Source organism: Oreochromis aureus, linkage group 1, assembly GCF_013358895.1.
Source record: "Oreochromis aureus strain Israel breed Guangdong linkage group 1, ZZ_aureus, whole genome shotgun sequence".
Lineage (NCBI taxonomy): Eukaryota > Metazoa > Chordata > Actinopteri > Cichliformes > Cichlidae > Oreochromis > Oreochromis aureus.
Window position 1 is genome coordinate 6,018,352 of NC_052942.1, and position 142,577 is coordinate 6,160,928.

General features: G+C 41.1%; 2 protein-coding genes and 1 long non-coding RNA gene across 6 annotated transcripts; 2 read left to right on the top strand and 1 right to left on the bottom strand.

Annotated features, from left to right (window-relative positions):
* Positions 1 to 1,655: 1,655 nt before the first annotated feature.
* On the bottom strand, positions 1,656 to 25,744 carry vps35 (VPS35 retromer complex component). Of its 4 annotated transcripts, XM_039600014.1 has the most exons (19): positions 25,662 to 25,744; positions 25,357 to 25,524; positions 24,340 to 24,438; positions 22,219 to 22,315; positions 21,321 to 21,444; positions 20,105 to 20,287; positions 17,477 to 17,696; positions 16,752 to 16,835; positions 16,248 to 16,357; positions 15,597 to 15,693; positions 14,060 to 14,208; positions 10,155 to 10,386; positions 9,432 to 9,587; positions 7,677 to 7,799; positions 7,407 to 7,586; positions 5,548 to 5,787; positions 5,042 to 5,185; positions 2,765 to 2,951; positions 1,656 to 2,263 (listed from the first exon to the last, which is right to left on the bottom strand). In XM_039600014.1, the coding sequence occupies exons 2-18, from the start codon at positions 25,357 to 25,359 to the stop codon at positions 2,772 to 2,774; spliced, it is 2,421 nt and encodes an 806-aa protein (XP_039455948.1). In that variant the 5' UTR covers positions 25,360 to 25,524; positions 25,662 to 25,744; the 3' UTR covers positions 1,656 to 2,263; positions 2,765 to 2,771. The 4 variants fall into 4 exon arrangements, with proteins under 4 accessions (XP_039455948.1, XP_031586249.1, XP_039455847.1 ...); XM_031730389.2 differs by having other exon boundaries at positions 1,656 to 2,951; positions 10,155 to 10,362; XM_039599913.1 differs by having other exon boundaries at positions 1,656 to 2,951.
* Positions 25,745 to 25,875: 131 nt separating this feature from the next.
* LOC120433609 lies at positions 25,876 to 29,803 on the top strand. The gene is made up of 2 exons (XR_005608666.1): positions 25,876 to 26,206; positions 29,492 to 29,803. It is a non-coding gene; the product is annotated as an uncharacterized LOC120433609 (long non-coding RNA).
* A 12,529-nt stretch (positions 29,804 to 42,332) lies between these two features.
* Positions 42,333 to 96,963, top strand: vstm2b (V-set and transmembrane domain containing 2B). Its single transcript, XM_039600165.1, has 5 exons — positions 42,333 to 42,508; positions 42,841 to 43,019; positions 44,503 to 44,532; positions 44,885 to 45,320; positions 96,436 to 96,963. The coding sequence occupies exons 1-5, from the start codon at positions 42,436 to 42,438 to the stop codon at positions 96,522 to 96,524; spliced, it is 807 nt and encodes a 268-aa protein (XP_039456099.1). The 5' UTR covers positions 42,333 to 42,435; the 3' UTR covers positions 96,525 to 96,963.
* The last annotated feature ends 45,614 nt before the right edge of the window (positions 96,964 to 142,577 follow it).

Consider the following 142,577-nt stretch of genomic DNA (forward strand, 5'->3'; position numbering starts at 1 on the left):
CTTCATGGGTACGAAAACTGCCTAGCAACAGTAATAATAATCATAATCGAGTACTAAAACATGTTACAGTGTAGAGTAAGTCATGCACAGAATACATGACTACACTGTTTTTCAGGAAGTTACTTGCTTTTCTTTCATTTTAACATGCACCACTGGGTTTTTACCTTGGTATGGTACAAACCAGAGTAGCTGGCCAGGGAGTCAGTGAGGTCATTTAGGAAGGTGTTTCTCTCCAGCCACTCTTCTAATGAAGTTACCTCAACTTTATAAAGCCCGGGGTGGGGGGAGCTTGTTACTGACATACAGACAGAGAAAACTTGTAGCTTGTCATACACAAAAGTAAATAACAAAACAGAAAAGACCCCTTTTCAGTGTTATTACATATTATTATAACCCAGTGAGGGTTAGGGAGAGTATCATTTCTTTATAATGTGAAAGAAAACATACTGATGAAATTGCACTTCTTTATATTAACATATGCCAAAAGGATTAGATATTACTTAAGATGATATGAGTGCAAAAAGTGAAAGAGTAACAGAGCATGTTGACAGAATGTTGCTGATGTTGGAATCAAAAGACAAAACGAAGACCCCCTTGTTTAAACACACAAGGACTTCTTTAATCTCTTTCAGCATACTGGTGTTAATCAAGTCTATTGGCTTTGGGGAAAAAGGTGTAGTGACTCCCAAGCCAGGCGAGTGGCTGGCTTGGGACCAGCAAATCCCAGGAACAACATCAGAGATCTCTGTCCAGAAGAGCACAGTCCTAGGAACAGCAAGGGTACCCTCAAGTTCCCAGGCCTCTAGTAGAGGGGCCAAGCTTGAAGGATAAAGACAGACCGCATGGTGAAAGGGGGCGGGGATTTTTGTTTTTTAAATATAGATAGACTTATATGTCTATCTTAATACAACTGTTACTGATATTATTTCATTTCAAACGTTGAATCAAAGTTTGAGCCAAAACCAAATAATCCTTCAGCAACATACAACAGCACAGCATAGTTTAATCACACTCATGAAATACTGTTAGGTCTAATTGTTGAATGTTGCCATTGTGTTTCTTAAATTTGTACAGTCTTAGTTCAAGCAGTATTATCAAAGCCATTCCTTTGATCCTGAACACCTGTAACCACTTTGTGTTGGGGGAGGTTTTATTGTAGATACATCCTATCTGAAAGATCTGTTTCTTGTGTCGTAAGCTTCCTGCTTTTACGACCCTTTGGTCAGCAGGAGGTCTCACACTCACACACACACACACACACACACACACACACACACACACACACACACACACACACACACACACACACACACACACACACACACACACACACACACACACACACACACACACACACACACACACACACACACACACACACACACATATAAAAGTTCACATATACATACAATGCCTTAGAACCATGTGGGCATTGCTTTGCTGTGTTTTGTGTGAACTGTCTCTCAATAAAAGGCAGCGAGAGGAGGCCGGATTTGGGGTCATTTTCGTGCTGGACACAGATGAGGCCTCCCTTGCGCAAGTAATCGATCGATCGACTGTCTTGTTTTCTTTCATGATGAATAAGTCTCTAGAACTAGCAGGGTTTGTGGGAACAGACCCAACAAATACTGTGTGTAAAATAAGTAAAATTCAAGTACTGTTAATGTCAATTTTATTTCAGTAAGTGACAATGATCATTTCTACTTAATCTGTATTTTTATTTATCTGATTTACAAGTGCATTTAAACACATATTTAAAAGCAAAAAAGTAACAGGTCAATGCCGACTCCAACAAATCAACATTAATAAGCAAGAAAGAGAAATCAATAAATGTTGTGGAAAACGACACAAAGCTTCTGCACCATTGTACACTGACAAGTCAGTCAACATACAATCCTGAGGAACTGCTGCACCTCCTTAACATGTTCATCCAAAGGGACATGGTTTGTTATCAAAAAATATCATGGGGAAGAACGTAAAACAGTGTAATTAGTGAGATCCATAGAGAGTGAACTAAACACTGGCCCTTTGATGCCAAGCACACTAAAGCATGCAAACACACCACAGTTTTGACCAGGTCAATCCAGTGGTGAGAAGTCCTGACTTCAAATGAGACACACTATAAGGAGCCTAACGAGAGAGAGAATGGCGAGCACGATGTGGCAAAAAGAAGAACGCTGAAGTGTGACGGCCAAAGATTGCACGGTCATCTGGTCTTCAGTTTGGATTGGCACAATCTGTTTAAAGTTGCCACAAAGTCAACCTAAAGAACAGCAGAGTTATTGATTATTCATGTTCAGGAAACCAGGCCGTATGCAAACCCGCTGCGAGAGAACTACAACTTTTAGATTTTCTCTAGTTTTTATACACTCGGCTATTACATTCGCTTCTCAATATGGACAGATATCAACAATTGAAGGCGTGATGACACAGTTAGCAAGTCCTCCATCAACATTAACATAGTGCAGGATACAGACAAACTGGTTAATTGTGGCCTTATAAAGGAATGGTAAATAAAAGACTTGCCACGACTGCACACTAAAGTTACGTGCAGCATTGATTTACACATGCAAGGATGGATAGCAAGGAGGAATGATGAAGAGACATCAACAACTAAATGAAGGACTGAAATGAGTTCTTTCAGCTCTTAATGTTTATTTCTATTCCTGGCCTTTAACACAACTTCTTTATTCTTGATAGTGTGCGGTCGTCTACTCTTAATATAGTGGAACATCTAAAATGGACTTTATATTTCCCAACCTACATTAGCTTTAAAGGACCAGACCCTCGTAGGCAGGGCCCTCAGATTCAGGGGATTCCCTCTGCAGACGAAGATGCTCCAGTGTATTGTGGAAGTGTTTGTTGATCTGCTCCGTCTCTTCACTAGCTTCCAGGTTGGGAAGGTCTTCCCTGATCTTTTGGATCAGCTGGTTTAACACCTGGACTGTCACCTGGATGGGAGGAAGAGGAGGAACAGCACAAGGGTTCCTGTTTACATTCTAATATTATTGGTAAATGGTAAATGGACTGGTTCTTATATAGCACTTTTCTACTCTTCTGAGCACTCAAAGCGCTTTACACAACTTGTGCATTCACCCATTCACACCCATTCGCACAAGCATATTTGTCTAAGTGCTTCTTTTAGCTAACATTCACACACATTCATACTCCGATGGATGCATCGGAGAGCAATTTGGGGTTAGTATCTTGCCCAAGGATATTTGGCATGCAGACTAGGGGAAGCCAGGAATCGAACCACCAACCTTCCGATCAGTAGGTGACCTGCTCTACCACCTGAGCTACAGCCAGGTGGTAGATTGTGGACAATATTCACTCATACCAAAGTATTCATGTACATGCTCTGTGGGTCAGTTGGAATAGATAAGAGCAACTGTTCAAATCAAAACAACAAACTGAGCTTAACACAAAGTCAACTGTAAAAAAGTAACAAATTTTCAATTTGATGGCTTAGGCTCATTCCAGCTACATGGATGCGAGAGTTGGTCACGGAAACAATTCCACCAAACGCTCTAATAAAAACACGGGCCTGGTCCGAGGAGGGAAGAGACTTTACACAGGGAGGAGGGCTCAAGGAGTCCTGAGAACCAATCAACAGCCACAATATATATGCCATTTTTTAAGTGTCCATCCATCCATCCATCCATCCATCTTCTTCCGCTTATCTGGGGTTGGGTCGTGGGGGCAGCAGCCTAAGCAGAGAAGCCCAGACCTCCCTCTCCCCAACCACCACCTCCAGCTTGTCCAGGGGAACACCAAGGTGTTCCCAGGCCAGCTGAGAGATATAATCTCTCCAGCGTGTCCTGGGTCTGCCCCAGGGCCTCCTCCTGGTGGGACATGCCCGGAACACCTCACCCAGGAGGCACCCAGGAGGCATCCTTGTCAGATGCCCGAGTTACCTTAACTGGCTCTTTACATTTTTTTAAGTGTGACCACTGAAATTAAAGTTGGGGCTTGCTTCACATTTAAGTAAATAACTTTAAAAATAACTGCCCAGATTCAAGATGCTGTTAAGAATGTGGCAGAAGTTCATTTTCAAAATCATATACAAACCTGTGCGAACCAACTTGAGTCTAAAAAGCACACCTCTGGTATCTACATATTCTGGCTTCACAAGGAGCTCTTCCTCAGCAGACTAGCCAAAGTGCTTCAAGGTCACCTCACAAAGCACCTTTTTGAGTGTAACACAAGGATTCAATACACTCATTAAGACAACATTTTTATAGAAATGCCAGGTCATTCGTCAGCACAGTGAAACATGACCATAAAGGGAAAGGGAAAAAAAAAAAGAAGGAGAGAAGTGCTCGATCACCCACAGTGCCACAAATAAGGTGGCGCGCGACAGGTGATGTGACATCAAACTCGATGACAGGGGGCGTGTGGCCAGCATAAAAACAACTGTAGTCGGGATCTAATATTAAGTGACACAATGCCACCTAGTGGCAACAGATAATCAGCAGTAGGTGGTAATCATCATCCCATGTAAATAAAATTTCAGTTGGTGGATCCGTGCAGGATATACATTAGGGTGACTTCTAGTAAGTAGGTAATTTCCATCACCACTTAGTGGGCAAAGGTAGTATATTCAGTGGGTAAATAACAACAAACAATCAACATCCCAGACCGGATAACTGCTCACCCACACCACGCCCAAGCCGTAGTTCAACTTGACAACGGCATGCTTGGACATGCAACAGGGTGCAAAGGCCCTCCTACTGCTGTTTGCAGCTTTGTAAGAGAATAGAGAATTAGGTCTAAGTTTCTGGACAATTACACTGTTTTAGTAATTTTGAATATTAAAATCTACTGTTGTTGTGCACAGAGTGAACATTATTAAACCGTATCATTGTCCAAACATTTATAGACCTAACTGTTAATGAACACTTGAACTTGAGTGGTTGGTTTGAGGCAAGGCGAAGTATGAAGTTTCATACATATTGCCAATGAAGAAATTATTCTCTCTGGGCAAAATTACCAGTTACTGGTTAGCACAAACAATTTTTTTTTTTAAGTAGTGTCCTACCGCATCGTTTTCCCTCTCATAGAAGCAGACGTATCTGTTGAGGATTTCAATGAAAAGTTGAACTTGCAGTGATGGATCCATGCACTGGTTGGCAATCTTCAAAGCTTTCTTTAGACACTCCATCACCCGCTTACCATCACGGATCTAAATGTGTAAAATGAGCAGGGAGCATTTAGAGATATATAAAAAGACTAAAGTGCACAGTAGCATTAACAGGATTATACAGTGTGTTAAAGTGCATTGTGTACCGTAAAAATGAACTTGCTGATCACTCAATACCACATCCATTTGATTCCATAACTAATCTTTTGGGGTTTAATACAGTGACTGTTTAGCCTTCTGGAGACTTCCTCCTCTAGAACAAAGTCCTACATGACACACTGATGATTCCATTTAAATGTCAGTTTTTAGAATGTCATTCATCTGCATGCACATAATTTTACTATAACCATCTTCAACTACTTTATGTTAGTGTATGGGGAAAAAAAAGCTTAATTCCAACACACCTCTTCACCATTTTTGTCAGTGCTGCGACCCGACCAGAAGAGATGGGCACAGATGCTGACAGCTCTGCACTGGTCAGGCTTCTTCAGCAGCTTGGACGCAGCCAGTGCACACTGAGTCCTCAGGGGCTCGTGGTTTTCCTCGCTGAAGCATCGCATTCGCTCAAAAGTGCCGATAATCAACGTGATGGCTGCCAGCTGAGCTTTGGAGTCACTGATCTCATCCTCATAGAGAGAGAATGCCTAATGTGGACAATGTATGGAGAACCAAGAGAAGAGATGAAAAGGTTGAGGGGATGGAACAACACCACCCAATGACAGAGAAAGAGAACTATAGTGGTCTAATTGTTTTAAAATACAACAAAATAAAGTTATGTTTTTGGTTATACACTCAAAAGTTTTAGAGCACCCCAATTTTTCCAATTATTTATTGCAGTTCAAGTCGTTCAAGTTCAGTGAATGGCTTGAAATGGTACAAAGGTAAGTGGTGAACTGCCAGAGGTTAAAAAAAGATAAGTTAGCCAAAACTGAAAAATTCTGTACATTTCAGAATTATACAAAAAGGCCTTTTCCAGGGAACACAACATGGGTTAACCATTTAAAACTCTTCTGCAGTAATGGAGGTTGAACAAGCCTCGAAAGCTGGTGCTACTACAGGTGTTCCAACGTTTTTCTCCTACAGAGAAATTTCAAAGGAAGTCAAGGTGTTTGTAACTTCAAAACAGGGAAGGTCCGTACTACAAGAAAAAGCTTTTGTGTTTCTGTTCATGGAGTGAAACTGTGGAACAGTCTGAATATGGAATTAAAGCAATGTCCAAACATAAAACAGTTCAAAAAGAGTTATAAAAATATGATCTTCTCGAACTATAAAGAAAAGGAAAATATTGACATTAAGTGAATGTCTCTATTTAAAAAAAAAAATAAGACTAAAAAAAATTCATGATGTTATATTATAGTATATAGTATATCAGAAATCTGTTCACTATATTTTATTACAAATTATATCAGTAAGGAAGCTGACTAAATATTAACTGATAATTTATGGCAAAGGGGTGGGATTAAATAAGCGTTTACTTCTTCCCACTCCCTTTCAACATGTAAATTAATCAGAACGGCAGCTATATTGAAATGTATTGATTTTTTTGTGTAGTATTTTTTTTTCTCTCTCTTATTTTCTTTCCTAAATGTACCTGTATATTGTTTACATGTTTGAAATCTATTACCAATCAATCAATCAATCAAGGTGTCAGTGAGTACAGTTTCCTTCACCATCAAAAGGCACTCAGAACAGAACAGCATTCTGCAGTGCCATGCAATAGCCTCTGGTATATGACTAGTTGGTCAGGGGTTCATCCTACAGCAAGATAATGACCCAAAACATAAGTTCAAGTATGCTTGAAAAACAGACTTGGACATTTAAAAAAACGGAGTGGCCAGCACAGTCTCCAGACTTAAACCGCATCAAGCTGGTTTGGGATGAACTGGACAGAAGAGTGAAAGCAAAGCAACCTACAAGTGCCATACATTTATGGGAACTTCTGCAACAGATATGGAAAGAACTTTCTGAAGAATATTTGATTTCTATTGTAGAAAGAATGCCATGGGTGTGTTCAGCTGCCAAAGGTGGCTACTTTGATGAGTCAAAGGTTTAGAATACATTTTGGTCTATAAATTGATTCAGTGATTTCTTTTTTTAGTCTTACTGCTTTCATTTCAGAGTGCAATGAGACATTAAACTGCATAATTTTCAATAAAAAACTGGAAAAACTCGGGTCTTCTAAAACTTTTGACCGGTAGTGTGTACGTATGTATGTATGTATATAAACTATTTAAAGGCATGACAGAATTATTAAACATTCTACCTGTGACATGAACTCATACGCTACAGTCTCGTGGTTTTCAAATCCAATCTCCCCTGCAGCTAGTGCCCCCTGCAGGAAGAGTCGAAGAGGCAGCTCGGCAAGCTCAGCCTTAATGAGTGCACTGATTGTCTGGTGGGCAAAAGAAAAAATCTTCTGGCACTTCTTTTCCCATTTGTCATCCTAAGAGGAAAAGAAATTGGTATAATTTCATAACAGGACATAAGATAAAATGCATTATGTGCTTTGTGATGAAAAATAACATTTGCTCACGGTTGAGGAGTTTTCCTTGTATCGAAAGGCTAGCTGGTAGGCAGCAAACACAAGGGGAGGCAATGTGTAGCGAATCCTTTGGTTTCCACCAGCTCCAAAGTGTTTGCGTGCTGTATTAAGAATCTGAACCAAACGAGAACGAAATTAAATGAAAACCACTGGTCTCAGCAAAAACATTCACAGAAGTAGAAACTTATTCAGAAGTGTAATCTGCTGAAATTTTCCCAAGAACTAGATAAGGTGGGGACAAAGGAAACACTGCAGCATTATTTTCAAAATCCTTAGCAGCAACTTAAAGGACACCACTTGCAGGACTCTATGCAGTATATCTAATGCATAATGTGCACAATTACGACTCTTCAGGTTAGTCTCAAATGCTTGAAAAGAAGACAACTGGACTTCTACAATTTCACAAATACATTCGCTCTCATCCACGAGGCTTCTTCAATTCTAAAAACAAAAGGTGGAGTGAAGAAGAGTAAGAATCATTTCTTGTCATTATGTCTTCACACACATAACAATATTACATTAACATATACACACAATCAAGAATAGAAAACAACAGGTAAGATATTATGTGGAGATCCAGGAACTTGATGATGTCCACATTCTCTACTGCCTGGACCTCCTGCAACGCACAATGACCTCCTTGGTCTTGCTGGTGTTCAGGGCGAGGTTGTTGTCTAAAAAACCACTGTGTCAGGTGTTGGATCTCCTCTCTATAGTGAGTCTCATCATTGTTCCAATATTAGACCCAATACGCTGGTATCAAACAAAACTTAAAGAATACTTTAACATGAAACTAGTAAAACAAAAATGAAAATACAGCTTCACGACTGTGTTAGTGAAGTGAACGGCAAAACAGTTTTGAGCAAATAGAGTGAATAACGTCGGGCTGAGCACACAGCCCTGTGGCATGCCCATGTTCAGGACCAGTGTATCCAGCTCCCCATTCTCACCACTGAAGTAAAGGGGATGTAGCAGTAACCACTGAGGCAAGTGCACCCGGTTAATTTAAACCTTGGATTGGTTCCTGAGGGTTATTGATCCACTATTAATCATGCGAGTCATCACATGATCCAAGGTGTGAAAAAACATTCTTAGGTTATCACTGGGGATTAAGGGTGAAACCAGTGTAGGACACTGTCCCACCCCACCATCAATGGAGCTATTGAGGTCACCTGAAGTGGCTGGGAAGGATGTCAGACTGCACAGTAAGTGGCTGATACTTCGTGTCATAGGCTACCACCTCTATTCAATGAAGATGGTTCACAGTGGACATAGATGACCTAATTTTAGCAAACCATCTGTCTTCGTGGTCCAAAATGTGAACATTGGTATCCTAGAAAGAGTGACCTTTAGATGTAGAAATACATGTGAGTGTACAGCTGACTTCATGTAGGTCCAGTTGGGACAACCACATTCTAAGAGGGGTTTTTTTTTTTTTCATTTTTAACCCATGATCCCTGATATCCTCCCTGGTAAATCAGTGAAGGTTTCTTCTACTTGATTTTGACCCAAATGTCACCCGCATACCTGAACCTGTGGCTCGGTGCTGTCCCTCTCAGCCCAGAGCTTTACTTTCCCCTTCCTCTATGATAAGGTTAGCTACAGTGGGTGACACAGAGGAGCCCATGGCACGTTGTTGGCCTTGCCTGTACAAATGTCCAGTTGCCTTGTTTTCGAGCACTCAAGACTACCACTACCTTGATGACTGAGAACGTAGAAAGACACAATGTTAACGCAAACACCTACAAGATACTGCTGATCAGGATCTTCAGAATGGAGCAGATGGATGAAACGACCCACAAGGCTCTGCTCCTCAGCAAAGTCCTCTGGGTCTGGATCATCAGTTGGTTGGTCTGGCTGGTCCTGTATCAGTGTGGACACCAAGTTCAAGATGGCATCCACCTGGAGGAACAAAGGGTACAACATTAAACCGATACTATTTACAAACATGGTCTGTGTAACCAGGCTAGATGTCTGCACAATAATGCACAAAAACCTTAAAGAATACTTTAACATGAAACTACTAAAACAAAAATGAAAAAACAGCTATTTTTATACAAATTTCTCGCTAATCTAAGCAAATATGACAAGTTGTATCACAAAGTACAGAACAAAATTTTGGATTTTCAAGATGATACTGCAATCATACATAACCAGTGTGCATTCAGCAAGAGACTGTGGCTGTGGTGAAACAGCCTACATAAGGTCATTTCTGTTAACATCACTTTTTCATCTGTCAGTGAGGGCTTCTCTACGTCGACTGTAGTTTGGGGTTTTTGTCAACGTTTACAACCCTATTTGCAAGGTTGTTGGGAAACTATATAAATGTGTAAAAAAAAATTAATTACAAACAATGTATCTATGAAAACCACACATCCTTTCTTATGTAAAATGTTGGCAGGGGGTTGTTTTGTCTGATGCTCTGTCAGTTTAAATACAAATATAATATACAGATGTTAGATTAATAACCTGCTCTTGTGCCACAATGGTGGTGTTGTAGTCCAATGTGTTGCTCAGCACATAGCAACTCATGTTCTTGCGGGACTCATAGTCGAAGTATTCAAAGAGTGGTGGGAAGTGTTTGAGCTGCAGAACCATCAGCACATTGTTGTAGGTATCCACCGGGATCTTCAACAGCCTGGTAAGTTCCTTTGACACCGCACTGCTGGTTGCTATGCTAGAGGAGGGAGAAGAAGGGAGACTGTGAAAACATTTTTCCCCTGCAGTATTAAAAAAAAGCTGACTCAGGTTTATAGTCCCAAGGGACAAAAAACCCCTCATACCTGCAGGGGGAATCAGTATGGGTTCTTGTCAAAGATCAAGTTTGTGGAAATTATTATAAAGTTGAGAAACTGAGTGAGGACACACATAAAAGTAAGCATATTTATGCTTAGAGATGTTTCTGCTGACATGCTGTGTTTGTTCTTCTCCAAACATCTTAACTTTGGTCTCATCTGTCTAAAGGACTTTGTTCAGTTGCAACTTTGCAAAATGAAGTCACACTGTCAAATTCTTTTTAGAGAGAAGACATTTTGTTTGGAAAATGGCAACATTTCCAAATGAGTCATACTTGTAACCTCTGTTTTGCACTTTGACCTTTAACATGCTTACTGAGGCCTCCAGAGTCAGAGAGGCTCTTGGGTTTTTTGCAGTTTCTCAGACTTTGGGGTAGATTTTGTGGGACAATACACTCTTGGATGGGGGGCTGTCTTGAATGTTTTCCACTTGTGAATAATCTTTCTCACTGCACAATGGAGTTCAGATTGATTGGAAATGGTCTTCTAGCCCGTCCCAGATTAATGCGCAGCAGGAACTGCTTCTTCTACATGTCTTTTAGACCCCATTCCTACAAAACTGCTCAAAGAAGTCCTGCCATTAATTAATGCTTCAATCTTAAATACGATCAACCTATCTCTAATAATCGGCTATGTACCACAGGCCTTCAAGCTGGCTGTAGTTAAACCTTTATTTAAAAAGCCATCTCTAGACCCAGCTGTCTTAGCTAATTATAGGCCAATCTCCAACCTTCCTTTCATATCAAAAATCCTTGAAAGAGTAGTTGTCAAACAGCTAACAGATCATCTGCAGAGGAATGGCTTATTTGAAGAGTTTCAGTCAGGTTTCAGAGCTCATCACAGCACAGAAACAGCTTTAGTGAAGGTTACAAATGATCTTCTTATGGCCTCTGACAGTGGACTCATCTCTGTGCTTGTCCTGCTAGACCTTAGTGCAGCGTTCGATACTCTTGACCATAATATCCTATTAGAGCGATTAGAACATGCTTTAGGTATTACCGGTACTGCGCTGCAGTGGTTTGTATCTTATCTATCTAATAGACTCCAATTTGTACATGTAAATGGAGAGTCCTCTTCACACACAATTATGGTGTTCCACAGGGTTCAGTGCTAGGACCAATTCTGTTTACATTATACATGCTTCCCTTAGGCAGTATCATTAGAAGACATAGTATACATTTTCACTGCTATGCAGATGACACCCAGCTCTACCTATCCATGAAGCCAGATAACACACACCAATTAGTTAAACTGCAGGAATGTCTTAAAGACATAAAGAGCTGGAAGGCCGCTAACTTTCTGCTTCTTAATTCAGATAAAACTGAATTTACTTTACTCGGCCCTGAAAATCTTAGAAACATGGTATCTAACCAGATTCTTACTCTGGATGGCATTACCTTGGCCTCCAGTAACACTGTGAGGAACCTTGGAGTCATTTTTGACCAAGACATGTCCTTCAACGCACATATTAAACAAATATGTAAGACTGCTTTCTTCCATTTGCGCAACATCTCTAAAATTAGAAATATCCTGTCTCAGAGTGACACTGAAAAACTAGTTCATGCATTTATTACTTCCAGGCTGGACTACTGTAATTCATTATTATCAGGATGTCCTAAAAACTCCCTGAAAAGCCTTCAGTTAATCCAAAATGCTGCAGCAAGAGTACTGACAGGGACTAGAAAGAGAGAGCATATTTCTCCTGTTTTGGCTTCCCTTCATTGGCTCCCTGTTAAAACCAGAATTGAATTCAAAATCCTGCTCCTCACATACAAGGTCTTAAATAATTAGGCCCCATCATATCTTAATGACCTTGTAGTACCATATCACCCTATTAGAGCACGTCGCTCTCGCTCTGCAGGCTTACTTGTTGTTCGTAGAGTATTTAAAAGCAGAATGGGAGGGAGAGCCTTCAGTTTTCAGGACCCTCTTCTGTGGAACCAGCTTCCAGTTTGGATTCGGGAGACAGACACTATCTCTACTTTTAAGATTAGGCTTAAAACTTTCCTTTTTGCTAAAGCATATAGTTTGGGCTGGACCAGGTGACCCTGAATCTTCCCTTAGTTATGCTGCAATAGACGTAGGCTGCCGGGGATTCCCATGATGCATTCCCATGAGTTTTTCCTTTCCAGTCACCTTTCTCACTCACTATGTGTTAATAGACCTCTCTGCATTGAATCATATCTATTATTAATCTCTTTCTCTCTTCCACAGCATGTCTTTATCCTGTTTTCCTTCTCTCACCCCAACCGGTCGCAGCAGATGGCCGCCCCTCCCTGAGCCTGGTTCTGCCGGAGGTTCCTTCCTGTTAAAAGGGAGTTTTTCTTTCCCACTGTCGCTAAAGTGCTTGCTCATAGGGGGTCATATGATTGTTGGGTTTTTCTCCATATCTATTATTATAGGGTATACTGTACAATATAAAGCGCCTTGAGGCAACTTTTGTTGTGATTTGGCGCTATATAAATAAAATTGAATTGAATTGAATTCTTTCATATCACTGCTGATGTTCCCGCTTTGCAACACTAGTGTTGCAGTCGTTTCTCAAGAAAGCAATGCATTACTCATTACTTGTTATTCTTCTTCAAAGTAATCCAATACTTTGCGTAATTAATTAATTAATTAACTACAGTAATTGTTACATTGCTTTTGACTTTATGCTACAGTCCCACATGTCAACACAAATCTATACTAATGAGGACACACATTTGACCTTTCTCTTAGATTTCAGCTATTTAACACAAGGCAAAGTTGAAAACCAGACCAAAGGGCCAAACAAATTGGTGATTCTACATTAGAAACACAAACAGGTAGAAATACAGCCTGCAGCCTGACTGTTACCTGCTGAAGTTAAGGGTCTGCTGGTCTGGGGTCGGCACAACATTAAAAAATCACTTCGACTTCTTTGCTAGCTTAGTGTTAGCATGCCACATTACTGAAATATGTAATGTGATTATTGTAACGTGGTACTTCAGAGTGTGTTAACACACAGCTGACTCACTACTGACACACCTACAAACTGCAACAACCAGAGGTGCTCACATTTAACTGATGATCAGCCAATCAAGTACAATTTTTAATTCAGTTTTATTTAAAAACGACAAATCACAACAAAAGTTGCCTCAGGGTGTTTTATATTGTAAGGTAAAAACCCTAAAATAATATAGTGCATGTGGTAATCAGGACCTGGCTGCTACTTCCCCTTTTTAATTCCCATGGAAGCAGTAAGCCTGGACTTAGTTGGCTGTACTGCTTTACTGACTTACCATCTTGTTAAATAAATAATGACACTGTATAATATATCATGTGCTTTTGTGCATCTGACGGTGTATTTGCCAAATGTTAAGATGAGTTTTATTATGTCCTGATATGTAAAACCTTTCATCTGCTGCTGCATCTGCACAACTCATGAAAGCAACCAAGTTTTTAGTTTCCTCAATAATACTAATAATACATCTCAATATGCAAAGCAATTTATGTTATAAGAATGAATGCATTCTGCAGCTTTTATTAAACACAGCTTTATGATTTCATGACATTACACAGCTCACTCAGGAGTTCATCAAGGGACCAGAGACTTACTGTTCCAAGTTGAGCTTGTTGAAGATCTCCACAGTACTCTCCAGGACCTTGTCTACATAATCTACACGTTCAGGGTAGCATTTCATGGCCAGATTGATGAGAGAGACCTGAAGTGATACAATATCCTCTGATGGCATGTCCTGGCGAGACTGAAAAAGTAGACAAAAGAAGGGAGCAGTAGTTTCATTGTTAGTTACACTTACTCTAGTACTCTACCTAGTTTGAGAGGATCTGCCTTTGACCATACTGTTGTCCTGTAACACACTGATATCAAAATTGATAAATAATGATTGCTAGTTTCCTAAGATCCTAATATGATATGCCATCTCTGTTAGACTTTAAATGTGGCTCCATAATAATATTATGTGGTTTTAATGTGCTCTGTTCAGCTGCAGCTTAAAAAAAAAGATTGTTCTTAATAACACTCGTATGGTTAAGGATAGCTCTCTCCCGAAAACTTTTTGCATTCAATAAAGTAACTCTGTCATCTACTTTGGTCAAACTAGGGTTGGGTGATATGAGAAAAATCTGATATCACACAATTTTTTGGCTATATTGTGATACACTCATCTATCTATCTATCTATCTATCTATCTATCTATCTCTCCCTCTCTCTCTCTCTCTCATGATAGGTCTTGCGCCCCAGCTCCCCCGGTACCACGGGTGAGTTGCAGCTTAAGCCTCTGTGAAGTCAGGTTTTTTATGTAAATATCAGCATGTGTAGTATCCATTGAACCTCCGAATCTCAGCTAAAAGCTCATATAAACCATTTCTACGACCACCAAACACAGCGAAAACAACAAACAATTATAACACCTGTTACATAATTTTGCAAAATGTGCCTAAACACAAACATGGAAGCCAAGAACTCACTCGACTTCACATAACCAAGCCAATGGCACATTGTCTAAAAGCAGAGATCTCACAGATTCCAAAACTGCAAGTTTCGAAAACCACAAATATACTCCATGTTAAACAGTAACATGGAATCAGACTTACATGTGTTGTTTTTCCCCGTTTCTCTGGCGGATAGCTGTTGTAGTTCGTATCACAGCTGGTTTATTTAAACTTTTCTTTGGTGTGTGGGGAGATGTTCACATGCGGAGTTTAAAACATTCGTAATTTTGCAGGGGATGACTTTTCAGCTGGTGGAATAAATTTGTGGTACTGCATTTTGTTCGACATCCTCCTTGTGAAATCCAAATGACAGCAAGTCTGCAACTCCCACTATAGCCATATTTTTCCCTATATGGTAGTATATAAACACTCTCGCTCAGCGCAATGTGCCAAAAATGTGCCGCAGAAAATTGTCCGATTGGGGGGGGAATAAATGATGCATTCTCTGCGTGTGGGAGAAAACCAAAAACCTTACAGTGAATTACGTGCAGACAGCTTAATATTTCCTCGGCAACCTATACTCGATGGTTATGATAAAGGCATTTTAATCATCATACGTGGAAAAACTCGCGATACATCAAGTATATTCGATATATTGCCCACCCCTATTTCAAACCTTCTTGAATTTAAGGAAATGTACCTGAATTACAGTGGCCACCTGCTGAGAGAAGATGTCAAACAGTTTGATTTCAGCAGGGATCCCTGGGCCATCTTCTCGATGAGCAAACAGAGCAAGTCTGAAACACAAATCAGAAAGTGGCTTAAAAAAAAAAATCTCCATAAACAGACAGTAAATCCTTGAGCTCAGCTGTGCATCAGGGTTTTAAAAGATTCATAATGTTCACCGCTGAACAAGCATTATTATGAGCAAATCATCATTACTTTAAACAGGAAGAACAAAATGCTGGAAACCTCATCTTGCAGTTAAAGGTTTAAGCTTGGGGACCAGAGTAAATGAACAGGCTTATGGAGCAGCACAGTGGTGAAACGGTTAGCACTGGCTAGAATTTTCTGGTTAGCTCCCTGTGCGAATTTCCTCCGACAACCTAACACTTATGTCCAAAGACATAAGTGCTGGGTTGAATGAGAATTCTTAATTGACTATGATTAAGATACAAATATTTAAATACAAATCTAATATTTTTAAAATGTATAGAATAAAGTAATATATGGCTAACTGTAACTGGTACTGTCAATGAGTATAAATGAGTGGTCAACAAGTCTCAAAAAGCACTAAATTCCAGTTTGCTCATTGGGTAGCTCTGCTACATTCCAACAAATAAAACCATACCTGTCAATGAGGGCAATGATGATGTTCTTCACATTTACGTGTTGATGTAGCTCAGCACAGGAACGCAGGAAAGGATTCAGTGTTTGAAGGTGGAACTCGTCTGGGAAAACCTTCGGAGACGAGATTATTTTAGTTAAGGCCTGAATGACTATGACTGCACGTCATATATTTGAAACAACCAGGATGCTCCAAGACTGAAATAAAGGCCATTTGAATTTGAATTTTTCAAATAATGTTGGGTTATTGGGGGACTGCATCCAATGAGTCAGTGCTTTTAATACAAGAACATGGCGAGTGGAACAAATCTGCCTACATTTGATCAATCCCCCGTTTTTTTTCCTTTAACATGGTACAGTGTTTGTTTGTTTTTTTTTACTAACAGTGCATGATTTCTGGTCATCCCTACTATTCCTTAAATCCAGTGTTATAAATAGCAAGTAAAGTCTAGTCTACTGGATTAGTTGTAAATGTTTCTAGAGACTTGAGAATTTTCACATAAGGTACCTGAATGATGCATTCCATAAGATACTCCTGAGCCAGTGAATCCCTGCAGTTCACAACCTGCTCCAGGACTCCAGGAAGAACAATCTGTGGAGAGAAAAAGGCACACAGGAAAAACGGTTTGACTGAACAAATACCAAATTATCATAAATACACCAACAGTATGTACGGTATAAATACATGTCAAATGTAGCAAACACGACGCTGAAGACTGAAACATTACAATTCAATGTCAAAAGAATCATCAATGCTCAAGAAATAGCCTCCACTACCACCCCACCACAGCGGTGATGCTATCGCTCATAGGAGGCCGATAGGATGATCACTCACTGGAGCACATAACTCAGCCCTAATGTGTGTGTCAAACCATTACCACATAATAAAGCCATAACAGTGGCCATTGTTTATTTTGGTGAAAATAAAGCAATGTGCACCTTATGTCATTATATCACATCTTTGGGGACTTCCAGTACATGCAGAAAAGACACAGGAAGTCAGGTAATTTCAACATAACGTTACTTGAGTTGATAACAACCCTATTACTATAACATAAATAAATACAGATAATCAAACATCACTTCCACCTTTCTGAAAGGCATGATCAGTGTCGAAGACACCAGAGAACGAGCAGCTCTCCTCTTTCTAACATGACAGTAACAAATCGATTTCTGTGCTGAGACCAGTCCCCACTGTGCAGATCTAGTCTCAGCAAAAACACAAAGACACACCTGTTTGTATTTCTCCACATTGACACCCTCCAGTTGGCTGAGCCGAACTAGATTGGTGCCCACCAGAATCCTAAGTTCTTGTCGCTCCTTTTCTCTCTTCTCTCGGTCTCGGCTGTGACCCTGATGCTGCATTCGAACCCACAACTTGTTCATCTCCGCAAAGTTTAGAAGGACAAAGTCGATGGAGTCATTGATGTCACCGGTCATCTCCTCTGTTCCCCTGTGGAGTAAAAGCTGCAATTTAACAACAGGGATGCAGAAGATTACAGGACTAGAGTTCTCTTTCCCCTCTGGTGATTTCTAAATTTCCAGTATCAACTATTAAAATACTAATATAACACCATGACCAGTTACGCGTTTTTTTAATCCAAACAGTGGACTTAATAATTTATTATATGAAAAATCCTGCTTAATATCCCTGAATAGAAAAGTCCAGTACAGAGGGGGTGTCCCTAATTTTCACAGATCACATCTACATTACATCACCTAAATGTTAATAAATTCTATTAAGTCTCTTTGTGCTGGTTTTCATCTTTGTGCTCATACCTAAATACTAAGAAAAAGATCATGTGTGTTCTTTTTAGGATAGAAATTTGTGTTGGCGTGTGAGGCTGTAGCCTTAGCCCCACACGCCTCGTAATGATTGGTCATTACGAGGTAATTTTACAGAGTAACCTGAAAGCAATGTAAAAAGCAGCATAACGAATGTCTTTCTCCTAGAAGAAATTAAGTAATGTAATGCATTACTTTTGAGAAAGGTGTTCTGTGTAATAATGTTTTTCACTTTACTTTTTTGGAGTAATGACCCCAACACTGATCACAACAAGAGTGGAAACACCTGCAACATCCACAAACATTTGGCCACTCAGCATGTAAATAATTTGCATGAATGTAATGTCTTTCATATGCTGCTTAGGATGGTGGTGACTCTCAAAGTGATATCGATAATAGAATTGGAATCACCAAATTCTTATCAATCCCCATCCCTACTTACAATAATGACCACAGTGTAAGCATGTATACGTGTCTCTATGTACCCTATGGGGCAATCTGAATGAAGGAACATCATCACACATACAGCGATAATTAACATCTATATGTTTTAAAAAGCCATTATTATAAAGTACCTTTGATCTTCATAGTCATGTTCCTTCTGTGAATGTGATGTTACCTTCTCTGTTTGTTTCACTTGTCATGATCATTATATGTCACTTATACATAACCTCAACTACTAGAAATTTCTTCACCACTAAATATGGAATAAAGATTCTGAAAGAGCGTTGCAGGCCTGGTTAAAATAACATCACAGTTCAATCATGACTTCTAATAAGAAGTTACCAATGTATTAAACAGCTGGGGCGAGAGTACCCAACAAAATACTAGCATTAAAACAATACAGCAGACATACAAAGATGTGGCCCCTTCCTGATTTCCTACTTGTTTTTATACGTTTGTCATTCTTAAATGTTTCAAATCATCAAACAAATGTTAATATTAGAAAAAGATAACACAAGTAAACACAAACTACAGTTTCTAGGTGTTTATAATTAAGGGGAAAAAATCCAAACCTACAAGGCTCTGTGTTAAGGTTGCAAACTTTCTGCAGACTCAATCGCTATAGACCTCTAAAATTCAAGTGGCCTTCAGACTGGCTCAAGAACAGTGAGTAGAGCGCTTCATGTAGTGGGTTTCCAGGCCCAAGCAGCTGCATTCAAGCCTTACATCACTATGCAAAGCGTCAGATGCAGTGGTGTAAAGCATGACAGGGGAGACATGTTCTCTAGATTGTCAGATTACCTGATGGATGAGTCAGGGTTTGTCAGTTGCAAGGAGATGGCACTTGAGGGGGGATTAAGGTGTGGGGGGGTGAAATTCAGGAGCTGGGCCTGGTCCCTTAGTTCTAGTGAATGGTTCTTACTTAATTCTTACTCCTTCAGCATACCAAGACATTTTGGACAATTTTATACTCCAACTTTGTGGGAACAGTTGGGCCCTTCCTGTTCCAACATGACTGCACACCAGTGCAAAAAGCAAGGTCCATAAAGACATGGAGGAGCAAATATGGTGCATAAGAATTTGACTGCCCTGCACAGAGTCCTGACCTTAACCTAATAGACTGTCTTTGGGATGAGTTCGAGCAGAGACTGTGAACCAGGCCTTCTTCGTGTCTGACCTCACAAATGCCATTCTGTAAGAATGGTTAAAAAGTCCATAAAACACTCCTAAATTTTGTGGAAAGCCTTCCGAGAATAGTCAAAGCTTTTATATATAGCTGCAAACTCTATGGATTAAGAATGGGATGTCATTGAAGTTCATATGAATGTAAAGGCAGACAAGCAAATAGTATAGTGTAGCAAAGATATTGCAACACCGGTTGTTGGGGGCAGTGTGTTTAAACGCTCCTTTGTAATGGAAATGTTGAAAAAAAAAAGGGGGGTAGACTTAAAAGAGAGGTCCACAGAGAACCTGGGTCAAGCCAAGCAAGGAATAGACATTCAGTGACATTCCAACAGCAGCACCACTGTGAAGAACAGAATCTGAGCGATGGTATCTGCATGCATGGACCCAATGAGCAGCTACCGTGATAGTTGTGGGTGCACACAGAGGGAAAAAGCTCAGCTTACTTACTCTGACTGCTCTCCATCATCTGGTAGTATGTTGCGAGTACACTGCAACAAGTAATTTCTGAGGAAGAGGCCCCTGAGTGGGTGTTGGACACCACGGCACATCTCAACGAGGTCCTTCAGAATGTCCTTGCGAGACTGCGGGAAGGACCGAACATACACCACACCCACTGTAATTAGCAGATAACTGGGGAGACGGGAGGAAACAAAAAGACTTCATTAGACAGACATCTACCACAACTTCAGAGTATAAAGTTAGTATAAACAGACAACAGTCACACAAGGTCACAAATGCAGATTCATCACATTTCACCTACACCAATGTGACTACTCACAAATGTGTAAAAGTAACTTTTGCACATTTACTGGTGACCACCACTGCTAACCCTCACCCTCCTAGTAGAGACACCTATGTTATCAATTTCAAAATCCTATGTCGCCTTGTTCAAGTTATCGCATTCACAAGATTTTGAGAGGATTTTCATTAAACTTAATTCTGACCAAGAGGTCAAAATCACCAGGAATTAAACTCGTTCGAGTCTCATAGCAGAGTCAACTATGGTATCAATTTGAAGCTCCTACGTGACCTCATTCTCCAGTTATCGCATTCACAAACTTAGATGTTCGCGCTATCCGCCCACCCACCTACTCACCTGCCATGGTGACAACAATAGCCCCATTAGCCTCTTATGGCTGAGGGGTAAAAATCCACACATCACAACAAGAATCCATATTAACATTACATCAACAGACTTCACTTCAGCTCAACAGTTTGAAATATTTAATTCTGAAACATTGCCTCTGCATTCAAATGTCTAAATATTTGGACACAGATACACAAGGACCAGCCCACATTTGCTTGTGTATGGTCTGAGCTATACAGATCCATAAATGCAGGTAGAAAACTATGGTAGAAAACTGGGACAGGGGCCTAGAGTTGAAATAATATCACCATAATAAAATAGCCCTAGGAGGAAAATATCAGTTCAAACAAAAAGCAGATAACATGGAGACATTGGCCTTACCAATACACATTTGCAACCTTTTCAGACCAAACACGTCTTGGTTAGTTTATGAGCTGAAATGCTATGTTTTTTAGCACTTAATTTGTATGGCTGAAATGTTAATGTCGTCTCTCTATTGGGTAAAAGGAAGACAGTGCTGAACAGACGCCACTAATGCTCCACGTTTGATAGAAGTTCAGGTTGGTTGATACTCACAGTCTGGGGATGATGTTGCCCGCATATTGGACCAGCTCATACAGATCTGCCACCTTACGTCCCTTGGCAAACTCATCAGTCAGATAAACCTCTAAGTAGTGGAGTTCATCAGAGATTGCCATATCTGAAGACAGTGTTAGGGACCAATGCACACACGCCACAAATCATATACATTCAACAATACAGTTCCTTGCAGCATGTTTATAATGTAGTGGCTTCACTTTCAATCTGCACACAGTGTGTTCAGGCGCAATACTGCCAGGCCACCTAAGCATTAAGTGTTCTTTCAATTTTACATTACGGCTCCATAAGCCTACAGTTTACACCAAGTCCTACTCCAAAAAAATCCGAAAAGGAAGCACCAGTAGAACTAAAAACGGGGATGAATTAAATGAGTGCAGTAGCTCTGCCTTTTTTCAACAGTTGTTCAACTAAGACTATTTTGGATGGGATTTCCAATGACAATCTGGTCAGAGTGTTTGACTTTAGAAGGCAGCCAGCTCTGGACTTTAAAACATCATTTTGCGCTGCCTTCATTCAGCTCTCATTTATTAAACAAGATATTGTTGTAATGCAAGCATACTGTCCATGCTGTTTCAGCTTCTGGCCCAGTGTCTGAAGTTTTCTCCCCAAATCAATGTGACCATGCAGTAAAATACTAGGCAGAGCTTATTCTCCTTGTCCTTTTCAAGTGAATATCTCTCGCCTGCTTGTTGCTTCATTTGCCTTCAAATATGATTAACATATTTGAAGGCAAATGAATGACAATATGACAACCCCACCTCAAACATCATAAAGTTATAAACTGTGACATGTAACGACTGGCTAGTAGTATCTGTTATACAGTCAGCAAGTTTAGATGAGACATAAATGTCTAATCAGCACATGTAAAGAATACAGAGCTCGTAGTAGCTCTTTGGAGAAAGCATGGAGGTCCTTAGTTCACCCAGCATGTTGGAGGCATGCTTCAAAGCATCCATCAACTTGTTTTTGTCCTGCAGACCACAAATATATTGCATATTACATATCACATCCAAAACACATTCATGATTCAAGAAACACTTCATGTACAGGGAGTACAGAATTATTAGGCAAGTTGTATTTTTGAGGAATAATTTTATTATTGAACAACAACCATGTTCTCAATGAACCCAAAAAACTCATTAATATTAAAGCTGAATGTTTTTGGAAGTAGTTTTTAGTTTTAGCTATTTTAGGGGGATATCTGTGTGTGCAGGTGACTATTACTGTGCATAATTATTAGGCAACTTAACAAAAAACAAATATATACCCATTTCAATTATTTATTTTTACCAGTGAAACCAATATAACATCTCCACATTCACAAATATACATTTCTGACATTCAAAAACAAAACAAAAACAAATCAGCGACCATTATAGCCACCTTTCTTTGCAAGGACACTCAAAAGCCTGCCATCCATGGATTCTGTCAGTGTTTTGATCTGCTCACCATCAACATTGCGTGCAGCAGCAACCACAGCCTCCCAGACACTGTTCAGAGAGGTGTACTGTTTTCCCTCCTTGTAAATCTCACATTTGATGATGGACCACAGGTTCTCAATGGGGTTCAGATCAGGTGAACAAGGAGGCCATGTCATTAGTTTTCCTTCTTTTATACCCTTTCTTGCCAGCCACGCTGTGGAGTACTTGGACGCGCGTGTGATGGAGCATTGTCCTGCATGAAAATCATGTTTTTCTTGAAGGATGCAGACTTCTTCCTGTACCACTGCTTGAAGAAGGTGTCTTCCAGAAACTGGCAGTAGGACTGGGAGTTGAGCTTGACTCCATCCTCAACCCGAAAAGGCCCCACAAGCTCATCTTTGATGATACCAGCCCAAACCAGTACTCCACCTCCACCTTGCTGGCGTCTGAGTCGGACTGGAGCTCTCTGCCCTTTACCAATCCAGCCACGGGCCCATCCATCTGGCCCATCAAGACTCACTCTCATTTCATCAGTCCATAAAACCTTAGAAAAATCAGTCTTGAGATATTTCTTGGCCCCGTCTTGACGTTTCAGCTTGTGTGTCTTGTTCAGTGGTGGTCGTCTTTCAGCCTTTCTTACCTTGGCCATGTCTCTGAGTATTGCACACCTTGTGCTTTTGGGCACTCCAGTGATGTTGCAGCTCTGAAATATGGCCAAACTGGTGGCAAGTGGCATCTTGGCAGCTGCACGCTTGACTTTTCTCAGTTCATGGGCAGTTATTTTGCGCATTGGTTTTCCCACACGATTCTTGCGACCCTGTTGACTATTTTGAATGAAACGCTTGATTGTTCAATGATCACGCTTCAGAAGCTTTGCAATTTTAAGACTGCTGCATCCCTCTGCAAGATATCTCACTATTTTTGACTTTTCTGAGCCTGTCAAGTCCTTCTTTTGACCCATTTTGCCAAAGGAAAGGAAGTTGCCTAATAATTATGCACACCTGATATAGGGTGTTGATGTCATTAGACCACACCCCTTCTCATTACAGAGATGTACATCACCTAATATGCTTAATTGGTAGTAGGCTTTCGAGCCTATACAGGTTGGAGTAAGACAACATGCATGAAGAGGATGATGTGGACAAAATACTCATTTGCCTAATAATTCTGCACTCCCTGTATAACACACTGAACAGCCTGAATGGACCTTGAATTCATCTTTGAGACATCATTATGAAAAAGAAAAGGGGATTAGCTGATTCTCAGACAGAAGGATGGAAAATGCCCCTCATTTACTTACATCAATAAAACTTAGTTCATTCTTTTTTTCCCATAGTATAAGAAATATGATTATTGCACAGTCTTTTTAAATATCATAACAGAATTTTGAGGTTATATCGGCCATCCCTATTGATTAGTCATATTTTTGTATTATTCTTTTTAATCAAAAAGGCAATAAAAGTCCAGGAGTATCCTTAGGTTCTTCCTAAGGATACTCCTGGACTTTTATTGCCAGTGGTTTAAAAAGCACATCACAATCAAGATGATAGTCCTATAAACTGAAATGCTCCTACCAGGCATCGCTTCATCTGGAACGACTGGACCTTGACAGCTTGCACAGCTTCATCCAGAAGCTTCTCCTGTTCATCCTGGGGTGACTGCTGTGTTGCTGGCTGCAACAGAGGATGGAAATACAAGTTATATCACTCCTTGATTGATCTAGTAGGATTTTCTTCATGCAACACAGCATAAAAAGCAAGAACTCAAGTTTGACTTGTCTAATGATCTATAACGCCAGAAAAGAGAAAAGGAAAAAACAGAACAGTCTGAGGAGTTCAGCAGACTCCCTAGTTGTTTTCATGTCTAAATCCAAAACACATCGAGTCAGATTTGTTTGCATGTTTGAAGTCACGACCGACTAGGTGGATGGCTGTATCTACTAATGAAGTTTAATGGCAGGATCATCCTAGCCTCACAGAGACAGTGACCACGGTCCGTGATTTAAAAAAAAAAAAAAAGTTTTATAGAAACGACTGAGTATTCTGAATGTCCATCAGACCAAACGAAGCTAACCTGCTACAAGTATTTGAGCCCAGGCTCGCCTGCACAATCTCATACGACATGTTTCCGTGTGTATGTGTGCCACACAGGCGTCCTGTTCGGTTACTCTAAGTCGGAGTTATGCCACAACATTCAGATGCTTACATTAAAATATGACACAGCAAAGCGGAAGACGACACTAACAAAACCTAACTGTACAGTCTCATTTAAATTGCGTCAGAAATGTTGATGTTTACCGCAGCCTTTGTTTGCAAATATCATACTGTATATAGGAGCACGAAGAGTGTTTCAAAGACAAACACACAAACGTTGCATCTACTCGCTCGATAGCTTCACTCAGTCGGCTGCTAGTTAGCTTAGCTAGCTGCTGTCAAACGCTGAGCTAGGCCAAAGGACCATTCACGTAGGTGACTTTAGATCAAATCACATTACACAGTCAAAATGAGTTTTTCCAGCGGTCAAAACTACACACAGGCAAATTTCGGAATGCACAACGTTGCACTAAAGTCGGTATTTGGTAAAGTGCTTACCATGGTTATGGGATGTGTTTCAGATCAGTCGGGAAGGCTGGCCTGTCATGTGACCCACAAGAACGGGGCTGACGGTCTGCACTCAGTTAGCGTCACGTCAGATCACAGGCGTGGCCGTTTCTCCACCATTCTCACTACGTCTCACTTCCCTACGACAGAATATTGGGGCTACATTAAGAAAAATATATTATTGATCATTTCGAGAAAAAAGGTTGTTGTTTCAAGAAAAATACCACGCCTCCTGTGCCCTCTACAAAATGCCTTGTGTAAACGAGTTAGTTAAACAAATTGATCAGTCTTCTTACCACCGTGTCTTGTGATATAACATACATCCTCTTTCGTTATTATTGCAACACTATGAAAACACCTCAGTATACATAAAACTGTATTATGGTCCGGGAGAGTTGGGACATTTGCTAGTGGCAACCGTCCCAACTGTCCCCACAAGTTCAACATACAGTTTTTGAAAGACAGCAAGCAAGCAAAAGAGTTCAACTGTGAAGTCAGGAACAGGTTTGAGGTGCTGGGGGATCTGGTCGATGAGACAATAGAGAACCCCTGGACAGAAATACAGAAGACCTGTAAGGCCGTTTGCACCAAAGTCCTGGGGAAGAAGAAGAGGGAGCAGAAAGATGGGATGACAAAAGAGACATGGGAGAAGATAGAGAAGAGAAAGGAGGTGAAGCAAAAAAATTAACAGATGTCAAGACCAACATGAGAAAACAGACCTCAGAGCCCAATATTGGGAAGTGAACCGAGAAGTGAAGAAGAGTGCCAGACGGGACAAAAGACAATTTGTGCACAGTATGACAGAAGAGGCAGAAACAGCAGCTAAGCAGAACAACATGAGGTGAGTGTATGAGATCAACCGGACCTTGTCAGGAAAAAGTTTCAACCCAAGTAAGCCAGTCAAGGACAAGAATGGGAAAACCATCACAAGTGACAAGGAACAAAGAAGAAGATGGGTTCAGTGTTCAATGGTAACTTTATTGTCAATGGGAAATTGATTTGCAGTATGTCCATACATCTCTGTATAAAAACAAACACAACACATACCCGCGAAAATAAGCCCAGAGGAAACAACCTAAATTTATCATCAAAAAAGTGCAGTGTGCAATGGCAACAAACATATGGTTTAGTCAGTGTTGGGGAGTAACGGAATACATGTACCGCCGTTACGTATTTAGAATACAAAATATGAGTAACTGTATTCCGTTACAGTTACCGTTTAAAAAGGTGGTATTCAGAATACAGTTACTTTGTTGAAATAAATGGATTACACGGCGGTACTTTCCTGTTTCATATTGTCGCGGGTCAGGATTATTTGGGTTTGTTTGACAGCTATGTTCTGTTGTTCCAGGCGGCAGCGTTACGGTTGCCATGGTTACAGGGTGACGCTCTCTCTCTCTCTGCGTGTTTCCTGGGTGAGAGAGCGCTTTTTAGGGCCCGAGCACAAAAGTGCGAAGGCCCTATTGTATCTGCTCTGTTTCTTATTATTATTATTATTATTATTATTATTATTATTATTATTATTATTATTATTATTATTATTTTTGCAAATGAATCGGCCTTTTGAGGGCCTAAACATGCTCGAAAACTCATGAAATTTTGCAGACGCGTCAGGTCTGGTGAAAATTTACGTATTTTAATGTCCGTAGACATGTCCAGGGAAAATTGGCTCAGTAGCGCCACCTAGAAAATGAGAAACGCGAGCCCCGAGATGGGTATGACCTACATGTATAAAACTCGGAACACATATCTAACATTCGGAGACGCACATAAAAGTCTATTATGGCCATGTCCTAAACCCAACAGGAAGTCCGCCATTTGGAAGTGAAGGTGACATTTTGGCTCTAATTTTGCCATTTCCATGCCTCGAACTTTTGCGAACTCCTCATTGGAATTTCATCGTACAAGCTTCATATTTGGTCAGTGTCAACTACACACCTGGGCCATGTTAAATTGCGGAGCTTTTGAGTTTTCGGGTTACTGTGAGGCCGTGGCGCCACGGCGAATTTCAATGACTCGCCATGAAAATCTTATTGCCTCTCGTTCTGTCATACATTGTCCGACCTTGACCAAAGTGGACACATATGATAAGGCTCCACCCTGAACATATTTCAACTGCCATATTTGACACCAGGGACAGCGCCACCTAGTGGGAACAGGAAATGTCATGTTTTACACTTTGGGGTACAGTATTGTAATGGGTGACATCTGCAGCCTCAAATTTCTCCAGGAAAGCCTTAAGGAGTTGGTCTTGGGTTACAGAGAAAACTGTGAGTTTTCGCTGAAGGGTGTGACCCCAGCAGCATGGCGAACATTGAGGTCTCGCCATGAAGAAACAAATTAGTGTAACTCAATGAAATCCAATGTGATCAGTACCAGATTTTACAGGGATGATGTCAGACCCGCCCTGAACAGATTGATATGCCCATTGTCAGGAATACGTAGAGCGCCACCTAGTGGCACCAGGAAATGTCATGTCTTTCATTTTGTTGTACTGATTTTCACAGGTTCATCGTGGCCACCTCAAAAGCGGTGAATATCACCATCAGTCCCTCTTGATGCTTCAGTGAGAAAATTGTGACTATAAACTGAACGGCGCACCCTGGTGGCAGCGCAGTTCACCATGAAAGATGAAGTGGCTTTTGAGGGGCTTGAAAAGTTTAAAAAGTCTTGAAATTTGGCGCACACCTCTAATGTGATGAGGATTTCTTTTATATGTTCATTTTCCTTGAACAGCGCAAAATGGCTCCACAGCGCCCCCTACAAAATTTCAAAACAACAGCCCCTGCTCTGTGTTTTATGTATGAGTTTGAAACCTGGCAAGCTTATTGGAGATATCAAGATGTACAAAAAAGTCTCTTGGAGCAATATCCCAAATCCAACAGGAAGTCAGCCATTTTAAAATCAATGTGTAAATTTGGCGACATTTTCCCCTCTTTTCAGGCCTCATACTTTGACGAACTCCTCCAAGGGATTTCATTAGATTTACGCGATCTCCTGTGTGTGGAATCTAAAGACCTTTGTGATGTTAAATTGCGAAGCTTTTACGTTCAGGGAAACGGGGTGGTCATGGCGGCACGTGGAGTTTCAATCCCTCGCCAAAAGCAGTAACCTGCTGTCGCTCAAAAACACAATGTCCAATCTCTCCCAAAGGTCGCAGGCGTGATGAGACTCGAGCTCGGAAATGTTTGTTATGCCATTTGTCAGTAATGGTTAGAGCGCCACCTAGTGGGACGACTATAATAATGGTTGAATGAGATGAAATTTTAGCTGGTGGTTAAATGCATGAATTCCATCAATGTGACATCAGATCGGAAGCGCTGGTTTTAGGTGTTGGGCTTGGCTCGACGCGCCGGGGGTGCGAGGGCCCTCATATCGCTGCTTGCAGCTTTAATTTGTTGTTGTTGTTGTTGTTGTGCTAAGCTAAAAGGCAGAATGCTACAGGCATGGCCCTAAAGAATGTAGCCTCATGGGCAGTGTAGTCCGTGCTGCAGGGAGAATGGACTACCATACACGTTATGTGTCTGTGGAGGGAGAGAAAGGAAAAGTCCGAGCTGTCACGGAGCAAAAACGGGAGCTGGAAGCATGTAAATATAATAATAACCACTGCAGCCAAGAAGAGTGCCTGACGAGCCCATTTGTAAGTAAGCTATTAAGACTCATCTGTACACTGTGTTCGTGTTTTCCTCCGGAAAAAATAAGTTACGTTGGAGCAGCCTTTCAACGCCTCTCTCTGTCTCTGGCAAGCAAAGTTGACCCAGACAACAAAGTAAAGCTATTTTTCGCTACCAGCCCAACACGGAACACACTGTATTAGCCGAGGTCCCTTTACTACGGTTCGGAGCCATGGACCTTCAGTAACAGTAATAAATCACAGCAATAGTACATTCACGTAGTTGTAAACAGCATGATAATATATTAAGTAATCCAAAGTATTCAGAATACGTTACTCTCATTGAGTAACGTAACGGAATACGTTACAGAATACATTTTGGGGCATGTATTCAGTATTCTGTAATGGAATACATTTTAAAAGTAACCTTCCCAACACTGGGTTTAGTGTTATTAACCATGATAATAGCACTAGGTACAAAAGACAATCTATGTCTCTTTGTCTTCACTGCAGGCACTTTATACCGACGACCTGATGGAAGCAGTTGAAAATCATTAAAGAGAGGGTGATCTGAACACAACATGACAGAGGTTGCCTTCCTCAGCACCTGCCTGTTACAGAAGTCCACAAGCTGGACCTGAGACCTCCCTGAAATCTGACTAGCCACTTTAACCAGGTTACTAAGTCTGGTCTTATTATTCAAAGAAATATTACCATACCAAGCAATGATACAGAAGGTTAAAACAGATTCAATAAAACTTTTATAAAAAAGAGTCATCATTTCAGATGAAACATTAAAACCTCTCAACCTCCTTAAAAAGTACAGTCTTTGTTGAACCTTTTTCACTGTAGCAGCAAAATGTGACTCAAAGGACAGAGCCTTATCAAGAACAACCCCCAAATACTTATAACTGTCCACCAGTTCAATGGCTGCACCATTTACCACTGTTAGTGCAGGATGGGGGGGATGTCTTCCTGAAGTCAATAACCATGTCCTTGGTTTTCAAGGTGTTGATCATTAAGAAGGACTGATCACATCACAAAACAAACTCATCCACAACATTTATATATGTTTATTTTCTGTATTTATATTTTGGGAGCTTTTATTTTGTTTGTGTGACCTTTGACTTCCCACGAAGTCACTTCCGGTAGCTGCGCGCTATTTTCCTCAGTCGCCTAGAGGCCCCGCTGAGGAGAGGCGTTCATGCAGAAGTCCAGTAAAGTGAAGTTGCTGTACTGTTTTATTTTTATTTTAAACAGTTATGGGAGAATAAATCTGCCCCAGATGGCAAAGTGAGAGCTGACTCCTCTGGTTATTCACACAACACAACGCAGAGAACTAACGGCAATCAGAGTTTAAGGCCAGACCGGCTACACAATGACTGTGTCATCTGCATATTTAATGAAATGCCTGTTGGCCTGTGTACTGCAACAGTCATTAGTGTACAAAATATACAGTAGAGGAGAGAGACAACAACCTTGTGGTGAGCCAGTAGAAGAGTTCAGCTGTTTGGAAAAACAGCTGTTTACTCTCACACACTGAGATCTGTCAGTTAAAAAGTCTAAAATCCAACCAACAAGATTAAAATCAATTTTAAACTGGTTAAGAAGTTTATCAACTAAAAGATGTGGCTGGATAGTATTAAAAGCTGAAGAAAAATCAATAAATAAGAGCCGAGCATGAGCTTTGGCACCATCAAGATGGCGATAAAGAAAATTCAACAGAGTGACCACTGCATCATCAACACCTCTACGAGGCCTGTATGCAAATTGTAGTGGGTTGATAAGCTTTTCTACTTGCTGCAGGATCTCCTTCCTGACAAGTTTTTCAAAGGACTTCATCTCTATTAAGAAATCAAATGTATTCCTAAAATTATAATTATCATTAAATCTCAAATAAAATCTATTCAGCTCATTGGCTAACTGAGTCTGAAATAAAACCAGGGAGACTTATCTTATTACAGTCACTGTAACAGAGACCAGTCATGTGTTTCATGCCTGCCCAGGCAACCCTTAAGTTATTGCTACCCATCTCTGCCTCTACCTTATCCTTGTATTTTATTTTGGCTTTTTAAATTTCTGATCTGATCTCCTTCCTAATTTCTCTAACTTTCAAGATATTCCCTTCAGTAAAAGCTTTTTTCCTTCCATGAATCAGCCTCCTAAGGGCTTTTGAAGACCATGGTTTGTTATTAGGGAAAAAATGCACAACCTTTGAAGGGATAATCATGTCTCTGCAAAAGGAGATATAGCTGCAGACAACGTCAGTGAGTTCATTAATGTCTCTACTAGAGATGGACCGATCCGATATTACGTATCGGTATCGGTCTGATACTGACCTAAATTACTGGATCGGATATCGGCGAAAAATAAAAAATGTAATCCGATCCATTAAATATCAAAAAAGCATCTCACAAAACTTGCAACACAGCGTAACTCGGCTCATAACCGTAGCACGTTGCAGCAGTATGCGTCATGTGATAGAGCGGCTGTGTGTATTTGTAGCCTCGCTACCAAACCAGCATTTCATCTCCGAGGAAGTTATCCCAGAGAGAAGTAAAGCAAGTGTGTAAGTTCATCTCTGAATGTTTGTAAAGCGTTCCCATGTTAAGCTTAACAACTGATATATGGAGCGACTGCCTCTCTCTCCCTCCCTCTCCTGCTGCTACTTCAATCGTGAAACTGCTTAATGATCAGCTGATCGGCTTTTCTGGCGCGAGTCTGTCTCTCTTGTTTGTTTATCGCCCACTTCGAGCCAGAAAGAGGAAACCAGCGGCTGAACAACAGCAGCACGTTTAAGCTTGATAAACTGTCGTTAGAATGTATTTAATATTACTTTCTAGACCAGGATCGTTTTCTACGCAGCTGACGGCTGGTAACTGTGCAGGGGCGGATCTAGCAAAGTTTAGCCAGGGGGGCCGATAGGGCATGAACAGGGAAAAGGGGGCACAAAGACATACTTTTCTTTCTTATTCTCATTTAAAATATCTAGCTTTTAATGAATAATTATCTAGGGATGGGTACTGGTGTCCGGTGCCATGATGGCACCGGTTCTGACATAAACGGTAGTAACCAGACCGAAAAGCAGCGCACATTTCGGTGCTTTATTTGGGTGCTTTTTTTTTCCTGAGCCAATTCTAGCCAATCATTTTACGTTTCCGAGGATAGTAGGCGGGGCCAGGTATGTGCGTTCTTTTAGAGCAGAGCTACAGATTAAAAATGCCCAAGGCGAAGCGGTCAAAAGTCTGGCTGTACTTCACAGCAAAAGATGCAAACTCAGCAGCCTGCAACAAGTGCTTTGAGCTGATACTGTGATACTGTCAAAGGAGGTAACACCTCAAATCTGATGAAACACCTGGCGACGCATAGCGTTTTTTTTTTAAAGCCGAGAAATGCGCCGTGTTTGATAGCTTGCTGCGAGACCTCACACCGTGCACATCTACTGCGGGTGTGGTGCCTGTTATCGGACCCGGAGTTAGCAACATCCCCCAAAAACCCGAAGAGTAGAGTCCTGGCCCCTAGCCCTGCCGGCGTAGCAGAAATGATGACGGATGATGATGGCAGCAGCAGCCGTTCTCCTCTGGGTCAGTAGCTTCATGTTGTTCGTGTGTAATTAACGTTGAGTACGCTAACCACATTATTACATTAATGCATGTAAGGTAAGGTGAACTAGCAAACACCGTCGTAGTTACATGCGGCTGTCTTCTTGTTTGATGGCAGATACTCCCTTCACCCTGGCCAAAAAGGCTAAAATGACCAAAGAAAAAGTGGAAAACAGCTAAACATGAGAGGTTTTTGGACAAAGTTTGTGTTTTTTCCATTGTTTAAGCACTGCTTCCAGCCAAGAGTGATACCATATATGCCCTATAGCTGCAGAAAAGGCTAACATTGTTATCTTTTTACAAAAAAACCCCAGCTGAATATGAGAGGTTTTTGGACAAAGTTTGTGTTTTTTCCATTGTTTAAGCACTGCTTCCAGCCAAGAGTGATACCATAAATCCCCTATAGCTGCAGAAAAGGCTAACATTGTTATCTTTTTACAAAAAAAAACTGCTGAACATGAGAGGTTTTTGGACCAATTTTGTGTTCTCCATTCTTTAAGCACCGGTTTGAGCACCGTTTAAGCACCGTTTAAGCACCGGCACTGTTTCAAAAGTACCGGTTTGGCACCGGTATCGAATAAAACCTAAACGATACCCATCCCTATAATTATCTGAATCTTACACCCAAAGTTTTAATCTGATGTAAAATGTATAGAAGTCCATTACTATATATAGTAACTCTTAAGTCTAATATACCCTAGTAAGCTATAGTACTTTTTCCTTTGGGAAAGTACCATCTGTGAATTCTGCAATTCTGTTGAAGAAAGATGTTGAATCTATTTAAATATTCTTGAAAAATAATTTAATTCTGTGCATTTTTTTTCACCCTGCTTCAAATTAAAGTTGATTACATCGATTAAGCATCATGAGGTGGAAGGTGGGGGGTGGTTCCCTATTTTTTTTTTTTTTTTTGTTTTGCTGGGAGTTTGCAACCCTATTAGTTAGGTTGCTTAATATTTCTGCTAAGTACTCTTTAAAATACCAGAATAGGGAGGATGGAGTAGGTTTAAGTTAGGTTTTAAGTTAGGTAAGGTTTATTAGATTGATCAGTGTTGCTGAACTATGAAATATTTTGGGTGCAGTGTATTTTTTACACACAGGTATAACAGAATAGCTTTAGTGTTGTTGTTTATTTAAACTTGAGTATGAACTTATCCAAAATGCAGCAAGATATTAAAAAAAAACAGTTTTATTGATTAAAAAACACACTATATCGGATTCATATCAGTATCGGCAGATATCCAAATTTATGATATCGGTATCGGACATAAAAAAGTGGTATCGTGCCATCTCTAGTCTCTACATGATTCTGTAAACACCGACCAGTCTGTGCAGTCAAAGCAGCCCTGCAAGGCTAAAGAGGTGTCGTCACTCCAAACCTTTATGTAGTGTTTCCTTACATTCTCTCTTCTCAGCACAGTCTTATAAACTGGCAGGAGATGCACCGTGATGTGATCCGAGGATCCAAGGGCGGGGCCAGCCACAGATGTGTACGCACCTTTTATGGAACCGTAACATAGATCCAGAGACTTATTGAAGCGTGTGGGACAGTTCACATACTGATAAAAACTGCTCAGTGTTTTTTTCAAGTCGCAGTGATTAAAGTCCCCAAGAACAATATTAGGGGCCTCAGGAGAGAGAGATTGTAGTGAGTGTATGACGTTGGAGATGGTGTCAGTCGCATTCTTAGGATTCGCTTTAGGATGGATGTAAACGATGGTGACGTTGATCTGTGGGAATTCCCTCGGCAGATAAAATGGCCTCAAAGACACAGAGAGGAGCTCAATGTCAGGCAGACACACTTGTTTACAAATGGTAACATTTTTACACCATTTCTGATTTATATAAAAACACACCCCTCCTCCTTGAGATTTCTGGGTAGCTCCGGGGTCTCAATCCATATGTATGGGAAACCCGAAGCCCTTTAATTCCAGAGAAGAATCAGGGTCAGAATCCCTGAGCCAAGTCTCTGTGAATGCCATTAGACATGTATCTCTGTAGTCACGTAAATGTGCGACATTCAAATGCAGTTCATCCAGTTTACTCCTCAGAGACTGCACATTAGCCAGGATTATTGATGGTAAAGGAATACGATTGTATCGTATTTGCTTCTTCAATCGCTGACGTAGGCCTCCCTTCTTACCCCGCTTCCTTGCTTTGACTCTGTTAAAAACAAAAGTGCCCCTGTGGTTACTGGATAATCCAGAGCTGGAAAACATTGGAGGGTGAAAAGAGTCCAGAGACGGGCCTTTCCATGGAAGATCCAGAAGAAACTCCCGTGAGTATGTAATTGTTTGTGAGTAACTCCAAACAACCGTCACGATCGCCAATAAAACCATGCGAAATAAAAACCCCATCTTCGTTAAAAGAAGTTCCACAAAGCACAAGCCGATGCTGTAGGATTTCCTCAGGCTCAAAAAAATAAAAACATAACTCAAGAATGAAATAAAATAAGTTAAAGCACTGAGGGTGGCACAGATGAAGACATTAGGAGCCGGATCAACAAAGCAAGGCTTACATTCAGCATCCTGCGACCCATCTGGAACTCCAAAGTCTTATCTCAGCGCAGCAAGATCCACATCTTCAACACCAATGTGAAAGCAGTCCTCCTGTATGGGTCCGAGATGTGGCGGGTGACCAACACCATTACCAGCAAGATACAGATCTTCATCAACAAGTGCTTGCGACACATCCTCAACATCAGATGGCCTGAGAAGATCTTGAACACAGACCTGTGGAAGAGAACCAAACAGAACCCGGTCGGTCAAGACATAAAGAAGAGAAAATGGGGCTGGATAGGCCACACACTTCGAAAACCATTCGACAATGTCACAAGGCATCACTGGACTGGAACCCACAAGAAAAAAGGAAAGTGGGGAGACCCAAACAGACGTGGAGAAGATCTGTCGAGAGCGAAGTAAAGGCCGCCGGAATGACGTGGACCCAGCTGATGAGAACGGCTCCGAAAACAGAGTCCGTTGGCGTGGTGTTGTTGCGGCTCTATGCTCCACCAGGAGTCTACAGGCTTGAAGATGATGATGATGATACATAAAACTGTATTATTGGAACCTTTTAAATGGCAAATGGACTGATTCTTGTATAGCCCCTTTCTACTCTCCCGGAGCACTCAAAGCGCTGTATACAACACCGCATTCCCTTTCTTCTATGCTTTCCAGTGCTTTCTAGTTAACAATAACACACCGATGGGTGCATTGGAGAGCAACCTGGGGTTAATATCTTGCCCAAGGATTAATTAGCATGCAGACTGGAAGAGACACGGATGGAACCCACAGCTGGACTGGCCGTCGGGCATACCGGCCATTTGCCCGGTGCCTGATGGCAATTTTCCATTTTTATGGGCCGATGTTTTTTTGTTTTTTTCTTTTGTAATGGTATAAACAATGAAAGGTGGTGGATTGGCCAATTGGTCATGATCAACTCTGGGCTGGACCAATTACAGCTGAGGAGGTTGAACTTAAAATTTCCATATTGAGGTGAAAAGGAACGCGATTTGTCCTGTACTTCAGCTAGAATGAAAAACAGTCACAAAGCTGGAGTTATTCTGTGTCTTTACTAGAGATGGCACGATACCACTTTTTTATGTCCGATACTGATACCGATATCATAAATTTGGATATCTGCCGATACCGATATGAATCCGATATAGTGTGTTTTTTAATCAATAAAACTGTTTTTTAAATATCTTGCTGCATTTTGGATAAGTTCATACTCAAGTTTAAATAAACAACAACACTAAAGCTATTCTGTTATACCTGTATGTAAAAAATACACTGCACCCAAAATATTTCATAGTTCAGCAACACTGATCAATCTAATAAACTTAAACCTACTCCATCCTCCCTATTCTGGTATTTTAAAGAGTACTTAGCAGAAATATTAAGCAACCTAACTAATAGGGTTGCAAACTCCCAGCAAAAAAAAATAGGGAACCACCCCCCACCCTGCACCTCATGATGCTTAATTGATGTTATCAACTTTAATTTGATGCAGTGTGAAAAAAAAATGCACAGAAATAAATTATTTTTCAAGAATAATTAAATAGATTCAACATCTTTCTTCAACAGAACTGCAGACTGCACAGATGGTACCTTCCCAAAGGAAAAAGTAGTATAGCTTACAGACACTATCTCTACTTTCAAGATTAGGCTTAAAACTTTCCTTTTTGCTAAAGCATATAGTTAGGGCTGGACCAGGTGACCCTGAATCCTCCCTTAGTTATGCTGCAATAGACGTAGGCTGCCGGGGATTCCCATGATGCATTGAGTTTTTCCTTTCCAGCCACTCACTATGTGTTAATAGACCTCTCTGCATTGAATCATATCTGTTATTAATTTCTGTCTCTCTTCCACAGCATGTCTTTCATCCTGTTTTCCTTCTTCACCCCAACCGGTCGCTGCAGATGGCCGCCCCTCCCTGAGCCTGGTTCTGCCGGAGGTTTCTTCCTGTTAAAAGGGAGTTTTTCCTTCCCACTGTCGCCAAAGTGCTTGCTCATAGGGGGTCATATGATATGATTGTTGGGGTTTTCTCTGTATTTATTATTGTGCGATCTATTGTACAATATAAAGCGCCTTGAGGCGACTTTTGTTGTGATTTGGCGCTATATAAATAAAATTGAATTGAATTGAATTGAATAGGGTATATTAGATTTAACAGTTACTATATACAGTAATGGACTTCTATACATTTTACATCAGATTAAAACTTTGGGTGTAAGATTCAGATAATTATTTATTAAAAGCTAGACATTTTAAATGAGAATAAGGATTCATGCCCCATCGGCCCCCCTGGCTAAACTTTGCTAGATCCGCCCCTGCACAGTTACCAGCCGTCAGCTACATCGAAAAGGATCCTGGTGTAGAAAGTAATATTAAATAAATTCTAACAACAGCTTATCAAGCTTAAACGTGCTGCTGTTGTTCAGCCGCTGGTTTCCTCTTTCTGGTGCAAAGTGGGCCAAAAACAAAGAAGAGAGACGGACTCGTGACAGAAAAGCCGATCAGCTGATCATTAAGCAGTTTTACGATTGAAGTAGGAGCAGGAAGGTGAGGGAGAGAGAGAGAGGCACTCGCTCCATATATCGGTTGTTAAGCTTAACGTGGGAACGCTTTACAAACATTCAGAGATGAACTTACACACTTGCTTTACTTCTCTCTGGGATAACTTCCTCGGAGATGAAATGCTGGTTTGGTAGCGAGGCTACAAATACACACAGCCACTCTATCACGTGATGCTCCGACGTGCTACGGTTATGAGCCGAGTTACGCTGTGTTGCAAGTTTTGTGATGTGTTTTTTTGATATTTAATGGATCGGATTACATTTTTTATTTCTCGCCGATATCCGATCCAGTAATTTAGGTCAGTATCGGACCGATACCAATACATAATATCGGATCGGTCCATCTCTAGTCTTTATGCTGCGCAGCTGCCTCTTCTTCTCTCATTCTCTCCCCCTGCTTCTCCTGTTGCTACTTCAATCATGAAACTGATCAATGATCAGCTGATTGGCTTTTCTGTCGCAAGTCCCATCTCTCCTGTTTGTTTAGCGCCCACTTTGCGCCAGAAAGAGGAAACCAGCGGTAGTCGCAGGTAGTGCACTTTCTTATTCTCATTTAAAAATGTCTAGTTTTTATAAATAATTATCTGAATCTTAGAACCAAAGTTTTTATCTGATGTAATGTATAGAAATCCATTATTGTGTATAGTAAATATTAAGTCTAATATATACCCTAGTAAGCTATAGTACTTTTCCTTTGGGAAGGTACCATCTGTGCAGTCTGCAATTCTGTTGAAGAAAGAAAGCCATTTAATTATTGTAGAAAAAAATTTGATTTCTGCGCATTTGTTTTACATGTGCATTAAATTAAAGTTGATTACAATGATTAAGCATTATTAGGCGGAGGGTGGGAGTGGTTCCCTATTTTCTGCTGAGAGTTGGCAACCCTATTAGTTAGGTATATGTAGTTATTGATTAGGTTGTTTAATATTTTATTTTATTTTAAGTTTTGTTTAGGATACCAGAATAGGGTTATTCTGGTAGGATACCACAATAAAGAGTTATCTTATCTTATCTTATCTCTTATCTTATCTTAGGGAGGATGGTGTAGGTTTAAGTTTATTAGATTGATACATATATACCAACAAGAGAGTGTACATCACTGTCACAACAGTGTTCGTTTTCATTCACAGGCTTTACGACTTTTCCTATAATACCTGGTGGGCCGGTCTGTAGTCAAAATGCCCAGCCCGATTTTTTTGTCCCAGTCCAGCCCTGATGAAACCACTAACCTTCCGAGCAGTAAATGACCTGCTTTACCTCCTGAGCTACAGTCACCCACTTATAATACTAAAAATGATTATTCTGCAGAAAAATGTTCCCCATCATTATTAAAATATTTGTTGGCCTTTTTTTTTGGCTCTATTGGACAGAGCAGTGAAGAGTGACAGGAAGATGGAGGGAGAGAGGGTAAGACATGCGGCAAAGGGCTGCGTGTCAGACCCGAAAGGGCCAGTCCGCTCTCCCCCATAAGGCATATGGTTGCCTGCTCATCCCCCCCACCCCCCCCTCCACAATCAGTATTAATTAAAATTACTGTTGCATGTGTTTAAGACTGAGCGCATTTACAATGGACATTAAACATTTACAATGTTCATGACCTCAGAACACAGGCCTACATCTTGAGTTTTCAAAAAGTACATTAAAATAATCAATTAATTATCACATTCAGACATTCTCATAGATGCTAATCTGAAAGTGCTGCTGAGCACTCTGACATGTTCAGAGTTCCTTTCCCCTCCCCATCATTGTCAGAACATTTCTTGCCAATGTAGTAAAAAGAATTATTAGCAACTTTTTCATGGTCCATCTTCTATACATCACACATGTTGGCGAAGATGGTAGGCAAGCGGAAGCTCATTTGTTAGGATGCTAAATCACTGGAGCTCATTTATTTGCTAATGCTAGCTGTGTTTCCATAGGAAGTGCAAATTGTAACTGATCTCAGAGCAGTAAAAAAAAAGACCAGCTCCTGTTTGCCTCACACTGGTTTCCCCTTAGTTTACTGTCAAAGACCACAAGTTTATCCACAGCGTGCATGTGCAAGAACCCTAACTTTACCAGAAAAAAGTTGCTGGCCAGCTCCAGTCATTGTTACATGATGGACACGCCCTCAGAGACAGAGACATGACACCATTGCAATGACATTGAAATAGCTTTCAAAAAAAAGAAGAAAAAAAAAGCTTTCAGCGGCAATAGCCGACTGCAGCAACAAGATGGCAGTAATGTAGCGGCTGGATGCACATATTAAGTGGCAGAAGAGAAGCTTTATGACAGTGTTGTCTGAGATGAAAGGAGAGAGATTGCTTTACTTTGGTATGTTTTAATTTAATTTAAGATAACTCTTTATTGTCATTGCACAGTCATATCTACTACAATAGTACAACGAAATTGGAAACTGTTCCATGTTGGCACTATGCACAACTAAACACAACTGAGCACAATACAGTAACAACACAACACAGTAACTTAAAGTGCAAGAAAGGTATGAGCAAAATAAATAAATAAATAATAATAAATAAATAAAAGAATGAGTGAATGTTTATTGCACATTATTATTATCATTATTATTATTATTATCATTATTATTATTATTATTATTTTTGTTGTTGTTGTTGTTGTTATTGCCCCCTCAAAAAGTCCAGGGAGGTAGCCAATCAGGTTACCTGTTAGCACTGATATTGAATATTGATGAGAGTGGCATAACAACTGTGCAAACCCCAGACAGAGTGATTGCAAATGTGGCACTAAACAAGTTGGGGCAATGACATCAGCAGAGAGAGGTTCACTGGTCACGCTTGTATGTGCAGTTAATGCCATTGGCAACACAACTCCTCCAATGTTTGTGTTCCCACGCATACGTTATGCAGACCACTTTGTCAGAGATGGGCCAGTAGAAAGTATTGGTAATGGAAATAAATTAGGATGGATGCAAGAAACAGAGTTCCTCATCTTTCTGAAGCACTTTGCAAACCACACCAAGGTCGGCCATGAAAAAAAAGTGATTCTTCTCATGGATAACCTCATGAGGCCTGCAAGAGGCTGTGCCAGAAACAAGGGAAATCCACTCCCACAAACCTAAAAGAATCCAAGCTTTCTGTGTCACGAAAGAAAAATCTGAAAATGAATAACACTGAACAGGACAGCACAGATTCCTCAGAATTTCTGTATTGTGTGCATGGAAAACTTCAATAACTCAAAGCCAAAAGAAGCTTGGGTTAAGTGCCTGACCTGTACTCTGTGGGCTCATGAGGCCTGCACTCCAGGAGTGCCATACATCTGTCACCACTGTGATTCTGATGGTGATTAAAAACTTGACACAAACACATACAGTTCAGTTAATGAAACTGGTGCACAACTACATTTTTTCAGCTTCATTATTATGTTCAAATCTTAGTGCAAGAGTTGTAGGTTACAATGCCCACTGAGCCAATGAGGCGAGACTCAATAGGCCAACCAAAATGAATGAAATATTCAGTTGGTGAAAAGTTGTTTTTTTTGTTAGAATATGTTCAAAAGCTATATTTCTGCACTCTGTCACACACACCTCCACACACACACAAATAGCTAGATAAATGTTTATAAGTGCATTTAAGTGTTGAATAAAAAAGATTACATATTAAGGTTTTGTCAGTACCCTTATTTCATTGTGTTACATTATGTTACAACTTACTTAGACTATGCGGTTAATTGTAAAATTTCACTCTTTGTGTTTGAGACCATGCCATGCAATTAGTAACTGTGTTGCAGAGAAAATAGCTCTACTATTTAATAACAGAGACATGCAAATATTTTGGATTGCAGAAAAGACAAAAATGTCAGAAATGTTACCACTATCCCGGTCTCCCCCACTTGAGCAGGAATGGAAAAATACACCCAAAAACTTAACGCTCAGCTTGGATCATGATAGAGAAATCACACAAAGACTGTTGCAAGATTTGAAAAAAAAAATATCTGCAGGCTGAGCTATTTTATGTCATAATTTGCACAAGTTTAAAATTACTTTTGAATAGGTTCATTTACAACTATACAACAAATCATAGCTTTGAACATGAAAAGTCAAGCAACTTTTTCGTTATCATTTTACATAAATAGATTTTTCTTTAATTCACTGGCTTTGAAAAGTTGCATTTTCATTCATTTCCATTAACACTGTGTCGTCCAATTAATGTGACTCACCTCAGCTTTCACACTAATTCAGCAAGTGTGTGAATTCAATGCGTAAAAGAAAATTGGTATTTATATTTGGAGCCCTGAAGCAGTGGGAAGACAAGACTGGCGGTGGGGGGTGTCTCTTTGCAGCGTGCAGCGGGAGGACTGGAGGTTGGTGACAGCAGACAGAGGAGGCGCAGCGACGAAGCTCTGCACTTTTCAGCAGTGATCGCTGTCGGTCTCTGGCTGCCTCAGCGGCAGTGCTTCCGATCTTTAACACACGCACAAGACCGTTAGTGAGCGATGGAGCCTTTCTTCTTTCAGGGAAGCGCTGTACCAAGGTAGAGGAAGTCCCTGATTAGGAAGTTCGTTTTCTCAGATGGTAGTCAGCTGGGAACGAAGGAGGCGCCTCTTCTCTGAGGGATCCACTATTTGTAGTCTCTGCGCTTTAATTATGCCCGAGCTCAGCTTTGGATCCTGCGTGTTGCTGATGCTGATGCTGCCGCTGCTGCGTCTGAATCGGGGTTCTTCTTTGCCTATATTTGGAGTTATCTGAGCAGGCGGGTAACATCGCGTCCAGGTCAAATGACCGTCCAACGCTCGTGAACGTGATAAGAACTAACTGTGACATGGAAAAAACGGGACTCCACGGGATCCTTTATTATTTCCTTATCAACTCAGCCTGTATGATTTGTGCCAATGGTAAGTGAAGTGACATGAAGGAAATGCACATTGGAGATAGACTGGCATTAAAAAGCTCCTTCAGCTAAGCGCCACTTGTGTGAAACATGCTGATACTAAGCCCGTGCAGCTTATCCTTCTCTAATAACATGAATAGATAAATAAAATGCTTTCAATTAAATAAAGCCAGGAGAGATTTTTGGATACCTCAATAGAAGCGTGTCAGTCTATGAAAGTGATATGATTTAAATAGAGGCAGATGAAAGACCAATTTGCAGAGGGCATATACTCATTTAAAAACTTGCAAAATTGCCGTCTCGCCCTTTTCTCTCTTCTACCCTAACACACCAAAGCTACATTTACTGAAGTCCCTAAAGATGTGAGTGTGGGGGAAGGAGATGATGTTGAGATGCCCTGCGCCTTTAAAGCTGTCAGCTCAGCACCCATGTCTTTGGAGATCCAGTGGTGGTACCTGAAGAAAGATATGTCTAAAGATGAGCTGCAGATCACTGCTCCGACTAACAGAGCCAAGGTACTTATAGCCCTCACGCATATGCAGTGTTGGGAAGGTTACTTTTAAAATGTATTCCACTACAGAATACTGAATACATGCCCCAAAATGTATTCTGTAACGTATTCTGTTACGTTACTCAATGAGAGTAACGTATTCTGAATACTTTGGAATACTTAATATATTATCATGCTGTTTACAACTACATGAATGTCCTATTGCTGTGATTTATTACTGTTACTGAAGGTACGTAGTACGAAACGTAGTAAAGGGACCTCTGGCTAATACGTCCGGTTCCCTGTCGGGCTGGTAGCGAAAACTAGCTTTACTTTGTTGTCTGGGTCAACTTTGCTTGCGGAGACAGAGAGAGGCGTTGAAAGGCTGCTCCAACGGAACTTATTTTTTCCGGAGGAAAACACGAACACAGTGTACAGTTGAGTCTTAATAGCTTACTTACAAATGGGCTCCTCAGGCACTCTTCTTGACTGCTGTGGTTATTATTATATTTACATGCTTCCAGCTCCCGTTTTTGCTCCGTGACAGCTCGGACTTTTCCTTTCTCTCCCTCCCTCGCTCACAGACACATAACGGGTATGGCAGTCCATTCTCCCTGCAGCACGGACTACACTGCCCATCAGGCTACATGCTTTAGAGCTATGCCTGTAGCATTCTGCCTTTTAGCTTAGCACAACAACAACAACAAAAAAGCGCTCTCTCACCCAGGAAACACGCAGAGAGAGAGCGCGTCACCCTGTAACCATGGCAACCGTAACGCTGCCGCCTGGAACAACAGAACGTAGCTGTCAAACAAACCCAAACAATCCTGACCCGCGACAATATGAAACAGGAAAGTACCGCCGTGTATTCCATTTATTTCAACAAAGTAACTGTATTCTGAATACCACCTTTTTAAACGGTAACTGTAACGGAATACAGTTACTCATATTTTGTATTCTGAATACGTAACGGCGGTACATGTATTCCGTTACTCCCCAACACTGCGCATATGTGTGTGTGTCTGTCTCTACCCTGCATCATCTACACTATAATTTATTTTAACATCCTTTAAGCATTAACACTGACTATGATGGGGAATACTGCTAAAGCATTTTCTGCACATTTCAGTACCCATAAGCAGCACTTGTTGAACCATTTTAAAAGTGAACTGAAAATCCACACATCACTCAGACTTTGGGCACTTGGTGATTATCAACATTATCTGATACCTCTTATGTCTGGTGTTTCAAGCCACCATCATGAGCGCATATGGAAATTCATTTCCCCTTCAGCCCATTGCAACATGTAGCAGGGGGGGAAGAAAGCAGAAGAAAACACACACGAGGGACAATGAGAGAGGCTATCAACAGTGTCTTTGAGACAAACAGCTCTGCTTATGCCATTTTCTCTCTCTGGAACAAAAGAAAGGAAAACTTGTGTTGTTACCAAAATGTGCAGCTGACATTCGGTGAGATTTTCAAAACTGATAAAAGTATCTCTTTTTTAGGATGTTTCAAGAGAAGCCACAAAAATAAGTGTAAGTACCCGCTTTACTGTCCCGCTGAAAGTGTTTTATTCACTGGATTTGTTCTATGATATTCACACTTTAGAGAGAGCGTAAAATTGTTTCTGGCAAATGAAGATTGATCTGTGGCATCACAAAACTGAAGCTCATAGATTCCTCTTGTGCACATTTAGTTTATGCTAAACAAGCAAATAATATGTTATATGGGAGTTAGTAACACGTGTCCTTATTAGAGATAATGAATGTGTTAGTGGTTAGTCATAAAAACATGGAACTACAGGTCGATGAATAAAATGCATAATAAAAGCAGACGTTACTGAGGCATTGCCATTTTTTTCCCATGATCTCTGTGCCTGACTTCCAGACTGTGCGTGTTCAGGGCAATGCCATCTCTCACAACCTCAGCCTGTCCAAGGTGAAGAAAGAAGATGAGGGCGTGTATGAGTGCCGTGTTTCTGATCTGTGGGCTGCTGAAAATCAGGAATTTAATGTTCATGCTACACTGCATGTCACACTGGCTGACAGTATGGTGGCTGAAGAGGCTGTGTCACACATTCAGAACTGTGGATCACTGAGGAATACCATCACAGCTTTGGGAGGTGCCTCATCTTGGAGGGCCACCTCTGAGCCTCGCAAAAATTTTGCAGGAGGTCGAATGCCAGGACTGGGGAAGCACCGGGTGTCTCAAGAGTCTCAGCCTGGTCTCCTGTCTCCCTTAATATCCACCACCTCAGTGGCCAGGTCAACAGCTACACCCCTGTCAGGAAACACAGCCATCCTCAGGCAGCAGTATGGGGCTGGTGAGTGAATGGGTGAATGCTGGAGGTGGGTGGAGATGAAACAGTGACCCCCAGGTGTTCTACAATCTGAGATTAAAAGGTGCAGTTTAGCTTAGACTGAGGCTGCTGGTCTGTTTCAAGCTTCATCTGTCTTAATAAATCAAATAAAAGCAAATGTGCTGTTTACCTTGTAGCTATGTTTATCTACAGGTGCACTGAGGACTTCTATAGTTTAAATGTACAATACTTTTTTACTTTTTGTTCTCATAACCCATTTATATGCCCATGCCAACACCTCTCATGCTTTTCAAATCTATTCTATTCAGATGAGCACATTTTTTGACTTCTCTACGCATGTCTAACACCTATTTTTAGTTAGAAGCTTGGCAGATGGTTAGCGAGGGATGGGAGGGGCGGTTGTTGTAATCTACCTCCCTGTAATTCGTCTCCCTGCCCCAGTTTTGTTCGATGAAGTGTACTTGTGAATAATTAAAACTCATAGAAGTCTAGGCGCTCTGCTGATGTAGACTGCAGCTGGTCTGAATTGTATGCAGATCTCATGTATTGATTTGCAGTGCATTTGCTTCCATGTGTATGTACTATGTTGGTAAGTGATCAGTCTTTAGACAAAACGGTTAGGGTTAGGGTGTATGCTTGTTTCTTTTAGGAAACTGTCACTCTTCAATATACTGTCATTCAGTGACTTCTCACAACGAAAGGGAGCAACATCTGATATATGTGTGTTATGTTATTAGAAAGTATTTGAACAAAAAGAGAAAACTAGATTTTGTGTGAAATACATGGATGATAGCTGGGTCTGGAGAACTTACTCTTTGATTATTTGCAAGAAAATCAGTTAAAGTGAGTGTTTAGTGGCATCTTTCCCAAATTCACCTGCTAAAGAAGAAAGTAGCAACAGCAGATATATATCAAAATTTTCACATATCTGTTCAGCAGTAGCTTGCGGGTAGCTTGCAGTATGCCCCCAAAAGCAAAAAGCAAACAACGATGAACTAAGAAGTTGTGAGGTCAAGTGTCCACTGTTCATTTATGTAAGCAGCATCTGTTAGCTGTCTTCTAGATTATTACTGAAAGAATCCATAAAAGCTCCCAGCCACAAGCTTCCATTGCTGGTGTGAATGCTTCTTACTATTTTAGACATTTCAGCTGTGTCATGGAAAAATTTTGGTGAACACACTTGGTCGCTTTTCCTGGCTCATATCCATTTGTGTACAATCAAACATTATAAGTGGATGGTAACAGAGGTATTTATTATACTTCATGAATGTATGTAAATGCATGCTGTTGTAAACACTCCTACATGCATCTGGGTGACTCAGCTTTTTAGTCTTGTTCATTTCCGATCTGTATCTGTTGTCTGGAGTTAGACATCACTCAGAGTTGTGATCTGTGTCAGAAAGGGTTCTCCAGAGATTGTCAGTGAGAGACCGGAGCAAGTAATAGAGAGTGATTACACAAGGGAAGCAGTTCTCCTGACCTCAGAATGTGGGGAAATTTTTTTTTTTTGCAATTTTGGCCTCGAAGAGTGCAGAGGCATGTGAATTAGTGTGAAGCTGGGACATGAGCTTTGAAGCTGAAACTGTGATTCACAATCAGAAAAAAAAAAATGATTCAGCGGCTTATTGGGAGGGATAGAGGGTTATTGATTGCTATACATGCTTTTTCCTAATATTTTGTTCGGAGCAAACATTTCCATACAGGAGTTACACAATCACATTTACTTCCTTCACTGTAAAGATTTGTTCTCTCACAAGTTAATTTTAGATTAGATTAGATAAAACTTTATTAATCCCTCGTTTGGGTTCCTCCGGGAAATTCGGTTTCCAATAGCACAGCACCGACAGAAGTTACAGAATGTGAGCAGAATACCATATATACACATATATAAATACAGAGACATATATAAATAAAGAGTATACAAAAGGGATAAATAGAATAAATAGGAATAAGAATACAAGGCAATTGCACATGTCAAGTATGAAGTCTATTGCACCGTTGGATATTAACAAAAAGTATTGCACAGTGAAAAGGCACTACAGCTTAGTTGTCCCCCCCTCCTTTGTCCTCCTGTTTCCCCTCCCTCTCCCCTCCAGAGAGGAGTTAAACAGTTTGATGGTGTGTGGGACAAAGGAGTTTTTAAGTCTGTTGGTTCTTGTCTTTGGGAGAAGCAACCTGTCACTGAACAGACTCCTCTGGTTGTTTATGGCCGTGTGCAGAGGATGTCCAGCATTGTCCATAATGTCCAGCAATTTTTTTAGTGTCCTTTTCTCTGCCACTGTCACCAGAGTGTCCAGCTTCATGCCGACCACAGAGCCAGCCTTCCTGATCAGTTTTTCCAGCCTGGATGAGTCCTTCTTTGCTGTGCTGCTCCCCCAGCACACCACAGCACAGAAAAGTACTCCAGCAACCACCGACTGGTAAAACATCCTCAGGAGCTTCCTGCAGATGTTAAAAGACCTCAGTCTCCCGAGGAAGTACAGTCGGCTTTAGGCTTTTTTATACAGGTGCTCTGTGTTGCATGACCAGTCCAGTTTGTTGTCCACCCACAGCCCGAGGTACTTGTACTTGTTGACCACCTCCTCTCCCTCTATCTGAACCGGCAGTGGACCTGCTCTGGACCTCCCGAAGTCCACAACCAGTTCCTTGGTCTTTGAGGTGTTGAGTTGCAGGTGGTTTGTGTGACAAGTTCCTCACCAGACTTCTGTACTCCTCTTCCTGATTATCCCAGATACACCCCATGATGGCTGTGTCATCTGCAAACTTCTGAATATGGCATAATTCAGAGTTGTAGCAGAAGTCAGAGGTGTACAGGGTGAAGAGAAGAGGGGACAGCACAGTTCCCTGTGGTGCTCCTGTACTGCTGACCACAGTGTAAGACATGATGTCCGACAATTTGCTTTCAAAAGCTGAATTTTGTCTGGTGTACTTCTGTTTTATTACTGCACTGTACTGACTTTTTGGACTTTTTAAAGCAAACTGGCCTTTCTTATAATCAGAATGAATCAAATAGACACATAAAAAAATGTTTAAATACTGGGTAGTAAAAATATAAGAATAAGATTCAAACAGTCCTACAAAGTCCCATATTGCAAAGTGAACTGGTTGTAATTTCTGAATGATATATTGTTGAATTTCCACTTTCTTGAGCAATTCAAAATAAAACATGTAGAATACTTTTTAACATAAAATTCTCAGTTGCAAATATAAAGAAAATGCCATTGTATACAATTTTATGCTGGATTGAGAAAATATGACAAGTTCTACCACAAAAACAAAAATATTAGTAGATAATCTAATCCAGGGGTTTCCATCTCCAGTCTGCAAGGGCCGGTGTCCTGCAGGTTTTGGATATCAAACTGGGTCAACACACCTGAATCAAATGATTAGTTCATTATCAGGCCTCTGGAGAACTTCAAGACATGTTGAGGAGGTCATTTAGCCATTTAAATCAGCTGTGTCGGTCGGATCAAGGACCAGTGTTCGGAAGGTTACTTTTAAAATGTATTCCACTACAGATTACAGAATACATGCCCCAAAATGTATTTTGTAACGTATTCCCTTACGTTACTCAATGAGAGTAACGTATTCTGAATACTTTGTATTGGCGACTGTCAAGCCTTTGAGTCGCCGAGCAGCCGAATAGGGGAATAATGTTGACGCGCCCGCTGTTCAAAACGTAAGTCAAAGTTCTAGGTTAAAAACTCCTCTATTTGTTATCAAATCCTTAAAACCCATAGAAAAACAGTGATCAAAAAACATTCTAAGCTTGAGCGGTCAGCAAAAGTCGACTTCCCCCATCACCCACTCATTCACAAAAATTCCCTCGGGCCGTGAACAGGTGATATAGCAATCACTATTACTATCACCGACTCCACGTGACCCAAAGCTACACCTATCCACAACATTCCGGCCCCTAATTATTACATTCTTACAGTAATAACACTGTAAAATCTAATTAGTTCCCAGAACTCAAAAAAATTATGGAAACTCGTTGCCTCAAAAAATTGAGTAAAGCTTAGCTAAAAATGACTAAATTAGGACAACTTGTTTATTTTGAGTACTCTGTACAAGCTCATTTGTTCCCAGAACTCAAAAACATTGGATCAAGTTTACGTAAGATGACCAAGTTAGGGCAACTTACTCATTTTGAGTACACTGTACAGCCTTGTTAGTTCCCAGAACTCAAAAAAATTATGGAAACTCGTTGCCTCAAAAAAACTAAGTAAAGCTTACTTAAGATGACTGTTAGGACAACTTATACATTGCAAGTCTGCAGTATTAAGAATAACTCGATATCTCTGACTGTGCAATACTAATTGTTTACCTACTGACAAACATTTCAAGTTCAACTAAATGAAAAAACAATTTGTGGTAACCTGAATATGATTAAAAACAATTAACAACACTTTTTGTAATGATGTTAAAATGAGCCCAACTTTTATTTTTAAACACAACAAAGTATAACAGCCAACATACTGGACACTGTTCTGCTGAACAACAAGCAATTATAATCTTACAATGAAACAAAGTCTCAGATTTAATTATTCTGAAAATAGGTTTAGGCCTACCACAAGTTTGTTTTGTACTTACATTACTTATATAATCAAAATAAAATATTTATTGTTCTGTCACAAGTGCAGTCTCTAATTTAAACAACACATTTGTTTTCCATTCCAACACATGAGCTGGAATGTTGTATTATTTTAAGGATGGCTTGTTTCCAGTCCAGGCATTACTGCCTGAATGACTGTCATGGATCGAGGTGATCCAAATGTAGGTGCAGAAGAAAGTCTTTAACTTCCCTTAAGTACAGTGGCAGTGGATGTGGGTTGGAGATGCAATGAGCTTGAACCTGCAGGCGACCATCTTCACTGACCACACCATCTGTGACGGAGGACTCGTCTCTCCTGTTGTCATGCAAGCAAACAATCATATTTTTGGAACATGAACTTAATTGCTTTCTTAAAACATTTTTTTCTGCATTTGGTATAAAACAGACTCCAATTTAAACAATCTCAGGCTCCCTCCCCACCGGAGAGGTGACATTCAATGTCCCACTTGTCAGTCTGCATAGCCCTGACCACCAACCGACACAATAATGTCATGAAAGCATCATTTTAAAAAGGGCTATGCAAACATGGCCAATAACTTTCATTCTAATGATGTGCAAAATGATTTGGGCACAAAACAAATTTTGCTGTTAGAAAACTTGCAGACTTCACTATATACAGTGTAGACCCTCTAAACTAAGTTTGGGGGATGTGATCTTTCAAGAAATGCAGACCAAACTGTTGTTGTTTGTTTACCTACACAGCATGTCTTGTAGAATTAACTGTGGTCACCAGCAACAGCATAGTGCAGTCATATCTCAAGTCTAATAACAGAAGACAGGAAAAGATCAGTAAAGAAACAACTTCCCCAAACCAAAGCACTAAGATGACAGGACAACAGAAATGCATATTCAAAATATTATTACAAAAAATAGAATTTTCCCTCATACAGTAAATTACTTGTGCTGCATCAATCAGGCAGAAAGCATCTCCCAATTTACTATATTAACAACTAAATTTATTGTCTGATGACTGGTTGGTCAAACCAGAATCTTTTTTTTGTTTCACAAAAATTAAACTGTTGTCCTGTAACCTAGAGAGTTAACTGTCAGCATTGGATAAATTCAGCATTTGATAACAAGCGTCTATTAAATTTACACTATTTTAACACTGATGAGAGATAACAAGCTGATTTTCATTGCATGTGTGTTTGTGTTATTAGGTAGGTTTAATCAATGTCTCTGGAGCTGCATCTCCAGCAGGGCATGTTCTTGAAGCTGCCTTTCCTACACACTTCTCTGCTATTAATTGATCATTTTTAACTAATGTGCTATGAGTCCAGTGGTCTTTTCATCACACGAGGTGACTTGGACAAGATGATAAACAGACTCACATGCTCAAGATGCTGTCTAATCTTCATGAGCTCTCTTGTGTTTGTGTTAGTAGGGTTAATGCATGTTCTGCTTGTGTGTGTGATTTTGTATATGTTTCTTTTTGCAGTGGTTCAGATTCCTTCACAATTTTCCACTTAAGCAGTCAGTTTTCTTTTCCCCAGGTTTGCTAACCCAAATTTTGATTTCCCACATTAAACAACAGCGCTCTCTGTGTTCTTACCTCCTCTCACTCTGTTGTCCTCTCCCACTTCAACAGTCCAACAACCGGCAGTTCTTCTTCAGCTTTGTCCTGTGTTCCACTGTCTCTTCTTGCCATTTTCTCCAAAGGTGAAAAATGTCAAACTCCAACAGTCTCCTCAGTTCTTTTCAAACGTTCTTTTCACAAGCACAGTGAATTTGCAGCTTGTTGGAAATACAGTGTCATTCATCCAATCAGTCAGGATGATGGGTTTGCTCTTCTTCTCCGATGCTGTTTGTCCACACTGCTGCTGCTTGCTGGGACTCTTTGCTCAGGACTTTGCTGCTGTCTCTTTATCTGCCATGTTATTGCTCTTTGGAACTGCATTCCTTGTCTTCAGGGAGGAGTGAGATCTCGCTTGTGAGGTTGAGGGACACATGGTGCTGTAAATAAGTTAGCCAGAAACTGGCCTGAACATTTCCAGTGGTGTTAAACTATAACTTTCTTCCGACTGCTGCATGTGGAAAATTGATTCAGGTCTGCTTTTAATCTGAAAGTGACAAAACTAAGACATTTTCATTATTATCATCACTGCTTAACCAACACACATCTCTCTCTGTTTTTTGAATTCTCCTTTCTTAAAAGCAGAAAATGAGATTGTAGTTGTTATTGGCTGATAAACACAAAACCTTTTTCCTATTATTTTTCATCTGCAATTTTAATTTCGTCTCTTTTTAGTCTTTTTTTTTTTTTTTTTTTTTAAATAACTGGTGACCTGCAGAATCACCATTCTCACAATTGGAGGCAATTAGTTTTACACAACGCACACACACTGTGACGTCAGGCACATTCACACTCACTTTTTTCATCTGCGTAAATAAATCATATGGCTGATGACATGTGCCATGGTGATCCATAAGTATGATCACAAGTTTATTTAATTATTTTTCAACCCAACAAAACAAGTAAACAAGAACATGATGCTGATGCTATGAACACTCTACACACATGAATCAAGATCCAGGAAAACTGCTGCGCATCTGAAAGAAGAAGCTGAACTCACGGATACGCTACATACTCGAGTTATCATAGTTTTGTTTCCCTCTCTTTGATGAGTTCTCAGCCAGCTCTCGATCTGATAATGTGTAGCTTGCTCATCAGCTCAGAAGAGACCGCAACGCAACCTCACACAGTGGTTGCGTGCTTTGCCCACAGTGGCAAAGACTTGCACTTTCATATTCAATTCAGCTTCTCCATCATGTAGTTTTCAGCTGTTTCATACAGGGTTCAGCATATTAGTTGTTTTCATAGGTGTGCTCTATATCTCAACAATGGCTCATATTAGGATGACAGTCTTTCAAACAGGTGCCGCTATGCACGTCATTAGTTTTAATATTTACCTATTTTACTTCATCTCATATGTCATTATACTGACTCCCAAACACACATGTACATACACACAGATAGACATTTGCGCGCTAATTTGTCACGAAGTATTTCACGGCCACTTCTAAAACCAGTCTAAACACAGTTCCTTTTGGCGAACTTAAACCTATTTTAATTTCTTTATCTCAATGTATTTTAATTTGTCACGAAGTAATTTCAGCTACCTCTAAAACTGGTCTAAACACAGTTCCTTTCGGCGAACCCTAACCTATTTTACGCGTTTCATTGAACCTCTGCGGCCGTTTTATATATCAAAATAGTGTTTCTCACCCTCAGACGACTCACTGGTGGTTCGGATTGTCAGACTGAATCCCACCGCCGTGGAACAGACCGGCCTGGACTCAAACGTCCCGGGTCCTCCTCGTCTAAGAGGGCTGTGCACAGTCTTCGGTGCTGGCTCCACGGCGTCAGGAAACAGTGCGCCAGATCCTGGAACAGAGTCACAGATAACAGTTCTGATGTTTCTGCTTCGGCTACGAAGGACCAAAACAAATGTCAAGAGAATTATTCTAAAACACTTCTTCAGTTGAGAATCAGAGAGGAGAAACACAGTTTTACTTGTATACAAGGGCAGCACAGAGCAGGGCTCTGTGACACGCGCTCTGAGACTGCCCTGGTCTTTATTTATACATCAGTGGGTGTTTGTTCTTTACATTGGAATGTGGATGTTTAGGTGTGTGTGTGTGTGTGTGTGTCCATAAACGACTTCCCTAAACCTGCTGGTCTGGAAGTCCAGCAGTTCATCTAAACAAAATGCACTTAGCCTAAAACAGGCATAGCTACGTTTATCCTACCGTAAAACAATAAAACAAGGTATGACCTCTCCCATGCTCCCAGGATGTGGGTTTGAATACCAGAACACCCTGGAATGCACACAAAGCCTACTAAAGATCACACATCCTATCACTACACAATCGATTATACACCTCTAAGCATATATGGAAACTTATATCATTAAAAGATTATACTGACTACTAAGTACAATTTTCCATTGACACCTACCCCACCCCTAACGGCTGCACCTCCCGAAGAATTTTGTCTGGGCTCTTATCTCACTTATTTATTTCAAACAATCAACAGAAAATTTCACCGACATAGTTTTATGTAAGGTTTTTAAGGCTGTGGTGTTAATTTTTAAGTAAGATGAGCCCAGCGGCAGCAGCAACGCTAGGCTAACACTAACTAGCTAGCAAGATTTTAAACCTGGTGCTAAACTAAGAGAAGCCACAAATCAGTTTGAATAAGAGTAAACATTTACTCACCAAGTCAGTGTATCAGGTAAAGATCCACAGCAGTGACAACAATAATATCTTTTTTTTTTCTTTTTAAAATAAGGTACTTTTTTTTAACAACTTTATTGCAAATTATAAAGTGAACAGTCAGTCATTCCAGTTCAGTTTGTACAGTAGACAAGACAAATAACAGTAACAACATACAGTATGATGAAATAAGAAGGATAAATAAATAAAGGAAAAGAAGAAAAAAAAAGGAGGGATGTGACAGACTTCATAACAACTTTGTACTTAAAAGTTATATTTGTGACAGCTCATTCATTAAACATTTCTGAATGAATTTCAATCAATGATAAACCTTTTTTATTGGAAGTTAATATAAGAGAGTTTAAGTAATATTCAATTTCAATCAAAAACAAATTAAATGATGGGGTTGAGTTTTGAAATTTACATTTATGTATATGGAATTTCCCTAATAAGATATGTCAGGAGTTTTCCTGTATTGCAACTCAGGTCGGAATAAAAACGCTCAGACAGGTTTAACGTGTACACGGGAGAGACTCAGGGAGAGACTCGCCCTGTGCAATAAAAAGAAAGAGTCTTTATTCAGAGAGCACATACAGGAAGAGAGAAAATAGAACTGCAGGCTTCCTGTGTAACTTCCCCATTTAGGAGTCTGCACAGAGTTGCAGAGTTTAAGCTGAATACTGAAAAGAGCAAACACATTTAGATAATGAAACGTACTTTTAAGCATAACATAGTAAAAATCCCCAAATCCTAAAAAATCTCTTAACATTCCCTCCTGTTGTACATATGTATATGTACATAGTGTAACAACCCTTTTGGGTTATAGCACCACTAGGGGGGGTTGCCCTACTATTGTAGTAGTTGTGGGAGTCTCCTAGTGGGTGTGTGTTGTTAGCGGCATCCATTTTCATGCTGCTCATGTTCCTTCTCTCTAAGAAACCTTACCGTTGTAACGGCCTGGCGCCTGCGACTACCGATCCCCGCACATGTATGTACGGACAGAGTGGAGCCGTGGAGACCTGGCTTGTATGGTGTATTGTTGCTGACACCAAATAAAGGTCTGTTATTGGATTTAACCGACTGGCTTCGGGTATTTCAGCTAACCTCCACACCACATGCCTGCTGGACCTGCTAGCCGCTCCCGCCTCGCCAGACTGCTGTTACAAAGTGGCGCCCGAACATTGTTCTCTGGATCTTCATCGTCATCCGGACCGACAGACGGTGGGCTCGGATATTTTTCCCGTGTTTTTCAACGATCGACACTTCGGCTGAGGTGGCGTTTTTTTTTTCTCTTCGTCTGGCTGTATTGGTCGGGCCGATAGGACCCAGTGAAGGAGCCGACTCTCCGCGATTTCAACGGTATTTGCAGGCATGGAAGAGCGCCGACCCATCGCTTGACACGCTCGCCTGCCGAGGGAGAGTGCTCCGTGAGTAACTGTATGGTCTGTTGGACCGCTAACTTAGTGCTATTGGACCGTTACGACATCGGCGGTGCTAAAGCTAAGGCTAACGCTACGGTAACTTTGACTCAGTGTTCATTCAGAGGGACGTATTGTTTTGTGTGAAGCATCAAAGCATCAGAGTGTGCACGGACGCTCTCTAACTGACTGATATTGGCGCTTAGGTACTGTATGTGAACGCTCTATTCACTTCGCCATAACTTTTGTGGGAGAGAGTGGTTTCGGCCACATTTTTAAAATGGCGTCCCACGCAGACACGGGGAGTGAGGAAGATGGCGGCGACCCGGATGCCGAGACGCATGGCCTGACAAAGTACATCATCCCTCCCTCTACACCTCTTGACCTCAACCTTGAAGTGGGAAACTTGCAAGGAGAGGTCGAGAGGCCACGAGTTTGCTTACAGGATTCACTGGAGCGTTTGGATCATGGAGCTAGGGGAGAGCCGGGTGAGCAGCCATCTTCCCAACAAACCCCGCCGGTGCCCCGTAATGACCGCTGGTTGGACGGGTACCAGGTGGACTAACCGTTATCATACGGACAGACTCAATGTTGACTGAGGGTTGGTTTCATACATGTACATGCTGTAATTATTCTGTTCATAAGGGATGATTACTTGTTCTGTTCCGCTGAACCCTCATCACTGCGGCCCGTGAAAGGCTTTTGGTTTGGTTTTCTGTCGTACTGAATTAAGCGACGGGATGTGTTTTATTTTTGGCTGTTTTTCCCTTGTCTAGGACCATCTCCAGAGGATGACTGGCCAGTAACACTGCATATTCTGTATTGTTTGCTTCAATCACTCATTTTGTTTATTGACTGTACCGAGGCTGGAAGGGTGTATAACACTTCCTCCACAGCCTGCTTACTACCTAAAGTAGCTTTGTAGAGTGAAAGGGGGTAGCGGGAGGAGGGTCACCTGGGGTCCGGCTGAGGACAGCCTTCTAATTGCTTCAAAGACTAATTTTGTTTATTGATTGTATTGTCTGTATCAATGCTGTAAGGCCAGGGTGTATAACACTTCCTCCACAGCCTGCTTACTACCTAAAGTAGCTTTGTAGAGTGAAAAGGGGTAGCGGGAGGAGGGTCACCTGAGGTCCGGCTGAGGACAGCCTTCTAATTGCCGGCGAGCACTAATTTTGTTTATTGATTGTGTTGACTGTACCAATGCTGTATAACAATTCCTCCACAGCCTGCTTACTACCTTAAGTAGCTATGTATAGTGAAAGGGGGTAGCGGGAGGAGGGTTGCCTGGGTCCGGCTGAGGACAGCCTTCTAATTGCCGGGGGGGTGATGTAACAACCCTTTTGGGTTATAGCACCACTAGGGGGGGTTGCCCTACTATTGTAGTAGTTGTGGGAGTCTCCTAGTGGGTGTGTGTTGTTAGCGGCATCCATTTTCATGCTGCTCATGTTCCTTCTCTCTAAGAAACCTTACCGTTGTAACGGCCTGGCGCCTGCGACTACCGATCCCCGCACATGTATGTACGGACAGAGTGGAGCCGTGGAGACCTGGCTTGTATGGTGTATTGTTGCTGACACCAAATAAAGGTCTGTTATTGGATTTAACCGACTGGCTTCGGGTATTTCAGCTAACCTCCACACCACATGCCTGCTGGACCGGCTAGCCGCTCCCGCCTCGCCAGACTGCTGTTACAATAGCAACCACTAACAGTGTATCAGCCTACGGCCACTTGTAAACATTATTAGCCAAGACATCATAAAATAGTGGGTTTTGTGAGTATGTTATATCCAAGTGTCTATCTCATTATCACCTTCTTCATTCTGTGACAGGGTGATGTAAGCATGAATTGAAGCAGAATAACAGTATTATAACACCAACAAAAACCAAGTCCTTTAATCAGCAGGGATTTCCAAGAGCCGTTTAAAAGCCACGTAAGCCAGTCTTCTGTGTTTGCGGCATAGTCTCGTTGTTGTGCATCCCGAAGTTGTCTGAGTGTTTTCAGAGCATCAGTCATGTTCGGTGAGTGCACATTATCTGGAATGTATGTGCAACATGTGTTGTTAAAGAGAATTCTCCTTTCTCGGCGAGAATTATGTCCAATGCTACCCTGTGTTGCATTACTGCAATGCACAGAGCATCAATCTCCTGATCCCATTCGTCGTTGAATTTACATGAAGCATTCAGAACCTTTTGTCTTTCAGTCCAAAATTTAAATTCCTCTGGGACATCGGAACCCCATATGGAATCATGCTGCTTGAGGTCTGGGGTGCTTCGTCTTTTCCTTGTTGTTGACGTTGAAGTTGACGTGGCGTCCATGGTTATCTTGAAAGTGTGGTCAGATATGAAAATGGGAGCACACTGACCTGTCCAATTCCCAGGAAGGATATCCCAGGCCATCCCTTGCACCCAGAAGGTGCCATTTGAGATGCTGCTGCTCTTCACGGGCCCTCCAGGAGCGTGTGTCTGTACTGCTTTGCAGTTGGTGGTGGTGTTTCCCATTGGCGTGGATCCGTTCTCTTGGCGGTAGCATAGGCTGTGGCTCAAATTCCCATTGTTTCCAAGAAAGACTGGGAATGATTTAGCCTTACTTCTGTGCTTCACTTTCAGGTCAACCCAGAACCATTCGTCACATGTGACATTTCATCCTATCTGGAGAGGTTCCTCATGGTTGACCACGACTCCCTGGAATTGATGCCCACGGCTGGCGTAGCTTGCGGCACACTTTGCCTGAATTATGTCCATTCCCTTCGCATACAAGGTGGCGTGTTGTCGTTGGGGGCATATAGGAGCAAACATAGCAGTCTTTTCTGGGTGTGCTATCATGTATATATCGATACCATGCGTTGTTCATCTTCTTTCTTTCGGGTGAGTGTTAAGAAACTCACCAGGAGTGCAACATTAGCCACTAGGAGGACGAGTGTCTACATGATGACCAGACACACCTGTGACCTCTGATGAGTAGACTACTGGCAAAAAGAAGAAGGCGAGGTATACCCGATCAGCCCTCCCTCCACCAATAGATCACCATACAGGAGTTAGGGGTGTCGTCGTCTAAACGTTTAGGTTGTCACTCACTTTTTTGTAGTGGCTTTGATGGATCCAGGACGGTCTTTCTGCTATTTTGCAGGCAGTAGGTGTGGTGAGTAGCACTTGATAAGGACTGAGAGGAGTAGAAATATTTTCCTGCTATTATTTGCTGCTATTAGTATAATCATCATTACCATTTCATGTTAATAGTGATGTTGCATTCAGATGCATTCAGATGTTCAAATATATTGGTATTATATTAGTCTTTATTACAGGTCCAAGAAGAACCACTTCAAACCGTGGAGTTGAATCTATAATTTTAAATGTTTTTCAATGCTCCTATATAATAATCTTAAATGTTTCTGTGTAGACTGCAGCGACAGGAAGTACATGTTTTTGAAGTTACATGCTTTTGCAGAAGTGAAACTGAAAGCAGAGTGAGTGCAAGCCAAAGAGTAGGGTGTTTATTATGCATTTATTGCGGATTAAGCCTTAAGTAGTTGTGGTAGATTGAAACAGTTGTTTATATATTTTACATATAAGTCAAGATCAGTACACACAGGATGGCTTTAGCCTGGTTGCTTGAGTTGAGGTCAACTAAGGTGCAGAGAGCATCTGCGCACAGACAGACGTGACATACACATACAGACACATATAGTTAGAGAGGTCACGACACATACGCAGTACACAGCATGCACGCCCTCGCACGCGTGCACACACACAGAACTCATTTAGTAGGTAAGAGTTTATAACTGCAAAGTTTGGGTGCGTGCGTGGTAGTCCAGGAAGTGCACCAGATGTCCCAGAAGATAAGATAGCGACAGCGAAGACGAGCTGAGGGAAGCACCGACCGAAGACAATGTTCTTTTAAAACTATGTTAAGGGTTGTTGACAGAACATTTGTGGTTTTGAGTGACGTATGCTTTGTTTAAATCTGCCTAGCAACAGAAAAGGGGGCTGTACTATCTTAACCCTATAAAACCGTTGTCTGAATATGGTAAAGCAGTTCAATACTGATTGGGTTGTTGAACTCACACATGTGTTCATTAAAATGCCGTCTAAATTGTACACGCCTGGATCTGTGGTTATTTATGGATTCCTCTCTCAACATTTGAACCCTAACATTTGGGGGCTCGTTCCGGTGAGAGAGAGGGATGGTTTTGGTGTAGACGGAGAGATCCGGGGTCCGGGGTAATTGGACGGGCAGACGGTAATCAGTGGTGAAAGTGAGCAGGCATTCCCCGGGGCATTTAAAGGTAAGACACTGCCTGTTGAAATATATTTCCAAAAGGTGTCACATTGGGCATGTCAAATTAAAAGCCTGGTCACTGTAATTACTGGTGAAGGTCTGTTTTGATTTTGGTGATAATGAAAGTAATAAAGTACAGTACTGAGAAAGTTAAAAGCGGTTGGAGCCGCTGAGAGAATTAAGAACGGTTGGAGCCGTTGAGAGAATTAAAGCAGTTGGAGCTGCTAATTTAGTGTGGTAGGGAATTGGGTCATTTTGTGGGTTGGAGCCCCATTGGTTATGCAACCCTTAAGAACTTTCTTGGAGGTGACGCTCCCTGCTGGATAGAGAAATCTATCCTTCACCTAGCTGCGACTAGGGATAGTTTCGGGCAACATTCGAGGAGGACTTGGGAATCTCCAAAACTGTTGAGGGTTGTCCTTAATCTTAATCCTGTTTTGGGTGTAGATTGTTGTTTCAAATTATTCTAAATTTTTCTAGAACGACAGCGGCGTCTGTTAAGAAGCGCATTTTCTCGGAGGTAACGCTCCCTCCTGGACAAAGACGTTTGTCCTTGACCTAGCGGCGACTAAAGGGTTAGTACGGTACGACAAACCGGGGAGAACTGGGGAACCTCCAAAATTGCTAGAGGTTGGAGCCTCTATTTTGCGCTTTTTTGGCTGCCTGTAAATTAAGTTAGGGCTAGAAATGTGGACGGAACGGTTGGAGCTGGTCCGGTGAATTGGTCGCAAAAAAGTCAGGGACTTTATCGGTTGGAGCCGTTATGGTAAATTTATCGAAATTTGTAGGAGCTAAGAGGCCTAAATCTGTGCAGTTGTAATTAAAGACGTCTGTAATATAAAATATGAGATCTATGAGTAAGATCAGTCTCTGTGTCAGCAATGCACAGCCGGATGTGCACTGATGGTGTGTGTAAATGCAAATGAGGAGCGGTGACGCGCAGAGAGGGTGGTTTCAGTTTCGAGAGTATTGAGCTTTATAACTATTGTTTGCCAATTTTGCTAAATGCCTGTATTTAAGAGGCTGGTTTTGCTTATTACGAGAGTATAAATACAGTTTGAATATATTAGTGTGGATGTATAGTAATTGACTGAATTTTGGTAGATGTATATATCTTGAGCCATAAATGCTGGTGTGTTTTATTTTTTCAGTTATGTGTGTGTGGTGAGAAGCTGTGAGAATGATGAGAGGTTTCAGTTTCTTTTTCTGTTGACTTGCTCTTTCTGATTATGGAAGGCATGTCCAAAATACGCATAGGAAAGTGTATTTTGAGTGATTTTAACCGTGTGAATGCTGTCAGTATTTGATTTGAGTGGCTCTGCGTGATTTGTTTGAGTGAGAGAAAAGGCAGGGTGTGTGAGACGATTCATGGTGTCTGAAAGAGGTTAGAACATTTAAGAAGTGTGTATGAAATAAAGGAATGTGAAATATATTTCTTTTGTGATGTAAAGTAGGATGTTTTAAGGTTTGAAAGTGCTTTTAATTCAAGAAACGCATGAGTGATGTTGTGAGAGGTTGAGTTTATTTTTCTGATTGAAAACACATAAGTGTATACGCTACGAAACTGACCTAAAGAAGGGTGATGTGTGTGGAGAAGTGTTTGTGTAAAGAGAGAACACAGAGAGACAGATGAGTTAAACTCGAGGGAGATGAAGCAAAACAGAGGTTTTAAGAATAAGAAATGAAAATAATACTAATTCTATGCTTTAGTGTGCCAATACAGGTGGACTTCTCTCAACATTGGAACCTTGAGTGCAGCGGCATAACAATAGATTAACAGAATTGGGAGAAAATAAGCCAGTCTTTGGCTCGAAATTGTGCAGCTTGATCTCTCACTTTGTCCCTGAAACTGAGAAGAAACTCAAAGGACAGTGAATTTCCTGATGAAGACCGAGAGAACACCGTGGACTTGAAGAATTAACTGAAGCTAAAAGCAGTGCAAGTGAAAGCAGTAACACTGACGACCACTGATGAGTCCAGCAGTATGAAAGATGCAACATGCATGCTGGTGAAGAACAGTGTGATGTGTCTGCTTGAAGGCACTGACTCTCATATTTGCCATGAATGGAGAAGAAAACAGAGCAAATGAAAATAAGACTGAAGGCACTGAATGTGATATTTTGCCATGCTGGGACTTAACCTAAAAGAAAGACTGTAAAGAAACAGAGAAGAAGACAACAGCTGAGTTGAGACTGTGTTTGCTGGAGCTTTGAAGCCCGAACAGGACACTGTGAATGAAAAAGGGACCAGTGAGAGATGAAGCTGGGCGAGTTTGACCGCGAGAATATAGGAGATAATTGGATTGGAAAAATTGAAGCCGGAACTCATGATTGTTTAGGGACGTCCACCACATCACAACAAAGAGGTAAACAATACAAAAGGTAAAAATAATCAGAAAATAACTGACAACTATATTAATGAATTGAAAACACACATACACAAGTTGTTACATGTGAGATTATTTTTGAAATGAATCAGAAGTGAGATAGTTTGAATCTAAACCTCAGTGAAAAATGCATGAAGTAAAACTGATTATAATTTAAGATGCAATGAAGAAACAGCTTACACGTAGTGTACATTAACATGAATACATAGAAATGCAACGAAGAACTCAATGAATTAATTCAATGAAGAAGCAGCTTACATTCAATTAATGTAGATTGCGAGGAAGAACACGCTTACATGCATGGCATAATTGGTATTTCTGACCAGAGAGAGGGAAATGGGTCATTTAAGCACTTGTGATAATAATGAAAATGTCTTAGTTTTGTTATTTTCAGGAGTAAAGCAGACTTGGACCAAGTCTCCAGATCCAGTAGTCGGAAGAAATTAGAGGTTAACATCAATGGATAAGTTAAGGCAAGTTTCTGGTTGAATTGTTCACAGAATGATGTGTCCATGAACCTGAAAAGCAAGCCCTAACACCTGGCTGAAGACTAGGAGTGCTTTATTTAAGGTGGGAAATTAAAGTTTGGGTTAGTAATTCGGGAAAAAAAAGAAAACTGACTGTTTAACTGGAGAATTGGGAAGTGTCTGGGAGACTGTGAAGCCATAGATGCAAAAATAACACATACACATACAAACAGAGAATGCATTAACCTTACAGAGACAAGCTCATGAAGATTAATGAACAGATATTGAATAAACCTGGCTAAGAACACAAGCATATGCAATGAAGATCAGCTTGCTGCTTGTATGAGTGAGAGAATGGTGTGAATGTTTAATAAAATAGATGGAAAAAACAAAAGAAAAGTGATTAGTGTTTATAAGAGTGACTCAGGAGTGCTCTCGTACTGAGTGATCAAAACCAGTGATTAGTATAGAAAGAAAATGAAAATAATTCAATAATGTGTTAAGGTTTAAACATGTATTTCTCTTGTCAAGTTGGCTGTTGAGCTATGACTCAGTATGCAAATTAGCTGGAGCAGAGACACTTCCTGTGTGCGTGTGTGTCGGAGGCTTTCAGTTCAAGAGAGAGCGGTGGCTGTTGAAGATTATTTGGCGAAATATATACTGGTAAAGTATCAGGATATTTGATTACGGTGGTCAGGTCTGTTCAGAGGTGCAGATTTGGACAGGAAATTTATAATTTAGTGATGGTATGTTGTTGAAATCGGTTTATATTTTATGCTGAATGAAAACATGGGAGAGTAAGGAAGGGTGACATTGTGCAAACGGTCTTTGATCTTTTGACAAGGTTTTCAGTGCGTTGAATGGGTGAAATTTAAGATTGTTTAAGATTTTTTGGGGCTGTTGTTTTTCATTTTAATAGAGGGAGTTTTGATAAACATGGACATGTCTAAAAGGGCCCATAGTTTTTGTAACAGTGCACTTAGGAAAAACCTGTCAGGTGATTTTGTTTTGTACTTTGATGAGCTAATAATCAGCTCTCTTTTTTCATTTTTGTTCTAAGCAGGCCTGGAAGAGAGTGAACTGACGGCGCTGACAAAATTACCAAGTACGAAAATCAAGTGGGCTTTACAGATTATAATTGATTACAATCAGAGACTGATTGGCGGCGAGTCTCTGTCTAAAAAAGGATTGCAGCGAGTCAATCCAGTCAAAAGTATAGAGAACTATTTTCCTAAAAAGGAAAACGAGATAAAATAAATGATTGAGCTCATTTTGCTGATGTGGAGCATCTGATGACGTGCGCAGAAGGCTGCAGATCAGCAAAAAATATCATGTGTGAATGCATGTGAGTGAATGTGAGTGACTGGACTAAGGTGGGAATGAATAAATGTGGACAAATTTACCATGTGAGGAAAAGAAAGGGGATGCTTTGTTTTGCTTTTGCCATAAGCAGGACAAGTGGGAGACTTAAATCTGGGGATGCTGATGTTCCTTTGAGTGAATTTCTGTTTTATTGATTTGGGTTAGACCATATTATTACATTATAAAATGCTAAAAGGGAAACATTGTTTGATGTAACTCAAGTTACCATTAACTGAGGTAACGCATGATTAATAACTGTTCTGTTTAAGTTTGTTTTTGTCATGACACAGACTGGATCATAAAGGGGGAGTATGAAAGGTAACGTACAGGTTTTGTTTCCAGGAAGTTCCAAGGATCCAGACTTTGCATGGAGCAACGAGTTTGACAAGATTTGACATGATGATTAAATTGATTTTGTTCCTTAAACACAGGTTTTAGGGCTGGAGCAAAATACCGGGGAGGAAGATGGCTGAGCTGTTCTGAGAAATGAAATGAATAACCTTTTTTCCCTTTTAATTTGTTAAGCTTGGGTGGAGCATTTTGAGTTTTTGCCACATGAGATGTGTCAAAAAAGAGAGGGATTTAAGATTTAATTTGTTTAATTTGAAATGGGTTTTAGTATGATTTTATAATGATTGGGGTTGTTTGATAATTTAGATATGGTAAAACTGAGGCAGAGATTGTTAATTCTAAAGAAAGGAGTAAAATGAACTGAATTCTGTTTAGAAGATAAATTGCTGGTGTTAATAAGAAGTTGTACACCAAACTTAGAGGGAAACTGTGGGAATAAAGGATATGCTTTGGGGAAAATAGTGAACATTTTATGAGAAGAAAATGTGGGATCTCTTTTTGATTTTTAGAATAAAGTTGTTATAATGTAGGCTTTAGAAACAGATAGTAAATAGATTTATTTCTAGGGTAGAGGAGAGCTTTTATGATGAGGATGTTAAAAGTCTCGCTGACTCAAATGAATAATATTGGAGATTATATATGTAGAAATGATTTTTTCATACACATTGCATTTTTGTGCCTTTAACGGAGTTGTGGCTCAGAGAGTCGTCTCTTGAGGGTCACAAACTTTTGGTTAGCGTTACGATTAGCCAATTTACTGTGAGAATGACCTGAGTTATTGAAGGATTGCACACGCTTACAGACATATAGAGTTCATCCACACAGGACAGTATTGGTTTGAGGCCTAGGGCCTGAAATTCCTTTAGCTTTTAACTGAATTTGAGCTGGCCCTGTAACAAGTGACAGACAAGAGGAACTGAATAGGAGTTTGGTTGTGACTAAACTGTGTGACATGTAAAATATTGAGATAACACATGCAGCTCTAAATTAGTCTTATTACATAAAAAGCAGTTACAGAATAACAAATGCTTGTTGAAGTGACCAAGTTTTTGTTTAAAAACAGAAGCAAAGGGAGAAAGCTTATATATATTTTGGTTAAGTCTGAGAAAGTATAAATTAGAATGTATCATTACATTAAGAGCAGCAAAAAGGAAATAAAATGATATATTAAAACAGGGTATAACGTAGGAAATGTGAGTTCCAAAATACAGTTAGAGTTCAGCTTTTAGCTATGATGAAATTTATCTAGGAGCAATTAACTAGGTGCTTACACGTAGTGATTAAAGTGGTTGTTTTTTCTTTGATCCTTTAGTAGAATAAGCAGTTTTCTTGTGATAGGTGACTTTAGATGAGAGGCACTTGCAGCAGTAGCGACAGTTTGTGCACAGGATGTTGATAATCAGATAAGGAGCAACAGGAAGCACATGCAGAGACGTGCTTCCTTTGATCCTCTTAAAGGCAGTGCTTTTTAGAGTTTTACAAATGCTGAGTACGGTTGAATGAAATATAAAAATAAAAGTCAAAAACCAAATACGAAATTAGGTTCATGTTTTGAGTGATATTAGGTTGAATCAGGTTTGAATAAAGAGAACCACTGAGGAACAGAGTAAGTTAGAGCCGTAGGAGGAGAAGGTGTTTTCTATCCTTTGCAGGCGGCCTGATTTCCACTAGAGAGGGACCCAGGAAAGGGACGGACCACTGGAGATTCACAAGTGTAAGGGGTCTCTCACCGGGTATGAGTGGGTTCAGGGGTGAGGGAGGAGTGCTGATTGAGCTCTGCTCGCACTCTTATTCTCTCCGGCCTCCGATCAACTTTAGGCTCGCTGATACTTTGGTGTGATTAACCTCGAGCATGTGTGTTCTCGAGTGGGAGCTGGCATTTCTAGAGAGGGTCAGAGCAATGATATAGATGGTGTGGTGACCCTCTCCGAGGGCCACCACAAGAGAGGGAATTGAGAGGAGTAGAAATATTTTCCTGCTATTATTTGCTGCTTTTAGTATAATCATCATTACCATTTCATGTTAATAGTGATGTTGCATTCAGATGCATTCAGATGTTCAAATATATTGGTATTATATTAGTCTTTATTACAGGTCCAAGAAGAACCACTTCAAACCGTGGAGTTGAATCTATAATTTTAAATGTTTTTCAATGCTCCTATATAATAATCTTAAATGTTTCTGTGTAGACTGCAGAGACAGGAAGTACATGTTTTTGAAGTTACATGCTTTTGCAGAAGTGAAACTGAAAGCAGAGTGAGTGCAAGCCAAAGAGTAGGGTGTTTATTATGCATTTATTGCGGATTAAGCCTTAAGTAGTTGTGGTAGATTGAAACAGTTGTTTATATATTTTACATATAAGTCAAGATCAGTACACACAGGATGGCTTTAGCCTGGTTGCTTGAGTTGAGGTCAACTAAGGTGCAGAGAGCATCTGCGCACAGACAGACGTGACATACACATACAGACACATATAGTTAGAGAGGTCACGACACGTACGCAGTACACAGCATGCACGCGCCCTCGCACGTGCACACACACACAGACTCATTTAGTAGGTAAGAGTTTATAACTGCAAAGTTTGGGTGCATACGTGGTAGTCCAGGAAGTGCACCAGATGTCCCAGAAGATAAGCGACAGCGAAGACGAGCTGAGGGGAAGCACCGACCTGAAGACAATGTTCTTTTAAAACTATGTTAAAGGTTGTTGACAGAACATTTGTGGTTTTGAGTGACGTATGCTTTGTTTAAATCTGCCTAGCAACAGAAAAGGGGGCTGTACTATCTTAACCCTATAAAACCGTTGTCTGAATATGGTAAAGCAGTTCAATACTGATTGGGTTGTTGAACTCACACGTGTTCATTAAAATGCCGTCTAAATTGTACACGCCTGGATCTGTGGTTATTTATGGATTCCTCTCTCAACATTTGAACCCTAACAGGACCTTCCCACCTTGGTGAACTCCAATTTTTCTTTTGGAGTACTTTGATCAGGATCCAATCACCTGGTTTCTACCTGTAAGATACTGGAGAGATGTTTAGAACAATCTCTTTATTTTCAAGTTCCTTCCATGCATTTTCTCAGTCTCTGTTTTATTTCCTAGTGCTTCAGAGACTCTACTGATTACTTCATTAACAAAATGTGTCCCATTGTCTGATCTTATCAGAGTGGGGATGCCATATATTGAAATAAAATGGTTGCACAAACATTTTGCTACTGAGATGGCGTCTGCTTTTTTACTGGATAGATTTCTGGCCATTTTGAGATCACGTCTATGATCACTAAAGCGTATTCTGAGCCTTGGCATTCATTTAGCTCAATAAAACCCATGTGGATTGTATGAAAAGGATGAGGTGGTGTGCATTATGTGCATTATGTCTTTGGCAAATCATGCATGTTCCGACAAATTTCCGAAATTTTATCTACCACTCCTACCCCCCCTCCTGTTGACAATAATGCTGCTGATATGTGTAGGGACTTTGGTAGTATTGGTTTGCTATTACAAGTCACCAAACCACCTTCTAGCTGTGCTCCACCTTTTAACCACTTCTATTGTTCTGTAGTTGGTGCAGCTTTCTGTTCGTTTATAAGTACATCAAGTGGTATTTGCATTGAGGAGTCGGACATTAATGTGTCTATAGTTTTTTGTGCTGCTGCTTTTGCGGCTTTGGTCTGCCAAGTTATTGCCTTCAGTGACCTCTGAACTGTTTTGGCAATATAAACACTTCCAACAGTGCCTTCAAAAGATTTCCATGTTGCAGTTGGGTTAGGCACGTATGACAGCTGTGAGTTTTGCACTCTGTTAGTGCTTTTGCTTCTAAAATTGTGTCTACTGTGGTTACCGCATAACCTACACAGTTCCGCCCAAGGCTACTTTTGGACGCTGAACCATCTACAAAGATATCAACGACACCAGCCTGTGGGGTGCTGTGAAGGTCAGCGCATGATACAGCATACAGCAATTCTGATGTGTGACAGTGTAAGCAAAATGCCTACATAGGAAAGTTGTCTGGCATGTGTCGAACTTCTGCATTCTTCCTTGCATTGCTTACAGTTCATAGCTCACAGCTCTAAAACTAGGCATCAACAAATCATATGCCCAAATCATTATGTGTCACTGTGATCACAAATATGATCACAAATTTGTTTTCCAAACTCACTAAGCAAACAAACAAAAACAAAACAAATTGCCTATGGCCTAAGGCTTTGCGTTCATATTAATTGAGTGTAAGCTGCTTTCTTCATTGCAAGTGTTTATTACAATACGGTTTAATTCATGCATCATATCACATATAACAATTTGAGTATGTGTTGTCTATTCATTCTATTCATAGAGTCTATTCATAGAGTTCTGTTTCTCTCTGTGGGCTGTCTTGACACACCACAGGCACACATATTTCCTGTTTCTGCAGACTAATCGAACTCTTTTGTTTCTCTTTGTATTCATAGTCTATAAACCCTCTTTAATTCTGCTAAATCTTGATCTAAAAACGATACACCTTTATTTCACACACACTTTTAAATTGAGCTCTTTCAGACATCAGGAATCATCACACACACTGCCTTTTCTCTCAAACTTCCACTTGTTCACTCACTCTACTATGAACCTTTGTAGTGTTATTATTACTTATGTTTTATTATTTTTGTACAAATCACACCCAATCACTCAAAACCTACTACTCACAGCATTCACAGTTAAAATCACTCAAAATATGCTTTCATACGAGTATTTGAGACATGCTTTTCAAGATATATAGAGGTCACTCACTGTACATCCACAGTAATGAATTCAAACTCTATTTATACAATTGTAGTGAGCAAAACCAGCATCTCCATGCGCGTCACCGCTCCTCGTTAGCTTGGTAGTGTCCACATATTTAATTCAGCTTCTCAATCTTGTAGCTGTTGTATACAGGGTTTGGCTCATTAGTTGTTAGTATAGGTCTTCATCTTAACAAAGTCTCATCTAAGATGACAGGTTTACAAGCAGGTCAAGTGTTTCTATGCACCTGATTAGTGTAGTTAATTCCTTATTTTCTTCATCTCATATATCATTGTACTGAGTTTGAGCAAACCTTAAGCTTGATTTAGACTACTTTTAACAATCATTCACCTCATATCATAACTGACTGAGGTGCCTCTTCCTATTAATATTATGTCATTATTAAGGTTATCATTGTATTGTTTTTCCTTTTTTATAACAGCAATAGTATATCACAATACACTACTTCACTACTTTACTACTAATATACAATAGTATATTAGTTTATATTTTATTATGTATCCATCACGGGTCTGTGTGAATCTGCAGCTTCACACCTTCCCAAGCTGGAGACATTTTCCTTGGCTGAACAATGACACAGCCTTAATATACCTTATGCATCTCTCTTTTTTATTTGATATATTTTGTGTGGATTATCTGGTTTCACGCATTCTATTCATTCAGCTTGGTTGTCTTCCCAATTTTGTTTCATTGTTAATACCAGTTTACAGGTTGTTAACCTTCCTATTATCTCCTATTATCATGCCTATCACTAGATAAGCTCTGCTTTAATTTAAGTCAACCTTAATTTAACCTTTTGTTTATTCCACTTCATTCCACTTTCCATGCTTTAAAATATTACAGCTCTTGTGTACTCTTTGTTTTCTTTTTAGCTTCCTTTTCAGTATTTATTTCTGCTTGGAGGGTTTCTTATAATTTAGTCAATGCATTTTCCCTCACACGTGGGACATTTAGGTTTTCTTTGGATTTCTCCATCTATATGCACTAATTTGTCCGGCACCTGGACATTTCTTTTCTAACCACTGCTCGTCAGCAGTGAGTTTTGAAGCTTCATTACCCATTTTAATCCTTTTAATTTTAACTACACAACTGCGGCACCTTCTCTGGCACGAGAATCGAGAGAGGTAGTTGACACGGCCTTCTACTTTCAAGCTATTCTTGAAAGCGGTGTCAACACGACCTGTTTCTCTCTTTTCACCAGTACTTGGGTGGCCAACAGCAAACAAAACAGTGGAACAGTTCAGCCTCCTTATTGTGCTGTAAAATCAACTTATTCCACCAACAAAAATAAAACAACAACAATACCTTTTCAACGCGTACTACGTTTTATGGACGAGGTTTATCTAAAAATGCTTCCAGCCCTTTTTCAGGTGAGCGTTTACTTTTAGAAATCCACCTAAAAATGCTTCCAGCCCTTTTTCAGGCGAGCCTTTACTTTTAGGAATGCTACCAGCCTCTCTGGGCGAGCCTAAACGTTTTACGCGAGGTGTCTGAGTGTTAATATTCACCTGGTTGCTGATTCACTGCCGGTCTCTCAGGTTTACCTCATCGACCCCCACCGCCGTGGACCACTTATAAGAACGCCGGCCAGAACCTGAATGTCACGTCTCTGGACTTTATATCCTGTACCTAGAGAGGAGCTGTCGACAGACTTCAGCGCGGGCTTCTCACGACGTCAGGGCTCGATGAGGCTTTCCTGTGGGATCTCACAAAAATGCTGTGTCCCATCCAGCTCGAAGGACCAAGAAATGTCAGGAGTTTTCCTGTATTGCAACTCAGGTCGGAATAAAAACGCTCAGACAGGTTTAACGTGTACACGGGAGAGACTCAGGGAGAGACTCGCCCTGTGCAATAAAAAGAAAGAGTCTTTATTCAGAGAGCACATACAGGAAGAGAGAAAATAGAACTGCAGGCTTCCTGTGTAACTTCCCCATTTAGGAGTCTGCACAGAGTTGCAGAGTTTAAGCTGAATACTGAAAAGAGCAAACACATTTAGATAATGAAACGTACTTTTAAGCATAACATAGTAAAAATCCCCAAATCCTAAAAAATCTCTTAACAAGATATAAAGATTGACAATGGTACATATTTTTTTTTCTTTAGTTTCAAAATAAGTGATAATGTTTTTTCCTTCAATTTTGATTTTGTATGTTGTTTTGCACAGTATGTAATTTTCAAGCTTTCTCCAAAATGTAGCACTATATGAACAGCCATAAAACAAATGAATAACACTTTCAAGTTCAGTTTTACAAAAGGTATTTTCTATCAATGTCAAAGAACCTTGAAATGTATGTGTTGGATGGATATATGTTATGTAATATTTTCAAATGTAATTCTCTAACTTTGTTTGCAATACAAAATCTAAAAGGAACAAGCCATGCTTTATCCCAGTTGATGTTATCAAAAATAGCATTCCAAAAAAACTTCCCTCTTGGAGTTATTTTCTTCGCATTATACAAACATTCTCTAATATGTTTATTGGTGCATTTCTTGCTTAAGAGATCAATACCATTTATATAAAGAGTGCTAACAGATGCATGTGGTGTGCTCTGTTTTTTGTAACTTTTCATCAACTCAGTCAGTCCGCTAGGAACGGACTTTATTACTGAGCTAAAATCTTTAAATTTGATAGGGAATGTTTTTTCTGTAATAAAGTCATTGTAACTGAGTAGTTGGCCTTCAGAGTCAAATAAGTCTTTTAAATAGATTATATTTTTATCAATCCAATTCTGCAGATATAGTGATTTGTTCCTCTTAGTAATACATTCGTTAATCCAGATAATGGATCTATGTGGAGAAAAGTTATGTGAATAACATAATTTCCAAGCCAACAATGCCTGTTGATAAAATGCAGACATTTTAACTGGTAACTTTGATATACTGTAATTACAAGACAATAGGAACTGCAAACCTCCAACATTTCTAAAAATATTATGTGGAATGAAATGCCATAATGATCCAGGAGATTTTAAGCATTCTTTTAGCCATTTCACCTTAAATGTATAGTTCAAGTCCATGAAGTCCAGAAGGCCAAAACCACCTTTATCTTTAGGTCCACAAAGCAATGATTTTTTAGATGATGGTGCTTATTCTTCCATACATGTGGAATCATACACATTAAGGGAAAGGGCTGGATACACAAATCTGGAAACACCTTCAGCTTTAGTCAAAAGGATTCTACCAAAAATTGATAGGTCTCTTTGGAGCCATAAGTTCAGTATAGTTTTAGTTTTTTCCATCCTGGGAGAGAAGTTGAGTTGTTGACGCTCTGTGTCATTCTTACAGACATGAATACCAAGGTATCTAACACAGGTTTTGAGAATTCGTTTATTAATGAAATAGCATTTTCAATCTGGTCTTTGTTTTTTAAGAGTAAAACGGTGTCATCTGCTAGTTGAGTCACTCTGATTTCTTTACCAAATATAGATAAACCTTTAATAACTGGGCTATTCAAAATGTGTAATGAAAGTAGTTCAGCCACAATCAAAAATAAAAAGGGGGAAATTGGGCATCCCTGGCGAACAGATCTCATGACTGGAAATCTTTTAGTAGTATTTGGATATAGTATGACACAACTGTCAACATTTTTATAAAACATTTCGATAGTTGACACAAAGTTTGGACCAAAACCAAAGGTTTTGAGTGCTTTAAATAAGAAATAATGTTCTACCGTATCGAAAGCCTTATAAAAATCAAGAAACACAATAAGGGAATCATCAGCTATATTGTCAGAGTAGTCTAATAGGTCAAAAATAAGCCTTATGTTTGAACTGATATGGCGGTTGGTCATGAATCCAGTTTGCGTTTCAGCTATGATCTCATCAAGATTTTTCTTTAATCTTTTGGCATAGACCAAAGAGATAATCTTATAATCTATGTTCAAAAGCGTGATAGGTCTCCAATTTTCTATAACAAGATCTTTATCAGGTTTAGGAATTAAAGTTATAATACCCTGTTTCATGCTTGTAGACATTTCTTTTCTATCAAGGCATTCCTTAAATAATTCTAATAAAGGATCAACAATGATATCCCAGAACTGTAAATAAAATTCCACTGACAAACCATCATTGCCTGGAGATTTGCCCTTTTTCATTGATCGAATTGCCTCTGAAATTTCTGATTTTGTTATGGGACGTTCACAATTAGTTTTAAAAGTTTTCTGACATAGTTGGTGCAAAATTTTTAACTGACTCAATAAATCTATCATAATCATTGATATTACAATTTGATTTGTATATATCTTTGTAGAATGAACCAACATGTTTTGAGATATCTAAATGATTAGTGGTTATGTTATTATCAATCTTAAGAGCAGATATATTGTTTCTTCTTTGGTTTCATTTCTCAAGAGCAAAAAAGTAACTAGAATTTCTTTCACCTAGTTCTAGCCATTTTGCTTTGGACCTTATAAAGGCCCCTTTAGCCATGTTAATATATGCATTATCTATTTCTTCCTTTAGTCTTTTCAATTTAATTTCTTCATCATCTGATAGGGCATCTTTCTTCATTAATATGTTTAATTCATTCATAATACTGATTTCTTTAGTGTCATTTCTTTTTTTAATTTCTTTGCTTCGCCTTATTGCCGCTTCCCTTACTTTGAATTTGAAAAATTCCCATTTTAGTGTGTGACTCATATTGGTATCCCCGAATATCTGTTCTGCCATTTTTTCCACTATACTACAAAATGTATCATCATTCAATAAATTATTATTTAGCTTCCAAAAACCACGTAGTTTACTTTGACTTTGTTTATTGCCAACTAAGTGGATTGTGATCAATTTGTGATCAGTTAATGGAGCAAAATCATGAGAAGATTCTGAAACAAAATGTAAACATGAAGAAGATATTAACCACAAATCAATTCTGGATTGTAGAGATCCGTTTGCATTGCTCCAGGTAAACTCTTTTGTATTAGAGTTGAAGAATCTCCATACATCTATAACTGCAAGTTGTTCACAGAAAAATGCCGTGCTTTTAAATCTTGAGTGTTGAGATATTCTTATTGGTACTCTATCTATAAGATCGTCTGGAGCATCATTATAATCTCCTCCAAGAATCATGTGGGCTCCCTTATATTTTGATTTAAAAAAAATCAAGTTTCTCAGATAATTGTATGCACATAGATTTGGCCTGAGTTGTGTTGTTATGACTGTATAAATTACAGACTATAAAGAAGGTGTTGTCCAATTTGAAAACCAGAATAATCCATCTGCCTTCATCTCAAGACAATGATTCAATAATATTACCTTTAAAGTTGTTAAGGAGAATGGCTACGCCTGCTGAATGTTGAGAGGCGTGGCAAAAATAACACTGATCACCCCACTGTGCTTTCCAGAATTTTACATCATTATCACTCGAATGAATTTCTTGTAGAAAAATCAAATCAGCATTTTTCCGTCTACAGAAAATGAAAATTGACTTTCTTTTGGTACTGTCACGAATACCTCTAACATTAAGGGATAGTATTTTTAAGGAACTGAAATGTAAGTCTGCCATAAGAAAAGAAGGGAATGAATAAAGTGAACTGGATGTCTGTTAAACTAACTAGAAACTTATAAGGTGCTAAGTATAAACACCTAAAGAAGATACTCTCAAAAGGGAACACTAAGTGTTGAGTACCTAAATAAAGTCTACAGACTCTGTTTTCTTTTCCCCGATGAAGTGACCCAGATGCTTAAGCAAATTAACATTTGTACTCCAATAAAATTATGATGTTTAACTACTCACACTGTAAAACATAGACAAGTTCAAGCATAACCATAATAATGTTTACCAAACATTGGTCTTCTTCTTCCATTTGGTCTTCTTTCCCTCGTCACGAGCTTGTTTGACAGTTGGCCACAGTTTATTTCTGCACTGTCTTTCCATGTAGGTGAGATCTTCAGCCAACCTGAGATTCCTCTTCTTCATCACATCAGAGTTGAGGGAAGCTCTCCACACTTTGTGTCGGAAGGTGCGCATGGTGAACTGTATGATGATGGGGCGTGAACTGTTTTCATCTCTTGTTCGACCAACTCTATGAACAGTATCCATCATGAACTCGAATTTGGTTTTTTCCTCAGGGATGATTAGGGCGATTATATCCATCACCTCTTTACTTATATCTTCGTTACTATGCTCTGGGAGATTCAGCAAACGCAGGTTCCACCGCCGGCTATATCTCTCCGTCTCCTCTTGTTTCTCCTGAAGTGCAGCAATATGATCTTTCAGCTTCTTCACAGTAACCTCTGTCTCTTTGCTTTGTATTTCAAGACCTTTCACGTGATCCCGCACAGCAATAATCTCCGCCGTGTTTTTGTTCACCATTTGTTCGAATTTGGAGAATCTGTCATTCAGCCCATTAATAGCTTTTAAGATGTCGGCATTGGATACAGCTTCCTCTCTCACCTCATGCGCTTCGATGCGGCTCTTCTTTGGGTTGGGGCTGTTGAGAGGGGTCTGAGGGAGAGGTTTGCATAAGCCTGCAAAGGTTTTATCTGGCTCCAAGTCCATTATCAGTCCTTCCTTTCTTCTTGCCTCTTTTTTGGCCATTTTGCAAACTTATCCCGTGGCTATTAGCTAAATGTTTCAATACAAGCTAACACTCCAGTGTGTCGGGATTCGGCAGGAAAAAAAGAAACTCAGTTTGGCCTAGATGTCCTGTACGTACGCAAAACACAAGTGCAGTGAGTCACTTCTAAAAAAAGAATTATCTGAGTCCGTTTAGATCATTTAAAAGGTTAGGTACACATCAGAGATTCACGAGCTTACAGAGAAGTGTCCACACAGGTCGCCATCTTGGCTCCTCCCCGACAACAATAATATCTTGAGCTGACGCTTCTCCAGGTTTGCTCAACAAATGCGGACTGATCCGTGTTAGGGAGGAAGACGGTAGTGACGTGGCATTTTCAAACCATATCTTTCATCCTTCCGCACTGAGAAGCAAAACTTCCAGCTTACTGAGTTTTTCTAAGTTAAGACAACTCAAATAAATTGAGTTTATCAGCGTTTTTTCATAAAAAGTACTGGTAACTTATTTAAATTGAGTTCTAAGAACAAATTGAAAAAAAATTGAGTTCAGCCTATTTAATATTTTTAATTAAACACAATATTACATTTTACAGTGTACACATCCGAAACCATAACTCAAGACATACACTACATCACATAACAGACACCCAGTGAGACAACATAACATACTCAAAAGTCCACCAAAGTTAATTTCTCATTTCTTCTCTTCTTTTCTTCTGTCTGCACATGGTCAGTCAGTCATAGGCCAGAGGTTACCAGCACTTAGCCTAAATATAGTCAGTCTGTGATGTACATCTCATAACATTAAAGTCAATTCAAAGTTAGTTATGTCACACTGTGTCATAAATGTCATCGTCATGGGTCAGAGGTCTCGTGAAGAAGGCATATCTTTGTGACGGGTCTGCACACATGGCTGGTTGGGGTCTTAATCCAGACCTGATGCACAAGCCCCTTTTCATCTGGTGCAGCTCCGGTGACTCTCCCAATGATCCAGGAACCACGAGGTGCAGAATCATCCACTATAAGGACCACATCTCCAGGAACAAAGTTGCGTTTAATCCTTCCCCATTTCTGGCGCTGCTGAAGTTGTGGCAAGTATTCTTTAGTCCATCTTTTCCAAAACAGGTCAGATATATATTGAACTGGCCTCCATCGTTTACGTGCGTAGAGATCGTCCCTCTGGAACAGGCCAGGTGGTAAAGACGGGTTGGACTTGAGAAGAAGGAGATGGTTTGGTGTTAAGGCTTCCAAATCATTTGGATCGGTGGATTCCAGCGTAATGGGTCTGCTGTTGAGGATTGACTCCACTTCACAAAGAGCAGTTTGGAGCCCTTCCTCGTCAAAATGCTGTGTTTGGAGAGTGGAATTAAGGACCTTTCTGACAGAACGAATCAACCGCTCCCATGCTCCGCCATGATGCGATCCAGTTGGAGGATTAAAGATCCATTTCACTCCCTTCAAAGACAGAGCATCAGAGATCTTTTCCTGATTCCACTCTTCCATAGCTCGTCTCAGCTCGTGCTCTGCGCCCATAAAGTTAGTCCCATTGTCCGAGCGCAGTTCTTGTACCTGACCTCGTCTTGCAATGAAACGTTGTAAGGCGTTAATAAAAGAGTCAGTGTCAAGAGATGAGGCAACCTCAATATGCACTGCTCTAATTGCCAAACAAGTAAAAATAACACCATACCACTTCACAAGACTTCTCCCACACTTCACTTCAAATGGACCAAAATAGTCCACTCCAACAAAGCTAAATGGGGGTTTCTCAGAGGTCACTCTGCTTTCAGGCAACTCAGCCATCTGCTGCTGGCCTGCAGCTCCATGAAACCTTCTGCTGGTCACACACCTCTTTATGAATATGCTGTAGAATGAGATTAGAAATGTGAAGCTCTTTAGCGATTATGACAGGATGCTTGGAATCTTCTGACATGACAGCCCTACTGAGACGTCCGCCAACCCTCAGCACATCATCCTCCAAAACGGGATTCAACTTATATATGTGGCTGCTTCGTTTCACAGACCATCCCCTTTGGAGACAAGAAATTTCTTCAGCGTAATTCTTCCTCTGACAGAACTTAATTATTTGCATCTCAGCATCCTCAATCTCTCCCAATGAAAGAAAGCCATGCCGGAAATCAACCTTATGTTGAGCATCTTCAGACTGAATTGTATCAGATGCAGACTGGAAATGTATCTTCCTGTGATGCAATAGCAATGTCTTGAACCTCAAAATCCAACCCATCACCCTGATGAGATGAGTCCAGGATGAGGCACAATGGATTAAAAGGGTCAGAGGATGATCATCATCGTGTACTTGTGAGACGTTGATGGCAGCAGACACCTTAACTTCAGGATCTTCATGTGAAGGTTCTTGCAAGTTTTCTGGGTTCACAGGCCAATTGTTCTCTGGCTGTGTAAGAAATGCAGGACCAGATATCCATTCAGTGTCACGTAAAAAGGTCTCTGCCTTCATACCTCTGGAGGCAAGGTCCGCAGGGTTATGTGTGGTGTTCACATACCTCCATTGGGAGGCACTAGAAGCCTTGAGAATTTCTGACACTCTGTTCGCCACAAAAACACGGAACCTGGAAGTCTCATTGTTTATATATTTCAACACTGCGGTGCTGTCCGTCCAAAAGGCAGAGTTTAGGAGAGGTAGTCTCAACTCCCTCCTCTACATTCTATCCATGCGAACTGCTAGCACTGCTGCCGTCAATTCCATGCGAGGGATTGTGACTGGTTTTAAAGCTGCCACCCTGGATTTTCCCATTATGAAGCAACTGTGTGTCTGTGAGCGACTGTTGTGCAGCAACAGGTAGGTAACAGCCCCATAGCCCTTCTCACTCGCATCTGCAAAGTGGTGCAACTGAGCAGCGGTCGTCTGTCCAAAATCAGAAGGTTTTAAACAATGTCCGATGCTGATGTTGTTCAACAGATGCAATTCTTCTACCCAGCTTTTCCACTCTTGAGCAACTGCTGATGGTATAGCATCATCCCATCCTATCCCCCTCTGGCACAGATCTTGAAGGATTCTTTTGGCTGTGAAGATAACAGGAGCAAGGAACCCCAGAGGGTCATAGAAGGAGCTTACTGTGGATAGGATCCCTCTCCGAGTCAATGGTCTGTTTGGGATGGATATGCAGAACTTAAATGCATCTGACTGCAGGCACCACCTCACTCCCAATGCCCGCTCAACAGGTAAAAGGTCACAATCCAGGTCTAGGTCCTTAACTTCATTTGCTCTTTCCTCCTCAGGTATAACTGCCAGAATGCTGCGGCTATTGCTGATCCACTTTGTTAAGTGGAAACCACCCTTGGCGCAAATGTCTCTGAGGCCTGAGTAAAGATTGATGGCTTCTTCTTCAGAGCATATTGAAGCAAGGCAGTCATCCACATAAAAACTATACAGAATGGTGTCAGTCACCTGCTGGCTGAAGTATGCTTTGTTGTCCTCTGCGCATTTCTTCAACGTCCTCTCTGCTTGGAGAGGACGTTGCCCCAAACAAATGAACACCCATTCTGTACTCTTGCATGCTCTGATTGAAGTCACCACCAGGCCACCAAAGAAACCTCAAAAGGTCAGCATCTTCTTCTGGCACATGCACCTGGTGAAACATAGCCTCGATGTCAGACATCAAAACAATAGGCTCTTTTCTGAACCTCGTCAGTACGCCAACCAAACCATTTGTTAAGTCAGGACCACTCAGGAGCTGCACATTAAGAGAGACACCCTGGAATGATGCTGCACAGTCAAAGATGACCCGCATCTTCCCCTTGGTAGGATGGTAAACCCCATGGTGAGGGATATACCAAAGCTTCCCATCACTGCGCTCTAATTCTGCGACTGGCACTCTCTTTGCATATCCTCTAGATATGAGATCTGTCATGAAGGCAGTGTAGTCTTTGTGAAAGTCTTTATCTCTGATGAACCTTTTCTTCAAACCTAAGGCTCGTTGCTCAGCAATTGCACGGTTGTCAGGCATTCTTATGTCTCGGTCTTTCAGTGGCAGGGCAATGCTGTAGTGCCCATCCCTCAAAGTCACCGTCTTGCTGGCCAATTCCAGGAACTTCAAGTCTTCCTTTGACAGCCCCATCTGTTCATCATCGCTGCTCTCAGGAAAGTCCATCTTGAACTGCTGTTTCCATAGCTTGTCCAGTGTGACAGCAGAAACTCTGTTGGCAGTAACTGTTGCCAAACATCCTGGCCTTCCACAGCATTCTCGATTAAGTGGCCCATTCACTGTCCAGCCAAGCACAGTCCTAATGGCAAAAGGTCCATCACCTACACTCCGGATGACCTCCAAAGGTTCTAGAGCTCTGGGCATGTCAGGAGTTTATTCAGCTTCTCAAACCTGTAGCTTTAGCTGTTGTATACAGGGTTTGGCTTATTAGTTGTTAGTATAGGTTTGCTCTTCATCTTAACAAAGTCTCATCTAAGATGACAGGTTTACAAGCAGGTCAGGTGTCTCTATGCACCTGATTAGTGTAGTTATTTCCTTATTTTCTTCATCTCCTATATCATTGTACTGAGTTTGAGCAAACCTTAAGCTTGAATCAGACTACTTTTAACAATCTTCCACCTCACATCATAACTGACTGAGGTGCCTCTTCCTATTAATAGTATGTCATTATTAATGTTATCATTGTATTGTTTTTCCTTTTTATAACAGCAATAGTATATCACAATACACTACTTTACTACTAATATACAATAGTATATTAGTTTATATTTTATTATGTATCCATCAAAGGCCGATGTGACCTGCAGTTTCACACCTTCCCAAGCTGGAGACATTTCCCTTGGCTGAACAATGACACAGCCTTAATATGCCTTATGCATCTCTCTTTTTTATTTGATATATTTTGTGTGAATTATCTGGTTTCACGCATTCTATTCATTCAGCTTGGTTGTCTTCCCAATTTTGTTTCATTGCTTTAATTTAAGTTAACCTTAATTTAACCTTTTGTTTATTCCACTTCATTCCTCTTTCCATGCTTTAAAATATTACAACTCTTGTGTATGCTTTGATTTCTTTTTAGCTTCCTTTTCAGTATATGTTTGTGCTTGGAGGGTTTCTTATAATTTAGTTAATGCATTTTCCCTCCCACGTGGGACATTTAGTTTTCTTTGGATTTCTCCATCTATATGCACTAATTTGTCCGGCGCCTGGACATTTCTTTTCTAGCCACTGCTCGTCAGCAGTGAGTTTTGTTGTTTTATTTCCCATTTTGATTTTGTGTTATTAATACTACAAACAGAACTGTGTGACCTTCTCTGGTATTAGAGTTAGGGGAGGTTATTAAGGCAGCCTTCTACCCTTGTCCTAATGTCAAGGGCGGCCTTAATTTTATGCGATGAAGCGCAACCTTTTCCCTTCCTCACCAGTATTTCAGTCGACACAGGAAAACAATAGAAGTGGTGTAGGGTCCTACTGTCCCTCTTCAAATGACACTCACTTCCTCTTTTTAAATACAAACAATTCACATACGCGGCAGTGTAATCCTATTTTAATTGACACTTTCCTTTTCCCATTTACTCCCGGAGTAAATTTTGTCGACTACCAGCTTTTATTGTTGCGAAACGAGTCACCTCTGGACTACCAGTTTCGTCTTATAAGCGAGTCCTCTTTAAACTACCAGTCTCTACAAGACGAGTTTGTTCTCAGAACAGTGTCAATCTAAAACACGATTATTCGCGATGTGTCTTTGAGTGTTAATATTCACCTGTTTACGATGATATAAGTGCCGGTCAGAGATTCCTCCTCGTTCCCCAGGATCGTGGACCTCTTACTAAGAACGCTGGCCAACCCCGAATTCACGTAGTTGGTCTTTTCTCCTTCATAGGAAAGAGGCTGTCGACAGACTTCAGCGCGGGCTCTCCACGATGTCAGGAAACGACGAGGTCACTCCGTTGGAGCATAAAATTAGTTATAATTTGATGTCCTAAATCCGGCTCGAAGGACCAATTAAATGTCAGGAGTTTATTTTTAATAAGACATTCTTCAGGTTGAATAAAGACACTCAGACAGTTAGAATATAATAACAGCAACGTGCACGGGTGAGGACTCTGGCGAGACCCCCACTGAGTGCAGGCGACAGTTCTTTATTTATAGGTTACATCGTGTATGCAAGCACATCACATTTCCTCTTTTACAAGTTCCTCTTTTACCAACGGTTGTGTGTGGGTGTGTGTGAGTCAGATGTGTGTCTGGCTGCTTCTTCTAGGAAACGTGGTGCACTTTTGAACTCTTGTGGTTTGGGTGCTGCATCTGTTTCCTGTTTAACTTATTTGTGTTGCAGAGTTAAATGTCAGCTTGCAAAACAGTGGAAAAGTAAAGCAAATCTTGTGAAATATATGAACACTTCATGATATGCTTGTTAATGAAAGATAATAAAACAACGAATAAAAACACATAAAACATAAAATCTTACAACAGGGCATATTCATGCCAATCAAAAGCTCCACATTGGCCTTAATTTCTGGCAAATGAACATGCTTCAAATGTGGCCAATCATCCAGGTCCTGTTAGGCATATCACGGTACATGTCACTGTCCAATCCTGCAACTTCAAGTTCAGGTACAATGAAACTGTCCACCACTTTCTCCTGTCCCATGGTGCGCAGGAGAATCTTTGTCCTCCTCCCAGCAATATTCAGCTTGTCCATAAGACCCACTGTACAAAAGGACGCCGAACTCCCTTGGTCCAGAAAGGCATACGTTTCCACTATTCTTTGACCTCTCTTTGATTTTACTTTAACTGGCACAATGGCAAGCTTACAGTCTTGTTCACCGGCCCCAGTAAGACCACTAGTCTGGATCGTAACAGGAATGTTATCTGCCTCATTATTAGGTTTGACTTCATTCTTCTCTTTATGGTGGATATGGAGTATACTTGCATGTCGGAGACCACAGATTTTACATGAAAGGCGTTTTCTGCATTCTTTGCTTATGTGCCCAGTACACAAACAGCCAAAACAGATGCTGTTCTTTTTAAGAAAAGAAATCTTCTCATTATGAGGTTTCTTATCAAGCAGAGCACATGACTCCAGTGTGTGTCTGCCTTTGCAGAAAAAACAAGCCTTCACAGTGCTGTGACGATCTTGAGCCCCTGTCTGATTCTGTCTCTCAACATCAGAGACTGTTGTGGCGAAGCTACTTCCTTTAGCTCTTAGATGCGGAGAACGTTTCCCTCCATTGCTACCCTTGGCTGCTAGATGTGTTGCTGGAACGTCACATAGATTTCCAAAGACGGGATCTGTAGCAATTTTAACTTGACGCTCAAGGAAGGAAACAATGTCAATGAATGCGGCTCTGTGATGTTGCCTCTCCTGAATGTCACATTCACTGTTCGCCATTTGTCTTTTAACTTATATGGCAGTCTTCTAATCACAGCAAGCATACTGGCAGGTGTATTTAATTCAGAGAGATCATTAATCTCTTCCATTGCATTGCAGCATCCACGCAGGAACAAACAATATGCCTGAAGAGCTTTTCCATCTTCCGATCTAATCAGTGGCCATGAGTGAACTTTGTTCAAATAAGCAGATGCAATCACATGTCCATTCCCAAAGTGCTCATACAGCAGAGTCTTTGCCTTTACATATCCAGCACTCTCAGACATGTGTTGACAGCTTTTAACAAGTTCATTGGGCTGCCCCTTGGTGTACTGTGCAAGATAATGCAGGCAGTCGCCAGCATCGCCAGTCTTTGCTTCTATGACCTGTTCAAAAGAGCGCATGAAAGCCTGAAAATGTAAAGGGTCACCATCAAAGGTTTGAATCTCCCTTTTGGGCAGTGAAGAAAGACTTTGCTGATGGACCAACATACAAGTTAATTCATTTTGTTTTTCCATAATGGACAACAGATTTTCATTGGCTACTGGATGAGCAGCTTGTGGCTTAGGCAAAGGTGGAGTTGATCCAAAAGCGTCAGAAGTTTTCATATTCTGTTGCACTGTTTTTACTTGAAGCTCTGCATTCCCAGTGATTGTGTTTCCTTTTGTAAGCGTCTGTGGAACAAAAGTCTCTGCATCCACATTAAGAATTTCAAGGCTGTTTCCCTTTGTTTTAAAATATGATTCCATTCCATTAGATTTCCGTGAAGCGACGCTCCGCATAATGGATCCAGTTCTCAGCACGTTCACCTTTGTAACAGTTGCAGCTATATCTGCTTCAAGCTGAAGTTGTTCTTTCTTTCTCCTCAATTGTTCCTCTTGTTCTTCAAGAGAGTGTTTTTCTTTCAGCATATGTTGACGTGTGAGCAAGGCGGCCATTTCAGCTTCTGCCCTGAGACGTGCAGATGAAGTAGATGATACTCTTGAGCTTGACCTACTGCCTTGATTTGACACACTGTCGGATGGCAACACGTCATCATTAACATCATTCTGGGGATTAAGAGATGATTGAGGTTGTTTTCCAGTGTGCTCTCGCACCTCCATTTCTCCTCCCAGAGAATTTTCCTGTGACTGTGCTTTGTCAGATGATGGCCTCCCCGTACGTTTATCAGTTTCAGAGAGCCATATCTTAACATCCTCCATAAACCCTTTATTGTATTTAGCGATGCTTGAGAACCATGTATTTTGTTTGTCTTTCTCATCAAATGAGATTAGAGAAAGTAAAGATTCGTGCAATGCACTGGCATCCTTAAACAGGTGTGTTAACTCATCAAACTGTGATTTGAGTTGTGAATAATTTTTATCATCTTTCATTAGCTCTTTAAGAGACATAATAATTCATTTTGTTTACATGCCTTTTCCGATCTGTTTGGATGGTTTCAATTTTCTTTGCAAGAGCTTTCTCAGTGAGAGAAATTAATCTTTTATCCTTTTCAGTTTTTCCAACAACAGATGCAGCCTGTGATCCACTCATTTTAAGCATTCAACATAAGCAGCATGCCAAAATCCAAAACAAAGGCAACAGCAATTCCTTCAAACTCAGTTGAACACCTGCAGAGCCACAGCACACACACACACCAAATCCAACAGCAAACGTAGCGGTGGGCGTGTCACAAAAACATCTTCGTATGGTCAGAATCTAAACTGCGTTCAAACTAACAATACGCAGCACAAAAACACAGTTTACATAACACCGTCGTCTTCTCCTTATCTGTCAGACTAGCTGCTTTTATAGATGTAGTGGCGGTGGTGTGTGGGGTCGCGTAGGCGTTTATTCAGCGCTGATTGCGGGAGGCTCCATTGCCGTCGCACTTTTTGCTGACAAATATTGGCGACTGTCAAGCCTTTGAGTCGCCGAGCAGCCGAATAGGGGAATAATGTTGACACGCCCGCTGTTCAAAACATAAGTCAAAGTTCTAGGTTAAAAACTCCTTTATTTGTTATCAAATCCTTAAAATCCATAGAAAATTAGTGATCAAAAAACATTCTAAGCTTGAGCGGTCAGCAAAAGTCGACTTCCCCCATCACCCACCCATTCACAAAAATTCCCTCGGGCCGTGAACAGGTGATATAGCAATCACTATTACTATCACCGACACCACGTGACCCAAAGCTACGCCTATCCACAACACTTTGGATTACTTAATATATTATCAAGCTTTTTACAACTACATGAATGTACTATTGCTGTGTGATTTATTACTATTACTGAAGAATACTCGCCATATCAATACCAACTAGATTTTTAAATCTTAATATAAAATGAGTAACAGTAGGGTGGACATTAGGTAAGGCTGCACTTTTGGCAGCGATCTTGTATAGAAAACTATTCCACGCGTATATAAAACAGGTCCGCGGCGCCGAACTGTAGTAAAGGGAGCTCTGGCTAATACGCGGGGTTCCGTGTCGGGCTCGTAACCAAAAACTAGCTTTACTTTGTTGTCTGGGTCAACTTTGCTAGCGAGAGACAGAGAGAGGCGTTGACAGGCTGCTCCAATGGAACTTTTTTGGAGAACACAGTGTACAGGACACAGTGTACAGTCGAGTCTTAATAGCTTACTTACAACTGGGCTACACTACTGATAAGTCTACATTCTTTAGGGCTATGCCTGTAACACTCTGCCTATTGCCTTCATATTAAATAATTTTTTGAACAATAATCTTTCATTATGCGGGACGCAAGTAGGGGTAAAATAGGCTGCTAGATTGAGACACACACATTAGAGCCTCTTAATGCGTGTTTTGTTTGGGTTTCCAACAGCGTGGAATTATCAAAAATAGAGGGGGCATAGCCTAACATATGAAACAGGAAAAGACCGCCGTGTAATCCATTTATTTCAACAAAGTAACTGTATTCCAAATACCACCTTTTCACACGGTAACTGTAACGGAATACAGTTACTCATATTTTGTATTTTAAATACATAACGCCGGCCATAGCTGGACTGGCCATCGGGCATACCGGGCATTTGCCCGGTGGGCATGCTATTTTTTTGTTTTTATGGGCGATGGATTTTTTTTTTTTTTTTTTTTTTTTTTTTAGGAAGGGTATATATAATGAAAGGTGTTGGATTGGCCAATTGGTCATGATCGACTCTGGGCTGGACCAATTACAGCCGAGGAGGCCGGATGCACCCTCCCCCTTGTTCAGCAATCTTATAGACGAACTAAAGAAAATGGAGAACAAAAAAAGGAAAGGAGGTGTTTATGAAAATATCACTAAATCTGTCATTTATTAATTTTAATATTAATTAATGATCATGTCTCACCTCTAGTGTTCTTGGTCTTAATTTAAGGTTTCTACCACGTGTTGTAGATAGGAGGTTAACTCGACCAAGCAGTCTATTTGTTTCCGCTATGTACTGTTTAAAATCCAGAATAGGGAGGATGGTGTAGGTTTAAGTTTATTAGATTGATACATATATACCAACAAGGCAGTGTACATCAAAGCAGTTGTTTTCATGCAAAGGCTTTATGGTTTTTCCTATAGCGATTGACAGATGATGTGACTTTCGCGCATTGCATGCCAGGAACTCGTGGCAAAACAATCCAAATACCGCATCAAATGCAAGCATTTGCAGCACCGCAAAACGTTCATTCTCCGGTTCCAATACCTTCTTGGTTTTTCTTTGCCGCACAAAAAAGGAATGTACAAAACTAAGGAGAACAATGCCGGTCCGTACAAAGACAGACTCGACGAAAAAGGCAAAGAAAAGATACGAGGAAAAATCAAAGGAGTGAAAGGGTCAGACCCTTACGAGCACACAAAGTGGACAAAAGACGTTAGCGTGCTGCCCAACTTTAACCACGCTCAGATTTATAATTATACGGATCTTGGAGTGAGTGCGTACACTCATGAAGTTTTTAGTAACTTCAGGTCACTGCAACAAGCCCGGGTACAGTTTACCGACGGATGGGTACAGGACGTTGAAATGCACTGTGTAGAACGAAAGACCATCGTACAAACAAAGGTAAGTTTACCAGTCTCACAAATCGTCTTCATAAATACATAATCGTTAACCGTTTATTAATATAACCTTTGAGCTCAACGGTAATTAATTAGTAGTGGAAATAATTTCTGGTGACAATAATATTGTATGTTGTAATTGCACTGGACAATTAGTGATACAAAACAACTGTTTTATCCTGTGAATAAAAGTATATGTTTTTGTCAATGTACCGTGGTAATAACAGAAGCGAAACGCAATATTGTGTCAGGACAATTCACTATTTATGCACAATAAATAAAGAAGCATAGCGTGACAATTTCTGTTCAGCACCAGACTTGCTTGTAACCTATATCACCAATTATGTTAAGAAAAATGACGTATTAAGTATTACAAAACACTGACCTTTGTGGGAATGCTTGGAGCAGACTAACATGTGAGCTGGAGTGTTCTGAGACGTTATATTTGGTATATCTAGACCATCCGTTGGCTCTTACTTCGGAAACATGGCTTAAAAAATTTCTCTTCAAAGACATCCGATAAAAAAACCCGATCTCTTTACCCGTCGGCTTCCCGTGGCTGTCATGCGACCGGCTATTGCAGTTAATAATACAACAGCTTCTTGCCATTTTTTGGGTTTCTTTTTATCGCTGTGTAACTGAGTTCAATTGAAAGCCTGCGTGCGCTAGTACCTCTTGCCTCAAGTTCCCAGAATCCTTTGCGGTTTTACCCCTGAATGACATCACATTTTCAATCTCTATCCTGGTGGGCCGGTCTCTAGTCAAAATGCCCGGGCCGATTTTTTGTCCCAGTCCAGCCCTGACGCCGGCACATGTATTCCGTTACTCTCCAACACTGTCAAGGACACATCTAAAACCTGCAGGACACCAGTCCTTGAGGCCTGGAGTTGGACATCCATGATCTAATCCAAATAGAACAAGATTCTTTAGTTTGCAGATGTTGCTGTATCTATGACTGATCAAAAATAATATAGGATATATAATTCAGGTTACATTGTCCAGGACCTCTTAGTTTGCACAAGTCTAAGACTAGTATGGTGTTGGTGATAAGGGAAATTTGGAGAAAGAGGACTATGTTACAATCATTAATGCTGTGGTTGATGACAGGTGATTTGAAGAAGAAGATAAAAAGCGTTGCAGGATGATGAAATGACAAAGGACCAAGGTGGAGAAGGAAACTAGAACTGAGGCAAAGCAAAGGAGCAATATGAGTTAGAGTGTGAACAACTATCTGATCTACATCCAAGAAAATGGCCAGTTGCCACAGTAGCTGTGGAAACTGGCCGTTGTTGAAAAATTGAAAAACTGAGAGGTGATTTACACTTTCTTTACATTTTTCTTGTAAAATAAATGGGGGCCTAGCAAAAAAAGTTTGGGAACCACTGTCTTACAACAAGCATGTAGCGATTCCCCGCTTTGCTCCTCTCAACAGACCCTACAATTTCCATTCCAAGACGCTCAAAAGGAATGCCGATGACAGGGAGAGGTTGGAGTGCAGCTCTGAGGGGGATTTTAACAGATGTTATCTGACACTGTGGGCAACTTTTACAAAATGGAGCCACATCTTTGCTCAGACCAGGCCAGTAAAAATTGTGTTTCATGCAAGCTGTAGCCTTGTTCTTACCAAGGTGGCCAGCCCACGGAATAGAATGTCCCAAGGTGAGAATGGTGTCTCTCACCTTTTGGGGAACCACTAGCTACAACACAGACCCTTTCCAACGATAGAGAATGTCATTTTGCAAGATGTACTCACTGTCAAGAACCTGCTCCGCTCCAGGTTCATTTTCCTTTGCCTTCTGGAAAAGAGATATTAAAGATTGATTAGATTTTTGGAGTTCAATTATTTCAGATGGAATATTGAACGCTAATGGTAACTATGTTGGCTCAGTGTCTGTTGGCGAAATTTGAATTTCTCCTTCCTTTTTTGTCTGTGGGTCTTCCGTGGCCTCACCACAGTTGTTCCTAACTCCTCATTGGAAAAAGGGCACCGCACTCAGAATCTCAGAGTGGGTATTGACTTACTTAGCCTGTGCTCTGGTAATGGCTACATTGCATTTCTGGATCTGATCAGACTCCAACAAATCAAAAAGCACAGGAAGGGCACGCCCATAAGGCAAACTGCTCATAACACACATATTAAGCAAATGCATCTGATCCTGAACCTTAATGAACCCAACTAACAAAACCTCAAACAAACATAAGACAAATTGACCTGCCGAAATGACACATGAACTTAAATACTGGCTTAGCTACACCATATGACACACAAGGGGAAGACAAATGGCTGCCATATAATCAACTAACACAAAATGATTAAACTCCAAACACCCCCCAGGCACTGAAGCATTTGGTTTAGTCCAGTGAGGCTTTCTGCAGTACTTCAGATCCATTAGCCCTTTGCCACACCTTTTACCAACCAGGGAGGAGAAGCCAAACAAAGAAAGACGAATTAATATAACATAAAACAGAATTTTGACAATTGTTTCACATGGCCTCTTTCAATGCCACGTGATATGTGGGCACTCCCTATGAACATTGTAAGGTGTGATGAAAAAAATAAATTTAACCAAGAAATTTTATTGGACAATAAGTAAAACATATTTAAAGCAGTGACTGCAAAGTAAACTAAAGTGAAGCAAACTATTGGTGAGGTGTGACCGTTGGACTGTATGTGTGGTCCAACTTGTGGACCTTGGGCATGTTGGGGAAGTGGACCCCAGAGTCAGTATCCTCCTCCTGATAGCCGCCCTTTAATGGCTCGTGCCGGAGGGCAGGGGCTGGGAGGGGCTGCAGGAGGATGGGCCTGGCCTCACAGCAGATAGGGGAGTGGATCCCATCCGAGGGCCCGGAAACTCCACCATTGCCTGTGAGGCATCCACTATCCCCACTTTGCCCACTTAGGCATAGTGGAAAGAGGAGAGCTAGCAGAGTAGGGAAGCCAGGTGAGTGGAGGTGGCCAGCAGCTCGGGTGCAATGTCAGGGTCCCCAGAACCTGATGTGATGGGACAGGTGATGCAGGTGGAGGGATGAAATGAAATTGGTTAGACAAGCCTGGGTAGACATGGCCCTGTGTAGCCTAGCCAGCAGGGAGTCAGTAACCTTAGTTACAGGGAGTCAATGAGCAGCGAGCAGGGAGTTCCTGCTAGGTGTTCTAGCTCTTTCTTGGCCTTCCCAGAAAACAACACACAAATAAACACTGACTGCCCCTGCTTCAATGGATAAGCCATTAGTTTCTACATTACTGCTTGTGAATTTGCAAGACCGTGGGAACAGGGGGATGCCCACGATGTCAGAGAACTCACTGACCTCAGGCAGCCACTGCGAGGATCCGCTGTCTGTGTGAAATGTGAGACCATGGGCAATATGCCAGGGGAATGGCTGGCTCCAGGATCCCATGTGAGCACGAAGTGTGCAACCCACAAGACCGCAAGACAAGGCACCAGCAACTAGAATCAGCGCAGCTTAGAGCTTTTTTTTCAGGACCTGGAGTACAAGAAATCCTGGGAGGCTGCTGAGACAGGCTCCCCACCACAAAGGTAAATGGACACACACTGCTACTACACACTGAACTACACACCATACCACACACTGTACACGCATGCACACTGCCAAGTGGAGATCAAACCTCAACACTGAAGTTTACTGAAAGCCCACACACACGGACCAGTACCTCCTTTTTGGCTCCCACCACCCTCTGGAACACAAACTTGGAGTAATCAGGAACCTGCAACACCGGGAAGAAAATGTTCCCTCTAAGCCAGAAGAGAAAACGAAGGAACACACACATGTGAAGTAAGCTCTTAAAATGTGGTTATCTCAATTGGGCTTTCATCAAAATAGCGAAGATGGGTAGGAAAGAAGGTCAGACATCAATTAGGGAGAAACAGAATGACAAATGGAACAACACTGTCATCCCTTATGTAGCAGGTTTATCAGAGGAACACAGCAGAGTCTTCTCCAAGGATCACATCCCAGTGCACTTCAGCCACTCTTATACAAAAACTGGTTCCCAAGGACTAAACTCCCAAACACAAGCTAAACAACGCACTGTATGCTGTGCAGTGTAGTGAGGAGTGCTCAGACCTCTACATAATGTATGGCACAAAATAGAAGAGCCACCTCGATAGGACAAGACTCCGCTGTACATGTTCGTCTAAAGGATAAAGGTCACTCTGTCAAGGATGCTGATGTTCACATCTTTTACAGAGAAGACAGATGGTTTGAAAAAGGAATGAAAGAGGCCATTTATGTTCACTGTGAATGATGATCCTTGAACAGAGGTGAATTTTCTGCCACCTACAATGCAGTTTTTCCCTCCCCAGGCACCTTAACCTCCTAGGACCTGGCGTCCACATATGTGGACATCACACTTTGGGTTGTCTAGACCAAAATACAAAATTTTGCTCTACAAGGGCCTGATATCCACTTACAAGGACATTTTACTGCCACTGTTCTATCGAAATTTAAAATGAATGTCCTCATATGTGGATCTCATTTTTCTCAGAAACAAAAATCAGGTAATTCTTTGTTTTTACATTCATCAGGTCCCAATCAGCCCAAATAGCAAAGAGAAATTAAAAATGCATGCCATGACATAGTTCAGTTCTTAGGAGGTTAATGCCCACTCACATCTTGCATCAGGTGATCTCAATAGTTCACAGGGTGAAGCAAGGTCTCATAGTAGTGTCACCCGAAAACCTCTGCTGATAATGACCCACAACCGATTTGCACGGACATTGAACTGTGCGCTGTTGGCCCTCAGGCCAGACCTGTTGCACTAATTTCCCACGTCATGAAGACACTGAAAAGACTCATCCTCGAACCAGCTCCGACCTATTGTCAGGCCACATCAGGATCCCCTTCAGTTCACTTACCAGTGCTATCTCAGAGTTGAAGATGTCATCATCTACCTACCCAATTGTGTCTACGCCTATCTGGACCAGCCAGTGAGCACTGTGAGGGTCATATTTTTCAACTTTTCCAGTGCATTTAATACCATCAAGCCTCCTGGATGATAAGCTGACAGCGATGCAGGTGGACACAAGAGAGGTCTTGTTTGGTGGATTGTTGATTACCTGACAGGAAGGCCACAATATGTGCATCTTCAACGTTGTGCGTTTGACAATGTGATCAGCAACACAGGGGCCAGAAATGTCTCTATTTTCTGAGGGGGCTGAGGTCTTTTAACATCTGTCGGTCAATGCTCAGAATTTTCTGAGTCTGTGTGGTGAATGCCATCCTCTATGCTGTTGCATGCTGGGACAGAAGGTTAAGGGTCACAGATGCAAGCAAACTCACTGGATGTTGTCCAAGGTAAGGACAACGGTAGACAAAACGTCCCACCCACGCCATGACGTGCTGGCCAGTAAAAGGAGCAGGTTCAGTGAGAGACTGAGATTGGCCAAATGCACCACTGAGTAATACAGGAAATCATTCTTGCCTGTGGCTTTCTCTCTGTGTATCTCTCTCTGATTCTGACATATGATCAATTGTGGGTCAATGACCTCCTTAAGGGACAAGGGATGAAATATCCCACTAGGGATTAAATATCTAGGACTCACCACCATTTGGTATTAGAACTGAAGAAGCTCAGATGAGAGGTGAAACGTCTTCAAGAAATTTAAAGAAGCCAAGTTTACTTTTTTTCACAAGCTCCTTAAATCTGTCTTTTTCACTTATTTTTCTGTGTTTCAGATGATTTGTTGAAAATATTTGACAACAGACTAAGGTTAAAAAGAAAATAAAAACTGAAAGATTACCTTTGCTAGTGACAGCCAAAGAGATGCCAGAGGAGGGGGCCGCTCAAAAATACAGGCATCTGTCATTTGACTGCAATGTCATCTGACTTAGAGGCAGGAGGGTAATGGAAGGGGAAAGATAATTTGTCAGATCTTTCAAATTGCCTGTCATGTTTTCATCCTCTCCTTTTCATTACAGTACATCATATTAATGTGTTCACTGAGCCCTTGCAGCTGTTGGAGTGTGTAAAGTATTGCATGTGGTGGTCATATTTATATTAAACAAAGATTTTCTCTCTTATAAGTCATTGTCATTACCAAATGGACAACACAGGGTTTGATCTACGATTATGAGATAACGACAAAGAACAGTGAGAGACAAAGATAATATATACACAAGAGGGAATCAGGGCAGAGCGGACACACCTGTGGAAAATGGCTGGATGGCCTGATAAGACAGGTGAAGCAAAACTGAGCAGAATTCACACGAGACAAGGACTTTCAAAATAAAACAGGGAACATATACACAGAGACAGAGACCTAGACTGAAAAAATACAACTAGACACAAGGAAAGGGTAAACAAACAGGGACAAGACCCAGAAACAGAGTGACACAGACTTGACACTTGTAAACAGACATGACTGACAGGGGCTACACGCTTTTCTCAATGGTGTTTTAGTTTAACATTTTTATTGTTTCAAAGTGTAGACCTCCAGACCACAGTAAAACTTTAGAAGCGAGAGACAAAATGGAGGACCATGCAGTCGTTTTCCCTCCAGAACACCTTTCCAGGGGTAGAGCTTCAGGAGAATAACGCTAGTCCCAATATCTGAGAAATGTTTTTCTGTCTGATGTCAGATTGCGGATATCTCCCTTATAGATGGCATGAATAGCATTGTTACCTCCACACTGAAAGATTACACATTGAAAATTGAGATAATTTGGACATCTGACTGGGATGCCTCCTGGGCACCTCCTAGTCTGATACCTGACTGGGGCACTTGGGGATGTCCCAAACACCCCCAAGTGTTTGGGATACACTGGTGCAGACCCAGCACATCTGTTGGCTGGTTTGAGAACACCTCGGTGTCCCCCAGTAAAGCTAGTAGGGATGGAGATCGTCAGTTTGTGTTTTAATCTGCGGAAATATAAAAGCCCTCATAAACCAAAACTACATGCTAGTCCTATAAATTTGTCCGTCCACACTATTCACAAACAAATGAGCAATAAATCCTTTAAATCCTGATGTCACGATTTGCAGTGGCAGAGGTGTGTGTGATTTTTATGAGGACCCAAATCCAGACCACAGAGAGACAAAAAACTGAATTAAACTGAAGGCATGCTGTTTATTTATACAGACATACCAAACGGGGAACCCCCCCCCCCCCATAAAAAACTAAACTAAGGAACACTTAAACTGGGGGAACAAAGAAATAAACACAAACCCCGTAACACTAGAAAAACCCTGGAAACCTGGAAACTGGGAGGAACACGGGAGGAAACGCAGATGCACTGTCAAAGGCCAGTGGAAAAATAATATATACAGAAAGGAGGCGATCAGGGGAAGCGGAAACAGACAGGGAACAGCTGAGACAAACTAAGGAACAGAAGGAAGCAAAAAAGAACACACTGAACATGCAAGACTGTCAAAATAAAACAGGAAGCACAGAGACACAGACTTGACATAACATCAGGGATAAGACAAGGAGGCAAACAATAAAACATACAGGGGAGCGGAGAAGAAACACAAGGAGAGCTGCACGGGAACAGGAAAGGGAGGTGAAACACAGAGACCCTATTAAAAGTGTAGATCATTTGGTTAAATGATTACTCTGCACAACTTGTCTGTTATGACCTGTGTGGGCTAATCCAATCGGAACAGTACGATGGGGTTACGTTTTGGCATCGGCCATCATGTGTATGGTGTGATGGAGTACACATTAAGGTTTACAGTGGAATAATATCCAGAGTGGTCATTGACTTATACCACCTCACAAGACAGCTCCAAAGAGGGTGAGGGAGAAGGAAAGAGGGGCGAGAGACGTAAACACAGAAGACATGACACCCACACGGGGGTTAGACAAAACACACAGGAGGAACCCAGGGAAACCACAAAACTTAAATATATAAGAATATAATACAAGAACTAAACTGAGGATAAACAGGAACTAAATCATCATAATACAAGGAGTACAGTATACAATTAGCTTAGAATGCTGGGTGAAAAGACCCAGCACCCTGACACCTGAAAGTTAAAGAATTTCTGATCAATTCATCCATGGCAGTGTAGTGTTGAGATGGTAAGCATCACAAATTGTGGGTTCATATCTCTTACTCTCTAGGCTTTTCTGTGTAGAGTTTGCATGTTTGCTCAGTGCTGTTTTTCTTCCACCTACTCTGATATCATCACACAATCCTAAAACATGCATGTTATTTAACAGGTAACCTAAAATTGTCCACAATGGTGTTTTGAACTTGGTTCAAGACCTCCCAGAGTATTTTTGTATACACCCACATATAAACACATATAGAAAGTGCAGAAAGTTTGATTGTTTTTACACTATTGTTGATTATTGACATATTTTGTGACTGGTGACAGTAGTGTAAAGCGTATAAAGAGCTGTGTGAAAAGGGTAAAAATGGTTTGTACTATAAAGCACTGTAAGTGATGAGAGCGGAAAGGTCCCATATAAATGCCAGAGAATCCCATCATTCATTTTCTTAATGAGCCCGGGGTTGCTGAGAATGGCTACATTCAAGTTTTAGATTAACCGATAGACTGTTTGATAATTTCTTTTGTTAAATAAATAGAATCTTTTATTTGTTTATTTGTTCATTTCTATTTGTGTTATTACATTATATGTGGAATAGTATGATGACTTCTAAGACAAGATAGGAAAGAGGCAAAAAAAGAAAGAGGAAGTGTGTGTGTGTGTGTGTGTGTGTGTGTGTGTGTGCGTGTGTGTGTGTGTGTGTGTGTGTTGCGGTAGTGGTGGTGGGAGGTAGCACTAGGACCACAAAAATTAAAAGGGCCACAGGCACCCAAGAACCACCTGGCAGAGCCCCTCCCAATAAGGGAGAGGTCCAAGCCACCCCGAGCTACCGTGTCAGTCACGCACCCCGAGTGGTGACCCCGTCCCACCCGGGCTCAGCAAGCCCCAGACCCAGGCTGAGCAATGCACGCACACACGCACGCACACACACACACACACACACACACACACACACACACACACACACACACACACACACACACACACACACAAAGCATTCACTCATTCACTTTCATCCACCCACTAACAACACACAGAGAGACATGAAGACACATATACACGCACTGACCCCCCCTTCCCTGTGGTGTTGGGAAGCAGATGCTGTAAGCTCTTCAAATGATCCAGTGATTTCTATTACTATAGTTAACTGAATCTTCATAGGCCGTCAGCTGCCAAGGTTAATTAACACACTGAGATGAACAACTGTATATTACGATTCCTTTTGACTTACTTCTTTGTATATAACATACAAAGAAGTAAGTCTTTGTACGAAGCACTGTAGAGGCCAATGGACAAGCAGAAATGTTTGCATTATACAGTGCTGTTGTAAATATTGCCACATCTTTCTGTGTCTTCCAGACTGCAGTGTGATGAGCCCCATGGACCCGCTGCTGTGCATCACTCTCCTGTTCATGCATAAGCTCCTCCCATTATTGCTGGCCCACTGAAGAGAAATCAGGCAAACCTGTGAACCTGCAGCATTCTTACTTTGTATATCAAACAGAAACCTAGCAGCACTCAATGGTTACCAGAAAGGGGGGGACACATTTAATCAGTGTACATCTATGGTGTTGCATCACATCTTTGCTAGGAGTAAAAGCAAAGCAACACAGAACGCAGGAGCTTGACACACAAATAAAAGAGATGGACCCCTTGATGGCTGACAGCGAACAGGAGAAAAGAGCGTATATAAATAAAACCAGCATCACTAATGATCCACAGAATCATTCAGCCTGTGTACTCTGTGCTCAAACACTCCGCACTGCCAATTTGACCACACACAGAGGCTAGAGTGTATTTGTCTAACGTGTCATGCCGTCCTTCTTGCACACACACATGCCACCACCATCATTATCATCTCATAGCTGTGTTGAATAATGTAAACGAAAATTAATATGCTGATATATTTTTAGAGAGATAAGGCTCACTTTACCACTGACACTAATTACCTCTGTTGATGTTTATTGTTTTGACACTTTTCATTTGTATTACATGACATGATTTACTTGTGACAGCAGCTGAAAACCGTTTATTGTTTTCCTAATAAAAGGTAGACTGCAAACCTCTGCATGTTAATGCTTGTCTTTCTACAGGACCAGGATACAGACAAAGGTAGTCAGTAATCCTTGCTACTCACAGCTTCATGCTAGGAAAACTGCTTTAGTTCAACGAAAACTGAAATGTGATATCAGCATTCCTGATCTCAACAGCTCTATTGGACAAGTTCTTTAGAAAATATTTCTTAATGATAAATAACCAGATTTAAATAACCAAGTGCAAAAGGTCTTCACAAATCCAAGAAGGCATGAAGCCCAGAGAAAACAGGAAAAACACACACACACCAATGAAGGGAAGCCAGTATAGGAAAAAATATGCTCTCTCTTTCTACAGGGAGTGCAGAATTATTAGGCAAATGAGTATTTTGTCCACATCATCCTCTTCATGCATGTTGTCTTACTCCAAGCTGTATAGGCTCGAAAGCCTACTACCAATTAAGCATATTAGGTGATGTACATCTCTGTAATGAGAAGGGGTGTGGTCTAATGACATCAACACCCTATATCAGGTGTGCATAATTATTAGGCAACTTCCTTTCCTTTGGCAAAATGGGTCAAAAGAAGGACTTGACAGGCTCAGAAAAGTCAAAAATAGTGAGATATCTTGCAGAGGGATGCAGCAGTCTTAAAATTGCAAAGCTTCTGAAGCGTGATCATCGAACAATCAAGCGTTTCATTCAAAATAGTCAACAGGGTCGCAAGAAGCGTGTGGAAAACCAAGGCGCAAAATAACTGCCCATGAACTGAGAAAAGTCAAGCGTGCAGCTGCCAAGATGCCACTTGCCACCAGTTTGGCCATATTTCAGAGCTGCAACATCACTGGAGTGCCCAAAAGCACAAGGTGTGCAATACTCAGAGACATGGCCAAGGTAAGAAAGGCTGAAAGACGACCACCACTGAACAAGACACACAAGCTGAAACGTCAAGACTGGGCCAAGAAATATCTCAAGACTGATTTTTCCAAGGTTTTATGGACTGATGAAATGAGAGTGAGTCTTGATGGGCCAGATGGATGGGCCCGTGGCTGGATTGGTAAAGGCAGAGAGCTCCAGTCCCACTCAGACGCCAGCAAGGTGGAGGTGGAGTACTGGTTTGGGCTGGTATCATCAAAGATGAGCTTGTGGGGCCTTTTCGGGTTGAGGATGGAGTCAAGCTCAACTCCCAGTCCTACTGCCAGTTTCTGGAAGACACCTTCTTCAAGCAGTGGTACAGGAAGAAGTCTGCATCCTTCAAGAAAAACATGCATTGTCCTGCATTTCATGCAGGACAATGCTCCATCACACGCGTCCAAGTACTCCACAGCGTGGCTGGCAAGAAAGGGTATAAAAGAAGAAAAACTAATGACATGGCCTCCTTGTTCACCTGATCTGAACCCCATTGAGAACCTGTGGTCCATCATCAAATGTGAGATTTACAAGGAGGGAAAACAGTACACCTCTCTGAACAGTGTCTGGGAGGCTGTGGTTGCTGCTGCACGCAATGTTGATGGTGAACAGATCAAAACACTGACAGAATCCATGGATGGCAGGCTTTTGAGTGTCCTTGCAAAGAAAGGTGGCTATATTGGTCGCTGATTTGTTTTTGTTTTGTTTTTGAATGTCAGAAATGTATATTTGTGAATGTGGAGATGTTATATTGGTTTCACTGGTAAAAATAAATAATTGAAATGGGTATATATTTGTTTTTTGTTAAGTTGCCTAATAATTATGCACAGTAATAGTCACCTGCACACACAGATATCCCCCTAAAATAGCTAAAACTAAAAACAAACTAAAAACTACTTCCAAAAACATTCAGCTTTGGTATTAATGAGTTTTTTGGGTTCATTGAGAACATGGTTGTTGTTCAATAATAAAATTATTCCTCAAAAATACAACTTGCCTAATAATTCTGCACTCCCTGTAGTCCCTGTCAGTACTCTTGCTCCAGAATTTTTCGATCAACTGAAGGCTTTTCAGTGAGCTTTTAGGACATCCTGATAATAATGAATTACAGTAGTTCAGCCTAGAAGTAATGCATGCATGAAATAGTTTTTCTGTCACCTTGAGACAGGATATTTCTAATTTTAGAGATATTGCACAAATGGAAGAAAGCAGTCCTACATATTTGTTTTATATGTGCATTGAAGGACATATCCTGGTCAAAAATGACTCCAAGGTTCCTCACAGCATTACTGGAGGCCAAGGTAATGCCATCCAGAGTAAGAATCTGGTTAGATAGCACATTTGATATCGGAATTTAGCAGCAGAGGTCATCCAGGTCTTTATGTCTTTAAGACATTCCTGCAGTTTAACTAATTGGTGTGTGTTATCTGGTTTCATGGATAGAAAAATGCAGATATCATGCGCATACCAATGAAAATGTCGCAGTGTTTTATAGTAATACTTCCAAAGGGAAATACGTATTTTATAAAAATATTGATCCTACCAAAAACACCCTCTTTAACTCGGTAACTAACATATGCGTGTGTGTGAGGAACACTCAACATCTACATGCACGAATTTGACCCTATCACAGCTACCGTAGGGCGAGACGGTACACTCTGGACAGATTGGCAGTCTGTCACAGGGCCAAAAGAGACAAATAAGTCACACCAGTGGGTTTGAAAAACTGGCATCTGGGAATAAGTCCCAATAGAGCATCAGAATATTTTTTTGAGAATATGTTCTAAATAATCCCCAAAATATCAATGTGCCACAGTGTACATAAATTGAGATTATATTCACAGTTTGATCTATGAACAAGGTTGAGTTTACATCATAAAGCTGCTATTTAAAAATACTCAAAATACCAAAAGTACTAAAGTAGAGTGATCATTATCATATGCTGACAAGGGATGCTTGTCAGAGCCGCGTAAATTCAAACCACTTTATATAAAAGTGATTTGGTATGCTTTGAGTGATTTAACAAATTTCTAAACAGCAAAAACCCTCATGGATATCCTAACTAGGGTATTGGGAAATATAGACTTTATGACAGGTCACAGCAATATGCATAAATAAGACCTCAGCAGGCAGCTGCCCAGAGCTTTGCACTAAAGCTCAATTTGCAATGCAGCTCTCAGAACTAATCTCATCTCATGGATGTTGATGCAGGCAAAGAGAATGTGACTAACCTGAATCTTACATAAGCCATGGCATGTCCTGCAAAAACAGGAACACCATGAGGACACATACTCACCTCATTTCACTTGACAATAAAATAAGCCATGAGTTAGCAGAGCTTCAGGGCACACAGAAGTACTGCATGAATGACTAAATTGGTCAAAGCTATGTTCAAGATTATTCATTTTCACCTCTTTTACTTCATCAATTTTCACACCTGTACCACACATTATGAATTATTATATACTTGCCTTTACAGAGGCACATTTGTCCTACAAAAGTGGATGGCAAATAGGGATGGATTAATGCTTCTGAAAATCAAGGACACACTTACCATCACCCCCTCCCCCCACCCCCCCCGTTTTAAGATAATAAGAGAACTGCTGTATTTAATAAGACAAAGCATTTTATTGACCATCAAAATTAATGTGATCATATATTGTATTATTAATTGACACTAATAAACTACTCACATGCTGTGTTATTAGGTGAATTGCTAATGCCAGTCACAGGAACATATACTGAGCTGATAAGAGTTTATTAACGCCTGACAGAAGAGCTATGACGGTATGACAGACATTCAGAAAATCTTAAGATAATGGCTCCATGTATAGATGTTATTACTGTGAGACAATTGCCCATTCCTTAGCCTGCCTTTTTAAAAAGTACAAAATTGTATATGTACAGACAGGAAAAGGAGAGATACATGTATGGAAAAAAGATGAGATGAGAAGGAAACAGAAATAAATTAAGCACCATATGGCAGATGCCCCAGTGAACATCTGGCAGTGAAGTCTGTGGCGAGCTGAAGCCAACATTTCAGACAAGCCCTGTGGTCTTTGCACAAATCTGATTTGATTCCAGGTTAAAGAAGGTCAGAAGGGATAACACAGAGGAAGGCAGGGTATGGCTGGGGCAAAGGCATGAGCATACACATGCACACAGACACACATGTCGGGTGTTGCTATCCTAGTGGGGACATCTGATTGGAATAATGCTTTCCCTAGCCACTTACCCTAACCCTAACCATCAAAAATGAATGCCTAACCCTAACCCTTACCCTAAACCTAACCATAACCTAATAACCTAATCACACTAATACCACATTTTGGGGACCTGGATTTTGGTCCCCACGAGGGCTGTTAGTCCCACCACTATAGTAAATTTCAGATTTTGGTCCCCACCAAGATAGGAAAAACCGGAATACTACACACACACACACACACACACACACACACACACACACACACACACACACACACACACACACACACACACACACACACACACACACACACACACATAACATACTTGCACAGAAATACATACAGCAATATCTTGAGCTCTAAAAATCAGTCAACTTTGGCACCAAGTGTCTGTGAGCTATTTATAAAAATTGTTTTAGTGTTAGCTGGACTGAAAGTATAAAGTGAGGTTAGTCCAGCAGTGGCATTTTCATTTGTGTCCATCCTTTGCTTTCCTCCTCCTGCTGTTTTCAGACATGTGACTCATTTGCACTTGTTCTTGCTCCTGACATTGAGCAAGCTTAGATTACACAGCCTTCTTACAACAGATATACAGCCAACAACATCATCAGAAGTAAAATCTCTACTGTGAAAAGCTTAGCAAGAAAAAAACCCCTAGCCAATGGATATGGGGTGATTAGTGACAGTCTACAGTACCATGAATTACCCCATTGACTGCTTTGTCACATAGTGTTTTTTTGTGATAAATTAAGTGCTTAAGCTACTCGGATTCCTCTTATTATAGTCCAAGGACATGCAGTTAGTGGGGTTAGATCAATTGATGATTCTACATTGCCGATTTGTAATAGTGAATAGTTGGCTGGCTCTCTGTGTTAGCCCTGTGTAAGACTGGGAACCTGTATTCGCCCTATGGTAGCTGGTATAGGCTTCAGTCCCCCTGTGACCCTGCCACAATCATCCCACTAGCCTGAAGGATTATCGTCCTGTGGCCCTCACTCTGGTAATCATGAAATGCTTCAAGAGACTAGTCTTTCAACACATCAAGGACTATCTCCCACAATACCTTGACCCCTTCTAGTCTGCATACTGCGTGAACAAAGCTACATCCCGATGCTCTTCGTGGATTACAGCTCAGCTTTCAATACAATCATCCCGGACATCCTCAACACCAAACTGGTCACTCTTGGGCTCCCTCTCTCACATATGCCTGGATAAAACCCCCCCACACACACACAGCCCCAGACTGTGAGACCTGACCCACATCTCTCCTCCACTCGCACGTCGAGCACTACAGGTGCACCAGTGCAAAGACTAACAGACTCAAGAACAGTTTCGTTCCAAAAGCCATATTCACCCTGAAGTCACACATTCACTGATGACACAGTTTCGCCCCCCAATCCAAAGACTTCCCTCTATACACAGACTATGCAAACTACCATCACTACTGTGAAATTTTTAATTTACATGCAATAACCCACACTGTAAATACATAATCCAATGTAATTATTTTTATATTTGTATTCAGCGCCACAGAACTCTGCACCTTAACGCCCCCCCTTTTTTTAATATGTCTGCACTTGCTCTGAACCTCATTGTACATGTGTATAGTGGCAATGAAAAGCATGCTATTCTATTTTATAAGGATAAGTGGAAGGATGATGGATGATACTGTAATTCAACTAATTCTTTCTTTTTTAAAATAAATATACCAAAATACACAAATTACAAGAAATTAGAGAAGGAAAACAACAACAAAAACAACAACAAAACTTCTGTCCCCCTCATAACTATTTGTTTCCCCCCAAAATTTAACTGGGATGAGATCTGAAGGATAGCATATTGACTGATAGCTTCATACAACCATTCAGCAAGGCCTCATCGTTTTTGGAAAAGATGATAGGGAAAGGCAGGTGATTTTATCCCTAGCTCCTCCAGTCTACATGTTGAAGTGTCCTTGGGCAAGGCACTGAACCAATGGAGTGTGTGTGTCTGTGTGTGACAGATAAAAAAAGCTTAAACTACATAGAATAAAGAGCTGTATGAATGTGTGTGTGACTGGGTGAATGTGGTTTATAGTGCAGAACCACTCAGTTCTCAGTAAGAGTAAGAGTAAGAGTAAGCATTACATAAATACAAGTCAATTTCCATTCCCATCCGGATTGAAATGTGTTCATGTGTTTCATGTCTGCGTGTCTCAAGCTCATGTTGTCATGTCTGCGTTTCATTATGTTTCCTGTTTTATTTTGAAGAGGTCTGGTGTCCCATGTTCATTGTATTTAGTTTCACTTCCCCTGTGGCGTCCCCATGTTTCCATGCCTACATGTTTCCAGGGTTTTTATCATGTCCAAGGTTTTGTTCTTTGTCTCTTATGTTTAGCATTTAGTTTTTCCCAGCTTAGTTCTAGTTAGCTTTGCCTCAGTGTGCATCTGCCTTTTGTTTTGTACTTTTTCACAGCCACAAATAACAGCTCGCCTTTTGTTAAATTATAGTTTTGTTTCAAGTGTCTGCATTTGGGTCCTCTTCCTCCCTCCACATGTCTGCCACTGCAAACCATGACAGGAGTCACCTGTAATGCAGAGGGCTTTTCGGGTGAGGCGGTGCAGTAGATGTCCTGGAAGGAGGGAAGTCCTCTCCGCTGCTCTCACTACTCGTAACTTTTTCCGGTAGGACCCAGTGCAGGAGCCATACCACACAGTGATGCAGCTGGTGAGGATACTCTCAACGGTGCCTCTGTAGAAGGTGCTCATAATAGGGGTTGAGGCTCTTGCTCTTCTCAGTTTGCGGATAAAGTAGAATTGTTGTTGTGCTTTACTGACCAGTGATGCTGTGTGTTCTTTGACTAGGAGAGATCTTGATGATGATGAGATGAGATAGCCTTTATTTGTCAGTTGCAGTTGCCCACAACCGAAATGACAGACTTGCCGACCGTACATACAATACACAAACATCACATTGGGGAGACAGGTCAGGCTAGGTAGCAAGGGAAAAAAAAAAACATAGAAATGTGTAACACAAAAGGATAATCCGGAATGCACAGATATCAACACACCATAACACAATAAAACACAGACAAGCAACATGGGAGAATATTCCAGTGTGTACAGCTGGATCTGGGACTGCTGCAATCTTCAATCGTGCCTTCAGCTGATCCGCTGTCCACATTGGATGGGAGGTAAGCATGGGAGGAGGCATTGGATTCGGGGGAGGGAGGGTGATGGTGCGTATCAGTATCAGTGTACATGTTTCGTGTGTGTGTGTGTGTGTGTGTGTGTGTGTGTATCCCGTGTTCAGCTGAGAGAAAGTGTCCCCACGCCCAGTTAAGCGAAGGTCAACAGTCTCCAGTGGACCCAGGTGGCCTTGAAGGAGGGACAAAGAGTTCTGTCAACAATCCTGTTATAATGGAGAATTTTTGTTGTTCCAGTCAGCTTCAACCTTGGCAGGCCTTCAGCTGGTGCCAGTGGGATAGCCGCATGAGTGAAGATGGTGAATGTTTGGGTTTAGTGCGAACAACTGCATCCAATTTTTACAGTTGGTCTAATGTCCATAACTGGTCACCAATTCTCTCAATTCCCGTTCTTCTTCTCCAAGATGTTATCCATATTGCAGAGCCATGAGCTTCTCCAAGATCTTATCCATATTGCGTTCAATAACACAGTCTTACTCACAGCCCTGCCCATCGTCTATCATGTCGGCCAGCCTTATGGGATTTTGAGCAGCTGTAGCCGCTTCTTGTTCTTCGATAAGCCAGGTCCGAGCCAGCTCCAATCAGCCAGAACTCTGTTGTCGTGGTTCCGAATTGGTAGATGTCGCTCAATGTCCTCCATCGAGAGTGTCGCCAGACACACGACGCAACCGACCATCGAGTATCCAGCAGCAAACGGCTCTGCAGGACAATCGGGCTCTCCCAAGCCCAGGAAGGTGTTAATTTTGTTACGGGACCAGTTGATCAAATCCATAATTCTTTACGTTTTAGAGAACAAGACTGAGAGACTCTTTGAGGGTTAGAGTTAGACGAGACTAGATAAAGACATAGAAGCCAGGAACAAGGAACTTGGTGCTGCTTACCCTCCACTAATTTGATGAAGAGGTTGGAGCTGTGTGATGATGTGCAGTCGTGGGTCAGCAGAGTGAAGAGAAGGGGACTGTTTCATCTGCCTCCATAATGACATCTTACTTGGTGTAGATTCCCCTGGGTATAGGCTATACCCAGTGGAATCTACACCAAGTCTGTATGGTTTACCGAAGATACATAAACAGGGTGCACCTTTAAGACCAATTGTCTGTATGATCAACTCGGTCACCTATAACATCTCTAAGTTTCTGGCTTCGATCATCAACCCGCTGGTAGGTAGCTCTGAACACCACATCCAGAACATGTTGAATTTTGTTGAGAAGGTGAGAGATGTCATTATGGAGGTAGATGAAACCATGGTCTCGTATGATGTTACATCTCTCTTCACTTGCATCCCAGTCACGGAAGCATTGGAGGTAGCTCGTAAGAGATTACAGGATGACCCCAACCTCAGCAACAGGACCACTCTCAGCATTGACCAAGTGTGTTTGCTTTTGGAACTGTGTCTTCATTCCACCTACTTCACATACAAGGCTCAGTTCTACAGGCAGAAACATGAGTGTGCCATGGGTTCCCCAGTTTCACCCATCGTGGCCAATTTGTACATGGAAGAAGTGGAAAAGAGGGCTTTGTTATCCTACCCTGGAACACCACCAAGTCATTAGTTCAGGTATGTGGATGACACCTGGGTGAAAATCAAATCTCAGGACGTACCACAATTCACGGATCACATTAACCGACACATCAAATTCACCAGGGAGGATATAAAAAGTGGCAGGTTAGCCTTCTTAGACTGTGAGATTTCCATCAGTAATGGGGGGCATCTAAAAGCTGATGTGTACCGGAAACCTATGCATACGGATCAGTATTTAAGGTTTGACTCTCATCATCCACTGGAGCATAAACTGAGTGTCATCAGGACGCTACAACACAGAGTGAACACCATCCCCACAGACACAGCGGCCAGGGAAGCAGAAGAACATCACATCAAGGAGGCCCTGAGTAAATGTGGTTATCCCAGCTGGACTTTTGTCAAAGCTGGGAAGGCGCCAAAAGAAAGGTCCAGCCGATTCATGAGAGAAGGACAACCGCTGCCTAAGCGAAAACCTGTAGTGATCCCATATGTGTCAGGAGTATCGGAACGGTTGAGACGCATTTTTTCTAAACACCGTGTCTCTGTGGCTTTCAAACCCCAAAACACGCTGTGCCAAAAATTGGTCCACCCCATGGATCGGTTCCCCCGACACAAACAGAGTAACATAGTGTACGCTGTTAAGTGCCAGGAGGATTGCCAGGAGTTATACATCGGGGAAACCAAACAGCCTCTGGCAAAGCAGATGGCACAACACAGAAGAGCTAACTCGTCAGGCCAGGACTTTGCAGTCCATTTACTTCTACAGGCCAGTGGACACACGATGAGGATGTACACATCCTGGACAGGGAGGAACACTGGTTTGACCGCGGAGTCAAGGAGGCCATTTACGTGAAAAGGGAAAGACCATCTCTGAATCGAGGAGGGGGCCTAAGGGTACATCTTTTACCATCTTAGAATGCTGTGATTGCAGCCATTCCCCAACTCTCTGTGAATGGGACTCATGGCCATTGATCAGTGGTCTTTGATCAGTGGGCCATTGATCAGTGGTTGTTGATCAATGGTCATGAGAATTTGCATAATTATGATGAAGGTGACCTCCCAGCCCATTGTTCCTTCAGTGGGCTGGTTTCAGTCATTATGCAAATGTACTGTTTATAAGATTGGGGAAACCTGCAGTCAGCTGAGACTGAAGAAGTCACTTGGATGAGTGACGAAACGTTTCTCCCACTGAAAACGCTATATCCAGATGAACGGAATCAACTTTTGGAGATTGTCCAAAAATGTTGTTTCCTCATGTGGGAAATGTAATGTGTTTATGCAGTTTGGGAAGCACACACAGTCTTTGGGTCTGCATGATTGAAATCACCCGCTAGGACAAGAAAAGCATCTGGGTGGGCTGCCTGCTGCTCGCTGACATGCTGGTACAGTTCATTCAGTGCCTCACTCCTGTTGTTGTTATTGGAGCAGGGAGGTATATAGACAGCAACAAACAGTATGGCTGAAAATTCCCTCGGTAGGTAAAATGGTCTGCACTTGATGATCATAAACTCCAGCAGAGGTGAACAGTGTTTGCAAGCTACAGCAACGTCACAACACCAGGCATTGTTGATGTAAACACAGTCCCACTCCGCAAGTCTTACCCCCTTTGGTGAGAGTTCTGTCTGCTCAAAAGGATGCTAGCCGGTCGAGTTGAATGCCGTTGTCGGGAATGTTATTGTTAAGCCAAGTTTCTACAAAGACGAAGACACAACACTCCCTCACTGACTTCAAATTGGACCGAAGAAAGCATACATGATCCAGCTTGTTGTCCAGGGAGCGCACATTGGACAGTACGATGGTGGATTAGCCACTAGCCTACTCTGGATGCCTCCACGCTTACCCCTCTTCTGTTTCCTGTTACCCCTGAGACATTTCCACTGTGGGCGAGATCTAGTCGTGGGGGTGGCTAATGGTAGATGCCTCCAAAGCAGTCCGCAGTTCCTCAGTGTACTTTGTAGCTCTTCCATATGTGAATTGTTTGTTGATTTGATGCAGGAGCTCACGACTGCATGAGCATTTTTGTGAAAAACAAGAAAGAGAGCATAACAAAGATGGGAACACTGTTGTGTCGGGACAAAGAGCAGCGGCTGCGTTTGTCTGCGCCGCCATCTTGATAATGTATGTGTATGTGTTTTATCCCACAGTTGGTTTTCTGTTCATCTGGACATATTGCTTTCAATGGGAGATTTAATTTAATTACTCATCCAAATGACTTCTTCAGTCTCAGCTGACTGCAGGTTTCCCCAACTTTATAAACAGTACATTTGCATAATGACTGAAACTAGCACCACTAATTAGATGTCTAAATCACAGAAATCCTGCTGGCATTTAACAGCGTACATGATATTACTCTGTTTGTGTGGTGGGACCCAATCCTTAGGGTGGACCATTTGTTTCGCAGTGTATTTTGGGGTTTGAAAGCCACAGAGACACGGTGTTTAGAGAAAATGCGTCTCAGCTGTTCTGATGCTCATGACACATATGGGATAACTAAAGGCTTTCGTTTAGGCAGCACTTGTCCTTCTTCTCTCTTGTACTGGAGAATTCTTCAGGTGCCTTCCCAGCTTGGACAAATGTCCAGCTGGGATAACCACATTTACTCAGGACTGTTTTTTGGATTTGATGTTTTTCTTCCCTGGCCAGCTGTAGGGATGACATTTGCTCTGTGTGCGTTGGTTTACACATCAACTTTTAAATGTCCCCTATTACTGATGAAAATCTCAAAGTCTAAGTAGGTAGGCTAGCCTTTCATTTTTCATATCCCCCTTGGTGAACTTGATGTGTTTGTCCACTGAGTTCATGTGATCAGTGAATTGTGCTACGTCCTAAGATTTGATTTTCTTCCAGGTATCATCCAGATGCCTGAACCAATGACTTGGTGGTGTACAATAAAACAGAGAAAACCCCAACAATCAGACAACCCCCTATGACTAAAGGACTTAGATGACAATGGGAAGGAAGAACTCCCTTTTCACAGGAAGACACCTCAGGACACCTCATAACTGGGCTCAGGGAGAGGCGGCTATCTGCCACAACCTTTTGGGGGTTATGGGATAGAGGCAGCACAACAGACATGCTGTGGAAGAGTGCCAGAGATTAATAATCACTCATAATTAAATGCAGATGATGCATTGACTTTTTCTTCTTCTGTCACCTTTTTCACTCACTATGTGTTTATACACCTCTCTGCATTATCCTATTAGTTATTATTAATCTCTGGATCTCTTCCACAGCACATCTTTGTTCTCTCTTCCTCCCCTCACTCCAACCGGTCTCGGCAGATGGCCGCCCCTCTCTGAGCCTGGTTCTGCTAGAGGTTTCTTCCTGTTTAAAGGGAGTTTTTCCTTCCCACTGTTGCCAAAGCTCTTGCATATAGGGGATTTTGATTGTTTGATTGTTCGAGTTTTCTGTTTTCTTTGTATGATTATACGGTCTTTACCTTACAATATAAAGCACCTTTAGGCAACTATTGTTGTGATTTCATGCTATATAAATAAAATTGAATTATGCAAACTAAATATTTATTTTTCTGTTCTAAAGATGATATTTGTTGAGGAAGTAAAGCTTTTGTCATGTTGAGTCACTTTCTAAAGTAAATCACCAGTAAAGAATGTTATAGTAGTTTGTCCACATCCATATATGTGGATAAAACGTTTACATAAAAGATAGTGGACAGTATCACAACAGCTATTGATCTTCTGCTGGAATACATTACCATAGAGATCTGTATAGAGAAGATGAAAAAAGATGTTATTGTGAGTTTTGTTTATAGGGCTCCTGGATCCAGTATTGATATATTGGGCACTACAAAATTCATTTGTTAAATCCCAAAAGAACATAGAATGACAGAAGAGTTCATCAACTGTAAGTACAGTATGGCCCTATACCCCAAAATTGCTAGACCCAGTCAAATTACTTATTGTTTATCTAACAACATAAATAAACATAAACAACCTTCCTGTTTTTTTATGTCTACCACAAATATAGGAAACAGAGGAAAACTAGTCATTTAAATTTTAAAGTGGCCTCAGGAACTCTCTCTAACTGCCCACACAAGTGCAGGGCACACCGAAGGTAAGAGCTGCTCTCAATATGAGACACAGACAACCTAACAGTAGGTGGTAGGTTGTTGCATTCGGCCAGAACCACAAGCCGTGCTCTGAGGCAAAGCCCTTTAGCAGCATTCAGCTGCAGGATTTTCTGCCTGAGTTTCCTCCCATAGCCTTTCTCTACCCAAGGGGTAACCCACAAGCACATGCACACGCAGACTGCATAGACAAACCCTATTGTAGCTGGTATCTACTGCTTTCTGTCTCTGCCTAAGCCCAATGGATCTGTGCTGAAAATGTCAGCACAGGACAGCCAACATGTCCAGAAGAGTTTTGTGGGCGCTAAAACATTATTGTTGCATTACTTGTAAGACAATACAAAGCACTGCAAGACTTTTGACATCCATGATATGTCTGTTTACATCATCTTCATTAACAGTTTGTGCATGGAAATATACACCTTCACTTCTACTGTTAGGGCTGCTAATCTGTCAGCCTCATTTCAAATTCATCGTGGACAGTGCATGTCTTGGGTAATCCAACATTTTGTTATTTACATTCAGAAGACTTTTGCTGTATTAAATCATCTTAATGTTGTGGTAGATTAACTTTTCCTAAATCCCTTTGAAAAGAAGATTAAAATGATCAAGCAAAGCAGGCCAGAGTAAAATAGAAATCAAAGTGTTTGTCAGCTGGTTTATTTTCAAAGCAACTCCTTGTGTCAACATGTAATTACTGATTATCAGAAAGTGTTCCAGTGACTGTGTTAGTCTACTGAAATCAAGGAGGTATTGATCAGTAACTTAATAATTTTCATTTGTTCAGTGCATCTACTGTCCATGAACTGTTAGGATCCCAGGACTCTGAGTTTCATGCCTTTTATTTTTCATTGTAATTATTTTCTAATGTTTTGTTCACATCTGGCTCTGTTCTGGGTTTTAGATTATTTTGTATCCCCTGAGTCCTGTATATATTCTTGCCTCACTTATATTCCTGTGTCTGGTGTAGTCCTATCTCAGTGTTTTGGCTCACATTGCTCTGTGTCTGGTTAATGGTCATTCCTCAGTGTTCTGGTTCTCCTGTTTTCTCATAGTGTTCTCCGGTGGTCCATGTTTCCTCTTGGATTCTGAGTTTTCCTTAATTTGTACTCCAGCCCTATGTATTTAGTATTTGCTCCTGAGAGAAATAAAGCCGTGGCTGAATTTAGTTCTGCATTTGGATCCACAATCTGCCTGCCACATGTTGACATGCAAGCTTCAGCAGTTTAGTCATTCATTAATCTGAGAGTATGTTGGTGTTGGATTTATTTCTGAATGCACTGCTCTGTCTCATCTCTGTGAAAGTCACAATGACTATCTATGTTACTATCCCATCTGTATCATTTATGTTACAAGATTACACCTAGTATAACACAAAAGTGGCACTTTCAACCAATGTTCCCTCTAATTTTTCATGTGTCTGAGTGAACGCACAAACTCCCTGAGCGATCCCTTGGACCACTGTGAGCAACAGCAGACGTGTGCACTGTGGTCACGCCAGCATCGAATCCATCCAAGTTACATGGTTTATTAAAAATAATCAAATTACAGCATTTACATTTATGTTAGACTACTTTTAATTAACTGCTTTAGCCCACTTACAATGAAAATTTAAAAAAAAAAATCTTGTTCACGACCTGTGTAGTATGTTAACACTATTGGAAGTAAAAATAACTTGAACTCCAATTTTGAAAACACAACTTTTTTTTTTTTTTTTTTTTTCTTTTTTTTTAATAAAGCAATGAATTGTATTATGAGTATGAGTCTGTGGTCTGGGAGAGAGTCCTGTAACTCTCTGTCTGCCAAATACAGTATATAAAGACCAATGTTGGGCAATTAATTATATAGTTACTTCTTCAAAAAAGTTACTGAGTTTTGCAAACAACAAAGTTTTTTGCAGCTGTTTACCTAAAAATGCTGCCAAGACATTTTTTAAACAAACATTTCAAAATATTTACAGAACAATCAGGTGTTCAGCATCAAATCTGATGCCACACAAATTATTTGTGCCACTCCAAAAAATAATTTCTGTCCATTATGAGATAAAGAAGAACAACAGCCTGATACCTGCAGGCCTGACAACAGGAGATGTATCACTCCTGTAACACCTGTAACATTCAGCAACTAAATGCCATGTTTTGATTGGTCGACATGGTACATTTTTCGACCAATGGGAAAGGGTGGGGGGTGTTTTGGTTTCATCTTTGCTCACAGGCGGAGAGTGCTTTCGAGCGTTTTCCTTATAAAACGCCGTTTTTACCGTTTCTTCCCGCAGTAAATATAAACAACGGTAATATTCAGGAAGAAAAACAAACACTGCATATATTTTTTGTCATAACTCTGGTTTTACGTGGCCTATCAACACAATTTAAAAACTGGTATAAAGTCCACACTTTTTCCGTCAATTGTTCCGTCTGTCCTGCTCACATCTCCAATGGTTGTACACGTTGTCATTAACGTGGCTTCACTCCACATCAGCCACGCCGCTTTGCTAGCTAAAACATAGCCTGTCAACGACGTTGATTGGCTGCGTGAATGTGAATCGCGTGATTGGCTGGACTATGGGATAAGGTGGCATCGTTCTAAACCCATACGGGAGCAGCCAGTCACTTACTGACTAACACTGCAAAACAGAATTGTTAACGTATTTACTTTAATTTCAATTCAGGTTAGAATTTTTTTCTTGTGCGCAACGCAGATTTTTTCTGCGCAGAGACCGTGCCATCAGTGCGCAATTGCGCACGTGGCAGCTTAGAGGGAACATTGCTTTCAACCCTGCAAGAATGGAAGTAGTCACATGAGGTCATGTTTCTTGCAGCAAATTTAATTGCTGTAGAAATAGGTAGATTAAATTAAATACAATATAGTACCATTATACATATAATTTCTTTCGACACAACTATGCTGAGCCATCTCCACCACTAGATGGCAGCAGAGGCTCAACACATCTCCAGTAACACTAAAGAAGCTGATAGGCTTAAAAAAAACCCCTGTCCTGCTACCAGCAGACTCTCTCTCCTCTCTCTCCCTCTCTCTCTCACACACACATACATTGTTTACTTTTTTATTTTCTATATATTTAGTCCCACATGTGGTGGGAAGTCCAGAGTCAGGGGATAGGGGCTGTCCCTGATCATAAGGTCAGTTGTTTGATCCCTGGCTTCTCCACTATGTATGTCAAAGTATGTTTGGGCAAGATATGCATTCATTACAGTGTGTGAGAATGTTAGATAAGATGTTTAGGGATAGAAAAAAGGACTTGTGTGACTGTGTAAATGAGATTTAAAGTAGTAAGCCTTTGGGTACACAATTAGAGCAGCAGATAGGTAAAGATACAAGATGTCACCACCTAGGAGGTCTCCTATGTGCAAGCACTAGGTGACAGAAAAAAGCCACAGCAAAACCACAGATGGGAAAAAGAAGCATGAACACAAAGTACACGCTAGACTTCATGTCAAATAGCAACATGAGTGTTATTGGTGGTGTCATGTCTTCTACAATGTCCAGCCTTCTCATTGATGTTTTAATAATTAAACTTATGTAGACATCTACATCATCTGAGTGTAAAGTTCTTTTATAACACACTGCGAAAGTGTTTCTTTCAGATCTTAAAACACAGCACAGCTGCACACAAGGATTCTTGTGTAGATGGACCTCAAGTTGTAACAATTTATTTTAGGGTCTTTACCTTACAATATAAAGTACCTTGAGGAAACTGTTGTTGTGATTTGGTGCTATATAAATGAAACTGAATTGATCTGAACTGAACCAAAAGGATTTAACACACTCATTCCACTGTGTGGTCTCCTTCTGGAACTAGAGAAGAGATCATCAGTTTACCTTTCACTGAGGATCTGCTTACCAACAATGATGATAACAACCTTCATCATCATCATCTAAATGTAATAGTTCTTCCCCACTCATCATTTGCATTGCTAACGTCAGTGTGAGCTAAGACTGCTTTCGTGTGAGTTTGTGTGTATGAGAGAGAGAGAGAGAGCGAGAGAGGATGAGTAAGAGAGCTGAATGGCTTGATCTACGGCAGGTTGAGGTGAACATGAGGAGGGTCAGTAATCCAGTGTCTTAGGTTTCCTATTAATTGCTCTTAAAGGAAGTGTTCAGAGGTTCCCACACACACAGAACAATGAAGCCACTCTGCTTCTGGAATGCTGGTAAAGCAACCTGCCGTCTTTCTATCAATCCATGCATCTGTCTTCCACACCTCTTTTACTCTACTTTTCCTGTCCCTGTCTTTGTGTTCCTTTCTGTCTCTGCAGGTACTATTGATGATTAAATAAGCAGGTACAATAGTCGTCACTATTAAACGCAGTCATTCAGCATCTCACCCGGTCAAATCAAAATTCCATGTTTATTGTTTTTGTAACCATGAATTTTGCAGAAGCTCAAATATCAAAATAAACCAACAAGATGACACGTTTACACGTTATAAGACACAGTATGCAAAGTATAATCAGCGTAGTTTATACGGCACATTAGCTTAATAGACTGTCTCTTACATGTGTCCAATATTCTGGACCAAAGTGTTTACCCATGTTTTTTTTATTGTTCTGAATTAATCCATAAGCTAAAAGCAACAGTATGTTGATTAGATTAGCGTGGAATGACACTGAATCACCTGTCTCATCTGTGGTGGTGTATTCCTTGATCGTACGTCACAGATGTGGGCCTGCCATCATGGTCAGAGATATCAGTTTGTTTAATCTGGACAGCTGTGCTTCCATGTTATACAGATGGATACTGATAATATTGACATAATGATGATGTTATTTTAGAGATGGTATTAGTGTAGTAATGATTTATAGGACCGTTGTATAACATTAAAAGGTGGGCATTTAATTTTTTCTTGCAGTATTTTTAACTCGGTTAAGAGGTCTGTGAGGACAGTACATTACTGATTGTAAATGATGAACTTAGCTCTCCTTGGCTTTAGAAAGTAATTAAATAACATACTTAGCAGAGTAATTTAAAGATTTGAGTACATGTGGATTTTGTCAATTCAATTCAATTCAATTTTATTTATATAGCGCCAAATCACAACAACAGTCGCCTCAAGGCAATTACACACATGCTCACAGCTCATGCTTAAATTCAACAATGTAGCTTTTCTGTTTCCATTCCTGCAGCCAACAGTTTCAGCTGACTAACGTTAAAAAATGATCCCAACGAACCACCCAGCATTCTGATTTCCACATCACAGTTATGACAGGAATTACTAATATTGTTTAGGGGCTGGATGTGTGTACATTGTCCTTATATGAGTTACATTTCCTGTGTCTATTGCACAATAAAAGGCACTTGTGTTTGAACTGTGAGGCAGCACCAGCAGAAATCGGAGCAACTGCATTTACAGTAGTTGATAAACAGTGAGGAGCATATCACTGAGACCATACTGTCTGTACTGTGTTATATGCAACCTCTGAATCCTACAAAAATAGAATAGCAAACTTAAATAATTATGAGTTTTCAAAGTGAGCACAAGAAATTACTGTACTGCAAAAAATAGACATTAGGCTATAATAAAAATGGTGATTATAAATGTTTTTGCAATAAACTAAAATAAAGGCCAATGCAAACACGGTGTGTTTTACATTAAATGGACTGGACTTGCCTTACTAATCACCCATAGCCACTTTTCTTAACGGCACATTCACAGAGCACTTTGATCTCATCACTCATTGATTGGGGCAACTTTGGCCTGAAAATACAACAAGATGCAGACCAGCCACTTTTCCTCCTGAACAACAAGTGCCTTTATGGATCATTATTTAGCTTTAGAGACATCATAGCAATCTTTTCCATTTCCAGACAAAGCTGTAAAAAGCTGCAGTACATGACGTGCTCAGCTGCACACGTGGGACAGGTAGCATCTGCCTTGTTAACACATTGGAGGATTTGCTTGATGAAAAGACAGATTTTTCTTTTTGATTATGGCAGAATAGTAAACAACTGGCAAGTGCAGTCATCTGAGGCAAGCAGAATGGAAAAGAGCGGGGCTAGAAGATGGACAGCAATAAGAATAAAGAAGAATGACCAATGAAGACAGAAGCAAGAGTTGTTGGGTTGTGTGCATTTGTGTTGTGAAAGTCGGGCCTTAGATGCCTGTGATGAACTAACCATGAAACCTGCCCTGGACAACCTTGCATTCAGACACAAATGATTACTTTCCCTTTTCAATTTACTAGCATTTATGTGCTCATAGTGTACGCAGTATTTATTGAACTATTCCCAAGTCCTTCCTTCTCTGACCTGACAGCTAACCTTTGTGTGGTTCTATGGTCAGATGAGAGAAATGATATTTACTGTGAGCTTGCCTGTTTCTAGCCTTACTGCAACACTCAGTGAGCTTGTTAATAGCTTCTATTGTTTTTGAGTTCCAGACAGCTTTCCAGCTGTCTCCACATCACACCACACACCTTCGCCCTGGAACTGCTGTCACTTAAGCAGGAAGAGCGTGAACACTTGACAAGCTGCAGCTGGCGTACCAGCCTCCCTGGCACTGCCCCTCGAGCCTCCTGCACCACCCAAGCTCTGCCACATCTAGCTTTTCTAAAAAATAAATAAAAAGTGTTATTATTTAAAAACAACAACAACAACAACATGTGTTACTTCTGTGGAAAGATACATTTTTCCTCGCTTCCTCCTTGTTTCTTCAGTTGGGCATTCTCCTGCAGTTTTGTCTGCAGGATTCTCTTATACAACATCCTCATTGCTTTCTCCACTTCACCTCATGGTAACTATGTTTTCTTATAACAGCAGATTCTGTACAGATTGTATAAAACCCTTGTTTTATAATAATTCTGATTCACTAATTAAAGCGTGAGTGTAAAAATAAAATTTGACCATGGCCATATTTCATGAATCCAACCGTAATTATGCATGTCCTGGGTTTCTTTTTCTTTTCTCTTTTCCCCCCTTTTCTTGAGGAGTTGACCTAGAGAACTTTTCTTTTTTGGACTTATCTCTGTACATGGTAGTGTATTTATATGATATCATACTGGCTTACTGCTTTTACTGCCCAGGAGGGCAGCCTAACTTGCATGTTAACCTCACAGCAAACCTCAACTGGCCAAAGACTACATACTTTTAGTGACACAAGTCAAAAGTTTTTCATTGGTGTTGAGTTTGTCTGGTTGAAAGGCTGCTGCTCAGACACCCATGGTGCCAAATGGGCAGCTGAACGGGCCAGGCCACCCAGGGTGCTTCACTCTGGTTCACATACACCCACACACATTTGCACACATACATTTCTGGGCTACAATGGCATGTTGTCTGTGGAGTGTGCCATCTTGCGTTGATCCTGGTGCATGTGCTTACAAACTCACTTGTTTCTTCCAGATCAAAACAGCACTGGTCTTTGCCCATGTGGCTGATTGTCTTGCCACTTCCTCTTCATTTTCTTTTCCTTTGCTTTCACTGACAGTAACAAATAAAAACTTAGCATGTATATTCTATTCTTGATTTACCCCCCATCCTGGCACCAAGCTGAAAGGTTCCTGTTAGAACAACTCGTGTTTTTGTTCAGATATTTTTTCTTGGCCATTTTTAAATGGCAACATTTTGTTTTACAATTTCCAAACAGGTGTTACAACCCTTTTAGTAGTTTTTCTTCACATTAGAGTCTTGGCCATGGAGAATTTTCAGCAGCTGATGGAGGTGGAGCTGGACATTTTGACTACTCAAATGCAAAAGCACCAAAAACAGGCAAAATAAATTCAAAACCCAATTTTAATAGTGGATGTGATATGCCACTCAAGGCCCATCAAGTTGTATGGGGAGTATCAGTGCACAGTTGTCAGATCGCACTAGAGATGTTCATTAAGGTTCAACTCTGGGCTCTGGCTAGGCCACGTTGTTATCTTGGCAGGTCCCTCTGGCGCCCAGACCACCAGCTCTAGCTGAGACGTGGCTGGGCCTGACTGAAGAGTAGTAGCCATTGGGGCAGAGGATGGCATGGCTATGGCAGGTGGTTGAGTTTCTATGAGTCTCTATTTTCTGACTCTTAGTGAGTGAATTTACACCAATGACAGAGTCTGAGTTACTCACTGTGGCGTCTCGCACTGCAGATCCAGAGTCAGCTGACTCTTCTGAAGCCACTGTGGGGTGGCGTGACGATGGCGAGGGCACCATCTCCTCCACAAAGGAGGGGCTGACAGGCCAGATAGCAAAACTGCCGGGCTGTGAAACCACCGGCGGGCCTGGACACATATCCACCGGCAGGCTGGGCCGGTGAGCAGCCTTGGTCGGAAAGTGAAGATGGGGGTGTTGAACAGGAAATCCATAATGATCGGATGGAGTGAGTCCATTAATCAGGGGAAGTTGAAAAGCATTTCTTGCAGCTGGCTTGCCACAGCATGACAAAACCCTTCCCTGGACATCTTCAGCCACTGATCACACAGTTCATTTATCCTGGTGATTACCTTGTTCTTAAGCCTCTTCTCTGAGTCCGCTGGGTCCATTCTGGCTAGATCGTTCTATCAGGTTTGCGGATATAGGACCCAAACGCAGGACTCTTTGAATGAAGATTGTTGTCTTTTTGCACTGTAAATAAACGCACTAAGTGCAGAATGTCTTTTGTGCTTGCTCCAGGGGGAGTATATGTGTTCCTGACTCCCGTGCAGTATTTTCTCCCAGTGACTGTGGCCCATGGTTCCGCTCCCTCTGTTTCCGTGTGTTCGCTCTTCCTCCCTTTTCTGTGATCCTACGGAACACAACAAAAGCAGCCTTAAGAAACCTCTCACTTGCAGCAGACCACACAGTTCCAAACAGCTTCGTTCACTGGGTAAACTGACGGTTTCTCACGCAACGATCCAGCATCAACGGGAGCTCAGCCACTCTCCTAAGAAGCTCCCAAGATGAGGCTAGATCAGCTGCAGGTGTGTGATGTGCTCCAGGTATGGCGAGCCCCCCATGGTGGGACACACTCTCCAGGCCTGGTGTCCCAAGAAAACCAGGACACCGCCACACACACACACACACACACACACACACACACACACACACACACACACACACACAAACCTAAAAGGGAAACAAGGGACACAAGCACAATGCATAACCCTGGCTGGGGACTGCCAGCACAAGATAACCCCAGAAAATGTTTATCAAGCACATGAGTCCTGGGTCCCAGGCCAATGACAAAAATAGAGAAGATAACCCCCCTCATAATACATCCCGACCACACTGGTTTCATAAAAGGTATGCACTTATCAACAAATACATGTACATTATTTAATTAGATACACTATTCATGTAGTAAAAACAGCATGTCATTACTACCAATCTAACCCCTGTGGGTCTCACTGCCATTGCCCACATCCATCCCCCCGGTAAGATAAGATGGGGCAGCCTGCAGGATGCCATGCACTGATTCCAGGAATGCTAAGGCTGAACTGTAACTTTGCACAAACATGCAAACAGCAAACCAAGATTTGGAAATCCTAAGTTGGCTTACTAAGTAGTTAACCTTTGTGTGACTGTTTAGTGTGATTGCATGTGTACGTGTTAGTGAAGCCAGATAAGGAAAAGATATCCTGGGTGTGCTTGCTCAGCAGTACAGGCACCTTGTCCATTGGTTTCTCAAAGTATCAACAAACACATGGCACACTTGCTCACAACCACTCAATGTGTGTCTATATGTCCCACAATATTCCCTGTGGTCTGGGAAACACAATGTTCAATGTTCAGTTAAAAACACCTGACACCTTGACCAGCATAAACATCAGTGGCCTCAAAGTTTGACCGAAAGACAAATACACACATAGACAGAGATAAGTGGTTTTTAATGTTGATGGTTTACTTCAGCTGGAGCCAGGGTCAGGCAGGTCACAGAGATGACGGGATAACCAATTCATGTTAGACTGCTGTTGCAGGTGCATTGGCAATAAGACAGTCTGCACTGGTGCACTTGCTGTCACAGTAGCTTTCCTTTTCCTTTTTTTTTTTTTTTTTTTTAACCTATGCATCCTAAATATGTCATCACAATACTAAATGAGAACATACTGTAATTGGCCCACGCTGTGTGTGCAGTTACAGGTGTGAACCTCTGTATTTCTGCATCAAATCCACTTTTTATTATTTTAAAATGAATGGACGTTTTAGTGAATCGTGGCAGGTACTTTAGAGGCTGTTGCTCTGGTATTCTTGTCAGCAGACTGTTTGCATACAGTACACTTTATCAGTTAAGTCAAACTGAAGGCATCATTTCCCACAAAAGAAAGGTCTGAAGGTGGAACGTTTTTTTTCCTCAGTTAAATACAACCCATTGCTGTGATTTTATCTAACCTGCTCTCAGAAGGTAAGATATATAATTTCATTTTTCATCTGTCAGTTTACATTTTTATGGTAATTATGATTGTGTAGTAGTGATTTAAATAGTCAAAATTCAAAGGGAAACAAATACTTCAGATCTATTTTAATGACATCATTAGGCTAAAACATTTTAAAGCTTTTCTGAGCCTTATGAGAGTTTACAAAAGCAATCATATGTGTTTTAGCGATACCATATTAGTAGAATTTACTTTCTATTACAGCCTTGTAATAAAGGGGTAATAGTAGGGTATCAAGGGGCAAACAAGAGGGTAATAATGTGGTAATTTCTAAGTTACTACTATGCAATTACCAAAGTAATAACCACATAATATCCAAGTAATATCATGATAGCAACAGTGGTTACAGCTGAGTAATATTACGTTGACATTTATGTAATTGGATAATAAGGGCCCCAAAACTGGGGGTAACAATACTGAGCTGTAATAGAAACTGCTACTGAATTTATTTTTCTTATTTAACCTTTTTTTTTTTTTAAGTTAATGTAAATTCATACGTCTCATGAAAATCAAATAATGCAAAAAACCCCAAAATCAAAACATTAAAAAAAATGCTTTTCCCTGTCAAGATAGGGGCTGTTGGTATCCAGCAGAATATTTTCCACATGTTGCAAATAGTACTGGCTTACTCAGTCATGAGTGGCATAGAGCTGAAAGCTCTTAAAATAGTATGTGTACAATGAAATTATTTTAAATTGTCACACTATTAACTGCACACTAGATGTGGGCATCACTCACAAGGTAAAGTGGGTTGTCTGTTAATGTAAAAGGTGTCACGATTAGCTAACGGACTCAGGCGCAGACCAGGAATCGTTGCTGGGGGAGGGGCGTGGTCCAGGGCTCCAGGGTCCGTGAGGGAAAGGAAGGGGATCAAATGCGCTCCAAAAGGTCTCCAAATCACTCTCCTCACTCCGTAACTGGGTCACACACATCCACACACTCGTTCACAGGATTACAGGCAGGCAGGGAAAGGTCCAGGAAAGATCTGCACACAAAAACTTCAGCTACAGACGAACTGACGGAAACAACTCACAGATTCAGATTCTCAAACTACTGAGCGACTGACGCTGATAGCTCAACGATCCAGCGACGAGTAGCACAGTGCTGCCATCTTAAGTAGAGCTCGGGATTACGAAGATAGGCAGCAGGTGTGGAGATGGCAGGTGCGTGGGCCAGGGGCGGGAGCCCGTAATGAGCACCCCTGGCAGGAGAGAGAGAGAGAGAGAGAGAGAGAGAGAGGGAGAGAGAGCAAAACAACAAAAACACATGTTGCCTAATATGGGATCAGCTGGTGAGGCACAGGGACCATGACAAAAGGAGATCAGTCGTAGACCAGATTTTTATTTGTTTGTTGTCAACAGCTGCTTGCATACAGTTGTTGTGACCCTGGTAGTTATACCAACATGAGACAAAGATTCACGCAGTGATTTCTGTAGCACTCCCCCAAGGACAAACCAGTCATTTTATACACCTCACTTGGAGTTATTTCAGTCAGAATGTCTTTCAGTCACTCCATTCCTACTGTAGTATGAGCTGTAATGAGCATTATAACCAGTGGGGGCTGCTAGCAGAGCTTTAGACTTGTTTAAACATCACAGAGCAGTGGTAAAGGAAAATATCAGGGACATTCTTACAGGTATCTCAGGGGAAATACTTTGCTTATGTATGGATTTGACTGCACTTGCAAATAATACCCCATGTCTAATGCACAGTCTGTGTGGACAACTTCATGAACTTGGAATTTGTCTGATTTTTTTCTAGACCTATATGAGTTCAACTCAAGGTGTCTGAAGATAAAGTGGATAAAGGTCAATTTTATTACACCCTTGCTCACAGTGTTGTGTTAAAGCCACCACTTTTTATCTGTAGTTAAATGTGCTGTCTGGCTGCAGTATTTGTGTGCAGTTGTCCCTTTATGTAGTCTTTTCAGCACACCAAGACACTGTGCATGTGCACCCACACACCCACCCGCCTGCAGTATAGTACAGTAGAGGGGCAACAGAAGGAGATGTGAGGCGATAGCTCCCTTTTTTCAGGGCAGAAAAAGACCCCAATTGTGTCTGAGTGCCCTCCTTTCCCTCGCCTCACCTCGCCTTGCATGCCTCTGGAAGTGCAAAGAAAAGAGAGAAAGAGATTTAGAGAAAGGGAGAGGGAAGGAGGGAAGGCTGGTTCGCTGTGCAGCTGCTCCCGCAGAGGCCTTTGGATTACATCAGAGTGTCTGAGAAGAAAGGAATGAGAGAAGGGAGAGAGAGGAAAGGAGAGAGAGGGGCACCCAGAAAAGAGGGGGCACCCAAAGGAGGCTGTGAGGCACACTCCACAAATCAGACCCCCTTTTTTTTTACCATGCTCCCTTTATTCCTGCTCTCTCACTCTATCTCTCTATCAAGGGTTGTAGTGGTGTGGCCCTCCACAGAGCTATCATTGTTAAAGGACTGAAGAGGACACACAGACAACATAAACAGAGTGAGGAAGTTAACTTTTCTTCCTTCTTTATTGCTGAATAAATTATAGTCTAATTATCTTTCTGTGTCTACACTGAAGAAATACATGGTTAACTAAACATAATTGTTAAACTCTAAACCCCAGCCTCCCATTTCTGCTTTTTTTAAAGTCTTCAATTTTTTTTACTAAATCAACTAAATTTTGGAACATGCCAGTAGATTTGCTGCTTTTCAGCAATGAGAAAATTATGTGATCAAAGGCATGGATACATGCTTCAGAAAGTTGCCGTCAAAGAAGACGCATTAAATGAGGTGCCTATAGCTCAGGTGGTAGAGCAGGTCACAGCGGAAGGTTGGTGGTTCAATTCTCTGTCTGCCCCCGTCTCCATGCCAAATATCCTTGGGCAATATATAACCCTATGTTGCTCTCCGTTGGATGAATGTTAGATAGAAAGAGCTTGGGCGAATGAGCCAAGTTGTGTAAAGCACTTTGAGAGCTCAGACAGAGTAGAAAAGCGCTATTTACCATTTGATAACAATACACAGCTGTGCATAAAAAGCAATTAAAGCACAGCAGTTGACACAAAGATGGGAGGAGGAAATTAATTTCAAATAACCAGATTTGGTGAATTCTGCTTTACAGTGATAATGGCAGCACAGTATCCCGTCATGGTTAGAATCAATTGCCTCATGGCAAGAAGGTCCTGGGTTTGAATCCATCATTTGATCCCAGCCTTTCTGTGTTTACATGTTCTCTCCACGTCCGTGTGGATTCTTTCTGGGGGTATTCTGGCTTCCTGTATAATATGCCTTTTAATGATACTGCCTAGGGGATGCGTGTATAAAGTAAACAGAACTGATCCTAGTACAGAACCCTGTGGAATAACCTTAGTGTGTGAAAATAAACAAATTGGAGTCTATTAGATAGATAGGATTCAGACCACTGCACCACAGTATCTTCAATACCTACAGCATGCTCTAATCACTGTAATAAAATATTATGGTCGACAGTATCGAACGCTGTACTGACGTCTAGCAGGACAAGCACAGAGATGAGTCCACTGTCAGAGGCCATAAGAAGATTATTTGTAACCTTCAAAAAGCTGTTTCTGTACTGTGATGGGCTCTGAAACCTGACTGAAACTCCTCAAATAAACCATTCCTCTGCAGATGATCTGTTAGCTGTTTGACAACTACTCTTTTAAGAATTTTTGAGATATAAGGAAGGTTGGACACTGGCCTTTAATAAATGGTAAATGGACTGATTCTTATATAGCACTTTTCTACTCTCCCAGAGCACTCAAAGCGCTTTGTACAACATGTCACATTCACACAAGCATTGTCTTCTGTGCTTTTAAGTGCTTTCTATCTCACATTCACACTCCAATGGATGCATCAGAGAGCAACTTGGGGTTAGTATCTTGCCCAAGGACATTTGTTATGCAGAATGGGTGAGCCAGGGATCAAACCACCAACCTTCTGCTACAGCCACCCCATAATTAGCAAAGACATTCACTGAAAACTCTGGGTGAAGATTGGCTTAAAACTGGCTTCTCAATTTCAGTGTTCATATAATGAATAGACACTCAGTAATACTGATAATACAATAATATTGTTATTTATGTCTTTATTGCAGAGTGAACCATGTTCTCTGGGACTCTTGTGGTGATATTGCTGGTCCTCCTCCTGTGTAGACGGGTTTTATGGCAAGGATTATGCATTTATATTTTTCACAAATTATTCAAGAAATCTGCGCAAACTAGAGAAACTGAAGCAGGAAAAACCCTGAAAAAGTGATATGTAATGGTATACCTTAAAAATTATGAGGCCATTCTACATATGCAATAATATGAGTTATCTAAATAACAGTGCTGAGATGGGAAGGGCATGTAGTACCCACAAGCTGCATGCACACCTGGATCGAGAATCTTTGTTCATCTTAAAATTATCAATTTGTTTTGTTTTTTTTTAGGAATAAAATGATTAAAGAAAAGCTGTTTTTTTATGATTTTTATATACACATTGCTATGTGCTCATTAAGGAGTTGGCCCTCCATGTAATAAGGGTCAAAGGCTTCGATTCAGTGCTAATTCAGTGCAGAGGGTTTTGCAAACAGGCTTACGTATCATAACTGGTTAAAGTCAGGATAATATTTTCTGGGCCAAGGGAGTCAGAACAGAATGTCCCAAACTTGAATAATAATCAGAAAAGAAGATTAATTAATAAGCAAGGCTAGATGAGGGAGGTGTTTTTTGCAGTCTTTTCCCGGAAGAGGAGCAGATACGAGACGAGAGGAGAAGATCCGCAGGGAGACAGCAGGACCGCCACATCACTTCCCAGAAGAAAGACAGTCATAATAATACTTGTTTTTGTTGTAGTATAAAACTGTATCGCCCGCTCTGAGGGCCATCCTTTTTGTGAAGCAGACCACTGATTTCACAGTGAGTCCAGCGCTGTAACTTGTAATTTCAACTGCTGAAGCGAATTAAATCTTTTAAACGATAGACGTTCTCCTGTACTTCCTTAAGAAAAGAAAACCAACACATCAGTTTTAAGAATTTTAAGATTTTTCTGTTTTATTAGGCTTCATGCAGTCAGGAGATGTTTTAGGGACATCTAGTGGTCATCTCATCATTGTTTTTCCTTTTTCTTTTTCATCTTTCTTGATACATTTCAAACAATCCACACTGCTCATGACAGAGTGAAAAGAAACATTTAAAATTAAGGGAAAATTCAGCTTTTCAGTGGGCCTGGCAGATATCAGACCAAAATACCTGGAAGATGTCGTCCATAAAGCAAGGCATCTGAACCTAAATCTCTATAAGGTAATTACTCAGGACCGCTTAGCTTCAGTTTCGTTGGAGCTTAACAGCTTTAACAGATGCAAGCCAACAGCAGTGTGTTTTATTGAACCAGAGTTTTAACCTGAAACACAAACAGAGTAAAATAAAGGAGCAGAGTTCATGTTGTTTCCATATAACATATAATCCACCTTGAGGCAGCTGTTGTTGTGATTGAATTGAATTGAAATAAATTGAATTGAATTAAACTGAATATTCATGACAACTGTCCCCCATTTTGCCAGACCTGTATTGAACTACACAAGTTTATCTGTGTTACTACAAAATGTAATTTTATAGCATATGATGTCACTACAAGAAGTAACAGTTTGAATAAGTCAGCAGGGAAACAGCATTCCTGAGTAAAGGACACACGATTCTGTGGAAAATGCTTTTACTGTACAAGCTAATACTAGTAACAGGGTTCAGTGTTGTACTACATTGACAAAACTTAGGTACTGTTTAAGCTACTGCACTCGTAGCTCACCTTCAGCAGTGCTAAAGGAGCAAATTCGAATCTCTTTAGTTTTTGTAAACTTCACAATGTAGTTTAAGTGCCAACAGCTAACCAGTAAGTAAAAGTCGAGGTATAAAGCGAATGAAAATGAAATGAATTACTGAGCGAAGTCCAAAATATAAAGCTTCAAATAGAATGCTAAAAAAAACCCAGTTTATTACAGTCTCTTTTTAAATTTTTTTAATTTATTAAATTTTTTAAATTTATTAAAAAAAATTATTTTACATTTTTGGCCTGTCCTGTCCGGCACTGTAACAATCAGAATTATGGGCTGAAGGCCAAGAAAAATACCCCAAGATTTTTTTTTCCCAAGTGGATCATTACAGCTTTTCCCATACTGGTCCACTTGATTGTCATAGTTTATTTTTTACTTTTAAATTAGGGGGGCTGGGAAAGAGAAAGAAGAAAAGAAGTTGGGAAGAGAGTTAACAGAAGGAGAGAGAAAGAAAAATAGAAAGAAAAATAGAGGAGAAGAAGGATAGAGGGAGAACAGACTGAAAATCTGTTTGATCACCTGCTGAAAAAAGAACAAGCAAAAAGAAAACAACACAGTAGGGAAACCACAGCAACAACCAACATAAGCATAAGTTACAGTCAATAAGAAATATTGAATGTTAATGAGCAGCATACAGGACAAATATTGCATGATATGTTTAGAGGCAGCAGTCAACCAAGATAGTGTTTGTCTGCGAGTACCTGTTTGTACACCTGTGTGAACACTTGTGTGAACACCTTTGTGTGTAAGCATGCTTGTATTCATTAGGTTTTTCCATGTAAGTATCTAATAGTAGGTAGGGGTAGGTGTAGGGACCCATAGCCCTGCCCTGCTGGACATGAAGCAGGCATGGAGAAGATCCAGGCCCCCCAGAGCATGAGAACCCAAGGATGATCACCACAAGGGGAATCGTGCCACCCACCCAGAAAAGAGCTGAGGAGTGAACAAAAATAGAAAAGAAGATTTACTGGGTGCACCCCGAGTTCTTTTTCTACTATCAGCGCCGTTATGTGGTCTGGAGGGGGTCCTACCAAACCGTGAATCTTCAATGGAGCGAAGGACAATCCTTGTGGCAGGTGAATTCTAGGGTCTGGGATGGCTCGCCATCTTCTCGCAGAGGAGAGTTCTAACATCAAAAGTCCATGAATAACCACCAATGGGATGGAAGGAAGAAAAAAAACCCTTACTGCATACAGCTTTGGAATCCAGCTCACACACACACTTGTGTATTCAAGTATGCTTAACATATGAACATGGCATTATTTCAATCTTCATGCAAAATGCAAACACACCATTGAACTAATAAAATAGTGCAAGTCTTAATCATAATTTATCATTAACATAAGTTTTTCATGTACAAAACCATATTTTCATCTCTTTAAATCAACCTCTGAAACAATGGTAACAATTTGTGTAATACTCTTCATCCAGCTATGGGACTCACATTTTACACATAGCCCGCAGCAGCAGTAACCTTCGCAGGTGAATAAAGAGGAATAAAAGTGGAATAAAGAGCATTGGCTCAGGCAGGACTATCACACAGTTAACTTAAACATAAAACATATTCTTACAATATCAATAAGAACAACTGAATACTCCAAAACGCTATTTTGAAAACTTCTTCAGTGCCTGCCCGACACACCCACACACCGATAGAGTTCGGAAGCAAGTACCATACATCAGCTAGCAATGCTAACTTTCACGACACTCGCCAAGACAGTCGGAAGTACTATAATTCCCGTAGAAACAACCTCCGGTCTTCTGTGATTCTGTTCTGGTCTTCCTGAACCAAATCCCGGTTTCCACTGAAGAAAGTATTTTTCATCACTAATCAGGGATTGCTTGCTCTAGCATTTCACCCAATACTCTGTAGCTTCATCTGCATTCATGTGGAATCTCGCTCAGTCAGCATAAGTAGGAGGGATCTACTTCTCCTAACCAATCACAGGCAAGTGTGTATGGTTTAAGCCAATAAGGTGAAAGGATGGCAAAATAAACGTGACTGGCATACAGTTGAGCCAATAAAAAATAGATTTGGCAAAACATACCAAACATACCAAACTATAGTGGATTATAAAAAAATAGATTAGACAGAAGAGGAAAAAGAACAACTGTGGAAGCTCAATTCCACTGGACTACACTGACATTTACAAAGGCTCAGCACTTGCCCAACATAGAGACACAGAAATGATCGTTGTACACACACTCACACTCCCCATACATACTCTTGGCAGGCTTGGCAGGTGGCTGCCGATGGCGTGGTGTGGCAGGGGCTGGACGTGGCTTAGCAGGTGCCTGCCGACAACATGGCGTGGCATGGCTGGTTGGATGTACCATGGTGGGTGCTAGACGAAGCTTGAGCTAGCAGGACCAATTCAATTCAATTCAATTCAATTTTATTTATATACCGCCAAATCACAACAGAAGTCGCCTCAAGGCGCTTTATATTATACAGTAGATCGCAAAATAATACATACAGAGAAAAACCCAACAATCATATGACCCCCTATGAGCAAGCACTTTGGCAACAGTGGGAAGGAAAAACTCCTTTTTAACAGAAAGAAACCTCCGGCAGAACCAGGCTCAGGGAGGGGCGGCCATCTGCTGCGACCGGTTGGGGTGAGAGAAGGAAAACAGGATAAAGACATGCTGTGGAAGAGAGACAGAGATTAATAACAGATATGATTCGAGGTGTATTAACACATAGTGAGTGAGAAAGGTGAGTGGAAAGGAAAAACTCAGTGCATCATGGGAATCCCCGGCAGCCTAGACCTATCCGGTTGTTCAGTCTGACGTCACTAGCCGTGTCTGGGCCTAAACTCTGCTGCAGGTCCATATATCAAATGATCACTGAGGCATTACTGAGAGTTAAAACACTGTCTAAAGTCTTTCATCTTTAATAAAATGATCAGCGTTCTTCTCTACCAGGTGTAACAATTGAGTTTAACATCCAGGCATCCATGAAAACGGAATTTATGACATTTAACGGAGTTAGAAGTTAGCAGGAAGTTAGCTCGCTAGCTTCCATCTGAATACAATATAGCATGTCCTGACTGCAGGGGTTTAGAAACAAATTCAAACGTACAGCTCTGCTATCACTTCCAACATAAATGAAGACAGAAAACTAAACAGCAGTGACGTTTGTAGGGTTACTGAAGTTTGGCTAGCTGGTATATAATGATGTGCTACGTGACCGCTAGCGACACAGCTATGTTAGCATAATATAAACAAGCTAACTTTTTTTCCACTCGATAAAAGTTAACGTGAGTGTTCTCAGTGGTCAGGAACAAATGTAATCGCATGGCAGGATGCTGTAAACGGACCAAACTTCAGCCAGGAGAACAACTGAGATAATCCATCCACAATACGAGGTTAGTTATTCATATACTGCTGCATGGGCTGTGCTGTAGTTACATCGTAAGGTTTTAAAAACTGAGCTTAAATAAATGATTAGCGGTAATAAAAGCCGAGGGAGGTCAACGGTGATCACTGACTGTTTTTAGGAGCTTTTTGAGATTAAATAGAAGAAAATACAAAGCATTAAACATGTTAACAACACAAAAGCCATATTAAACGCAGACTACTTTAGGCCCGGAAGTAGGATTCGTCGCGTAATCACTGAACAACCGGATTGCAGCACAACTAAGGGAAGATTCAGTGTCACCTGGTCCAGCCCTAACTATATGCTTTAGCAAAAAGGAAAGTTTTAAGCCTAATCTTGAAAGTAGAGATAGTGTCTGTCTCCCGAATCCAAACTGGAAGCTGGTTCCACAGAAGAGGGGCCTGAAAACTGAAGGCTCTCCCTCCCATTCTACTTTTAAATACTCTAGGAACAGCAAGTAGGCCTGCAGAGCGAGAGCGAAGTGCTCTAATAGGGTGATATGGTACTACAAGGTCATTAAGATAAGATGGGGCCTGATTATTTAAGACCTTGTATGTGAGGAGCAGGATTTTGAATTCAGTTCTGGATTTAACAGGAAGCCAATGAAGGGAAGCCAAAACAGGAGAAATATGCTCTCTCTTTCTAGTCCCTGTCAGTACTCTTGCTGCAGCAAGACGGCGCAATGACCTCTGGCTGAGCAGGTGGCTGGCCAGGCTCACCTGAGTCCCCAGCTGACGCAGTAGGAGCCTCAACGAACTTGCCTGAGCCCCCAGCGGAGGCAAGAGGCTTGGGACAGGCTCGACTGAGCCCCCAGCAGAGACAAGAGACTTGGACAGGCTCAACTGAGCCCCCAGCGGAAACAAAAGCCACCCCCAGCCACCCCCACCCAAGGAACAGGTACGGGTGCTGAGGTGGACTGGGTCTCGGCTGGCCTCAGCCTGGGGGCTGGCACAGGAGCAGGTGACAGCTGGGCAATAGCTGTCCCCACCCAAGGAACTGGTACGGGTGCAGGGAGTAGCTGAGCCCTAGCCGCTCTGGGATCCAGAACAGGGACCGTCTGGGCCTTAGCCACCCTCACTAGAATGGATATAGGGAAATTCTGGATCCGAGTTGCCCTGTGAGCAGGAACAGAGGGAGGAGAAAAAAGCACAGAGGCAGTCAAAGGAGCAGGAGGAATAATAGTCCTTTGAGGTGCAGCTGGAAAACAACAAAATGCAAGGGTGGAAGAACACCAAAAACTGCAACGGGGCTGAGTGCTTCAGACCCTGAAGCATTCATTCAATCAGAGTGGTCTCTGATTGAATGAGCTTGGAAACACAGAGACACTCTCTGTGACGGAAGCATTATTCATTGTATTACCCTTAACTAATATAGAAATTGAACACACAGCATTAGATTTACAAAGTTGTCAACACCCTGGCTGGAATTGAGAAACAAAACTTATACACTCTATATATTAGTCAAATAAAACTTCAGATTTAGTAAGTGTTATTCTTACGATATTTAGTAAACCCTAAAACTAGACTAAAACTAAAAGAATTTAGATGCCTAAATTATGACTAAAACTAAATTAGGTTTTAGTCAAAAGATTATGACCAAAACTAAATCAAAATTTGCTGTCCAAAATTACTTTATTTACACAAGTTCCAAACCAGTCCAAATAGAAGTGACTGTGTCACAAGCACCCAATGCGAAGGGTATACTGGCACCCTAAGTGTACTGCGGTAACTGCGGACCACAGCTGCACCAATATCTTTGATTTATATTATATTATTTATATAACATGATTTATATGACAACACCAAAATGACCAAAGTCATGTTCAGCCAAGTAGTACACATGAAAGAAGTTGTATTCAATATCAATTAAATTGTATTTATATAGCCCCAATTTAAAACAAAATTTGATTCAAGGCACTTTTATTGTAAGCTAAAACCCTACAATAATACAAAGAAAACAGAGAAAACTCCAACAATCATATGACCCATATGAGCAAGCTCTTTAGTGACAGTGGGAAGGAAAAACTCCCTTTTAACAGGAAGAAACCTCTGGTAGAACCAGGCTCAGGGAGGGGCGCTATCTGCCGCGATTGGTTGGGGGTGAGGGGAGGGAGACAAGACAAAGGACATACTGAGGAAGAGAGTCAGAAATTAATAATAACTAATTATTAAATGCAGAGTGGTGCATAAACACATAGTGAGTGTAGAAGTGTGAGGCGAACGAGAAACGCTCAGTGCATCATGGGAATCCTGCAGCAGCCTAGACCTATTGCAGCTTAGGCTTCAGGGTCACCTGACTATATGCTTTGTCAATAAGGAAAGTTTTAAGCCTAATTTTAAAAGTGGAGAGGGTGTCTATCTCCCAAATCCAACCTGTGAGGTTGTACAATAGAGGGGCCTGAAAGCTAAAGGGTCTGCCCCATTCTATTTTTAAATACTCTAGGAAACACAAGTAAACCAGCTGTCTGAAAGCAAAGTGCTCTAATGGGGTGATACAATACTATAAAGTGATTAAGATAAGATGGGGCCTGATTATTGAAGACCTTGTATGTGAAGAGCAGGATTTTAAATTTGTTTCTGAATTTGAGAGGGAGAAGGCAGTATAGGAAAAATATGCACCCTCTTTCTAGTCCCTGTCAGTACTCTTGCTGAGTACTGAGATAAAATAAAGTGAGAGCTTTATTATTACATTCTTTAACAGCATTTCAATGCGCGCGCGCACACACACACACACACACACATGCACGCATGCACACACTCAGACGCATGCTTTCTCTTTATCCTTTCGGTGCCCTTTGATGACTTTGTTTCCATGTCAGCTTTTAAAATGCTGTTAAGATTCTTCAGATGCCAGTGGCTGATTTGGGTCAGTGGACACTTTATCTGTTTGTGTGTATATGTGTGTAGACGTCTGTTTTAAGAAATGTTTTTTTGCAAATTAAGAAAAAAGCATGTTTAAAAGTAAAATGATGCACAAAATGCATCCCAATAACTAGTTCTTTTGTGGAATTCATTGTCACTAGGTGCATTAAGGGGAACCTTCTAAGAGCCTTTTCAAAAATACAAACCCAATTCTAAAAACCTGGGCACACTGTTGAAAATGTAAACAAAAACAGAATTCATTGATTTGAAACTTGCATAAACCCATATTTTATTAATGTTTGCATTTCCACATAAATTTTTTTAAACTGAGAAAATATATCATTTTAAGAAAAATATGAGCTCATTTTGAATGTAATGGTAGCAACACATCTCAAAAAAGCTGATATTCAATTTTCAATTCAATTTTATTTATACAGCACCAAATCACAACAACAGTTGCCTCAAGGCACTTTATATTGTAAGGTAGACCCTACAATAATACATAGAAAGAAAGGCAATGTACTAAAACAAAATGCTGGAGAAAAATGAAAATTACTTGGCAGCATTTCAGTGACATGAAACATCAAATTCATCTCTGATACACTTGACGTAATCTAACTCTGACCATGAACACCATAGCTCCTGTGCATCAATGTATCACAGTGCTTTGCCGTAAACTCACCACAGAAATGCAAGCTAACCTGTTTATCCAACACTAAAGTGCCGAGTAATTTTCATAACACAAAATTAGTATACCTTAGTTTATTTTGCAGAACATTTCACAATATGAAAATACATAATTTATCAAAACACATCATCAGCAGCAGACAAAGGTGTTGGAAAACCTCTTCGCTCTATCTGGCTTCTTTATCTGGCTGCTACGTCATCTTAAATTGGTCTATGATTTGAACGCGCCAGTGCGTCCATTGACCCCAGAGGGTTAATGGAGGTGGGACAGGTGTTTCACATCACCCACCCTCCAACACCCTGGTCCAGGAGAGATGTACCGGATTTAGGTAAGGTGAAAAGGGCATACACGCCAATCTATGGTGGACTCCACCAAACCCTGGTTCATCCGGGGCATTGTTGGAGGCAGAATGGTGGAGGTTTGGTGTGTGCATGGGGATGTTCATATATATCCTCTGGTGCTGGTGGAAATTATGTATGGGGGCAAAATGCATAGACTGAAGTCTGCGGTTAGCTTGCGGCTTAATTTTGGGAACAGATTGGCCTGGGTTCAGTAGGTTAATGTGGGCAGTGTGTTGGGCTGCGTTCGCGACTGGTAGGGTCTGCACTGTGCTCAGCTGTTACACAGAGTCGTCTGACGCTGCCTCTTGTAAGGAAGAGACGTCAGGGCCTGCGCTGTAGGCATCCCCCGTTTCTGGTAACTCGCTCCACGAACGATTTTTCACTAGATCAATCTCGTAATGACACCCAACACTTAGCCTTTGACATATAATTGATATAAATTGATGGTCAAAAGGTGCGCCCTGAAGCAGTGCTCACACTGCCTTGATTAGGAACAGATTGTACACAGTGAGTTCTGACCCTGGCATGCAGAAAAGTGTGTGAAAGCAGGAAATGATTTTCCAGGTGGCTCATTTCAACCCATTGGCTGGTTACATGGGTTATGATAAAACTCTGTAATGAATTACGGTCTGATTTTATTGGCAGAGGATTCGGGGGAATGTGCGCTGATGGTGCGCATCCTGCCTGGACTGTCAGCTGTTGAACTTTGTGCCCATTACTATTAATGGAGTTCCCCATTGAGCACATTGGCATGGGCCTCATGGACCCATTTCCTCAGAGTGGACGGGAATACTGGTTTGTATTAGTTCTGGTGGATTATACAACACGATATCCTATCATGATGTCACAATATGGTGCACAGCAGTGCCGCTGTGTGGTGCACAGCAGTGCCACTGTACACCATTTCTGCAAAGTGTGGCTCAGGCGCTGTTTCAATCATCTCCCAAGCCTCCCAAGCCTCATCCCAAAAGAGATACTGACTGACCAGGGCACACTAAAAGAACTGCATGAATTATTGGGAATTAAATCTGTTCATACCAGCTTTTACCACCTTGTTTACCACCCTCTGTTGTTTATGATGTGGGAGGTGCCCCAGGCCTCCATGGGATTTTCCTCCCTTTGAGTTACTGTTTAGCAACCAAACAGAAAGGGTTGGAGCTAATGAAAGAAAACTGTGAGGAAGGTCCAGGCCCAGCAAAAACAGGAAATTCAATATATTCTGGACCAGAGAGCAAAGCTACACACATTGGAGAGGTTGTCACTGGAGAATTTCCTTGTATTGTAAAGTACTTGTATTAATTCGTTCTTCTAGCTCAAAGTTACTTGCCAAGTGGCAAGGGCCCTTCGTGGTCACGTGGTCTTCATGAGTGGGGGGACATTCACTATGAAGTGGTATGGTTGGACAGGGGAGAAGTCACACTGGTATATCACCTCAACCTCCTCAAAACATGGAGCGAGGCTGAAACTGCTTCTCTGGTGAGCCCTGTGAAGGAGAGAGATGAACTGGGGCGGGAAGTGCCAAATTCCACCATTCTTGCCTTCCTCCATTGTGATGACCATCTCACACAGGTCCAGGGAGCAGATGTTGATGCACTGCAACAGTGTTTTGCAGATGTGTTCTTCCCCTTGCCCAGCCATACCAATCTCATAGAGCACTATTTCGAAATTTGAAACATGCCCAGGTACGATAGAGCAGGGGTCGGCAACCCTAGGCACGCGTGCCACCGTTGGCACGCGAAGGGTTAACTGATGGCACGCACGACCATAGCTGGACTGGCCATCGGGCATACCGGGCATTTGCTCGGTGGCCCGATGATTTTTTTTAAAATTATTATTATTTATTTTTTTTGGTGGTGGATTGGCCAGACGCTGGTCGGTGTGTAAAAATAACTCAGTTGTTTGGTGTTGGCCATGGCTAGCTTCCACAGATTCAGTAAAATTAACAAGTGGTGGAGACCAGCAGGTGGATGAGGGAAGGGGAGGCAGGAGGAGGAGAGACCCGAGGCAGCCGCCGGTCGGAGCGTCAGGTGAACTAAACTTCAGGTAAGAAGTTATGACCTGCAGTCTATCTGGGTCAGATATAAACCAAGTTTAGGTGCAGTTTATTTTCGTTGTGCTGACTTTTTACAGTCTAGCTAGCTAGCATGACGGAATTTATATACTGCTGGGCGGGTGCTATGATTTTATTGATAGTGAACTTTATTTTATTCATAAGGTTAGTTAGTAGAGTTGCTAACCGTCCCGTACAAACGGAATCGTCCCAATGATCAGCTGATCGGCTTTTCTCTCTTGTTTGTTTATCGCCCACTTTGCGCCAGAAAGAGGAAACTGCCGGATGTCGCACTAAACAACAGCAGCACGCAGGCCTGGACTGGGACAAAAAATCGGCCCGGGCATTTTCACTAGAGACCGGCCCACCAGGATATAGTTTGAAAATGTGACGTCATTCAGGGGTAAAACCGCAAAGGATTCTGGGAACTTGAGGCAAGAGGTACTAGCGCACGCAGGCTTTCAATTGAACTCAGTTACACAGCGATAAAAAGTAACACAAAAAATGGCAAGAAGCTGTTGTATTATTAACTGCAATAGCCGGTCGCATGACAGCCATGGGAAGCCGACGGGTAAAGAGATCGTTTTTTTTTATCGGATTACGTCGTTGAAGAGAAATTTTTTAAGCCATGTTTCCGAAGTAAGAGCCGACAGATGGTCTGGATATACCAAATATAACGTCTCAGAACACTCCAGCTCACATGTTAGTCTGCTCCAAGCATTCCCACAAAGGTCAGTGTTTTGTAGTAGTTAATACGTCATTTTTCTTAACATAATCGGTGATAGGTTACAAGCAAGTCTGGCGCTGAATAGAAATTGTGGCGCTATGCTCCTTTATTTATTGTGCATAAATAGTGAATTGTCCTGACAGAATATTGCGTTTTGCTTCTGTTATTACCACGGTACATTGACAAAAACATATACTTTTATTCACAGGATAAAACAGTTGTTTTGTATCACTAATTGTCCAGTGCAATTACAACATACAATATTATTGTCACTGCTACATTTCTGTAATGCGCACCAGAAATTATTTCCACTACTAATTAATTACCGTTGAGCTCAAAGGTTATATTGAGACTGGTAAACTTACCTTTGTTTGTACGATGGTCTTTCGTTCTACACGGTGCATTTCAAGGTCCTGTACCCATCCGTCGGTAAACTGTACCTGGGCTTGTTGCAGTGACCTGAAGTTACTAAAAACTTCATGAGTGTATGCACTCACTCCAAGAACCGTATAATTATAAATCTGAGCGTGGTGAAAGTTGGGCAGTACGCTAACATCTTTTGTCCACTCTATGTGCTCCTTTGAATTTTTCCTGGTATCTTTTCTTTGCCTTGTTATGATTTAATGTTGTCAGTGTTTTGTTTTATGTCATGTTTAAGGATTTGTTCTCGGTTGTATCTCACGTTTAGTTTAGTTCAGGTTCCATGTGTCATTCTGTCTGTCTGTCTCTCAGTGTCAGGTCTGCGTTTTGGTGTAGTGTTCTCGTTTCCTGTTTTATTGTGAAGGTCTGCGTCTCATGTGAGTGTGTTCAGTTTTACCTCTGTCTCGTCTGGTTGATTATTCCCAGCTGTGTTCCCCACCTGTGTGTAATCTCCCTGTGTTTCTCTGTGTGTATTTAAGTCGCGTCCTCTGTCTTTGTAGGGGCTGATCTGTCTGTGTATCCGCCGTGTTCCACTCGTGTGTCTGGTGTTAGAATCTTAGTTTGTAAATAGTTGTAAATAGTCTTGTCAAGTAGCAATCGTGTATTTTGTTCACCTTGTACATATTCTTCACTGCAGCAGCCTAGTAGGCGTGAGAAGCCATTTTTGTTGATTAAGTTTTCTCCTGTTTTTTGTTAGAAAGTTAGGTAAGTGGATTGTCTTTTGGTTGGTGTTTATTTTGTGTAGGAAAGCATAGGGGCCAGTAGGGAGTTTTGTTTGTTCTTTTTGGCACTGCTCACAGCTGAAGCAAATAAATGGCTGCTTAGCATTTTAGAAGACATTGTTGTTTGTGTTCTTGCTTTGGTGGAGCGTGAGTGGGCCAATTTCTTGTTGCGTTCATACACGCCTAGGCAAAGAATGTAACATAAATGGGGGCTCGTCCGGGATCCGTCTGTCTTCGCTGGAGGGTCCAAGGGACCGCTTCAGCATTCCGTCTTCGCTGGAGGGTCCAAGGGACCGCTTCAGCATTCCGTCTTCGCTGGAGGGTCCGAGGGGCCTGTCCAGCCTTCGTCCGTCTCCGCTGGAGGGTCCGAGGGACCGCTTCAGCCATTCGTCTTCGCTGGAGGAGCCCGTCCAGCCATCAGCGTCGCCTGCAGAATGGCAACCAGTGACTTGTGCGCTGGTCCTTATTTCTCCAGGACTACAACACTGACACCCGGTACACAAAGGGCTTAGAAAACGTCATGGCTGATGTCCTCTCTAGGTCATGAATCAAATATTTCATTTGGGGTTAAATGTTTGATTTTTGGGTGGGGGGAAATGTTATAATTTAATGTTGTCAGTGTTTTGTTTTATGTCATGTTTAAGGATTTGTTCTCGGTTGTATCTCACGTTTAGTCTAGTTCAGGTTCCATGTGTCATCCTGTCTGTCTCTCAGTGTCAGGTCTGCGTTTTGGTGTAGTGTTCTCGTTTCCTGTTTTATTGTGAAGGTCTGCGTCTCATGTGAGTGTGTTCAGTTTTACCTCTGTCTCGTCTGGTTGATTATTCCCAGCTGTGTTCCCCACCTGTGTGTAATCTCCCTGTGTTTCTCTGTGTGTATTTAAGTCGCGTCCTCTGTCTTTGTAGGGGCTGATCTGTCTGTGTATCCGCCATGTTCCACTCGTGTGTCTGGTGTTAGAATCTTAGTTTGTAAATAGTCTTGTCAAGTAGCAATCGTGTATTTTGTTCACCTTGTACATATTCTTCACTGCAGCAGCCTAGTAGGCATGAGAAGCCATTTTTGTTGATTAAGTTTTCTCCTGTTTTTTGTTAGAAAGTTAGGTAAGTGGATTGTCTTTTGGTTGGTGTTTATTTTGTGTAGGAAAGCATAGGGACCAGTAGGGAGTTTTGTTTGTTCTTTTTGGCACTGCTCACAGCTGAAGCAAATAAATGGCTGCTTAGCATTTTAGAAGACATTGTTGTTTGTGTTCTTGCTTTAGTGGAGCGTGAGTGGGCCAATTTCTTGTTGCGTTCATACTAGAGATGGACCGATCCGATATTACGTATCGGTATCGGTCCGATACTGACCTAAATTACTGGATCGGATATCGGCGAAAAATAAAAAATGTACTCCGATCCATTAAATATCAAAAAAAGCATCTCACAAAACTTGCAACACCGCGTAACTCGGCTCATAACCATAGCACGTTGCAGCAGTATGCCTCATGTGATAGAGCGGCTGTGTGTATTTGTAGCCTCGCTACCAAACCAGCATTTCATCTCCGAGGAAGTTATCCCAGAGAGAAGTAAAGCAAGTGTGTAAGTTCATCTCTGAATGTTTGTAAAGCGTTCCCATGTTAAGCTTAACAACCGATATATGGAGCGAGTGCTTCTCTCTCCCTCACCTTCCTGCCACTACTTCAATCGTGAAACTGCTTAATGATCAGCTGATCGGCTTTTCTGTCGCGAGTGCGTCTCTCTTCTTTGTTTTTGGCCCACTTCCCGCCAGAAAGAGGAAACCAGCGGCTGAACAACAGCAGCACGTTTAAGCTTGATAAGCTGTTGTTAGAATTTATTTAATATTACTTTCTACACCAGGATCCTTTTCTACATAGCTGACGGCTGGTAACTGTGCAGGGGCGGATCTAGCAAAGTGCAGCCAGGGGGGCCGATAGGGCATGAACAGGGAAAAGGGGGCACAAAGACATACTTTTCTTTCTTATTCTCATTTAAAATGTCTAGCTTTTAATAAATAATTATCTGAATCTTACACCCAAAGTTTTAATCTGATGTAAAATGTATAGAAGTCCATTACTATATATATTAACTCTTAAGTCTATATACCCTAGTAAGCTATAGTACTTTTTCCTTTGGGAAGGTACCATCTGTGAATTCTGCAATTCTGTTGAAGAAAGATGTTGAATCTATTTAATTATTCTTGAAAAATAATTTGTTTCTGTGCATTTTTTTTCACCCTGCATCAAATTAAAGTTGATTACATCGATTAAGCATCATGAGGTGGAGGGTGGGGGGTTCCCTATTTTTTTTTTTTTTTTTTTTGCTGGGAGTTTGCAACCCTATTAGTTAGGTTGCTTTATATTTCTGCTAAGTACTCTTTAAAATACCAGAATAGGGAGGATGGAGTAGGTTTAAGTTAGGTAAGGTTTATTAGATTGATCAGTGTTGCTGAACTATGAAATATATTGGGTGCAGTGTATTTTTTACACACAGGTATAACAGAATAGCTTTAGTGTTGTTGTTTATTTAAACTTGAGTATGAACTTATACAAAATGCAGCAAGATATTAAAAAAAACAGTTTTATTGATTAAAAAACACAATATCGGATTCATATCGGTATCGGCAGATATCCAAATTTATGATATCGGTATCGGACATAAAAAAGTGGTATCGTGCCATCTCTAGTTCATACACGCCTAGGCAAAGAACGTAACAGCCTTTTCGTCGAGTCTGTCTTTGTACGGACCGGCATTGTTCTCGTTAGTTTTGTACATTCCTTTTTTGTGCGGCAAAGAAAAACCAAGAAGGTATTGGAACCGGAGAATGAACGTTTTGCGGTGCTGCAAATGCTTGCATTTGCTGCGGTACTTGGATTGTTTTGCCTCGAGTTCCCGGCATGCAATGCGCGAAAGTCACGTGATCTGTCAATCGCTATAGGAAAAACCTTAAATTAAGACCAAGAACACTAGAGGTGAGACATAATCATGAATTACTATTAAAATTAATAAATGACAGATTTAGTGATATTTTCATAAACACATCCTTTCCTTTTTTTGTTCTCCATTTTCTTTAGTTCGTCTATAAGATTGCTAAACAAGGGGGAGGGTGCATCCGGCCTCCTTGGCTGTAATTGGTCCAGCCCAGAGTTGATCATGACCAATTGGCCAATCCAACACCTTTCATTATATATACCCTTCCCCCCCCAAAAAAAAAAAAAAAAAATCCATCGGCCCATAAAAACAAAAAATCGCCAGCGGCCCACCGGGCAAATGCCCGGTATGCCCGATGGCCAGTCCAGCTATGGCAGCACGTTTAAGCTTGATCAGCTGTTGTTAGAATTTATTTAATATTAATTTCTAGTATCAGCTGATGTTTGCTGGAGCCACAGCTGTAAAAGCTGCTGGTCATGATATCGGTTTGTATATCTGGTGAGAGGGAAACATGAAGGTGAAACCAGGAGATGTCCTTACTGAATCATCAGAGCTGAACAGGTGATGGAGAAACAGGTTTACCTTTTAGGTCACATGAATGGGGTGAATGGAAGTTATGAACGGTTTCTGAGAGACAAATAACACCAGGATCCTTTTCTATGTAGCTGACAGCTGGTAACTGTGCAGGGGCGGATCTAGCAAAGTTTTGTCAGGGGGCCAGGTAGGGCATTAACAGGGAAAGGGGGACACAAAGAAATACTTTCTTATTCTCATTTAAAATGTCTGGCTGTTGTTAAATAATTATCTGAAGCTTACAACCCAAGTTTTTATCTGACGTAAAATGAATAGAAATCATACATTTACCAACAAGACAGTGTACATCACTGTTACAACAGCGTTTGTTTTCATTCAAAGGCTTTATGGCTTTAATATCTGGGGGGCCGGTCTTTAGTCAAAATGCATCCATAGACTCAAGACACAATGCATTTTTGGGACTTTCAGGTGTATGGACCAATGTTTTATTTTCTGATCAAACCAGAAAGCTTTAATGAGCAGCTAGATTTGTCTCGCATTAACTGGCTGAGTTAATCGAAGCAGCTGGAATCCACAGCTGTGTGTGTTCATGGAGCTTGCATTTTCACCTGCTGGACATCACTACCTGACAAGTTTAACTGTCTTCAGAACATTGCAGAGGCCTTATTGACAGTATTTGGCTCTACATATCTGTGTGAGCAGATTTTTTCTCACATGAGTTTCCTCAGGTAGCCATTTGAATGTTGGACACTCGGAGACCTGTGTCTCTGAGTGGGAGACCAGTGATCACATTAACATGTGTGTCTCTGTATTAACAAACATACCATATTGGCCCAGTTTATTTTTCTTATCACTGTTGTGAGGAGACCATAAATAGCATTTGTATTTTCTGTTGTACAGTTCATTTACTGTTATGGAGTTCTTGTTATGACTAAAAAGTGTCTTTTTTTTGTTTCAAAATAGCTGATAACTATTCGCTGATAGCTGCCAACATTTGCAAACAAATATAATTCTATAAAGTGGTCCTATATAATGTGTAACTGTTCATATAGAGCGTTATTAAATTTATTGTTAATGCAATCATATGGCACACTGACTTCTGAGGAAATTTTAAATGGCACTCGCCATCAGAAAGGTTGCCTACCCCTGCAATAGTGCATTCACGGCCCTACAAGTCATCTAAACATAAGAGGCAAATTGTTCAGAAAGAACTGGCTGAGCTGCTAAAAGTAGGAATAATAAGAGTGCCTGGTGTAGCCCCATAGTTCTTATGCAGAAGAAAGACAGGGCTATACGATTCTGTGTTGACTATCGCAAGGTGAATGAAATGTCACAGTTTTATTCTTATCCCATGCCAGGTCAAGAAGCTCCTGCACCAGCTAGGCACTGCTCATTTTTTCATGATGCTGGATTTAACCAAAGGTTACTGATAGATTCCCTTGTTCCAGAGTCCAAGGAAAAACTTGCCTGGGGGAGGGTCTCCTCCCTCCCCCATGCGATCTTGGGACACCAGTGGGCGCAGTGGCGGTGACGGCCAGGATCTGATCCAGCGAGCTGTTAGAGATAACTGCAGGACCGGTCCGGCAGTTATTCCACCTGGCAGGCAAAACACTGCAGCCTGCTTGCTCCACATAGCTGCAAGCTTGGCCACCATTCGGGCCAGCAGCTCCAGTGGCTGGCCTGGTCATGGTTCTGCCATGCCACGATCCTGGGTTTCGGCAACAGTATGACTAAATGACGGACCCGACCACATAGTTCGCAATTTCAACACTT

Coding starts and splice junctions, on each gene's coding strand:
- vps35 (XM_039600014.1), bottom strand. Junction 15,694..16,247: donor ATCATTGCCCTCATTGACAG/GTATGGTTTTAT, acceptor TTTGTGTTTCAG/ACTTGCTCTGTTTGCTCATC. Junction 7,800..9,431: donor ATCCTGATCAGCAGTATCTT/GTAGGTGTTTGC, acceptor CGTTTGGTTCAG/ATTCTTAATACAGCACGCAA.
- vstm2b (XM_039600165.1), top strand. CDS start 42,436: ATGGAAAAAACGGGACTCCACGGGATCCTTTATTATTTCCTTATCAAC. Junction 43,020..44,502: donor CTCCGACTAACAGAGCCAAG/GTACTTATAGCC, acceptor TCTCTTTTTTAG/GATGTTTCAAGAGAAGCCAC. Junction 44,533..44,884: donor GAGAAGCCACAAAAATAAGT/GTAAGTACCCGC, acceptor CCTGACTTCCAG/ACTGTGCGTGTTCAGGGCAA.